The sequence below is a fragment of the Crocodylus siamensis genome, chromosome 5, assembly GCF_052110815.1.
Source record: "Crocodylus siamensis isolate JL-2025a chromosome 5, ASM5211081v1, whole genome shotgun sequence".
NCBI classification, from domain to species: domain Eukaryota; kingdom Metazoa; phylum Chordata; order Crocodylia; family Crocodylidae; genus Crocodylus; species Crocodylus siamensis.
In genome coordinates, this window is record NC_143399.1 from 129,410,322 (window position 1) to 129,553,789 (window position 143,468).

Consider the following 143,468-nt stretch of genomic DNA (forward strand, 5'->3'; position numbering starts at 1 on the left):
AGGCAAGCTTTTGAATATCACAATACCTTTTCTTAGGCCTCGTTCATTCAATTTTCATGTCATCCTCCCCAACAAGGCTCAGGATGGCTTCAATATATGGTTCAATGTACTACATATTATTACAGTATTGTAGTTCATACTACTGTGAAATGCTCAGGAAATATTCAGTGGAAAGAAACAAACATGGGTGGGTGTCGCAGGGCACTTCAGTGACCTGCTCCTAGGAAAAGGTACAGGTGCCGGTTCCTGGGGCAACCGCAGATTGGTCAGCTGACCAGAAGGGGGCAGGGCCTGGCCTATATAAACAGCCCAGGCTGAGGCCAAGCAGGTAGTTCCCTGCTAACATCCAAGGGAGAAGGAGCTCTGCTGGAGTATGCAGCCTAGAGCAGCTTGGTGGCCTGAATAGCTTTGGCTCAAGGATACTGGGAGGAGAAGGCCCTGGTAGGGATTTGAATGATGATTAGCCAGGTGGCTTAAAGATTTCCGTTTTAGCCGGAAGGCTTAGTTTTGAGTTGTATTCAATTGGCTTATGTTATTGCTTTTGTTGTTACACTGGAGGAGGTTAACAGGGGCTAATAGGGGTTGGAGGAGGCCTCATAGGGGCTCCACAGCAGCGTGGGGACCTCGGTGCCAAGGAGGGCACAGTATTTAGAGGGCACAGTATTTAGGGGGATCAGAACCCAGCCCTGAGAAAGGGCACAGTGCATTGGGGGCCAGGTAAGGTCGAGGATGCCTGAGCCCCACAAGAGTCGTAGACCTGAGGAGGGGATCTAGGGGCCAGGCATGGCTACGGCCACCTGAGCCCTGATTGTGAGACAGGGCCCCAGTGTGGGCAGGATCACGAGGGAAGGCCCCAGTTGCAAGAGCAGGCCCCAGTGCAGGCATGGCCCTGAGAGAGGCCAGAGAGATGAGAAGCCTTAGGAAGGGTGCTTGTGTTAAGGCCTAAGGAGGGGATTTGGGGCCAGGAATGGCTACGGCCACCTGAGCCCAATCGTGAGACTAGGCTTCAGTGTGGGTGGGAGCACGGAGAAAGGCCCCAGTGTGGGCCACGAGAGTGGGATGAGTCCAGGAAGCACCCGTAATGGTGCAGGCAACTGAGAGCACAGGGAACGCCCATGAGGGTGCGGGCAACTGAGACGAGCCCAGAGGGAACATCCGTGAGGGCGCGGGCTATTGTAAGGCAAGCAAAGGGGTGCCATGAGGGTGCGGCAAGGAATTTACTAGACAACATCCAGGACATCTGTGAGGCTTGGGGCATGGTATCAGGGGTGGTAGGAACCACACGTAGCCCCTAAGGCTTTAGTGCACGGAGTCATATCAGACAAGGCACAGACTTCGATACATCGGGGTACCATGTCCAAGGGGGCGAAAAGGCAGACTCCCATAACATTAATGACATCAAAGACATGGCGGGCGAGAACGAGGGTGCATTGACACCAACTTGGCACAGTAGGGGGCACTAGGAGAGATCACGGCTGCTCTTAGGACGCTGCTCCATGACAGTGGGAAGGACATAACAGATTTAGGGTTCAAATCTATGCTTTCTGTCACCTTTAGGAGTATTTTCTGCCTTGGGTCAACTGTTGCCATTTTGATTTAGAAGCATGTTTCATACACTTTGTGTCCACTCAAGTTGCAAAGTTATGGCATAAATCAGGTCCAGTAACTCAAACAACAGGCTCCAGTTTTTAAAGTTATCTTTAAGGCACTTTATTTTTGTAATACAGTAGCACCTAGTGGCCCCAAAAAAGAATTGTCCACCAAGTTAGGCACCATACAAACAAGCAATTGGCAGATGTTCCTCGTTCTACAGAAATGACAAGTAGGTTTGGCAAAACAAAAGAACAAAAAAAATAAAACCAAAAGAAGAACCAAAATTGTAATAACAATAACAAAGGCAAATGTGCATTAAAACATCCTCTTTTAAATTGCCTCAACACCATTTGTAATACGAGCTGCCAAGTCAAGAGACCCACAGCAAATAAGACATTCAGCCAGATGATTTTAATTTCAGGGGCAAATTTCTGGAGGGAGTAGCTGGAGAACATCCTTCCACATCTCTCTGAGAGCCAAAGAGAGGACAGAACTCCAAAGTGGCCGCTTCTCCAAAATTTAATACTAAACACATTTATTTCTTGAAAACAGAATAACCCAGTAGGATACTGACCATAAGATAATATAATGGTATGTATAGAATGAAAGCTACCTTACAATAAACTGTTTACATTTTTTAAAAGGCAAAGAAGTTGAATTTGCACAAAAGTTACAATAAATACAAGCACAATGTTGTGAAGAACAATAATAAGTGCAAGGAAATCTGAAATGTGCCACCTCTGCCGAAGCAGTTAGGCACTGAGTAAGGCCAAATTTTCCTATTATATGGTCATAAATTCAATGAAGCTGATGGAGTTATGCTGGATTTAGTGTTATGACTGTGTACAGATTTTGGCTCACTGGCTTCAATGGATTAATCAGGATTTACACTGGAGAATCTGAGGTGAGTATATATCTCTAATCATATTTCAAAATATTCCATTCTGACTAGGGACTGAAGGATAACCAAAGACACTTCTTCCTTAAACTGTGGTTTTCCTTTGGTTCTCTGGTGTAGTTGGGATCAAACACACAAGTGAATTTGCAGCAGTGATGGGTGGTTCAGCAAGATTTCACATTCTTTTTACTGAATTTGCTCTCACGGTTTAGCTGCTCACATTGGATATCCAAGCAAGAGCTCAGTTTAGTTCATGCAAGGGGCTAAATACCCTTGTCTCCAATTAAAGGGAACAGGGCTTACTCCCTGGCAGGAGCCAGTCTTAGAAAAAGAAAGATATGAAATGCAAAGCCAAAATCCCAGCTTTGTTAAAGTGAATGGGCCTTTTTTGCTATTAATTTCAATAGAACAGTATTTTACCAGTTACATTTAAATATTTGTGGCTTTAGAAACACTTATGCAACATGATCTTGACCTGTATATAATAGACATGTCATCTTTTCAGTCTCCCAACACTCTTTCTACCTACCACTAGCAGGTGGCAGTTAAATGCTTCCTGTGCTGACCGAATATTTTTACCTTTATTTCCTTTTATGAGTAAAAATATGCAGGCTGCTCAAACTGAAACAGCTTGATCATACACACCATTATTTGTATTTTTACAAGATTAAATCTTCACATGGGCAAGGATTACCTATGAAAGCAGATATCTGCAGGACTGAGCTTGAAATGACGGAGCAAGAAATGAGAAGAGCAGGAAGGACAGAGTTGATTCAATAAATAGCTAAGTGACCTCCTGCTTCATGTCATAGAACCTCACTTTTTTTTTAAAAGATCAGAATTACCAACAGAAGGAAATTCTCAAAGCCAATGTAAAAGTAGAGCTGTGCTTTGTTTAAAACCTTATTTGAGGTCTGGAACAGTTTTCCTGTGTAATGTGCTGGCAACTTTCTGATGCCCTGAGATTTCCAATAATTTTACCGTTTATCATGGGGAAAGCCCTACTCAAACAATATTGTTACACACCTCAGACAATCTTCACAGTTGGCACACCCTCCTCAATAACTTATTTCAGTGGTTTTCAAACTTCATAAAAAGCACAGAACCCTTTCATACTACTTCTCTTGCCGCAGAACCACTACCCCTATCCTAAAGATTGATGTGGAGCCAGGTGACCTGGCCGGACAATGGTGGCACACCATCATCCAGCCAGTTCTGCCATTACTTCTGGTCTCTTTGCTGAACCCCGATAAACTATCACTGACCCCCAAAATTCTGCGGACCACGGTTTGAAAACCACTGGCTTAATTCATAACCTGGCAAAAACCCTTCAGAGTTGGCCTATTATAATTTACTAGAGCAATTTGAGTGAAAAGCTCAATGACAGTTCAGAGATTCTGAAGAGCTTGTTTTTGTTTTTAAATACTATTTTAAAGAAATTGAAGTCAAGATCAAATCACATGTGCCTCACATGTATTTGAAAACATACAAGCCACGCTTGTGAAAAGGTCAGTGCAACATGGTGGTAATGCCATGGAAGTGATTCTTGTGAGCTTTGACTGAGCTTAAAAGTACAACTTCAAGGTGTTGCTAACATGAGTTACAAATACAGAAGATGATATGAAGGAACAACAGTGGATCTTCACTTAAAAAGAGAGAAATGTGGTTTTATTCATCAGGATTCGCTGTTCTCATCCACTTCTAGGAGTTCATCTAGGAATTCTACAACTTCACCCTAAAAAGATTCAAGTTAAGCAGGAAACAAGTTAATTATTGACAGTAAAATGACTGAGTAAAATGCTGGACATCTCAACCAAGAACTAAGCTGCAGCAAAAGCTATCAAGGACAGACTTGTTCTATGTAGCACTTTACACATGTTCAAGTTATCACAAAGAGCTGTTACAAGTAATGAAATGACCCAGACTGGTGTCAAGCACTGTCTAGAAGCAAAATACAGACATTAACAAAGGAAAATATGATCCACAGTAGGGTTATAGAGTTTTAAATACGGTATGCTTAAGGAAATTTCTAGATTACAAGAAAAATAAGCAGACAGACATTTTCAGCTTACACAAAAACATCCAATAAAATTAAGAAGTTGCAACTTCACATTGAAAATCAAAACACTTTAGAAACCTCAGAAATTCAAAGTAAACATTCTGCAAACAGCTCTTAACTTTAATCTTGAATCATAGCCTGTTCTCCCAATGAATAAACCTGCTCCATGTGTTCACCATTCCTCACAACATACATCTTCCATATTTCAAGTACAAATCCACAACTTTAAGTACAGCTAAAAATATTATAAAACAGAGTTTTTGTGATCTCTTCGTGATTGGAATCATAGGGTTCTGATTTGTGGAAACACAGAGCCAGAATTAATGCTGAAGAATTTTTACTTTTATGTTCTAATTTAACTGAAATTTTTTTCAGCACCATACTTTTTTCTGCACAAAATTTAAAAACCTAATTTTTTTTTTTTTTAGCTATAAAGATCGATCCTTTTAGCTATAAAGATCGATCCTGGCTTGCATTAAGCTTCAGTCATTTCCCACACTGTACCCTGCCAACAGGGGTGGAAATGGTGCACTTGCATTCTCCCTACCCCACTTTGATTCATGCTTCACCCAAAGTATAAAACCAACTGTCTGGCAGTGGCAGAAACATTTCTAGGCAGGAAATGCTGAGGGAGTCAACTTACCTCATGGCTCATTATAATCTACCTAATTCCCTTCTAAACTCTTCATTGCACAGGAGTTAATGACCCTCTCTTCTTTTTAGTAGTCTTGTTGTTCCACCAATCAAGTTATTCTTTGTTCTACAATTCTGCTGTCTGTTAGCTCCTCCTGGTAACATAGCTCCTATTTCACAGCCCTGCAGGTTGTTTTCAACTCATTCCAATGAAGTTAAAGATTAAAATGAAAACAAATATAACTAAATAACACAGCCCTAGGCCACTAGCTTATTAGTACAGCTTCTAGTTTATTTTTAACTGGAGAAAAACATGTGTTGTTTCATACATGATGATGCACCTCACCATCTGTACCCTCCTGTTTTCAAAATTCTAGATCGGGGTGGGCAAAATGCGACCCAGGGGCTGGATGCGGCCTGCCAGGCCATTCTATCCGGCCCACGGGGCCCCCCCCCCCAAAATTAAGAAAAATAATATTTATCTGCCCCTGACTGCCTGTCAGGTGGTCTTCGATGGCTTGCCAAAACTCAGCAAGCGGCCCTCTGACCAAAATAATTGCCCACCCCTGTTCTAGATCTACCCCTGTCTGCAAATTCATCATTGCCTTGGCACATTCTACTTATTCCTAAACCCTCCTCCCATGTACTTCTTGATATCTGCAGTACTGTTCCTCTTCAGATGCTTCTATGGACCTCAAAACATCCCCTCAAAACATTTTGCCTTGCATTCAAGTCATCATTGATCAGCTCCTCTTCTTTTGACCCACCCACACTCATTCTAGTGCTGGTTAAAGCTTGGAATTTCTTTCTTACAGGAAATTCTGTTTGTTTGGGAAACAGCTACTCTAAATTTGACCAAAAACAAAAATTCAAGGTTTCCCATAAGAGACAGCTGAGAGAATGACATATTTATAGCAATGACAATGGTTCAATGTTGACGTCATATGTTATTTTATAAAATAAGACAAGAAGTGTCCAACAACAATATGTTTCAAAATGATCCCTCCCCAAAAGTTCAACATACTTTGTTAATATTTGAAACAAAAATCTAAATCAGCTTTTTTATTTTTGGAAAGTATTCTATTGAAAAATCTGAATGGTTTGTTATGGTTAAGAACTAGGAATATCATAATTAATATAATATTTGTTTTCAACACAGTGGATCTTTATTTGAACTGTCATTCTTTTCTTTCTTTTATTTTTTTATTCTTTCCATTGACTATATTCATTTTCTAGGTATACTGGCTGTAGACTATGAAGTTTGGAGCATTGTTTTTCCTTATACCTGTAAAGCATCATGCTGCATTATGGTGCAAGAAAAGGTGTTTACAATGGTAGCTAAATTTTAAGCAAGTTTTTGTCTGAGAATGTATTCATCATAAGGCACAGAGCACACCAAAAGATCCAACAGTGGTTTGAATCTAGACATTTTTTTCATTCCCCTGAACAGATGGGGAAAGAGATTATATCCTCCGTGGTCAGTAAAAGGAATGTAAAGAATTGAGGTAGTTCTGGTTATTTTAAGCATATTTTATAAGCATATTATGGTCATGATTAAAATAATATCAAGTTCTTTAAAACTGGGAATTAGCAAGAACAAAAATAATCTGAAACAAAATAATAAATAGGATGGTAGCCTTATGAAATAAGTGCTGCTCTTGCTCCTACTTCATAGTTCTGTCTTAAAGTTTTGCTGGAGCTTCTGCAAACTATAAAGTGGTTTCAGCAGTTCCTGAAGGATGATAGTTTATTTTACTTTTAACTCACTAGAAACATCTGTGCATTCAATTCAATAACAGTGGACGAAACAAATATTACCAGGTGCTTCATGGTCTCTATTTATCATTTTGGTTTAAAGCAGCTTAAGCAATACTGAAAAGGGTAAAAATGTCTCTGTAGTTAAAAAATAGTTAAATTTTGTTAAAAATACTTTGAATCAATACAGCCTTCCATCTGGCAGTCTTAAAACACTTTACAAATATGAATAAATAAAGCCTCCCAACACTCTAGTGGAAACTATCATCACCTAAATGTTATGGATAGAGAAACCAAGGTGAAAGAAGTGTTGTCTCAAATTTTCAAGGATAATCTCTAAATTTGCCTGAGTAAGATGCTGGGTGCATGTCTTAAGAGTTGAGCAGTTGCATCTCCTACTGACGACTCACTGTAGTTATTAGCATTCAGAGGTCCTTGATTTAGCTCAGATTTTTTTTTCGATGTCTTAATAATATATAAAAATGGAACAGGATGAAAAAGGAATTTTCTTTTCAGTGTACCTACAAAAAAGGCAACCTTCAAAAGCTAGATGAAATGGGAAGGGGATGAAATTCTGACAGCATTATCTCCAATATGAGCATAGTTGGTGGAGAACACACTCCCCACATCACTGCTGTGATTTAAATAACCTGACTTCCTCAAGCTCTGACGATAAAAATCATAACTGATTTCACATTACATGCATTTATGGAATTTTATGCCCTACTCCTTATCAATAATACAGTATGTTCCAAAGACATTGATGCTCTGGCCAGAGTTCAGAGCCTTTTGTTTGGACCCAAAAGCGTGTCAAAGTTGCATAAAAACAAGTAGTACTTAAAAAGAAGGTGCTATATGGGAATAAGAAAGAAATAAGTATATTTGACCAAAATCTTACATTGTCTAAAACTCAAATAGGTTTTAATATCTAAGGAGAAATGAAAAAAAAAATTAGTATGGAGTACAAATCCACAGACTGAGCACAAATAAAGTACCCAGAAAATCTGCTGCACCTGAATTGCAAACAAATATGTTTTTGCCTGCTCCTGTCATCAGAAGAGGAAACATTTGTATATTATACATATTTTGGGTGGTGTCCACATAGAAAGGCAGTCTAGGTTATAGTGGAATGTTAGAAGAGCTCATTACATTAGCATGCTAAAACCTATGAATAGAGATCACGAGCCTTGACCCATTAGCACCTACATGACAGGGCATCATCTCTTTGTTGGGAATGCAGAACTGAAATAAAAAGGCATTTTGCATTACAGAGGTTAGCAAATGTTTCACGAGTGTTAATTCTAATGAAAACAGCTTCTTGTCAATAGATGCTAATAGTTTCATACCGGCCTGATTGTGGGAAGTGCTTAATACCTCCTACAAAATACTTAGTGCCCCCAGCTCTCCGAGTGAACAATACATATAATGACAGTAATGTTGCCTCAAATTAGGTTACCTTGGGAACTGAAGCCAGAATATAAATTCACAAGTATTTACTACTTCAGATTAAATGACTTGTCAACTACCAGAGAGGCAGTTTCACCACTAGCCAGGAACAACACGCATACTACATTAGTGTGGGTTACATTAATATGGCATATGGAGGCCATGGTTATTAATCTGGATCTGAAATAAACATACATAGCAAGTGGTCAGCCTATTACCTTGATGACACCAAGATAAATTACTCAGAAATTATCCTGAAAAGGAAATATGAGGCCCTAGATTTTATTTTATTTTTTTACAAGTTAATTGTTCAGGCAACACTTAAAACAGCTCACCATGTCATTATGCGGAAAAAGATATAAACCCCTTAAATTACTTCTGATAGATATGGATGGTGTTAAAACCTATGCTTGGGGTTTTATCCCATGTTTGTGTATCAATGTTCTCAATTCCTGATGTAATATTACATTTACACATGCACACACAGAGCAAATACACATATGACACAAAGTTATAAAGTACAACCATTTAGAAGCAGCATCAGCATTCAAGAAACGTCCAGCCAATTTATGGTTCATTACAGCCCACTTGAGGCTGACAGTTGAGCAATTCTATCCTTCCAGCATGTACCAGCAATATTGGGCCAGCACTCTGCACCATAGAAAGGAAAGGTACATTTGAACCCCAACTATTTATGTATGCAAATACATATATGGAGATATTATACTCATATAAAAAAGCAACAGGAAAAGACAAAGATGCCAATATTTCTTCATCTCTTATTTAGTATGAAAATATTATCATCATTATTATAATTATTGTTACTATTATTGTTGTTATTGCTACTATTATTAGTAACAACTGCAATAACAATAATAAAAATACTTGTGGTTCTTTGTAATTCAAATTGACCAAGTACAAATCTCTCAAAATATCATTTTAAAACACAGAATATATGGACCAGGAGCTCAACTTTTATAAGTAGGTCCATCTCTCAAAGTTAGAACTAGAGCAGATTACAGCATCTGAAGATCGGGCCCATTAACAGCAATGCAAAGATACTATTCATTTTGCTGTTTTAAAATCTATGTAATTCATATAACCCCCAACATTTAAATTAAGTCCTCTAAGGATCCTTCTTATACAGGGTATTCATTACATGTCTGAACAGAAATCAAGATGTATCATTATTCCTGTGCCAAGCCTACTTTTGAGTAATAACTTTGCAAGAATGACAGCACTGTGTAATGTTCTTGTAACTTTATTGTGGAAACTCAATACGGATATTTAATAATAAGTACTTAAAAAAACATATTTTATAGTGAGTTGGTGTTAATATTTTCTGTCACCTCTCATACATTAAATTTTTGAAATAGAGTTTTTCATTTCCGTGTGGAAAAACATTAATAAAGTAACAGGAATGAGGCAGTATTTCTGAATGACACATGCAAAAATCATTAATGTGTACTCAGGCCCCTGTAACTTCTGCATTGTTGTTGGAAGAAGCAACTTGTTCACACTTGCTTTACTACTGGGGTTTAAAAAGGCATGTGTGGTGCAGGACAAAAGAGCAGGAGAGAATTAACTATGTGATTTGAGAATTAAGATACCTTCCACCGAGAAAGAAACTGCTCATCAAGTGAGTCCTTTTAATAGACAACTGCTCAATCAAAAACTGATGGTGAAGTAATTTCCTTTTCATATTACAACATAGGGTGTGTGGCTTACAGGTGATGCTACTTGATAGCAACATTAATCCACGACAAGTCACAGAAGACGTGGTCTACTGCCTGGCAAGGAAGTGGGAGTGAGTGGGGGTATGAAGAAACATGGGGAAAAAAATTTGTAATGAAGGAAGTGAATAGGGACTGGGGAGGTTAGAAACTGAGGCTGGGTAGGGCAGGGCAAGCATGCTTTTCTAAGTAAGGAGCAGAAGAATGGAGAGAGTGGAGTGCGGTGAAATTTTTAAATTTTGGGGTATTTTTAGGGAGTTTTTGTTACGTTATCTTGAAAGTTTATCTGTTTTTATAAGTTAACATTGTCTTTTATTGTAAGTCATCCTAAGCCTTTTTTTAGGAAGGGCACCATAAAAATCTAAAATAAATAAGAAATCTGTGATTTTAAAATGTATAAGTCAAAGGGAAGTTTTCTCCCTTCTTTCCAATTGTTAATATAACAAGTTTTCCTGTAACACTCACTATGTTGTGTTTCCTTCAACTCTCCTGTCAATTTGGGGCAGAATTTTTGATCTTCCAGCCTGTTTGTTCCCTCTTACTAGAGCTGCCTACTTTAGGGTTCCCTCAGTACCATCCCAATCACTCTCCAGCAGCTGGCCAAGATATGCACCACAGGCTTGCACCACTTTAGAGCAGATTGTTTTAAAGACTATAGACTTCTTGCAAACAAAGAATTAATTCCAGAGATATGGGCACTTTGCAGGGAAAGACAATCCCCAGCAATCATAAAGACTAAGTACAGACAGTCAAAAAGCCAGAGGCTGAATAGATTTAATCTTTGCAGGTTAGTCTAAACCACGTAGACTAAACCAAGAAGCAAGTGAACAGACATTCACTTCTGATTCTGGAAACGCAGCTACATGCCTGAATTGGCTCAGGCAAGAAGTTGGGGGGTGCTACAGCACACTTCCCAGCCACTGCCAAAGGGAAGAGAGGAAAGATGCCCTCCAAGGCTTCCTCCCCCGCTCCCTGCTTAAGTGGTTAAGTCCCCTCCCTTGGGTGTGGCCAGGAGGCTGAGGCCACAGGAAGAGGGACTTTAAATCCCCCTCCTGGGCTACACCCAACCGCAGTTTGCAATGAGGGAATAGTCCCTGCTGGGGGCGGGGGGGAGCTAAGGGGTGGCGGGGCATGGCCATGCCCCAGTCAAGGGCTTGCACACTGAGGTGGGGAGTCCCTCCCTGGGTGCATGGATTGCAGCCCTGGTCTGCCTTGAGGAGAGAGGGGCAGACCCTGCCAGGCCCCTGCCCCTTATTCGAGCAGAGCGGGGTCATGGCTACGCCCAAGCTGGGAGCTAGCAGGCTGAAGCAGGGAGGGAGGCATACCCTGGCTGGAGTCCCTTGCAGGCAGGGGCAGGGGTTTAAACACCTCTCCCTCCCCTCTGCCTCAGCCTGCCAGTCTGGCCAGCCTCTAGCCATGACCCTTCTCTAGCAGGGAGCAAAGGAAAAGCCTGAGGGGCAGCTCCACCCCACCAGGCAGACTGGGGTTTACAGTCAGGTTTCCCACCCCCACCTGCTTCTCAGCCAGGCAGAGCAGTGATAGTGCTCCAGCTAGGGAGAAGAACGGTGGGGCCAACAAAGCAGACAGCACAGCCCAGGGCTGCAAAGCATCCTGGGATGCTGGGGGACTGAGAGTTAACTTAAACCGGGAAGGGATTTGAGACAGAAACTTTATAAACTGATTTGACCTAAATCAGTTAAATCTGATACGACATCTAACCAGGTTTATCTTAAACTGGTTTTGGCCATTTTGTAAGTGTTTTAAGTGCACTGAACTTCTGTTACAGGTTTAAACTGGTTTCTGGTCACTTAAACTGGTTTATGTGTCAATTGAAGGCAGTTCAATATAAATAACTCAGCCCATTGCTGTTCCTATGGACCTTACACTTAGAGTGACTCTGCTTCTATTATCTCAGCTTATGGAAAAGGAGGAGGAGGGGAGGGGGGGGGGACTGGCTGGATTGAAGGTAAATGTGACCCTTCCCTCACAAAACAGAAATGGCAGTACAGCTCTTAACCTTTTCTGCCTCTTTTGGGGACCTTGGATGCTTCTGTAGCTAGAAGGAGCTTGTGGTAAACAAGGAATAAGGCGCCAGAACTGATGCAGAACAACAAAAGGCAATGCTCCACTGGGACCTGCAAGTGCTAGCCACAAAGCCCTGCAGGTTTTTCCACAGAAGTGCGGGTATGTGTGAAACCTTCTTCAGACTTCACCAGGCCCTGGTTATTTTGTTCCAAAGCACTCACCACATACGATTTTCCTGATCACCTCCTGCAAAACTCATCTCGACTATAGTAATGTGTTGTTTCATGGGGAATATGTTATAGATTACTTTAATAACAGATGAAATAGAAGAGTTACTGCCAGAAAAACCCCCCAAAAGCTTATTCCGTATGCAGTGCATGGTGCTAAAGGTGGTCTCCATAATCCCTTCTACAGCAATGTGTCAAAGACCATCATGGAGGAATGTTTCCCTCCCTCCTTAGTTACTTCTTTCAGTTATAAAGTAGAAGCTAAGCAAAGAGAAAATTACAAAACAAGTTTATTCTTAAGCCTGAAGTAAAATATGGTGGCTAACCCTGGTATTTGCACATAAGAACAGGGTATATAAAAAGTAACATATTTACTTAAATTCAAGATGAGGTTTTTTTCCTCATTTTCCCCACCCCATTGCCTCTATTCTACTCCATGCAGCCTCTGCCCCCCTAACCTCCCTCCCTGCTTCTTAACCTCTGTCTCCAGCAGGGCTCAGGTGCACTGCAGCCAAGGCACGGAGCATGTGGCTGCTCTGGCTCCAGCCCCATCCAGTAGCAGTGACAGTGGTGACAGCAGCTCCAGCTCAAGCTCCAACACCAGGTCCCAGGTGGAGCTGCTGCAATAGCTGCTGTGTAGCTGGGCTGGGGCTGGAGCAATCATATACTCTATGCCCCAGGCTAGAGCAAGACTAGACCCCGGCCAGAGGTGGAGCCTAAGTGGCAAGATGAGGGGACGGGGGGCAGTGTTGAGGGAGGCAGGCACCAGGAGGATGCAGGCGCACAGGGGACAAGTAACAGGGGTGCAGGCACCACAGTGCAGGGTGCAGACACTGGGGAGGGGCAAGTGGTATGGGGACAGGGGTCAGACTCTTTGAGTCCTGCACTGCCTACCTTCCCAGCTGCAGTGGTGGGGGAATGAATTTAAGACGACCCTCCAATAACAAGATACTATGCAACTCTTTATAGACATACTGTACTTCTGAAGTAACATATTAACCAAACACAACCTAAAGTTTTTTTCTAAACCTAATCCTTTAGGAAGCCTTATAACATGGTCTGTTATACAGTTTGAACTAGTAGCAGCAACTGAAGATTTTTTCCATCTTTCTAAAGTCTCATAATTTAGCTGTGGAACACTATCTTTAGCAAAGGTTTAGGTCACTCAAACACTAAATAAAGCTCAGATTTGTAACTGCTTCTAAAATTTAAAATATTGTTTTTGTCACAGAGTCAAAAAATCACAAAGGTGACTTCTATCTTCTCTTACATTTAACTAGAGAACACTCCAACAGTAGCTGTAACATGGAATATATGTCCTAGGTTTCAATCTTAAGGATAGTGTAACTCTAATATATATTACATACAGCATTTATTTTTATACCAGAAGTGAGCTATTCCTAACTTTAATATGGAGAAGGGAAGATGAGGACCACACACAGTTTCAACTGAAAGGTAGTTTGTTTTTTTAAACCATGATTTATATTTTTTTCCAGCTGTATAGAAGAAAAAAATATGGCCTTTCACCAATTTAGCTATTTTCCTGAACAGAAGAAGTACATATATCATTTCATGCTGCATAGCAATCATGCTGTGTCATAGCATCATGTCAATTGACCATGAATGCCAAGCAATCAAGAAATAAGCGATGACCAAAATGCAATGGTGCAATAAGAAATAATTAAGTTAACATGACTAAATTCTAACTTTCTTCAGAGAGTCACTACTTCTACTGGGACAAAATGAGAATAACTTTGAAATCTAGTTTAAGCTAAATTAAATAGCCTGGAAAAAACTTTTATAAGATATATGCACGACTTTTGCTCCCCCTGGTGTTTCAGTTTTGTGCTGCAGAAAATACTAGTAAATTCATTATACAGAATGTGGAGCATATAAAACTGTTATCTTTGGGTTAATAGCATGTCTTGTTCTTTAAAAAAATAAATAATCTGCTGTAGACTTTTCTGAAACTCATATTGAAAGGAAATTCATAGTTATAAGTAGGTCGACCATTTTCATAGCAAGAATTATTTTCATCGTCATGCATATGGCACTGCATTTCATTTAGGATATTATGGAATCTTACATATATCACATTTATTTTGGTGTTGGCAGCACTATTTTTAATACTGTCTTCCACTAGCAAACTCTTACCTCATCATCATCCATTAAATGTTGCTTTGCAAATTCATACATTTCCATCTGAAGTGTGGTTATGTTGTAATATCTAACTGCATCCTATTAAAAAAGAATATGTATTATATTAAGGCAATAAGACGTTGAGAACTTTTTGTTCTGAAACTTTCCCAAGTTATCAGATATCATCTTTGCCTATTCAAAAAAAGCCAATTGTAGACTCAGCATTCTGAGTTGATTTTAAGACTATCCCATGAGGAAGAACACACCTGTAAAAGGAAGATGGCAACAAAAACATAGACTATACAATATTTTCTTCACAGTGTACCTTGTCATGCTGAAAACAGATCTAATATTTTTGGTATTTCAAAAATAGCCTATCTGGGAATAAAGGTAGTAGAGCCCTAATGCAGCAGCTATAAGGTCAGACTACCTGTGGTGTTAGCATAGATGTTCATGGAGAGAGTGCTGTGGTCTCCTTCTACGCTAGCTGCAGAAAAGGGATAATGCCTGTCTGGGGCTGAGTATACAGCATGTAAAGTCAGTCTACAGTCTGGTTTTGCATGGTCCTCTTTTCAGTGCTCTGAGTAGATCACCACCACCTGGCCTATAGCAAACAGCTGCAACTTCTCTTGGTATTGCCATATACAGTACTGTCTGAAGGATGAACATAGCCCCTGAGGGCCCTATCCCCTGCAACTCCTAGTGGATTTCCAGATGCAAGTTAAGGTGCCAGTTTTGATCTATAAAGCCCTAAATGGCCTGTGACCTACATGCCTAAGGGACTGCCTTCTCCCATATGTTTCACTGCAATCCCTAAGGTCAACCAAGAGGAATCTCTTGCAAGTAGCATAAGAATACTAAGTCACACTGGCAAAAAAGTGTAGGAAGTTCTCACCAGTTGTTCCTTAGCTCTGAAACTCCCTCCCTTTTGTTGGGAACTATGGTGTATAAAATCACTTAAATAAACAAACAAACTGCTTGGGGGGCAAAAAAGATCATCTGCGGGATTATGATGTGATTTGCTGGGCAGTGCCTGCCCTTGCCCCTGCCCCAGGTCCAGCCCCACTCCCTCCCTCACTGTGGGGGCCTCAAAAACAAGCATATTTTACTCATCTCTCGAGGAGCGAAGTACCAACAAATACAGCTGGACACATTTAAAATATTATACATGCACAGGTAAATTAGCTGTAGTCCTCAAACTTCTGGACAGTTGTCTATGAATCCTTCTGTTTCACAGCACAGAGACCTTACTCTCAGTTCTCTTACTGCACATGCCAAATACATTTTCAAATGTCTGAACCTTGCATTTGTGGTTACTGCAAAACTCTGCTCCCTACAGGCCCTTGAGATACATTTAAGACCAAGCCAAGTTTAAGGTTCTATTTGGAAAAAGTTACCATATAATGTATTTTCCTGTGACCCAGATATTTTCCCTCAAAACCAGTTGGGGAAAATTGGGGGATGCATTATGTGAGGAAAAGGACTCGTCATGGGGATAGAAATTTGATGGGGGAGGGACAGAGCACTGGCAGTGTTAATTACTATCAAACTGGGAGCCATAACAATTAACATTGCTACTGCCATTGCTCCCTTCCATCACCCCCTCTCTCCTACAGCCCAACTTTCAGACTCATGAGGAGTGCCCCATCCCATCCATACACCCCACATGTGGGGTGGTCCATGGTCAGACCCAGCGCATAGCCCTGGACCTGGCATGCCAGATCTGACCCTGTGCACTGGCTTTGGAGCCATGTGCCAGATTGGTGCCTGGTACACTGAGTCTAGTACTGGCTGGATCAGCAGGCAGCCTCGGATCTGCTGTGTTAGATTGGCCCTGTTGCATGGTCCCAGATTTGCTAAGTCAGATTGGGCTGTGGGCCCCAACCAGAACACGGTGCTGGCAACAGTCTCAGGAGTGGGCTCACTCTCTAGTGGCCGCAGCTCAGATGGCATTGATCAGATATTTTTTGTCATGGTACCTTTAAAAAAAACACGGTGGGAGTTATATTCAGGGGTGCATTGTATGCATGAAAATGTGGTAAAAATGACATCTATGGGGGCAGATGTAAGCTCAGACTGGCATCTGCTGACTGTCATGATAAAATGCATTTTTACTGCATTTTACTTGAGTTCCCTGGGCTGTACTGGCTTTGCAGGGCCAACAGTCTTTGCTGTAAAGGCAACTCAAATGTTGCATCTAGTTCAACCTCCATCCCCACCCAGCAACCTTTAACGCAAATGTGGCAGTGCTTTTAAATACAAATTTGTAAATTGAAACTCGGGTAAACACAACCCATCTTCAACGTGGACACTGGCTAGTACTACCCAAGTGCCGTTACTCCTGCTGTGCCTTCTCACAATTTCCTCACCTCCTCAGAAGGCACTACACAAGAATTCAGAGTGACTCAACTTACTGCAGTGCATGTATTCCTACAAGTCTTTGTGTTAAATGCAACGGTGTGTAGGACCATCAAAGATGCAGCACCTCCAATGTTATTTCAGTGTCACTGCTTTTACTTGAGCTAAGCTGACTCAACAAAAGTAACATGAGCTTGGAATGAAGTCATACCTTAATGAGAAAGTAAAATTGCACATTGTATTCTATACTACTCATCAACTGATGTCCAGTCGGTTACATGTGAGCAAACCTGATGATGATCACAGAACTACACAGGGGTAATTAATAATCTAATCTGCCTTTAGAATCTTAGTGCTTGGCAGAAACAAACTAGTAAGAAACTAGTCTGATTCTTAGATTCAGCCTGAGCTGGATGGGCAGGCAAAAATTAAAAAGGAAAAACAAAACAAGAGCAAAAACAAACTTTAACTTGTAAACTGAACTTACTTCATCCATTCAACATCTCTCTACATTTGATATGGCAGAGACTAAGAGCTCAGAACCCTACCATAACACTTTTGCATACATACTTTTCAAAGTACAGACACACTTTCTTGATTTCTTGCTGCACTGATTTGTAACGTGGCTCAGGCAGACTCTGTTAAAAGAATAACTCTTTTTTTAAAGAAAGAATTCTAGCTTATATGAGTAAGTGCAATACAGCCATGGCCATCCCTAGGGGATGCAAATCAGGGTGACTGCCCTGGGCCCCGCAGAGCTGGATGGAGTGGCTGCAGCGACTCTGCGCTGCCGCTGGCTCTGAATCCAGCCACTTGCTACTTCCCCACCACCACTGCCATTGCCATAGCAGTAGCAGTTTCTTCGAGTCCAGGGTGTGTGGGATAAGAGTGGGAGCGGGGCCCCACATGGGCTGATTTGCCCCAGGCCCTGCCCCCTGCTTGGGTTGGCTCTGAATACAGCACACACACCTACTCACTCTGACTGAAAATTAAAAAAACAACCCCCCCCAAAAAAGCTTTTTAACATGATTTGTCCCTATCTACAATAGCTAAACTGAGTTCTAAGCTAGTGTAAAAAGTAGGGGTGAATCAATAAAGATTTTTTGGGCCAATACTGATGGCCAATTATTGATCAGCCATAAAAGCCAATACTGACCTGATTGCCAATATGCAGCCTGGAGAGCAGTGTCCAGCTGGTAAGTCTGTTGGGGGCAGGGGGGTGGAGTGTGTGGGGGGGACATATTGAGGCCCCTGTGGTGACAGAGGGAGTGGGATGGGGGCTGGGGCAGATGCTGCCCAGCCAGGGTGGGGTGGGGCATGGGATGGAGCTGGTAACTTGTCTGGGGGGCATGGGGCGGCCGGGACGGGACGGGGCTTCTGCCACTGTGTGCATCCCTGGGGGAGGCATGGGGGGCATATGACCCCTGGATCTATCCATGGGGTGAGGGTGGACTGCTGCTGTGCGCTCAGGCTTGGGGCTTCTCCAGTCTCTTCCTAGTGGCTGAGCTCAGACTGGGCAGGAGGGGAAGGCAGCGGCACTGGGAGGTGAGGTCTATGGCAAATTTTGGGCTCTAGCCCTCCCCACAGAATAAAGAATTATGGAAACCTTGTTCTACACAGGTTGCCTGGCACAATAAACAGATATTTCACAAACTGTGTTTGACGGAAAAAAATGCTAAATAATTCTTCTATATCAAAACTTACATTTTCTTGGATTATGGGGCAATATCAGAATGTATTTTGGAGGTAGTTTATCCATTAAACCTACCGGTCTAGGCTGGAAATCTTCCTCTGAGAGTCCCCATTTGTCTTTATGATATTTATAATATTCCATGTTCTGTTTCATTACTTGATCTTTCTGGTCAAAGAGCATGTAGCTAGCAACACAAGAAGCTGCATTCTTCATGTCATTCACTAAATTAATTACAGGAGGAAAAAGTAAATAAGCAAATGGTCTCCACTTCCCTTTATTATGCAAACTCATGACATTCAGAGGGAGACAGAATCAGTTTTCCTCTCAACCATACAAAACAGCAGAGACTCCCACAGGTTGGGTAATCTTCCCCTTATCTTGTGGCATTTCTACAGGCAGGGGGTTGAACTGGATGACCTCTGAAGGTCCCTTCCAGCCCCAGGTCTCTATGATTCTATGATAACTGAAGCCCAAACAGATGAAGAGACTTGCCCAATATGATACAGGAAGGCCATGGAATTGGGTACTGGGGCCTTCCTACCCCTGTGTGCTAGGACTGGGTTACGGGGTGCTGGCACCACCCCCTCCTGTCCCCTTTGCACCAGCACTGGGACCTGGAGGTCTGACACTGCCTTCTGCCTCCCGCAAATTGGGATTGAACCCTAGGGCCAGGTGCTGCCCCTGCCCAGCCCTGTGCACTGGGATTGGATGCCAGATCCAGTACACAGGATCTGGGGCTTCCTATGGGTCCGGAGGTTTGGCAGGATAGGAGCAATACTATCACTCCCCCACCACCAAATTTCTGGACTCGTGAGGAGCTCCGCTGTCTGGAAGATACAATGCCATGGGCAAGATCTGACTTGTGGGCTGGAGGCTGAGCACTCCTGGTTTAACTTATTAGCAAAACTACCCAGTCAATCCTGATACAACCACAAGACATAACACTCTAATCCACCACAGATAAAGCAGGGAGACCATGGTGGCCAATGTCCTGCTGCTACAAAGGTTGTTAAAAAACACTTGAGAGATCCAAAGAAGAGTGTCAACCCCGACTACAGAGGATGACAAAAACCCTAAAGATGAGTAATAGCACTACCTTACCTCACAGGGGTCTTGTGGCAATTTAGGGCTCAGATACTACAGTAATGGAGTAATGGAGGATAGGATAGTCACTTCATATATTTCACATAGGTGAAAAAAAATCTCTAGCTTATCTCTAAGAAGGGTAGAGCAATTTGTTTAACCTGTAAAAGTGATAAGGAATTTGACAGACTAAATCACACTTCTTCTGCAAATGTCTATTTGAAATGCAAATTCTATCATTTCTCTACTTGGAGCCTGAGTAGAGAGGAGTAATGGCCAGACATTTCCCTTGATTCCTGCCACTGCTTACAGACATGAAACCCTCCCCCAAAAAACAGCGATTTACTTTCAGCTCGGCAAGCCCCCATGCCAAGTGCAGCGCATACCCAGAAGAGGCATTGTGTTAGTTTGAGCTGGTTCACCCAACATCTGTATAGATCAATATGCTTCAGTGATTCAATCTTCTATTAGATAGAAGCCCCCAAAAAACCCTGATCTATACTGATGTTGGGGAATGAGGTCAAACTGAGGCACACTTCCTCTTCCAGTAAAGCACTTCCCCAACCCCTCTGCCCCAAAGTCTGTCAGTGATTTAAGATAAGAACTGAGAGGATCATCCTTGTTAGGATCTGGCCTTAAAATGACTTGTATTCTGTTCTTCTTTTGCCTTTGGGGGCTTTTTTCCCTTGGATGTCAGCAACAGTTACACACAAAAGAGGAGACTTCAATTTTGAGGCCTGGAATAGATTAACTACAGATTCGAGAAGTCAGTGGAAGCCATTAATTCTGAGACAAACTAGGAAGGAAGAAAACTTGCCTGTATCATCACACCTATATTTAAATCACTACTTACATTTATAATAGGCAAACTGTAAATAATGGTACATGGTTGCTACGAACTTCTCTACAACGAAGCCTCCAATGACTGGTGTCAGGTTACTTTCACACTGCACTTTGCATTCAAGGACTTCAATATAGTGATCTAAAGAAAAATAGAAACCATAAAAAAGCAATCTGTCATTTCTTAGATGTGACCTCCAGCCAGGTCCCCAAAGTATTTTGGCTCTATACTGATCCCTGTGGCTGGACACCAAAGGCCTAACTTTTAGTGGTATGGAGTGCTCACCGTTCTAAATGACCTATAGGAGAGGTGTTGGTGCTCAGCATGTCTACATGATTAGGATTAAGACATTTACATCAAAAACAGCAATCCCAGTAAACAGGTTTTACTGATCCCTATAGACAGCCTGTGGTGAGACTCTTTACATCAAATGAAATGGACTACTGTTGTATGTGTAATGTATATTAGATATTTTTAACAATGATATTTTCGGATGGCTAGTAAGTTTATTTTGTACAAAAAGTAGTAAATAAAATTGCAAGACTGGTATGCTACACTAGTTTCTCTCTCTTCTGTATGGCATCAGATATCAACTTCCAAATCTATGAATAACTGTCTGGTATTATAGCCCAATGTGCAGATTCAATCTTCCTCATCTGGGCATTTGTAAAGATTGCAGCTTTCAATTAAGTGCTGTGCCGTTTGTTGGACACCACATTCACACTGGGGGCTGTCCAAGATGTTCATCTTGTGAAGTGTTGTTTTCACATGTCTGTATCCAGATCTCACTATTCAGCTTGACCCACACATCTCTGTCAAGGTCACGCCCAATCGGAACTCATTTGGTGTTAGTATAAAATGCTGTAGGAATAGGTCTTTCCCAGTAGTTGGCCCTCTCCATTGCTGGCTATAGGCTTGGTTCAGCATCCCCAGTCTCTTTCAGGAGCTTGTGAGCTTCATGTATAAACGGTTTATGGCTTTTAAGCCTCTTAAAGCCTCTATCTATTTGGATCTTCAGGTAACAATTGATGAAGCAGGTGATTTTCATCCTCTCTTGCCTGCATTGCCAGTAATGATGTTAGGGCCTGTCTTACATCACTTGGTCTAATGCTTGGGGGCATTTATACACATACCCTTTTGTCCTGTGACATGCTGGAGATCTGCCACTTGGGAGCAGACTTGATTAATCAAGTTTGCTCCACACATGAGCTGATGCAAACTGCACTGTGCTGCATGCAGGTGTATAAGCAGCAAAATGCATGTCAGCATGCAGAAAATGACAGCGGCACACTTTTGAACTAAAGCACCTTCTATGTGTTTTAGTTCAAAAGCATACCACTGCCATTTTCTCAGTGCTGATGTGCATTCTGCCACTTATACAACTGTGGGTGCTTTTCAAAGCACCCAGTGCTGTGGCACTTTTATCTGTAAAAATGCCCTGAGAGTACAGGGAGTACATCTGCTTGTAAGTTGTGCAGCCAGTACACTGTTGGAATGTACTGGAATGAATCCCAGTACACTGTTAAGCAGTGTCAAGCTTTTTAGTGTGACAACTTCTCATGGTGCCTCCCATGAATAACTATAAAGTAAAACTAAAAATCACTACCAGGGCAATCATACTTTTGTTTTTTTCCATTTCAATACAATGTACTTACCAATTTTGATATATTAATTACAGGATGAACCAGAGCAACCTCTCTTACCTATAAAGGGTTCCTACTTCTCCTATGTTGAAGGATATATATACCTCACTCAAGCAATCAGTGCTGGAACACATCACCAGGAAAATGAAACCATGTGCAATCCTTCTACAAGAAACACATATAGAGCAGCTTTGGAAGATGCAACTTTCAGGCTACAGACTTGCAGACTCTATCACCAGCAAGATCCAGGATCATTAGAAACCTGCCATACACTACCAACGGACATAACACCTCTCAAAGTGCAACATAATCATCAATATATACAAGGCCCTCTCTGCCATGTTGTCAGTCACATCCCTGCCTCTTTACAACCAGACAACCTTATATGCTAGTGTCTAAATTGACAATGCCAAGATTGGGGATACTCTGTTAATAGTAGCAAAGGAGACAATCTCTGTCTCTGGGCAAGTCAGAATGATATAACCCTTGTATATAACCCAAAGGAGCCATGTACCTTCCACTCTGGAAATTGGAACATTCAGAAAAACCCAGAACTTGACTAGTGGAAGGGTGACTTGAGTAAAATACCGATAAGAAAAGCACTTGCCAAGTTTCCATCATCTCAGCAAAGGCTCTTACTCATCGGCATTGACAATATGATTTTTCAGCCGACACCATCTAGACCAACACGAAGATAAACTTTAAAAAGGCAGATTGGCAGAAATACACTACATTACTGTTATGTCCAAAAGAAATATCAGTGATATTACAAAACAGCCCTACAGAGGGTACCTTTTGGCCTCTCATTGTTTTGCCTTCCTCTCTGAATAAAAATAAACAGATGACAATATGCTGATGGGTTTTGTTCACCGAATATCTTTCATTCAGAAAGAGCCTAAATTGTGATTTATAAATTTATTTATAAAGCACAGAACAGCTGAGCAGAACAGGTTAGGACCAAAATAAATACATCACTTTATGATACATCCCTAGAAAGCTTGTCTCCTTCATAGATCTTGAAATCCTTGCCATCAATAACCCTTTAAGCATCAATACCCACATACAGTAGGCATTAGAAGGCATGGACAAATATGCTTTTGTAACAGCTTCAAAATGAGAGGAGTTGGTGCTGTCCAGGACCTTCTTCAGCAATCCGTCACAGAGGATGATTGTCTTCCATGATTGTCTTATCTGTGTGTCCAAAGATGGCTGATGAGGCCTATCCAGGATCAATAGTCTCTACTGCAGCTCAGACATGCATTTCTGTGTGCAGTGGGTGGCACTAGATTCTTGATTTACCCCATAACACACCATTTCTGTCACTCCCATTTTTTCATCTCCTGTTGTTGTCATGAGGTTTCAGAGTACTGAGATCCCTGCAGCACACTCTTCCTCCATTTGGAGTGGTCTGGGCAATAGTCTCCCAAGACCTGGCATTGATATTGCATTTTTTTAAGTTGGCCTTGAGGACCAAGGCAAGGGAAGTTTAGTTTAGATATCAGGAAAAAACTCTCACTAGAAGGGTAGTAAAGCACTGGAACAGGTTATTCAGAGAGGTTGTGGAAACTCCATCCCTGGAGGTCTTGAAGACCTGGCTAGACAAAGCCTTGGCTGGGATGATCTAATTGGGGATTACCCTGCTTGGAGCAGAAGTTGGACTAGATGACCTCCTAAGGTCCCTTCCAACCCTAATTTTCTATGATTCCATGATACGTCCCTGAAGTGCTTTTTCTGCCCTCTTCTTGAGCATATGCCTTGGCTGAGTTCAAAAGCACACAACAGCAGTTAACGCTGTAACAAGTATTATGTCTAAATAAGCCCACAGTAATACAAGTTAAATCTCCCTCACTTTGACCCTGAATGAAGCAGTATAAAGTTGAAGCGGTTTTGCTACACTTATATTGCTACATGCTCATGCAGCTATAAGTGACAAGTAAAATATTAATTCAAGACTCCTTTGCAGGAATTAAGGTCCTGTGAACTACTTACCTGCTATCGAGAGATAAAACTCTTTAAAATCTTTAATTTCCCGGGAACCTTCACAGGTTGCTATGCAGTCATCATAAGCTTTGAAAAAATCAGGAAGTGCCAGCTCCATATCTGAGATGGATGTCTTCCAGTTATCTCCATTGTATGCTCTCACTGCCCTGACAAAGAGATTCTGGAAACCAGGCAGAAATGAGATGCATTAGTTTCTAACCTGTGAAACAGTAGTAGTGTTAAGAGATCTATCTAGTGGTTAACTTCTGAGCTATGTAAGTGTTCACAGTATCAAAATCTGAGATAACTAGGACAGTAAGCAAGTCATTCAGACGTCACTGAAAACAGATATCTTAACAATTGATTGAGGCTCAGTTTTCAATTATAGTACAACTTCAGTTATTCAAATACCTAGGAACAATCAAGGAAATTTTTCAGGTATTTAACAGAGAGCAGATGCTGTGATTTCATTTCAGATATTTGAGGCCCTTGCAGTGGAGACTACAATGTAACCATGAGCTGCAAACAATTGTTAAGAAATGTATTTTCAGTGATGTCTGAATGGCTTGCTTACTGTCCTGGTTATCTCAGATTCTAATACTGTGCATACTTACATAGCTGAGTAACTGCTATGTATACACTTGCTTAAACCTACCAATTTCAATGGACTACTCTTACACAATCTTACTAAAAGCTTAGACCCAAGCAGGATCTGAGCTTTAGTTTGAACACTATTATATGTAGGCTACTTGGATTTCCAGGACAGTGAAATAAACGGCAAGAATTACGGACCGTGAAAAGAAGAAAATAAAAAGAACAGAGGGATGTTTTGGAGGAAAACAGGGAGTGAGTTGAGAATCAGACAGAAAATTGAGAGGAAGATCATACTGGAGGATAAAGACCTTGACCAAATTCATGGAGAGGTACTCAGGAGAACAGACGATGGGTAGAGAATATACCTCAAATGATTTTGTTTCCAAGTCTTTAATGTACTCCTCGGCATCAGGCATGCTCTTGTAGTAAGCCATATTCCTTTGCATCATTTCATCATCTGGATGCATCAGAAGGAATGTGTGAGCTGCTGCAATGGCTTTGGGAAGATTATTGGCCTAAAACGGCAAGAAAAGAAGCTTTTAAAAAGAAGTTTGTTTGTTAAAGTTTGTCTGTTCTTCTGTCGTCAAACTTTCCCTCAGTGTTTCTCTCTGTATATATTTATGTTCAATATGCAGAATTAATTAAGTTATGGAAACTTAATTCCATTTGCAATGCCTACCTTAGAAACAACAAATTCATATCAAAGTGAGCCAGCAGGAAAATATAGTTTAAAAATTAACAACCCCCCCATATTTTAATAAACAGAATCACATTCAACATTGGAATAACCAGAATAAGACACACATTTTCCTTGCAGGTTTGAAGAGGAGTTTTCCCTAATCTTGTTCTTTTTTTCAGCAGGACTATCATTTTTGGCATCTACCACAGCAAAAGAAATGTGCATTCATTTTGAAATTATATCCCAGGTGTACTGCAAGGCATGCAGACATGCCATATTTTTGATCATAGCAGATCACTTGACTCCCTATTGCCCACCTACTCTAAACTTATTTTAAAGCACTGGTGTCAAACTCACCCCATGCCCTGGGCTGGATTCAGACCAAGGGACTTCATGTGGATTGGATCCCCAGGGTACATGGTGGGTCTAGCAGGACTGGTAAAAGTAAGCCAAGTGGTTGGTTGCTATGGCAGAGGCAGGGCAAACAGCTGCAGTCAAGTGGATATATGGTGAACAGCAGTGGCCTCAAGAGTCCGCAAAGTGAGTGGGGCAGTGCAGGCATAGCCCTCATGTCCATCATGGTCACTGATGTCATGACAGATCCCATGCCCTTAATTCCCTGGCCCATGCCAGTAGTCCAGCAGGCTGGATGTAGCAGCTACAGGAGCCTGATCCATCATGAGAGTTGTAAGTTTGACACCCCTGTATTGAAGTATTATATTTGATCTGGTTTCTTTAAGTGTTGACCCAGAAGAAGACACTGTCTATGAATAAAGCAACTTAAAGTTTGAATAACTTATAATAAACGCTATAAAGTGCGTAAAGTGCTATATTTTGGGGCATGAAAAAGAAACAAGATACCTACTATCCAGAAAAAAGATGATAGAGGAAAACAAAGTAAATTTATGAAGCCACAGCTCCAGTGAGGGAGCAGCCTAAAGTGTCAGCAGAATAAAGCCGACGTGATTCTTATTAGATCTATTGTTACCACCCAGTTCAGCGTATTTCATTCATTTGTTATTGCTGCAAATGGAATCTAAGATTATTAATCAGAGAGAACGGAGAAAATATAGTTTTATTTTTCCCCACCAGTTCATGAAACTGACAAGGCAAAAAAAATTAACATGTTCTTCTGTAAGGTCACACTAATTACTCACATGAACCTCTGGGTGCTGTATTAGGCTCAGAATCTGACAGGTTCTTTTGTTATCTGTGGAGCTCATTCATAGAGTAACGGGAGAGGAAAACTATTAGCAAAAATAGGAACACGTTGTTTAAAACTTACAACATGGCAGCTGGACTCCTGTACAGATGCATCCTTTGGTAAGATTTCTTGTTTAATTGACCAGATTTTAAATTGACATAGTTTGTTTAAAGCCACATTAGAACTAATAAGCTAAACATGTATTTCTAACCTAAAACTTTGTGTCGGGGCAAAAAAACCTAAACCAAAAAAAAAAAGAAAAAGAAATAACTGAACATGTTTATAGGTCATAAATCATTCTCTCTCCATGCTATGACAAGTCAAGATCCAACAAGTACAGTCAAAGAGGTCCTTATAATAATTGAAACAATTTATGCCAGGGGTGCCTCTACCTGTGGGCCAAATGCAGCCCACAGAGCCATGCAATCTGGCTTGCAGGGCTCCCCAGGGGTCTGGAAATTTAGCAAAGGGGAGTGGTGGCAATTAACACTGCCACTACTCCTCTGCCACCAAATTTCCAAGTCCCACGTGGCTCAATTAGTCCTGGGCCATCTCCACATGGCTTGACCAATCCCCAACTATTCCTGCCCTGGGTGCTGGATCAGGTTCTGGCTATGACCACCCTGTGTGCCAGACTGAGCATGTGGATCAGATCCAGGCCATGGATAAACGTGGCAACACTTCTCAAGCCCTCGGGCAAAAAGCTTAGGCACCATTAGTTTATGCAAACAGACTTTGTAAAACCATGACCAAAGGTAGAACAAGCACACCACAAAACTCTCAGAAAACTCAGATACCAAGAAATGGAGTATCACCCTTAAAACTAGCTTTGCTGCTCGTCAGCTCTAACTGTCAAAGGCCTGGAATGTAGCCAGGAGCATTTCCTGCCCTGCTCATAGTTATGTGCTTGTCCAGACATAGCTAAATGCAAGGGGAAAATCTCAGCTGCAGTTTCGTCAAATACCCATTTCTGCTTCTCCTCCTGGGCTGTCTGCTTCAAGCTTATTTGCTGGTAGGATGAGATTTATTTATCTTTTGCTTAGTTTAGGATTTTTTTTTAGACTCAGCTTGCTTCATTTAAAAAAAAAAGAAAAAGAAAAATGCAGCAGATTGAAGAATGACAGACTCAGCCCTCAAGAGGAGCAAGCTCAAGGAAAAAAAGATGTCTGCTCCTGGGACCCAAGACGTGGCAAGATTTCTCTGCCGTTCACAAATACAAACTCACCCTAAAAAGTTTTACTCTGTGTTGACAGAGAGAGTAGGGAGAGAGGGAATAAACGGCAGACATTTCTTTGTTAACAAAAACCTTCAATGCAGAAACGGTTCTTGGCCAGTGATTTCTATCTGTAAAATTCCTAGAGGGCAGAACCCATGCACTTAAAATTGGCAATAGAGTTAAAAAGTGAATTACACATATAACTCAAACAACATGAGAGTAAGAGACACCAACCTATATAGCCTAGAGCATTACTTAATATGTCCCATCAAAAGAATTAATGTAGTAGCTTAAAGGATGACAAGTGTGCTCCCCCAGAGCACACTTACAAATAAATTGCTGGCAGTTCTGGACTGGGGACACTTATATAGAAACAGATTTTACTCCAATACATTTACTAATTTGATATGTACTTTGCAAACTCTTAATTCATTGCATGGGGAATGGATAATGAAGGCAAGCAGGATGAAGGATGAGTGGTGAAGTATGGGATAAAGTGGCTTCTGTGTATTGGTTTAAAAATCAGGAGAGTGACTATTTTTCAAAGGGATGGCCTCTATTTGGCACCTCGTGCCCGCTAACTGCCATCCAACAGGAAGTTACCTATGGAGACAAGACCTTACCAATTTTTTTGGTACAATCTAAGATACAAATTTAGACTCACATAGCCATGCCACACATTAGCATGCTTCTTTCTGTATAAAAGGACTTTTTTCAGTTTGCTTTATTTCAGGTGAGAAAAGATTTAAGCTATAACAAAACAGCCCCACTACAGTGGAGCAAAAATGTCCTTAGGAGTGCTACAGCTGTATGTTTTGTACAAGTTTCCCCATATAGCAAAGGCATTTAAACAAATAAAGCGAGCTTTCAAGCAGCAGTTCTAAAGAATATCATATCTTACAATGCTATACCATGAATAAAACTTTTTAGGCTGGTATCCCAGAAAAAGTAGGTCCCATCTTTCTTCCTCTCCCCCATTTTTCTCTCTGGGTAACCTGTTCCAGTGCTTTACTATCCTCCTAGTCAGAAAGTTTTTCCTAATATCTAACCTAAACTTCCCTTACCTTGGTGCTCAAGGCTAACTTCAAAAAATGCAACCCCAATGTCAATTTGTGAGAGACTATTGCCCAGGACTGCTCCAAATGGAGGAAGACTCTGGAGATACCACCACCCCCCTCGGTCACCTGCTCCTGTGCAGGCGGCCTCCAGCGGCATCAGCCCTGCGGAAGCTGTAGCGCTCGTACTGCGCGCCCGCCGCCGCCAGCACGGCCAGAGCCAGCAGCGCCCGCGCGGCGCCCATCGCCCCGCGCACGACAGCTCAGCACTGCGGCTCCGCGGGCCGGGGCGGAGCGGGCCGGGCCGGGCCGGGGCGGGGCGGCCGTGGGAGGGGGCGGCGGCAGCGGGCTTAAGACAGGCGCAGGGAAAAGCAAAATTGTCTACGGCCACACCGCCCTGAACGCACCCGATCTCGATCTCGGAAGCTAAGCAGGGTCGGGCCCGGTTAGTACCTGGATGGGAGACCGCCTGGGAATACCGGGTGCTGTAGGCTTTTGGGTGACCACTGCCACCTTAGTCGTGGGGCACGTGCCCCACCCAGCAAGCAGTCAGTGACTGGGGGGAGGGGAAGTGGCACTCCCACTCTCTGGCCAGCACCCACAGCAGGGGGCACCGGTGCTCCCACCTGACCAACGCCTAAGCAGGGGCAGGGTGTGTCAGGGGATGCACCAGTGCTCTCAGGGGGTGCACATGCATCCCCATGCAGCCCCTGTGCATCGTCACTGTACTGCCCCATTGCCATGGGGTTGCTCTTCATCCAAGTTGCAGCATCCCAGTGCAGGCAGTGCCCCTTCCCCTCTGGACACACTGGCCCCCTCCCCCCCAACCTCCATCCAAGGTTCCCCCAAGTTCTCCCCAACCCTGCTGCCCAGGGGGCAGTTCTGACACCAACCCACTCCCCCTTCTGCCCTCCCCTTCAATCCCATGCACCCTGGTACAATCAGGCAGCAGAGCACGTCAGCTTGCCAGGTGGCAGGGCACAGATGGGTCCAGGAGTGGGGTTTAGGGCTGGGTGAAGAATAAGGTAGGGGGCTGGATTGGGTCCCCCTGAGCTGGGGCTTCCAGCAGAGGCTTTATTTTATTTTTTTGTGAATTTTTTTCATATTGCAGTTCATTTGAGCCAAATCAGTTCCAAATCCTTTGGATTGAGAAACATTCCGTTGTTCATATGCTGTATCTGATCCTACAACCAGCAAGTATCCTCCACCCCAGACTTTTCAGCCTGGGGTGGCTGGTTAGTCCCATCCTGAGCTTTCTGGGGCTGCCCAGCCATGAGCTCCCTGCTTTGACTCATCTTGGGGGCTTGTTACATACAAAGGTGAAGGAGGCTTCTGGAGCTTTGAATCCCTGGACTATGGACACTTTAATGCCTTAAACTAGTTTGAAGCACACATAAAGTTGTGCTGTTCCAGGGCAGGTTCCTTTCTGAGGTGTGTCCCCAGCTTCTGCCCCATTGCCATGTGGCTGCTCCTTACAGAGGGGCCATCCAGGTTACAGAGCTCCAGCATCCCAGTGTAGGCAGTGTCCCCTTCTCACCCTCCTGTTCCCTGTGGGCAAACTAACCCCTCTCAACCCACCCCCACAAAGCCTCCCTCCAAGGTTCCCCCCAACTCTGCTGTCCAGGGGGCAGTTCTGGCACCAACTAACTCCCCCTTCTACCTCCTCCTTCCAATCCCCATGCACCCCCAGAGCACATCAGCTCACTAGGCAGCAGGGCACAGGAGTGAGGTTTAGGGTTGGTGGGGGGCGAACAAGGTAGGGGTCAGGCTCGGATTTTGCATTAAAAGGCTACCTTCCCAGGACAGGGGCAGTAGCTCCCCCTCACTGCTCCCAACCACCCTGGGAAGGATGACTGGCACCTGTCACACCCCAGTTCTGAATCCCAGTTTATTGAACGCTGGGGGGGGGCTAGCAGTGTGCACAGGGAGGCAAAACATACAGAGGGGCTGAAAAGGTAAGCAGGTGAAAGCAGCAGTATCTATAGCTATACTACCCTGAACACATCTGATCTCAAAAGTTAAGCAGGGTTGGGCCTGGTTAGTACTTCATACTTGGGTGGGAGGTCACCTGGGAATCCTGGATGTATGGTTTTCTGGCCTTTTTTTCCCTTGCTTACCCTATCCTGGGCTGCTTGGGACCGTCCAGCCAAGCCCTCCTTGCTTTAACTCCCCTTTTTTGCTGTGGGAAATTTCAGGTTGCATTTAAAAAATAAATAAATGAAAATAAACAAATTCTGAGGTTGTATTTGTGTGCATGGATCTGTCCTTCAGCCCGGAGCCATTAGAGGACAGTCATCTTGATCCTGAGCCTGGTGTGTGTTACTCTAGCAGACACAGACAGGAGCTGGCTGCTGATTGTAGTGGGGAAAAAAAAAGATTACATTTTCCCTTCTCTCTGCTGATGGGCCCTTGAACCCACCTTACCAATGGCACAGATCTGGGGCATGAAGTTGCAGTGCTTGGCTCCCCAGGTGTTCCTGGATGGAAACTCAAGTCCTTGATTCAAGTCAAACCACTTTGCAGGTTTGGGATGGAGAGCCAAGCCCTTGATTTGGGGCTTTGTATCAGTCTGATAGTTTGGATTGTCTATAGGTGTGGGTGATAAGGTCCAGCCAAAATTGGGTCCGAGCTACTGATGATATGGCAAAAGCTGATGTGAAGATGGATGGACACTGAGTCACAGCTTGGGGGGCACAGAGCACAGGTGGGGTGAGCCCAAGCAGAGGGGATGGCATGTCAGTCCTGCCAGGTGGACGTGACCTATTCCACGTGGCCTCGTGCATGTGTGCAGAGGGAGGCGGCAGGCAGTAGCTGGGGGTGCATGGGGCACACGAGGAACAAGGGAAATGGGCCGGGCTGGGTGAAAGCAGCAAACTGGCTCTTATCCTTCTGCTAGTGCTGGATCCTGCCTGCAAATGTGTCATTGGCCCATGAATTGCAAGCAGGGTAGGCTACTCAGATACTAGGTAGAGCCCTGAGAGTGCTGGGAATATCTGAAATGTAAAATTGCTCTTCAGGATACACTATTGATAAAGGACTGTCACCTCATTGCCCCTCCAAGCATGCAGGCTAAACTTCTCCAAGGTTGCATTCTGGACATCAAGGCATCACCAAGTGCTGGGTCTGCACACAGCAACCAGTCTGGTGGCCAGGCTTTTCATCTCAGCTAGAAGATCTTCACTAGCTCTGCACAATATATCTGCAAGAGTGGAAGAACCAACATGAAGCGTTCATGCCTTCTGCTTTCTCTGAGCATCCTTGGCGCAGTGTGGGAGCTGAACCAGGGAGAGACGTTTGGTGAAGCCTCCCCTGAGACTATACCTCTGGAGATACAGTTTATTATCTTTCAGATGTGGAAATTATATATGTGGAAATTGTAACTGTTGTGTCTGTGCTATCACCAGCAGTCACTAGGGTGTGGTGGTCAGCTAGCCACTTGGGATGGTTTGTGGAGTTCTGGAAGGCCCAGAGCTGAGATGGAGGTGGCTGATTGTCCTGACCAGAGTTGACACAAAATTTTTACTAATTTTCCTCTCTCTCTGGAGCTGTTCCCTAGAAAAACAACATTACCTAGCAGCAGAATGGGCAGGGAAGCGGAACCTGCCAAAGATCCCCTGCAACCTTGCTCTGGGTGAGGCCTTTCTACCTCACCTCCTTGGGCCTTGGCCATTTGACAGCAAGGTGCGATGGGGGGGGAGCTGCAGGCCTGGTAGTGGCAGTGGGGCCTGGGAGACCTGCTGATTAGGAGCATCAGGCTGGGGGTTGGCAGGGCCTAGCCTGCATGGGGTAGGAGACTCTGCTGGGGTTTGGTGTGTCCTGGCTGTGTGCTGGGCCCGGCCTCGGGCCTTGCACGTGGAGGGACAGGGATGCTTGCCGACGGCGGCCTGGTGTCCTGCGGGGCAGCCTGCGATGACGCGGCAGAGCTGGCGTGGAGATGGGTGGACGCTGAGTCGCAGCTTGCGGGGGCGCACGGCACAGGTGGGGGGAGACCCAGCATGGCGCTCCTGCCAGGTGGACGTGACCCATTGCGCCCGTGTGGGGCACACGAGGACCACGGGAAACGGGGCGGGCAGGGCAAAAGCACCAGGCGGGCTCTTCTCCCTCTGCCAGCGCTGGGTCCTGCCGAATCGTGGAGACCAGGCAGCAGCAGGCCTGCCCGGCCCTGGGCTGAGAGAGCGCCCGGCAAGGCAGCAGGGGGAGCCCGAGGCAGGGCGGGAGCAGTCACCTGACCCGGCGGCGGTCACGGGACGCGGCCCTGCTGGCCGCTGCCGGCTTCCTCCGCTCCTGGAGCCGCCATGCCGCTCGCGCTGCTATGTCTGGCCGCGCTGTTCGCCCTGCTGCCCGCGGTGAGTCGCTGCCCCTGCCCCGGGGGTCGGGCTGCCCAGTGCCCCGGGCTGCCTTCCCCCTCCCGGCCCGAGCCCGGGGTAGCGCGCCCGGATCCCGCTCGCTGCTGGGAGGGAAGAGGCGCAGCGGGCTTAACGCAGGAGCAGGGCGAAGCGGCGGTGTGGACGGCCACACCTGATCAGACCCTGCATGGGAGACCGCGTGGGAATCCCGGGTGCTGTAGACGTTTCCTGTTTTTTGTTGTTGTTTTTCTCTTCTTCCTCACCCGATCATGTGCTGCCTGGAACTGCCCAGTCTCGGGTTCCTCGCTGTGGCCCGTTTTTCCTGCTTTTTGGGAGAGACTTTGTGTAGGGATCTGGGTTTCAGCCAGGTGGCATTAGAGGACACTCATCTTGATCCTGGGGTTAGGGTGTGGAGCTGGGGCAGGCATGTGCAGCAGCTGCTGAAAGCGATGGGAAATAAACGGGAAAGCTGTGGGAATAAAATAAGACAGTTCCCCCCCCCCTTTCTCTGCTGGGAGTTGCTCTTGTGCTGTTTGTCCTGGAATAGGTTGTGGTTGTCCCAGAGCTGTGGCCCTCAGCCTCTTGGCCGTGCAGGAATGATTTATGGTAGGGGGCAAATGTGTGAGCCAGATTTGGTCTTTGACAGGTCTTGATAGGCCCTGGTATGCCTAGATTGGGCCCTGGCACCTCACAGCACCCCCACCAGGACCCATGTGCCAGGATCAGGCCCCACGCACCAAGATTGAGCGGCCCTTGCCCAATCCCTGCATGCTAGGATTGGCCCCTGTGCTGATCTTGCTCAACTGCATATGCCCAGAATCACATCTTAATGTCCCACTTTACCTCTACCTGGCTTCACATGCCGGGAATGGGCCCTGGCACCCCACTCTGCCTGTCTGGCCATATGCTCAGGGATCAGTCTCTGCGCCACTGCCATACAGCCCCCCTGCACCATTGATCTAGTATAGGGCTGCACTCTCTAGCCCCCACTGCCCACAGGTGTGGACATTTGGCAACAAAGGAGTGGCAACTGCTCTCCCCCCTGAGAGCTGGATGACACAACAGCAGGGGCTCTATCTGCCCAGCTGGCCAGGGATTGAGCACCTCTGCCCTAGAGAATTACAAGGGCTGTGGGTGGAGTTGTCATAGAAGCTCTAAAACCAAACTCTGCAGGAGTTCTGCACCATTCAGAGGATGGTTCAGAGAGGATCCTGAATCAGAATCACTTTATTCAGAATCCTGAATGCAGGCCAGAGCTGCTCTCCCCCTCTCCTTCCTGTGATATTTAGCCTTTATTCTGGGCCACGCTTCTCCCACACCATCTCTACTAATTCTGGATTCTTAATGGTTTTGCTGGTTGCTTTAACATTTCGGCAGGTTTGGCATCCCAGGCCTCTGGTAACAAATCAGCCTCTTTGTTGGAAGGCATAGAATAAGAGTGGGCAAAATGCGGTCTGGGGACTGGATGTGGCTTGCCAGGCCATTCTATCCAGCCCATGGAGCCCCTAAAAAATTTAGAAAATTAATATTTATCTGCCCCTAGCTGCCCGTCATGAGCTTTCTGGGGCTGCCCAGCCATGGGCTCCTTGCTTTGACTCATCTTTCTTGGGGGTCTTGTTACATAAAAAGGTGAAGATGGCTCTTGGAGCTCTGAATCCCAACACTGTCTGCACTTTAATGCCTCAGACTAATTTAAGCCTGTATTAATGCTATGCATCAAATAGGCCTGTGTTTTCTTGAATACATGATTTGATGCATAGAGTTAACCTGGGCCTGTGGAACAGTGGTTAGTCCCCTCTGTTATTATTATGCATCATTTAAATCTGGGGGGCAACTTATTCATGAAAAGACAGGCCTATTGGATGCACCGGGTTAACCTGGGCTTAATACCCATGGAGCAATAGTTAGCTCCCCTGTTATTACTGCAGGCTATTGGGTATGCATCAACTAGAATTGGAGACGAATATTCAAGCAAAGACAAGACTCTGTGTTGTCACTTCTTAGCCTGAGTCTGAGACCATGCTTCCTTTGTGCGTTTGAAGCAAGCGCTTGGCATTCTCAGTAAACTCTTTAATGTAGCATGTTACTACATTGTGTTCCAAAAGGCATAACACAATAAATAGCTTGGTACTTCTATGGAAGTGGTTATTCCTTGATTAAAATGGAATGCAGCCTATAAAATAGTTTTGATCTTGTAATAGATTTACTTTAAATTATCAGTCTGGGGGAAAGACTAAACAAACCTCAGGTTCTGCTTTTTTAAAAATACAAAGTTTTGCTTCCTCCATAGGAAAGACACAGAACTTCACTGTAACTACTTCCAAAGAGCCTGTTTGCTGTGATATGGAACACAGACCAGATCCACTTGTTTTCTGTGTTCTTTAGTTCCCCGACTAACTAAACACAAGTTGGAAAAGAACCTCTGTGAATCCTGGCTTAGACTTCAGAAGATGTGGCAGGTTTCTGTCACCACACTAAATTCATGCAAAACTGCCATGAGTGAGTGAATGGACTATCACACTGGTAAATATGGATCTGTAGAATTTTTGACCTGAGCTGAGACACTTTCACAATTGCTTTATGAGGCTGCTGTATAGTTTTGTATATTTTTTGTTGACATGCTTTCATTTGCTGTTTTTGCTCCAGAGAAATATGAATTGAATTGTGGGAAGTGTTTTGCAAGCAATATAGTAGCAGGATTATGCTCTTGTAATTCACAACAGCTATAGCTGAGGAGCTTTATCATTGTTTTAGGAAAGGTTAATGAAATAGTTTCTCAATGTTTTTTGCCCATTATTAAACTAGAATGACCCGAGACCAACAAGGCAAGGTTCTTTGGGTAAATCTGATATCTTTTATTAGATCAATAAAAGATATCAGATTTACCCAAAGAACCTTGCCTGCATGTGTCCTTAGACCAACATGGCTACAACCCCAAGGATAACAAGGCAGACAAGGTTCTTTGGGTAGATGTGATATCTTTTATTAGACTAAATAGTTGGAAAAATTGTTCTTTGCAAGCTTTTGGGCACAAACATCCACATATATAAAAGAAGTTTTCTACATTTCCAAAGTGTAGACTTCAAGAACAATGCCAAAAATCATGAGAATTGACAGTACTGAACTTCTGGACTGTGTGGAATTGAAACCAAAAGTTGGAAACCCTAAGTCACTGAATGTTGCCTTTTGTTTGTATGAGACAGGAGGCATGCAAATTTCTTTTAAAAAGTCTAGAGACTACTTTTAAGAAAAGGCAGAGATTCATGAGGTTTTGACCCCCTTCTTGGGCTAAGTGAGGATGATCCCATTCTGGTTGGCCACAGTGGAAAACTTAACATGTTTTCAATTAAGGATCAACAGTTTTAGGGGGAAAATATACATAGCAGAAGCATTTTTATGTCTTCTGTTTTGATTTCGTGGTCCTGTCTCCCTGATTTTTCATAATTTTTTGGGGGGTGGGATAAGCTGTAAGGTCTGTCATAAATGGACTATCCTTCATTTCCCAAAACTCTGGTTGCCTAAGTTAGCTGGCAAGATATTTTTGTGAGAGCCTTGACATTAGTACAGTGTGTATCAATGATGCCTGCTACGTTAGATAAAATCGTGTAAAGGCACACCTACCTCTTGGAGACTGGGTTAGTTGGGTGGGTATTGAGCATAGTACAATAATTTTAGAAGCAGCACAGCCATGAAGCTGACAAGAGTTTTCTAATATTATATTGATTATTGAAAAGCAGTTCTTGCCATGTTGTTTGTGAGGCAATGCCCCCAAATTTTGGGACAAATTCTTGTTGTTGGCTTGGTGTTCTTAGGTTTTGTGGTGATAACTTTTTAATGAAAACTTTGAGGAAGGAAGACAGTAGAGCTGTGAGCCTGGTTGTCATAGCTCAGTATAATCATATTGCTGCATCTGTATTTAATTTCAAAGCAATGAACCTTTTCTTTTCTTTTGAAATATTCTTGACAGTGACAGTTGTCATTCAACCAACCCTAGTGTCATGTGACTGGTGCCAGATAATACTTTTCTGGCTCCCAGACTGGGAAAAGGGGAATGTATTTTAATATCAGAAAGCTGATGCTGGTTCCTGGTTGCAGGCCTAGTTGAATGAGAAGTACCTTCATAACATTATTACCAACTGGAGACTCGTAAAGAAAAGGAAAGAGCTGGGACATCGGTGAATAGAGATGATCTCCTTCAAGCAATTGCCTCTTGAAGCAAAGGCTGCAGTAGCTGCTGGAGTTGTCTTCTTTTCCATGATGATATCACGGACCTACCTGGCGGAGCGACTTGAACTCAGGACGTGGAGGTGGCTGCTCAGGTTACAGATGATGCTGTTTGCTAATGTGCTTATGATGATAGGGTCTCTCCACATCTGGAGAAGTACAGTGGCCATATTCTATCGGTCTTCAGCTGCCAACTCCTTTTGTTTCAGGCCATGGAAAATCATTGTGCTAACCTTTCTAGTATTGGCACACTCAAGCTTTTTTACCTTGCTGTTTCTAGTGGCAGAAGAGCCCTACATCTTTTCATTAGCTGCTTACACATGTCTAGGAGCCTATATCATCCTTATTTTCTTCCTCTTCACTCTAGGTTCTGTAGAGCAAGTTTATAAATTCTTGGCTGGGAGCGGTGTGAAGACAATTGGTGTCAGTAAGAGCAGTAAATTGGCAATGAAGCCAGTTTTGGCTGTTATGGCGACTGTTGCCCTGACCACTGTTGGGTTGTTGAATGCTGCCCAACCTCCTGCAATAAACTTGGTGGAAATTCCAGTTCACAAACTTCCCTCATCAATGGACAGCTTGAAGGTGGTATTGTTATCAGATATCCATCTGGGACCTACCGTAGGGAAGACTAAACTTGCAATGATTGTGAAGATGGTCAAAGCTTTAAAACCAGATATCACTGTGATTGTGGGTGATCTAACAGATTCTGAAGTGACAGCCATCCGACCTGCTGTTGAACCTCTTGGCGAGCTGAGTTCACCATTGGGAACTTACTTCGTCACGGGCAATCATGAGTATTATACCTCTGATGTAAGCAACTGGTTTGAATTGCTGAAGTCATTTAATATTCGTCCACTCCACAATGAGAACGTGAAGATCAGGTCACCAAGGAAAAGTGATGATTGGTTCTGTCTGGCGGGGGTTGATGATATTGAGGCAGATGTATTGCACTATTCTGGGCACGGCATGGATTTAAAGAAAGCCCTAAATGACTGTAGTGCTGATCGTGCAATAGTACTTCTGGCTCATCAGCCAATTGCTGCAAAATGGGCTCTCCAAGATCGGCCAGACATAAACTTGGTGCTCTCCGGACATACTCATGGTGGTCAGATGTTTCCTCTGAATGCTGGGGCATATTTGATGAATCCCTTCTTTGTTGGCTTGTACAAAGTTGGGCAAAGCACCTTTGTATACGTCAGCCCGGGGACTATGTATTTTGGAGTGCCAATGAGGCTGGGCAGCAGAGCTGAAATAACAGAGATCATCCTGCGTTCTTCCTGAACAGCCCATCAGTTTCAAGATTTTGTAATTTTTATCACCAATGCAATTAGTTGTCCTAGTGGTCTGTGACCTGTGTCCATACTCAGCATGTGCCTAGGAAGTTAGAGGAGTGTAAAGTCTAGGTATGGGTGGACTTGCTACTTCTGTTACAGATTAGGCCTATCACATATCACAGATGTGTGGAAGTTCTGAATAAGTCAGTTACTGCTCCTTTTTCTGTTGGGCTGCAACATTTAAAATATAAATCTAAACACTGATGGCATGGTGATAACTGCTTTGTTGTGCATGCTTAATATATGTAACTTATTCAAACTCATGTTCCATTATTTTCTCATTTGCTGGTATCTGACAGTGTCATCTAGGTCATGATGAAGTATAGTTCTGTCGTCTGGGAAATGTGATGATGTTGCGCATGCAGATTTTGCAGTGTTCTACAAAGTCTCCATTCAGGTGTAGAGAATCCTGCAAAATGCCAGTAATGGGTGTCTGGGTCGTCAACTGCTCTTACAGAAGTGAAAATAATGTCTGTTCAAATTCTTTTGCTGTATATTTTGGGGTCCCAAGTCTTTCCTGGGGTTTCTCATACCACTGTAATGTTAAACCAAGTAGATGCCCATGTGTTCACTCCTGAAATCTATGATGATGGGATTAGATTGCAATAGGGAAAGGTGGTAATAGCTGCCTTTTTAACTTTGCCAGAATTTAACCAGACTTCCAGTAGATACCTGATAATGACTTATGAAAATGACACCATTAACTTAAACATCCTTTTTCTGTTTGAGCATTTGATAACTTATTGGTAAGTAATGCCTGAAATCTGGAAGTGAACAAGACCAGGGAAAAATCATGTTTGTTTGTTCAGGTTTTTGTTTCTTTTTTCTGGTTGAGTAGGCTTTCCCTTGACAATGGGGAAGGAGACAACTTAAAAGAAAGGCAAATATGACTCAGAGTTAACATCAATAATTGAAACTTTAGATGTACTTCAGTGTTATCTAGATTTCAAATTGATAGCATCTCTAAAGCATAGCTAGACTAAATACTAGTCAGCTTCCATTTTGGGGAGGTTAGTTTTGTATTTTCCTGATAACCTGACCTTCAGCTCTTATTTTGTTATGTAGGGAAATCCTTCCACCCATCTCCGCCCCCACTTAAATGGGTGTTATCTGGCGCCTGATTGTGTATTTGAATTTGCTGTATTTTTAGCGCTATGTAATATTGATAGCATCAGTGATTTGCTTGCGTCTTAATTTTAGTTTTAAAAATGAGTCCATTGTTTTTGCTTCCCCAGCATACTGCTGTTGATGTATGAAGTTCACAAAATGAATTGGAACTGATTTGTGTATATTGTCCAAGTTGACTGAAGTGCACTTGTAAACTTATACAGTTAGCATAGCTTTGCTTTCAGTGTTACAGTTTCAAAGGGAAAAGGTGAAAAAGTCTAACCACATCCTTTCAGCTCTTCCTCTGTCCCAAGATTTGCAAATGAAATCCAGCTCTTTCTCTGTGTTCCTGTCCATCAGAACCAAAGTTCCTTCTCTTAGCTGGTGGACTGGCTATGGGTAAACTGGTGTCTTGGACAAGGAGCCTTTCAGGAAGGTGGGCAACCTTTCAGGAATTCCAAACCAGCTGCCTGGGAGTCACCTGTCTCAAGCCACTGATTCCCCTACTTACTTTGCCACTGAGTGCTGCTGATTTTTTTTTTTCCCCCCCATAGCCGATGGCAATGGGTGACAGTGAATTTGATGGTGTGGGTAAGCGGAAGCTGTAGTAGCGAGGAGAGAGAGCAGCCCTCACCACAGGGAGGGCTGAGGCAGCAGCAGGTGGCTTGGGTGCTGCAGAGGGGATCAGTGGCACATGGCAGAGGAAGGCACAGTTCAGGGAGGAGCAGATGCCCTTGCTGCTGCCTGTCTTGATTTTTTTCCTCACCTCTCTGCCCATCCCTGAAGTGCTCCTGTAGCTCAAATCTGGCTTGTAGGCCATTGGTTGCTGACCCCTGTCTTAGACCAACACAGGGACCCAAAAGTCTTAAGTTTTGGTGTTCTGTTCATACTTCCCCTGATTTGCTGGTCAAATCGTATAACTTTTTTGTACCTCCATCTAGTTGATTTGGCCAATTTTGCTGTGGGATCTGAGTGTCACAATAAGTCTGCTCAGGAAAGGCAGTATTAACAAATGGGAAAGAGGCATGTGATGCTTTTGGTAGAGCAGGAAAAATGCTGCTTTTGGCAGAGCAGGAACAACCGTCCTCTTGTCTGGACCAAGCCCATTGCTAATGCTGGAAGCTCCACCTTCACAGAGTGCTTTGTGTTTGAGCACCTTTCACTTAAGGAAATGCCTTGGGATCCCTTGTTTCCCCTGCATGACTTGCTATGTTTTTGTACACATCTTCCTCTGACTTTTTTCCATGACTAAATAGAGTTGATGCTACCTGGCTTAAAAGTACCATATAGGCAGCAGTGATGAACCCCAGCTCCTACAAGCATTTGGCCTGCATTGTCTCTGTGAAAGATGTGAGTTGAAGTTTGTCTTCTGTTGAGTAGTGCAAAACATTCCTTCTAAACCATTGAGTCCAGTTGGATTTTTTGATGATTAAATTGAGGGTAATCACTGTGTGCAATGCACGCTTATTATCTAGGTAGTTACCTCTGTGGAGAGAGTTGCACTATGGGGAACCTGATGTGTAGGCGTATGTGCATGTTTGTGTCCATCTCAGAATTCCTGTCCTATCTCTTCCAAGAAAGCACAAATATTCACAAAAATCAATACAAAGAAATGGTTCCTACCACGAATGCATGGGTGACTTAACTTGCTGCACATTAAATACATATGTGTGCATTAGAATGCCTTTTGAATCAATGGAAACCCCTTTTTCCTAATAGTTTATTGCCTTGTGTACTAAATCTATTTTTGTCTTGATTAACTTTAGTGGTGAATGGGTTTATTATTTTGGTTGAGAATTTAGCCAAAGGGTTTGTTTACTACTAGAAGGTGAATTTATTGAAAAGGCAACATTGCCTACTTATGTCACAGAGAGATACCCAAATCATAGATTGACTGAAATAGCTTATATTATAAAACAACCTGTATTAAGGAAGTGTTTATTTCTGTATAATCAGTGCACTGATACCTGATGTTAGTGTTCTGTCCAACTTAATAAAATATTGTTCACTGATCAAGGAAAAGTCTCTTCTGTAGTTATCTTTCGTTATTTTGTGGCTAGGTGTCATTGGAAATGGATATCTAGAGAGACCTACTTTAGGAAATAAAAAAAAAAATGGCAGTAGTGAATATTCTAGTATAATAAAAGGCTTAGTCTGTCTGTCTGTAATGCTCCGGGCCAGTTGCAAGGGGGGTGGGCGCTAATTGGCTGGGCAGCCCGGCCTGTGCGGCCAAACATGTCCCAGCTGCCTGAGCAGCTGGGCTTCCCTCCTGCCTCCCTGCCAGAAGGCGAAGCGGGGGATGATGGTGGCAGTGCCCCCCTGCTGCCTGGCCCCCCAGAACAGCTGGCAGGGAGGGGGAGGAGGCAGCAGACAGGGATGGAGGGAGGGGGTGGGGCTGGGCCCACCAGGAATGCCATGCAGTGCTGTGCCTTGGGGGAGGTGGCACACAGGGAGGAAGGGAGAGGAGTGGGGAAGGAGGCTGGCAGACTCAGGCCATGTAGACCCAGAGGGGGAGTGGTGCTGGACCTGAAGTGGTGGTGGGGAGGAGAGCGGGCTTGGATCCGAAACAGCGGTAAGGGGGTGGGGAAGAGGTATATGCACCTTATAAAGAGGCTGGTAGTGCCTCTTCAGAGGACAAGTATGATCCCTGCTTACCTGAGAGGGCAGTGATGATGCTGAGGCGGGACCGCCTGGTGTGCCCAAGACTGAATTTACCAGAGTGTCAGATTGGATCCTCCCGGTGCCCCAGAGCTACTTCTAGCCGGAAGTTTTCCCTGGGGAAGGAGAGTGGGGGGAGAGAGGACACCAGCAGGAGGGAAGCTCTGGTTAAGGGCCAAGATGCTATTCCCTGGGACCGGGGTTTGAGATCTAGACAGTCTCTGAGCTCGGAGGAGCTCTGTGAGAATGGCTGTCCATCCAAACATGGCAGCTGAAGGTTGTGGACTGCGGAGGGAAACCTGAATATACAGGGAAGTCTTTTTTTTTCTTTTGCATTTCACTGGCAATGCAGACTGAGACTTGTAGCCCCAGGGGGCACTGACTCGCATTAATGAAGGCAATTAGAGGAACCCCTTAGGGAAGCCTAGCCAGCCAAGAGGGATTGTGGCTTAGAGGGACCATACCTGTGGGGCGGCATCAGTAGAAACACTGAGTTCAGGGGTTTTTATGGTTTGTTTTTTTTTTCTCTTTTTACAAAAAAAGGGGAGGATTCCCCCACGGTGGTTTTTCTTTGTCCTGCTGAGTGAAGGAAGCCCTTCAGGATGGCTGGATCCTCGGCATCAAGTGCCGGAAAACAGGGACAAAGGAAAAGAAGAGAGAGAGGTTTTGTTCAGTTTATCAGACTGGACAAACAGGACAGTTTAAAGACTCTTTTCCATATCAGAAGTAATTATCCTGAAGAAGAAACGATAGCTGGCCTTCAGTTAGAGAAAATGGTCAGGCCAACCACACGCATATGTTCTAGGTTATATCTGTTACCATGATAATTGGTTGGTGTATGGCTGGGGTGAAAGGGGAGGTTGGAGCCCCACTTGGTGGGTGCCTTGTGCTGTAACAAAACTCATTGGAGGTAAAATCGCCTCCAAATTAACAATCCATCAAGTTGTGGCCGGCGAGAATTGGGTGGAAATCAGAATCTTGATGGCTGGGCCAAGGCATTCTAGACAACCTGGGATGCCCTTACGTGGTGATCCCCTGACACTCCTCAAATACAGAGGAGTAAAGAATGAAGTTTGGGAAGGGAAGCAGGTGCCAAAGTGGAGTGGCACGGGGACAGAAGTGGAAGCCCAGTGGGAAAAGGAGGAAGTTGGACTTTGAGGATGAAATAGTAGAAGGATGGAGAGGAGAGCAGTAGGAATGTGAAGAGAATATAGGCAGGCCCAAATAGATGGTCAGAAGGGAGGAGACAAGGAAGGAGCTGAGGATGGAGGTATGGGAGCAGAAGGGCTTTGCTGGAGGCAGGGAGGCAATTGTAGAAGTGACTAATCAGTCAAACATGCCCAACAGAGCTTGGGTATCGTAATATTTTCAGCAAAGAGCTGTGAAACCCACCAGCAAAATGTATCCTCATCCCCATTCTGTGACAAGGCCCCATATCAGCTTTTGATTGCTCCTAGTAGGTTCATTAGCCACATGGTATGCAAGTTTGTGCTTTGGATCTGAATAGCTCAGCGATTCTGATGATGTGTGAAGGTGTTCTGTTTAGTTCTGGACAATAACACTTTTGTTTTCTGTTTAGCTTTCAGAGAGAGACATGGAAGCAGTACACACACATCTATGTTAAGAAAAACCCAAATGAGGTTGCAAAATTAAATACAGGCAGTCCTCAGACTTACAACACAGTTGATCCCTGAAAGCTGCGTCTTAAGTTGAAACATCATAGCTCGGAACCGTTATTCCTATGGGAAAAATGTTATAAATGGGGGATTGGTTCCTGAACCAAGACTGATACCCTATCTTCACCAAAAATACCCCAGAATTTTGTACTCGATCAGTTCTACATGAGTAATATAGCTACATAAATGTATTTATATTGTAAACAGCAATCGTATTGACTTGGAAGGACTTCTGGACTTTTTGAAGGGCTCTTAGTTGGACTTCTTGAAGGGTTCTTGGCTGGAGTCTTCTTAGGAGTCTTGGCTGGAGGTTTTTCTGGAGCCTTGTCTGCTTTCTTAAAGAAAGTGTCCAAGGAAGTTTGGACAGATGTTCTCCTGGGAGATGAGCGATGCAGCTAACTTGTTCGCTGGCGTGGCATGGCGTCGCATCAGATCAAGCTTTGTAAAGTTTAAACTGACATCAGAAAGTTGAAACAGGGTGTCAATTTATAAACTGTGTAAGTACCATTTGTTGTAACTTGAAACATCTTAAGTCGAGGGCTGCCTGTATTCAAAAGTTAGGAAAAAACAGAATTTAAGATTGTTTGGATTGCTGTAATTCAGCCCCCGTAACTGTGCATGTACTCTGATATAGTCTTTAAGAGTGCACTCTCATTCTGTACGCAGGCTGGGCATGCTCCAGGGATGACTCAGGGTTGTGTGTTAAAGGAACTTTTGTACGTAAAACACGTGCTTCCTTATTTGACATTGGAAAGTGCCAGGGATGACGCAGACAATGTCAGGAAGAGAAGTCTCATGGTTAAGACAGTTGATTGCTGCCCTGAAACATGGTGTGTCGCTGCTTTCAGTACAATTTCCATGTGATGTCTGACAAGTCACTAAACCAAAGTTTTTCCAGTTGGCCATTATATGTTTCATTTTAGTAAGCAATTTGAGACTGGAGCCAGATTTGCAGAAGTATGGTGTATGATTGTAATATGCATCCCTTTCTTTATCCTTCCATTTTTATAGATAATTTATCCCGTTGGGCAGCAGTCTGTCATCTCGTTTTGGTCATGTGTCTAAGGAAGTTGCCTTCCCTCAGCTTGCTGTCTCTATCTTTTTTTGAAAATTGGTTACACATCTTTCAAGTAGTGCAGGAACTTTGCAGAAATGCTAGCCCTTTAACTTCCAGTGGCCCTCTGGTTAGAAACTAAGCTCTGAAGACTTTCAGCTAACACATCACTGAACATCAGGTGTACCGTATACCTAGATCTCTCTGTACTCGACTCCTCTTGTTTAATTTTCAACATCAAATCTAGCAGAAGGGTCACTGAAATTCAGTCCCTTTTCAGAGGGCATGTGTATTGATTCAGAGTGCTCAGTACAGAAAGCTGAGCTTTTAGCATTCTGGTTGTTTCTGCTCTCTTGAGTCTTGTGTATTTAAACTATCATGGTGATTATAGTGCTACCACCACATAAAGGTAGCACTATATAGGTAGTGACTTACACCCACTTAACAGAATGAAAAATGAGTACAGGTATGGAGAACCATACAACTCTAGTCATTACTTGCTTAACTTACAGGTTTATTGTGGTTCCTTAGATCTATTTGGCTAAGTTTGAAGGCTGTAAAACAGGCTTGTCCAACATGCGGCCCAGCAAGCTGTTTTCTGAGGCTGCGACGGGAAATTAAAGTAAACACTTGTTTACTTTCATTCCCACCCCTTGTCCCTCCCCCAGCCCCTCAGCAGCTTCCTAATGGCTGCTGAAGGGCTGGGGAAGGGACAAGGTTCCCACATGCACTGTGTCAGCTTGACGTTGCTGACGCGGTGCATGTGAGAAGAGGAGTAGCCACATGCCACTCAGGATGAGCCCAGCCGGAGCAGCAGGGGCTGAGCTGCACTTCCCTTGCCTGCACTGGTCAGTCCTGAGTGGCACACGACTCCGCCGCCGCTTCTGCTGGCTGGTGCCGACCCGGGCGGGTCTGTCCCATCTGGAGCAGCATGCAGCTTCCCACGTGCTGCTGAGGATGGGAGGAGCCATGTGCTGCTCAGGACTGACGCGCGCAAGTAGGGGGAAAATGCAGCTCAGCCCCTACTGCTCCGGCCGGGCTTGTCCTGTCCCGAGTGGCCCACAGCTCCGCCGCCGCCGGCTGGTGCAGACCTGGCCGGGCTCTTCCCATCCCCAGCAGCTCATGGGAACTCGGCTTCAGCCGCATGCTGCTCCGGATGGGACCCGCTCTGGAACAGTGTGCTAATAAACTTGTGTCTGTACTTGCCAGGAACCCAAGTAGCAGCTGGTTGATACCTGGTAAGGTCATGTGAGTAAAGACTACTTATTGCTTTCTGTGTAGCCTTCAAAATGGTTTTATCCTACTAAAATATGCCATACTTTGTGAGCGTCATTGCCTCTGTATGAGAAAGTAGAATCATAGCCACTGAACTATAGTCATACCCCAGGGAAATGATCACAATTCAGCAAAATGGGCGGGAAGGAAAAGCCAGAGGTCTAAGTGTGCACCCTAAAAGAGGCCATGAAAGAGTCAGAAGCACAACCTTAGAACCAGGAGCTATCCAGTGACGGCAGTCCAGTAGACATGATGGGAATCCTCTACTCTCATGAGATTTAGGAAAGCAAGAGGACATGAGAGCAACATGTAGGCAGAGACAGTGCCTTGGAGACATGTTAATAAGTGAGGACACTCTGGTCAGTGACTAATTGTGGGTACATCTTCACTAGCTTCAAGCCACTCAAACCTGCTGCTAAAAAAATAAGCCCTTCCTACCTACTTATACTTTACCTGCTCTGAAATGGAAATGAGCCAGTGAGGGCCCTTTTAGGGTGGTCATAGGACAGTAGAAGCAGATCACACACAGCGAGTGAGAGATATTTCCAGAATGTCCTCACCACCACTTTTCTTCTGAAAAGCAAGAATATCCTGAGGTTCATTTAATGTTTGTAAAATGCTTGGAGAGCCCCACATAGATGCACTGCATAGAAATGCAAAATATATTTTGACTTATTTGGTTGGCACCTTGGGCTGAGATTTTCAAAGCTGAGTCAAAAGGCCAACTTCCATTAAAATGAATGGGATTTAGAGGGCTCCAAATCTTTTATGACAACTTTGTAACATGCCTATCTACCCCTTTTTGAAAATCTCAGCCATAGTTTGGAAGCTCAGCTGAAGAACATAAGAGCTTCTGAACATAAGAGCATAAAAAGTGCCATGCTTGGTCAGCCCCATGGTCCATCTAGCTCAGTATCCTGTCCCAAACAGTGGCAGAGGTGGATGCTATAGAGGGAGAGTTTTGAACTGGTTAGACCCATTTCATTGTCGCTTCCTGCAACTTCATTGGTGTCAAAGGTCACGTGATATCACTTCCTGATGTGATATCACTGCCTGTGAGGTCTTCGAATATGGCTTGCCGACCCACTGGGTGATGATAAGTTCATGATCTGGCCGCACATTCAAAAAGGTTGGATACCCCTGCTGTAAAAGAACCAATATTTTGTCACCAGTTCAGGTCATGTTCTTGTTGCTCCTGAGATCTAGGGTATAGAAAAGTTCAATAAGCAGAATGGTTTAATAGAAAACTGGCTTTTTGATGGAGGTGGGAGCTCACACCTTGTAACTTTCTTGACATGCAGAGCATACCTCAGAGAAGTTTCGGAATTGACTACGACCACAACTGCTTCGTCAAGGATGGGAAGCCATTCCGCTACATCTCAGGTAGCATTCACTATGCCCGTGTGCCCCGGTACTATTGGAAAGACCGTTTGTTGAAGATGAAGATGGCAGGGCTTGATGCCATTCAAACGTAAGTAGCAGTTGATTTTTTTGGAGGAGTCTTAAATTAGGACAACAAGGAGAATTAGTCAAGTTGGGCATCAACCAATTTTTTTTTTTTTTAAATTACAGTCAGTGTTCTCTGTGAAGCTGAGGGCACTTCAGATGCAAAGCTGAACTGACATATGCTCCCCTTAGGTTTCGGAGTGTTGCAATATGGATGGAAGCCTTAAATGTATAGAAGCAAGTTGGATCTAGGCAGACCTTTTAATTCTAAGATGACTACTGTAAATTTGGGAGGTTGATCTGGAAAAGAAGTTCTAGACAATTGTGTGCACATGTTCCTTATCCCCTAATTGTACCCTAGCTGGTTGGCTTTGTGAACTTTATAGCCTAGGATGTGGACACGCACCGGGATTAGCATGGAGTAACATACCCTGCATTTTACTGTGTGGGCCCTCAGAGGGGTAGATGCACAAGTAACTGGCTGTCGCCAGTTTATGACCTGCAGTATGTGCTTTTACAGAACTTTTACCACTAGGTGGCAGGGGTGCTAACTTGAATTTAGCAAACTAGTTCCCTGCGATGAAATTGACTGGAGGAGCAGACACACAATGGTTTCATCTTTGTTTGGTAACTCACTATTTTGAGGGGTCACTTTTACCCTGCACCTGGGTGACTTACACCGATACTGCATGAATCTGTGTTTCAGTGCTTTTGCTAAGGAATAAAGTCAGTTCACTCTGTTATGCTACTTTGATGTGCTTAGTCAGCATCAGTTGTAAGAACTAAGGCTTGGAACTGGAGTCATACACCTGGGAGCCAAGATCAGAATATCTTGGAATGAGGAAGCTAGTATTTCAAGGCTCTGCAAATGGTTATGCTGCCAGGCAGTAAGATGCAATGGTAAGAAATGAGGTTTGGAGACAGTCACATGGTTTTGTAGGAACCAGGAGTTGATGGGGAATATTCAGGGACAAATCTGCTGAATAACCTGCAGAATGTTGCCCAAGCAGGCTTAAAATGAAGGCTGCTGCTCATCTTCCTTAGTCAATCCAAAAACACATCCAGGTATCTCATCCCAGTCTCATAACTAAATTAAGAGGCTGTGACTTAGATGTTTCCATGGTCTGGCGGGTGGCAAATTTGGCTTGGGGGGTCACACCCAGAGAGCAGTAGTAGATGGGTTGGTACCAACCTGGAAAGATGTGGGTAGTGGGGTCCCGCAGGTCTCGGTCCTTGGACCTGTACTCTTCAATGTCTTCATCGGTGACTTGGATGTGGGCATGAAGTGTACTTTGTCCAAGTCTGCAGATGGTACTAAATTGTGGGGCGAAGTGCCGCTCTGGAGGGTAGGGAATGATAGCAGGCAGACCTGGACAGGTTGGAAAAGTGGGCAGAACACAATAGGTTGCAGTATAACAAGGACAAATACAGAGGGCTGCACTTAGGCCATAAAAATATCCAGCACACCTACTGGTTGGGAAATGACCCTCTCAGCATCACAGAAGTGGAAAGGGATCTCGGAGTCACAGTGGACTCCAGGATGAACGTGGGTTGTCAGTGTGATGAAATCATCAGCAAAGCTAACTAAACTTTATCATGCATTAGCAGATGTATGACATATAGAACCAAGGAGGTGATACTTCCCCTCTATGCAGCATTGATCAGACTGCAGTTGAAGTACTGCATCCAGTTTTGGGCACCATACTTTAAGAAGGATCCGGATAACCTTGAGAGGGTCCAGAGAAAAGCCACGTGCATGGTTAACAGGCCAAGTCCTATGAGGAGAGACTAAGGGACCTAGACCTCTTCAGCCTCCGCAAGAGAATGCTGAGGCTTATTTTGTGGCTGCCTTCAAATTTATTAGGGGGGCACAGCAAGGGATCAGAGATTCCTTCACCAGGGCACCTCTTGGGATAACAGGGAACAATGGTCACAAACTGACAGAGAGCAGATCTAGGCTAGACATCAGGAAAAACTTCTTCATGGGTAAGGGTGGCCAAAACTTGGAATGGGCTTCCAAGGGAGGTGGTGCTCTCTCCTACCTTGGGGGCCTTAAGAGAAGGCTGGATAGGCATCTGGCTGGGGTCATCTGACCCCACCACTCTCCCCTACCCGGGCAGGGGGTTGGACTTGATGATCTGTTGAGGTCCCTTCTGACCCTATGAATTAGTCGGGCAGATCCAGCATACTGTACCCTAAGACTAGGTAGATAGTCAAGGAACCCAAGGCTGAATTGATTCAGGCTTTGCAGGTTAGTCTAAGATGTGGAGATTAAATTGAAACAGATATAAACAGACATTTACGTTTGATACAGGAAATGTAGCCACATACCTGTAGCGGCTTTTGCCAGAAGCTGGGAGCCACTAGATTATGGCTCTCTGGCTGTGTTCACTTTCTTTTCCTGCTGTCTTCATTTCCGCTTCCTCCTGAGGGTCTCTGGGATTTGCAGTCCAGAATTACAGCAGCAGGGCTCTGCAGGGTTCCTCGTTACTTTCTCTTCCTCCTTCTAGGTGTCTTTGGGATTTATAGTTCACAGTTGCAGCCAGCAGTAAGTTTGAGTGGGGGAAGAGGTGTTTAACCCCTCTTTCTGGCCCCAGGCTCCTCCCTTCCCCCCCATTTTCAGCTAGGCTTATCCCCCTCGCCCCCTTATCAGTCAGCCCTCACTGCTCCAGCTAGGGAGCAGAGGGTGGGACCAGTCCTGCTTTCTGGAGCAGACAGCACAGGGCTGCAAAGCATGCTGGGATGCTAGGGGATTGATTTAACATGAACCAGGGAGGGGCCTGAGACAGAAGCTTCATAAACCGGTTTGATCCAGATCAGTTCAGTTGGATACTACATTCAACCAGGTTTATCTTAAGCCAGTTTCAGGCATTTTGAAACTGGGTTATGTGCACTGGACTTCTGTCCTTTGTAAATCCAGATTAGAACTGGTCTGATAAATGCTGAGTTGGGTGTGTGGGTTGATTAGCATTTGGAGCACAGATTCCCCATCATGCAGTGCTCCCCTGCTTCTCTGATCCCAGAATTCACTGCACTGTCTGCTTCAGGCTTTCTGTTCTCCATCTCTCATGTAAATGAATGGTCATCTGGTTCCATCTCGGATGTAAATGAGACCTAGGGCAGTTGTTTCACTCCTGTCACCCTTATCTGGAGGGTTTTAGGTGTGTCTCTCACTGCTTCTTAATCAGTTTCTGCTTAGGTAGGAGGGGAGGGGAGTGGCAGGGTATTCTTTGTGAGTTAGACAGCGTGCATCCTGTGTCAGGGTTCCCCAAGAACATGGAGCTGAGAGGTAACAGCTGTGTTCAGGCCAGGCGGCTGTGGCAGTGGTGCTGGGAATGGGGCCATGGGGGTAGTATCCCCGCTCCCAGCGCTGCTGCTGTCCATGTTGAGTGCAGCGTGGGCCAGGCCTAGTGGGAACAGCCTGGTGCAGCCTTTCATCCTGCAACTGCAGCCCTTCCTCCCCACGTGCCCACCAGGCCCTGGCCCCCATGTCTTCGGAGGCAGGCTGCTCTGGGCTGTTCCTGCTGGGCATGCTGTGCTCAGTGGCGGCACTGGGAATAAGTGTTGCAGGGGCTAGGGTCCCCTCTCCGCCCCTTGTGGTCCTGCTCCCAGTGCTGCTGCTGCAGTCTCCCAGCTTGAGTGCCACCTGGCTGGGAAGAGCCCAGTGCTGCCCTCATTCCAGCCTGGCCTGCCTCGCCCCATGTGCAGATCTGGGGTCACACGCCCCCTTTCCCCGTGCCCCCAAAGTGAGTTGCTCATGGCTCCTTCCCCCACCATGCTCAGGCTATGAAGGGCCTGCCACTCTGCCTACCTGCAGCTGCAGGTGCTGCCTTGTGTTTGGGAGGGGGCATGTGCCCTCCAATCTGTGTGTGGCAGAGGCAGCTGTGGGCTGGGCTTTGTGGCCCGAGCCCCGCTGCACATGCCCCCCAGGCCTCTGTCCCTTCCTTCCCCTACTGACTAACCTGCTGGGCATGCATGCATGTGCTCAGCCTCCTACCCCCACCTTCCCCCCCAACCCAGGATTGACTTGAAGAGGCTCTGGGATCCACCAGTCGATCACAATTGATCAGTCGGTTAGCACTGCCCTAAGTGCTGTGGCTTCTGGCCTGAGAATTACTGCTAATAAGTACTGTTTCTTCTCATCCTTTTTTTTTTTTTTATGAAGCAGATAATTAACCACAAGATGGAGCTAAATATTTAGAGCCTGTTAGAAAATAAACCAGTGAGGCTTCTTTGTGGAACAAGTGCATACATCAACTGCTCTGAACTTGTGTGAGGGATTTTTGAGCATCTGTAGTTTAATGCTATTTCTGATTAACAGGCAAAATAGTTTTATCTATTTTTAGGTAGGAAGTATGCTCTAGTGCAATATAACTAGAAACCTGACATTTAGCCTACATATTTAAGTTACTATTTAGCCTCACATTTAATCTAAGTCTTCTATGATACAAACTGAGCAAATTTCTTCACACTTGAGTGCATAAGCAAAATGATTGGATGTATTGATCACTGCCTCCCTTTCATAGCAACCATTTTGGCAGGTGTAAGAGTATCAGGCTCATCTTTTTTACATTATATAAATCCAGTCCCTTCAAGCTTTCCCTGAGAATCATATTTTTCTCCTTTCTGTCTTAAAAACATTCTTGTTAATAAACCCCATATTAAAATTTGTTGTTTTTTCTTTTTGCAGTCCCACACTGACTTATGGTCAATTTATAGTCAACTGTAAACCCAGAAGCTTTTCTGAAATAACTGTGTAGCAGGCTACTGACAATTTTATATTTGTGTATTTGATATTGCCTTTCCTAACTGTGGTCCTCTAGTCTCTGAATTTCATTTTGTTGATTTCAGACTATTACTCCAGTTTCTAAGATAAGTTCTGATTCTGTTCTACATAGTGTTTGCAATGCTTTGACAGCCACAAATTTTATAAACGTCCTCTCCATTTTATCATCAGAGTCATTAATGTGGGAACCCCTGTCCCTTCCAGTAAAAATGTAGCAGACTCAGGACATATTCCTGCAGGGCCCCACTTGAGGTGCTCTCTGTCTGACAGGAGGCCATTAACAGGGAACTCACTGAAAAGCTGTGCTCTAACGGTTATATTAAGTGCATTAAATTGATGTTGAATAACGTATATTTCCCTTGCAACCTTATGGGGAAAAAAGTCATATGACAGTGCTGACAATTTCAAAAGCCTTATTAAAATCAGAATACAACACATTTACTGCTTTTGCCTTATCCATAAGGCCAGTTACTCTTACTAACAAGAAATGGGATGAGTGTGACCTGATTTGTTACTGATCCATGTTAGCTGTTTTTAACACCTCTTTCGTCCTCTAGATGTCCATAAATTAATAACTAGTTTTAATAGCTTTACAGATAACAAAGTTAGGCTGACTAATCTGTGATTCCCTGAGTTGCCATCTTTTCTGGTTTAAAATAAAGGTGCTGTGCTTTCTTCTCCTTCACTTCTCTGAGTTGTCCCGTGTCTTTCAGAAGTTGACAAAGATAGATTGCTTTGAGTGATTTCTTAAATACTCAGCTACAAACTGCATCATGCTCTGCTAAATTGAGCACTTGTCTAAATATACTTTAATCTGTTCTTTCCCTTTTCCGGACTCTGTTCCCCACCTTTTAAAAAGCAGATAGGTTGGATGTTAGAAATTACTTAAAAGGCAAAAACAATTGGCATTAATAACACATTTATAATGGCCCCTAGATCATGGTGCTGTTGGTGGCGTATTTGTTTTTTCAAGGGTATTCATTTACTGTAGCGGTGTATGTATTTTAATAGTAATAGGGTGGGTTTCTTGAGCTTCTGTGATCTTATCTTAAACGGAAGCAGCTAGCATATACCTTGTTAACCTTTGAAATCTATGCAAGAACACAACATATCAGTAGGCTGTTAGTACTCATCTCCTTATCAGCTAGCTGGTAAAGGTACTAGAAGCTCAGTATTTGTAGGCTGAGGAGGAAATGAAAATTAATTTGTAGAGGTAAACAGATGCTTCTGGGATGCGCTGCACATTGATCTGACTCCATTCTTGCATACAAACCTTTGGATTTTGTTTTCTAAACACAACAAGGCAGTGTTCTATCTGAGGATCTGGAATCCCATAGATAATTGAATTAGTTAAAATGGTTGAAGTTAAGAGACCTTTTTTACAGATACATTTTCAGTAATGCTGTTCAGGTAATGCACATGTGCCTGGCTCTTTATTTTTCTCTGACTAGCGAAAATAATATTGGCTACACATTTTTCTCTTGTTCAGTTCTACAAAACAATAACTTTTTATTTTTAACCTAGAGTAATATAGACGATAGGAAAAGTGCTGCATCAGAGGAGACCTTTTACTTGACTGCTCTCAGCTTTTTATTACGTACTGATTTTTTTCACCGTTTTATGTGAATGTTCTCTGCTTGTCTTAAGTGCTAGGAAGCACCACCCTTAAAACATGCCAGGTTGCTCCTGCTGTGTGCCAAAAAAGCTGTTGCAGTGATGCCAGAAGTTTGCATAGATTTCATAGACATTATGGCTGGAAGGGACCTGTGAGATCATCAGGTCCAGCCCTTTAGGACGTCAGCTAGGGTCAGATCACCCGAGCAAGATAAACATTCAAGCATGCAGCACAGCAGGTGCAAATAAGCACTTCCTGGCCCTTTCCAGCACAGCATAGACGTGCTTATCGTAGAGTCATAGAAAATTAGAATTGGAAGGGACCTCTTATATTACATTGTTTTTATATTTGATGCCATCATGCTGTTACAAGGGATGCATATCTGCCTATCTTCATTTCATTAACTTGAAAGGTGTGTGCTTCCTTTCTCTTATGTTGCTTTGCTCAGGCTGTCTCTAGTCCCTGCCTCAACAGGTGTTCTTTCTGATTGCTGGTTTGGTGCCCTGAGGCTCAAGACCATGCTGTGCCACACTGTCTCAAGCCCATGCCAGGCAGAACTTCTAGCTTTGCAGATGTACTAGGTAGTAATAAAGAGAATGTATTAAGTATTTGCTTCTGGCATCCAAATACTTTTATAGGCGGTACCCTCCTGCCTTCAGCTTGCCAAATGCATGTTATAGCACCATCCTGTATCAAGGTATAATTAATTTAAATAAATCTTATGCCAGGTACTCTGTGGTCAGAATGTGGTTTCATAAGCCACAGCTGGAGAGGGTAGGTGAGATCTCCTAAAATAAATAGTTTCACACTTCACTGACAACCTTGATTTTTGGTGGAAGTGAGATCCCTGCTTATAATTTGGCACCTTGGTGTTATGTACATTGCCTCTTTTTCACATCAGTGCCTAAGAACCTGCCTTTTTTAATTGACTGAGGCACTGGGAATAGTGCTTCTTTTGCTTTGGGTATTCATGTATTCCTTACAGTAGACAAAGCGTGGACACATGCCCCAGTACAGTTTGAGAAACCCATTATTAAAGGCTAGCTATTATTTCTAGCACACTATTCATGCCCAACCTCTAGGGTAATTCACAGTATGAATCTTTTTACCAATGACCACAACCACCACAGTGATGAAGATGTTGTCAAGTTAACAATACAGATTATCCGCAGATCTGTAGCAGTTTGGGTAGCTATCTTTCAGATGGCAATAACGTCCTGTTTTTGGATTGGTACAGGCTCCCTCGTTTGTATGTCCATGTGCTGGAAAGTTAAGGCAAGCTCTTCACTCACCTTCATAAACGTCTTCTTTGTGCAGAAATTCCAGAATATCTGTTGGCCATCCTGGTTCTGCACAACAGTGTCATCTCAATATCCTGTGCTATTTCTGCACCAGAAGTACTGATCTGCATCTAGGGAACATGCAGCAATTGCAGTCTTTATCAGGTCTCTCTGCTTTGCTATGAATAAAATGGTCTATGAGAGCCATTGCTACTGACCTGCCATCAACTGTCTCCCAGACCTCTTTCTGTGTACCCTGACATAATATATTTCTCTGTATGAGTAGGAACAGCCACCTTGTAGAGCAGTTTAAGTTAGTGAGGTGCTATAAGTCCTTGAGACATATCCTAGAGATCCTACCACAAAACCATACAAAGCTATGATGGAAATAGGTATGTTTCTGGGGCTTGTAGAGCTCTGGAGCATGGACACTTGAAGGCGAGTTTGGCAGGTGTTTGCCTGTATTCCTCATGACAAAATTTGGATGAATTGCCTCCGTGTAGACAGACATTGTCTTAAGCATCTGTTATTAGTTAGTGCTGAGTTTAGCACTTTCAGTTCCTAAGAACACCTGATGGGAGTGAGGTCCAAAATTCACTTGTATATCTTGCTGGTGTGAAAGTACTAATATATAAAGCATTACAAAACTGGAAGTGGTGTGTCTGCTTGCATTAAGTGAAGTTGGTGTTGATGTTACCTTCTTGTTCTGGTCTCATGCAGTTGTCACGGAAGGTGTTTTTATCTTCACAGGTATGTGCCGTGGAACTATCATGAATCTGAGCCAGGACTATATAACTTCTCTGGTGACAGAGATGTGGAATATTTCCTGCAGCTAGCTAATGAGACTGGATTGTTGGTAATACTGAGAGCTGGACCTTATATCTGCGCAGAATGGGACATGGTAAAGATTTGGTTAAGACTTTCCCCATCTCTAGGCTGAATTTGCATCTGGTCTCTATCTAATATAGATGTCAGGTTATTTTCACCTCAGGGTTAGAATGAAAAAAAAAAATTCATCATACACAGGCCAGTGTCTTGCCCAGGTATGGTCTGATAGCACAAAACATGTTAATGGTTACACAATGTTCATTTTAACAGAGGCTTAGTTATTATTTATCACTGACATACACCATGAAATGGATAATATCAGTGGATATAATTCTCATGTAGTTGGCTAAACTTACTATTATGGTTTCTGAAAAACAGCCACTTAATTAGTTTCCTCCTTCTTCCTAGGGTGGTCTGCCTGCATGGTTATTGGAAAAAGAATCTATTGTTCTAAGATCTTCTGATTTAGGTAAGGAGATCAGAACAATCTGCAAAACCACATTCCATTTGCAAGCAAAGCAGAGGGTTGAGATTTGTGTTTTTTCAAGTATTAGTACGTTAATTCTAATATTATAAAAGCCTAACTCTTTCTGTGTGTTTGTCCGTTTGTAATGCTTTATTTGCACTCTAATTGGCTGCCGGAAGCCAATCGGAGTGCTCCAAGTATGGGGGAGTGCCACCATTATTCCGAACTGTGCCGAGGACCGGACGGAGGGTGGGGGAACCGAGGCCAGCAGCTCTGGCCTTGGCTCCCCCACCCTGCTCCCTGCAAGTGGCGCCGAGGACCAGACAGGGGGTGAGGGAGCCAATGCTAACCCATCCTGCTCTCTGCAAGCTGTGCCGAGGACCACTGCAAGCTGCTGCCCTTGGCTCCCCTACCCCACTCCCTGCAAGAGGCAGAACAGCAGCAGCATGGGGCGTTAGGTGGCGGCACTCCATCCTAGCCCCCTCCCCTCTCTGTCATTCTTGACGGACATTTGGCTATTTGTTGTTATAAAAACATTAGTTAGGAGCAACAAGAACATAAGTTACCATGAATAATATTCTCTGAATAAGGCGTGCACAATGAATAAATTGTCCAGTGAATAATTCTATGGAAAGAATAAGCTGAAGATGACTTTTGTAGTTCAATATTTGCAAGGCTGTACTTTTAGATGGAGACTTCCTAAAATGCAGCCTGCGAAGTGTTTGCACATGGATCATAAAAGTACTTTTTAATGGTGGCTATCCTCAGTTGAAGCAGCTTGATTGAACAGTCAACAGCTATAGGGTTGCCAGTAATAACTGACTAACACATCCTTGCAACAACTCTGTGATCCATTGTTAAAGATAATTAATTTCCTTTACAATAGCCTTGGTAAGCTGGCATGAAGTGTTCCAATGTTCATCTCCAGATAAGTTCTCATGTGCTGAATGATTTGGGAGGTGCTCAGTTACCTGGACTGACCTGACATATTTGCCTACTTTTTGTGCAATGCTGCAATATGCCAGTTATTTTAGTGCTCCCTAGGGATGTATATATAATACATACGTATGTATATGTATGTGCATGTATATGCGTGTGTGTGTGTATATATAATGCATTCTACTAAGAGCTCTTTGCTGCCAAAAGTTCAATACCCCCACACAACTTTCTGGATTAGTAACAGTTCTGTTGCCTGATGCAAAACCTTTCTCCTGGTTCTGATGCCTCACTAGTTAGCTTCCAAGAATTTACTGTGCTGGAGTTTTGCAGGTATGCTAGACTCTTGGTCTAGAGAGCTACTCCTTAAGATTGCTGGAGTAGCGGGGTGGCTGACATAGCATTGCTTCTGACATTTTGCTTGAGTATTGGCAAGAAAAGTCAGTTGTGTAAATTCTAATCGAGCTAGAATGTAGTCATGATGCTAGATTCTCCTTGTAACTTTGTGTACATAAGGCATACCATATTACATCTATTGAGCATCAATGGTTTGCACTGCAGATTCATTTTATATTGTGGCTCCCAGTGTAACGATCCACCCATTAAGTGGCACTCCCTGAACAAAACTGAATCATATCATCACTTCATTATATAGTACTTTTTGTTCTCTTTGTACAGACCCTGTGCATTTAGCGATACACACTTTTTTCTTACTTGAAATTTTAAAAAAGTAAAGGCCAAAACCCTGCAGCTCATCTTCACTTTTCCCTTTGTTTATTTCAGATTACCTAGAATCTGTGGACAAGTGGATGGGTGTCTTTTTACCAAAGATGAAGCCTCTTCTTTATCAAAATGGAGGGCCAATTATTATGGTGCAGGTAACATATTTTAAAAATAAAATGAGAAAAATTGCAGTGTGACAGCTAATGGTTTTTATGCCTTTGGTCACATTTATTGCTTTTTCTCCATACTTACTAATAAGTACAGCTTTCAATATGGACTTTCAGTACCTAGCCCTTGTTGATTCTTGGTGACATTCTGTGGGTTACGGGGGTGGGGTTGAGGTGAGCACAGTCATTTGCTCAATAAATTTTTTTTGTTGCTGGTTCCAACAGGAATGTAAGGATAATGGCTCAGAGGTTGCTGTTGTGAGCTTCTCCATCTGCTCACATTCCGTGCATCTTTTTCAGAGTTACTGCTGGTTTCATTGTCTCCCTCCCGAGACGTAACCACCCAGGTTCAGCAGCTACTCTTAGTGTCAGTGAAAGGCTTTTTCACTATCCAGGGCTGGGTTAGTTATCATGTTGCTGATTGCATGATTTTTATTGTGTAGGTTGAAAATGAGTATGGAAGCTACTTTGCCTGCGATTACGATTACCTTCGATATCTCCAGAAGCTCTTCCGCCACCACCTTGGGGAGGATGTGGTGCTGTTTACCACAGATGGGGCAGGCAAAAGTTACTTGAGATGTGGAGCGCTGCAAGGTCTTTATGCAACAGTGGATTTTGCCCCAGGTTGGTGTTCACAGCAATATTTTACTCATTTGTAGCAAAGCAAATGGTCTCTTTGACATATGGCAATCTACATACCTATAATCATTTGCTATTTGTCTCTGGGGTCATCTTGACCAATTTGGTCTTTGTTTACAGTGCCAATATCTTGAATAATGCAGCAGGGTGGGGCAATTTTTTCTAAGGGTCATTGGCCCTGTTCAGTGTCCAGATCCATCAAATGATCACCTTCCTAATATCTGCAAGAAAATTTGTGCTTAGTTTTTTCTTAAAAAGTACATGTTGTTGTAATCTGCAGTGCTATAGACCTGTATAATTGCTATCTGAGTGTAGCATTTGTGAAAAGTGCCCAGTAAACAGAAGAGAAGCCTTAATGCCTTTTATCCAATGCCTAATTTAATGCTTTTTACAAATGCATAGCCTTGGCAAGCTAGGTTTGCTATGCCTTGAGTTAAAGTTCCAAGCTTCTGCAATCGGTAGCCTCCTTGGTGACTTATCCTTTGTTGATAGACAACTCAGTGTATTGTGCATTTGTATATCAGATACTAAATGGGCTAAATGAACTGAGTCTACATAACTGCTTTGTATAGGTCAGACAGTGAGCGGGAATGACTTTTCCAGACACTGTTGGCTTGTGTAGTTTACCAGCATCTTTCATTCCTCCCAAAATTGATGCTAAAATAAGATCCACATTTTCTGGAATGATTCCCTAATTTGGCTGGGGGGGCCCATTTCCTGGTGTTCATCTTGAAGTAACTTTTAAAGGATGAATCCCTCCCCTCTAAAAATTGGGCTGTGCCCATCAAGTGCTTCAGGTTCAACACTGAAAAATCGAGGTGCCCAAAATCATTAGTTCCTTCCAAAAATATAGGGACTAGGTAATACCTGGATTATAGTTAATACATGCGAGAGATAGAGCAGTCCGTTTCTATTTATTTAAGGCAAAGAACTGAAATAGAACAGATTTTGCTGCTTAGCTTTTGCTTTTTATCTATTTCCAGGTCGTAATGTCACAGCAGCATTTTTATCTCAAAGAAGCAGTGAACCAACAGGCCCTTTGGTATGTATTTATTTTTGTTTTTAATTTTTCATAAATTGTTTCATGTTGGTGTATACGTAATAAAGGGGTTGATATCAGTACCTTATGCTGCTTCTTGGGATGCTCAGATTGTTTTGAATATTAGACCTCGTGGCTAGGCACAGGATGAGCGTTGTTTCCTATGTCGTTTTTTTGAAGTTTTGTCCCAACTAAGATAAATAAGTACAAAACAATGGAAACAGTATAGATGATTTGGTGAGTGAGTAAAGTGTGGGTAGATGGTGGGAGTTAAGTGTGAGTGGGTGGGTGGAGTTAGAAGTAGAAAAAAAGGAAGCAAAAAAACTTCACTTCTTAAAAATTGCCCTCTATTTCTATACACCTTAATGGGACCTGAATTGGTTATACAGGCTACTTTGACAAAAGAAGGGCTCCTGGAACATAAGTTCTTTTGGCAAGCTCTTAGAGCAGCATTTTTGACCAATTATTTTGCTACTTCAAAGCTTTATTTTTATTCAGTGTAATATGAATGGGCTTATCTTGCAAATTTACATGTAGAGTCCATCAGTCCTTTTAGTGATCGAAAGTTGAAGGTGTTCCATGTATGACAGAGTACAGTGAAACCCATGCTAAACACCACTTGAACCATTCAGGATATTTAATGTATTCTGGAGGTGATTAACTTCTAACATATTCTACTGCATAGATAGTATTTTCAAGAAAACTTGTATAATGTAAATTGTTTTATTTTTTGGATTTTTTCTCCTCCCTTTTGGCTACTGACCTAAACCAAACTCAATAACATTAAATTACAGTTTTGCTTCCTCTTTGTATTTCTCTACCATTCTTTCTGCTTTCAGGTTAATTCTGAGTTCTATACTGGCTGGCTGGATCACTGGGGTCACCGTCATTCTTTTGTGCCAGCCCAGCTGGTAGCTAAATCTCTTGGTGAAATCCTGGCACGTGGTGCTAATGTTAACATGTAAGTGTATATTTGAGAGCATGGCTCTTTCAGTAAATGGTTTGATTATTAGTGGAGTCCAGCAAAACCTGGGTTGAGTGTTTTTTTGTTTTCATTTTTAGGTACATGTTTATAGGTGGGACCAATTTTGCCTACTGGAATGGTGAGAAACAGTCAGAATTTATTTGGATTCTTATGACTTAATTCAGGGGGGCTGCCCAACTTCTAAGCATCGGGGGTTGAATGCCCTGCGGGCCTCACCAGTGAGGGCTGCATGCCCATAGGCTGCACCAGGGTGAGTCTCAAACCCCCAGGTCACATACCATGGGGGCGATTCCCCCCACCCACTGCAGCTCCATGCACCTGTGACCCCTCCTCCCCTCTGTGCTGCTCATCTTCAGCTCCCCAAGGGCAGAGGCAAGCAGTGAAAGCCAGAGAACAGAGGGGGAGTCAGTAAATTGAGGAGTCAGTGGATGAGAGACAGGTTGGGGTGGTGGAGGGAAAGGGAAAAAATGTAGCTGCTAAATAGTGGAGAGGTACCTGGAGAGTCAGAGGTTAGGCGGGTTATAATATGTCCTAAATCCAATATCTATTTAGTCTGTGTGATTTTTTTGTATCCAGTAGATTGATGAAGTGAAGTTCATAGACTCGTGTGTGAAAGGTGTTTTGTAAATTCCCTTTGATAATTAGAACTGAGAGATTGGAGAGAGAGTGGTTTTCTTGTGAGAAATGTTCCCCCACAGGTAGTTGGCTACTCTTGTCCCTGATAGATTTTTCCTAGAAGCATTCATTCTGGTAGGCAGCTATTCATAGATTGATAGAAGTAGGGTTGGAAGGGACATTGTAGATCATCAGGTCCAACCCCCTGCCCCTGGGCAGGAGAGAAAAACTGGGCTCAAATGACCCCAGCCAGGTAGATGTCAAGCCTCCTCTTAAAGACCCCCAGGGTAGGAGCCATCACCACTTCCCTTGGAAACTGGTTCCAGATCCTAGCCACCCTGACTGTGAAGTAGCGCCTTCAGATGTCTAGTCTAAACCTACTCTCTAACAACTTGTGGCTGTTATTCCTTGTTACCCCGGGAGGTGCTAGGGGGAACAAGGTCTCTCCCAAACCCTGCTGGTACTCCCTAGTGAGTTTATAGATGGCCACCAGGTCCCCCCTCAGCCTTCTCTTGCAAAGGCTGAACAGGTTAAGGTCTCGTAGCCTCTCTACGTAGGGTCTGCTCTGCTGTCCCTGGATCATGCGGGTGGCCCTCCTCTGGACCCTCTCAGTGCTGTCCACACCCCTCCTGAAGTGCGGTGCCCAGAACTGAACACAGTACTCCAGCTGCGGCTTGCCCAGTGTCACAGAGAGGGGGAGGATCACCTCCTTGGTCCTGCTTGAGATGCATCTGTGGCTGCACGACAAGGTACGGTTAGCCCTACTGACCGTGACCTCGCATTGTTGGCCCATATTCATCTTGGAGTCATAATGACTCCAAGATCTCTTTCTGCCACTGTGCTCTCAAGAAGGGAGTTTCCCAGCTTATACAAGTGTGCTGCTGGTTCCTACTGCCCAAGTGTAGCACCCTGCACTTGTCAGTATTGAAACCCATCCTGTTTTTGTTAGCCCACCCCTGTAACCTGTCTAGGTCCTGCTGTAATCTGTCCTTCCCTACTAGTGTGCCTACCTCACCCCAAATCTTGGCATCAGCAAATTTAAACAGGCTGCTTTTCACCCCGTCGTCCAAGTCACTAATAAAGAAATTGAACAGTACGGGCCCAAAGACCAAGCCCTGGTGGTCTCCACTGCCCACTTCCCTCCAGGTTGAAAAGGACCCATCCACCACTACCCTCTGAGTACAACCCTTCAGCCAATTTGCAATCCATCTGACTGTGTAGGCATCAGTGCCACAGTCACCTAGTTTTTTAATGAGAATGGGGTGGGAGACTGTGTCAAAGGCCTTGCTGAAGTCCAGAAAGACTACATCCACTGCGACACCTGCATCCAGTGCTTTTGTGACCTGTTTGTAGAAGGCAGTCAGGTTGGTTTGACAAGACCTGCCCCTAATGAAACCATGCTGGTTGCTCTTGAGCATCATCCCTGCTGCTGGCCCATCACAGATATGCTCCTTGATAATCTTTTCAAAGAGTTTCCCCAGGTTTCTCCATATATTTTCTATCAGGACATTTAGTGCACTGGTTGAGAGATATTACTTTGTTCTCCAGGGTCCCGAGTAGGGACAAATTCAATGGATTGTCCTGAATAAGGATAGCTTCCTGGAATGGGACACAAGCTGAATCTGTAGAGTTAGAAAAGAAAAGTTTCTTCACTATGATCAAAGAATTGAGAATGGAAAGAAACAAACAGTCTTATAGAGGATGAAACTGGAAGAGATCTTTCATTTTTTAATTGTTTTTTTCCCTAGGAGCAAATATGCCATACACACCACAGCCTACTAGTTATGACTATGATGCTCCATTAAGTGAAGCAGGGGACCTCACGGAGAAATACTTTGCTCTGAGGGAAGTAATTGGTATGGTGAGTGTACATAAGACTTGTTAAGAATGTTTCTCTAAATGTCATTGGCTTAACCCCCAGCCTTCCTGCTCACAGGTAGGTGTAGGTTACCTCTTTAGTTATTACACACTTCTGCTATGTGCTTGTAAGGTTAAAAAATGTCCAAACCCTGCTTCTATCCCATTTGGATAGTGCTCCCTTATTCAGATAACTAAATTTTCCCCTTTAGTACTTTACAAACAAGTGGAGAGACTGAGCTGCAGAACCTGAATCTGTATTTTGAATACCCTGAAGCCCAGGGCTGGTCAGGCCATATGTTTACTTTGGGCCCATCTCTGTGTTTAAATACTGCAAGCAATTGTTTTCCTTTCTAGAACAGAGACTTCATCCTGTTTTCTAAAATAGGTGGCCCCCCTGTGGCATGGGTGCCACAAACAGCATGGGCAGCCTTGTTTGTGTGGCACCTGGCAGACTGGGGAGGGCACAAGAAGCACAGTGGCAGATAGAAAGCAGAAGAGCAGCTTGGTCAAGGAGCACAGGGCAGGGAGCAGAAAGCTGGATAGGAGATCAGGTAAGGGAAAGGGATTAGAGTGCCATTTGGAGAGGAGGAAGGGCTGATGTGTGGAAGGCCTGCCAGACATGTTGGTCCTCACTATTCTAAAACTTTTCTTAGTTTTAAACTTTCCATGTCTCTAACTGTAGCGTGTTTTGAGTTGTACAAGTCAGCTCAAACCACTGACCTGTGTGTAGCTTCTTTCACAAAGGCTATTCACAAATATTTAATCGTTTTTGGAGTGTTTATGATGGGTTAGCAGTATGTGACCCAAGGTGATACATTTTGAAGCAGAGAGTTGCTTTTGATAAGATCTGAAATGTCAGAGTACATTTATTCTTTTTGGTCAGATTGGTGTGTGCAACTTTTACACTGTGGTTTGTTTGCTTCTTGTGTGCCATATCCATAGGATCTACATGAAAGCTTCCTGTCTGTTCTGTGGGTTCTGTACCTAGTAGTAGTCTATTTACTCAATCACATTTTGAGATAAAGGTGTTACAAGAAGGCTGGCTTGTAATGAATGTCTGCTTAGAAAAGGATAGATTTGTTGCAAGTAGAATATATATTGGGACCCCCATACAGTAAACAAGTCTTGGTTTGGAGTGGAGTTTTCCAAACTAAGGCTAAGGACAGAAGTTACACATAAAACAGTTTAAGTGATCAGAAACTGGTTCAAACCTATAACAGAAGTTCAGTGCACATAAACCAATTTCCAAATGGCTGAAACTGGTTTGAGATACTCCTGGTTGCATGTAGTATCAGGCTTAACTGCTTGAGCTCAGACTGGTTTATGGAACTTCGGTTTAGTTTAAACCAGGATGGGGTTTGGGACAGGAGTCCCACAGCATCCCAGCATGCGCTGCGGCCCTGGGCTGTGCTGTGCTGTCTGTTCCAGTGGAGCAGGGCTGGCCCAGCCCCTCTGCTCTCTAGCTGGAGCATGGGTGGGGAGGGGTATCGCCAGATGCCAGACCCTCTAAGGTGAAGGGGGCAGGGAAGAGGCTTATTCCCGTCTCGCCTTTGTCCCAACATCACAGACCTCAGCCAGGGTCTGACAGGCAGAGGTGCAGCAGCCCCTGCCATGCATTTCTCTGCTCGGTGCTCCAGTGGCGGGGGAATGGCCAGCCCTGGCAGTAGTCTCAAGTGGCCGGGGTGGGGCGTTTAATTCCCAGCTCCCCTGTCCCATTGGCATGGACTCGAGCTGGGGTCCGCCAGGTGCTCCCCCCTCACTGCTGCAGGGGCAGAAGTGTGGCAGGATGCTGGCTGGCATGTCTCCCTGAGGCAGGATGGGGCTGCGCTGTGGGCGGGAGCAGGGCAGGCAGACTGCCTGGAGCGAGGCTGCCACAGATTGCACAGGGAGAGTGGCAGCACTGGGACTCAGAGGGCCCCCCAAACCCCTGCTAGTGCCACTTGCCCTGCACAGTCTGTGGCAGCTCTGCCCACCCTGTTCCTGTCTGCAGTGCAGCCCCCCTCCCTCCCCTCCCACTGGGAAGAGGCTTGCGTTCCAAGGAAACCATGAAAAGGCTGTTGCTCAATCAGGGTTGCTCCCCCCTCGGTGCTCCAGTGGCAGGGGCAGGGACAGGGATGCAGCCAGAGGCCAGCTGGGATGGCCCCATTAAGTGAAGGAGGCAGGGAGTGGGGTTATTTCCCCTCTCCCTCCAACATCTGGTGGAGGGGGGCAGGGAAGAAGCTTATTTTGCCTCTCACCCCGTGCAGGGTGCAATCGGCAGAGGCGATGGTTGGAGCTGGCAGACCTTGGCTGTGCTTCGGGGGAGGGGAAAAAACTCCCTCCCTGCCCCCTTTGCCTCGGGGCATCTGGCCATACCCCCACCCCAGCAGCAGCGAGGGGGGAGTGCCAGGCAGACCCCAGCTTGGATCTATGCTGGTGGGACAGGGAGAGGGGGATTAAACACCCTGGATAGCCAGTTCATTTGAGGCTACTGCCGGGGTTGGCCATGCCCACCCCTCTTCCAGCACAGCTTCTCTGCAGCCAAGGGCTCACTCTAATGCCCTCTGGCTTCTGGCCTGAGACACGGCAGGCATGTGCCTGCATTTCCTGAGTTAAAGGTGAATGTCTATTCACTTGCAAATTGGTTCAGTGTAGTTAGATTAACTTGCAAAGATTGAATCAATTCTAAGTTCATCGAGAGATGGGGATCCACAGGAGCAAGAGAAAACTGAACCAGGTTTAGGACCTGCCTAGGTAAGAGCTCAGGTATATACCAAGGGACCAGTTGTCTGTCAGGTAGTGGGGGTGTCCAGGGCTCCCACGGGGGGATTAAGGTGTCTCTTCACTAATGCAAGAAGCATGGGGAATAAGCAGGAGGAGTGTGCTCTCCTGCTTGCAAGTAGTAAAATCGACCTGGTTGGCCTAGTGGAGCCATGGTGGGATGAAACATTTGACTGGGCATTAGACATAGAGGGCTATAGGTTGTTTAGGAGAGATAGGAAGGGGAAAAAAGGTGTGTGGGGGGGGTGGCGCTCTATGTTAGGGAACAGTATACCAGTTCTAGCTTCCAAGTGGGACCAGGGGAAGGCTTAACTGAGACCCTGTGGGTCGAACTTCAAGGAGGGCAGGGGGAGAGGGATCTGGTGATAGGGGTTTACTACAGGCCACCACATCAGGAGGAAGAGTTGGATCAGGAATTTTCCAGGCAGCTTGGGGAGGCCGTGCGTGCAAAGGATGTTATGGTCATAGAATCATAGAAGTAGGGTCAGAAGGGACCTTGTAGATCTTCAAGTCTGACCCCCCCCACCTGGGCGGGAGAAAAACTGGACTCAAATGAGTCCAGCCAGGTAGGCATCAAGCCTCTTCTTAAAGACCCCCAGGGTAGGAGCCAGCACCACTTCCCTTGGATGGTGATATGAGTAATGGGTGATATGAATTACCCTGACATTAACTGGGAGGAGCAGTCGGCCAGGTCTAGCCACTCACAAAGGTTCTTGATGTGCGTACAGGACTTACACCTCGTGCAGGAGGTACTCGTCCCCACTAGGGGAAACGCCATACTGGATCTGGTGTTAGCCTCTGGGGATGACCTGGTGGAGGGTGTGCTAGTACAAGGGAGGCTAGGGGACAGTGATCATGAAATGATCCAGTTTGGTATTCAGAGAAATGTGGGGAGGGTAACTAGCACAGCACAAATGCTTGACTTTAGGAAAGCCAATTTTGATGTGCTCAGGGCAGTAGTCATGGAGGCACTCGGAGCCCAGGGTGTAGCTAGTATAGGGGTTCAGGAAAGGTGGTCCTTCCTCAAGGAGGCTATCCTTGGGGCGCAGCAGGATGCAATTCCTCTGCACAGGAAGGCAGGAAAAGGGTCCAAGAAACCTTCATGGCTGAGCGCGGATATCCAGGCTGGCCTGAGGGCAAAATAAAAAGTGTACTGGGAGTGGAGGCAGGGGGCAGGGACCAAGGAGGAGTACACCTCCCTGACCCGAGCTTGTAGGGGTTTGGTGAGGAAGGCGAAAGCAGCACTAGAGCTTAGATTAGCTTCTGGGATTAAGGATAATAAAAAGTCCTTCTTCAAGTATATTGGTAGCAAGAAAAGGTCTCGGGGTAACATTGGACCCCTACGGGGCAGGGCAGGGCAGTTGGTGATGAACGCGTGAGAAAAGGCAAACTTTTCAACAAGTTATTTGCCTCCATGTTCCTGTCTGCTGACAATGGGGTGGTTTGGGGTGATAGCTTAGAGAGGCCCAGGAAGGATGCAAGTCCCCTGACTGTTAGTTTGGACCTAGTTAAGGATTACCTGGAGGGCTTAGATGTATTTAAGTCGGTGGGCCTGGATGACCTTCATCCATGGGTGCTGAGGGAATTGGCTGGTGTCATTGCAGAGCCATTAGCACGGCTGTTTGAGGACTCCTGGTGCTCGGGCCAAGTCCCTGAGGACTGGAAAAGGGCCAGTGTGGTTCCTATTTTCAAGAAGGGGAGGAAGGAAGAGCCTGGCAACTACAGGCCAGTCAGCCTCACTTCTATCCTGGGGAAGGTCTTTGAAAAAATTATCAAGGGCCACATTTGTGAGAGCCCTGCAGGGGAAGTGATGTTGAGGGGTAACCAACACGGGTTCATGCCAGGCCGTTCCTGCCTAACTAACCTGGTCTCTTTCTACGACCAGGTAACAAAAAGCTTAGATGTGAAGGAGGAAGTCAGTGTCATCTTCTTGGACTTTCAGAAGGCCTTTGACACAGTGACCCACCCAATTTTGGTGGGCAAGCTGAGGGACTGTGGCACTGACGAGTGCACAGTTACATGGGTGTCAAACTGGCTCCAGGGGCGCACCCAGAGGGTGGTGGTGGATGGGTCGATGTTGACCTGGGAGGGTGTGGGCAGCGGAGTCCCCCAGGGCTTGGTCCTTGGGCCGGTGCTGTTCAACATCTTCATTAGTGACCTGGACGAGGGTGTGGAGAGCACTCTGTTCAAGTTCGGTCATGACACCAAGCTGTGGGGTAAAGTAAATACACTGGCAGGCAGGGACCGCATCCAGGCAGACCTGGATAGGTTGGAGAAGTGGGCAGATCTGAGCAGGATGCGGTTCAACAAGAACAAGTGCAAAGTGCTGCACCTGGGGAGAGGGAACCAGCATTATGGCTATAGGTTAGGGGCTGACCCTCTCAGCAGCACAGAGGCAGAGAGGGATCTTGGAGTCAGGATTGACTCCAGGATGAATATGAGTCACCAGTGCGACGAAGCAATAGGCAGAGCCAACCGCACCCTGTCATGCATCAACAGGGGCATCACTAACAGGTCCAGAGAGGTCTTGCTCCCCCTCTATGCGGTGCCGGTCAGGCCGCAGCTGCAGTACTGTGTCCAGTTCTGGGTGCTGCACTTCAAGAAGGACGTGGAGAACCTGGAGAGGGTCCAGAAGAGGGCCTCTCATATGGTTGAGGGCCTCCATGGCCAGCCCTATGAGGAGAGGCTGAGGGACCTGAATCTCTTCAGTCTCCGCAAGAGGAGACTGAGGGGGGATCTTGGGGCTTCCTGCAACCTTATCAGGGGCCACCAGCAGGGACTTGGGGAAAGTCTGTTCACCAGGGCCCCCCTTGGAGTCACCAGGAACAATGGCCACAAGCTAAGGGAGGATAGGTTTAGGTTAGATATTAGGAAGAACTACTTCACTGGAAGGGTGGCCAGAGCCTGGAATAGGCTTCCCAGAGAGGTGGTGCTCTCACCTTCCCTGGAAATCTTCAAGAGGAGACTGGATGGGCATCTGGATGGGGTCTTATGAGCCCTCCCACCTCCAGTGCTCCTTCCTGCCTGTGGCGGGGGGTCGGACTTGAAGATCTGTCTAGGTCCCTTCCGACTCATTGATTCTATGAATTCAGGCTCCAGCTTTTTGAATGTCTGCCCTACCCTAAGGGGTCTTTAACTTGGTTATAGCTTCACCCCCCCCCCCCCGATTTTTGGGCTAAGCACTTATGCATTTGGTTTCTTCTCAAGGTTGAATATAAGTTGGTTTTGAAAACTTCAGCAGAAATATTCTCATTCATTGCTTCTTCTCTTTGTACTTGAAAACAGCAATGTAAAGCTCCAAATCATTTTTAACCATTTTGTAACTCAAGTAGTTGAGGTTTGGAAAGGAGATATGGGAACTAAAGGCCTGTTACATAAAACAGTATTTATAAAAGAAATGTAACATATGCATATCTATGTGATCTTACTGTTTCCCCCCTCTTGCAAGTTTTATTGTTATTTTAGTATTTTGTTTGTTTGTTTTAGGGGTATGACCCCCGTAAGCCAATAGATACAAAGTGCTCTTATACATGTGCAGAGAGGTTGCTCTGACGTGCTGTAATTCCAGAGCGTTGGAGCAGACTTGATTAACCGAGTGTGCTGGAGCATAGAAATTACCACACTCTAGCAGACTCCAGTGCCGTGTATATCAGTGTCCCCGCACTGAAAAATGGCTGTGGGGAGCTTTAAACTAAAACTGGTTCAACAAGTTTTAGTTCAAAGTTCCCTGCTGCTGTTTTTCAGTGCGGGGATGCTGATACACATGATGCTCTGGGCGCTTGAATTAGTGTGGCTCTCAGAGCTGTGCTAATTAAATCCCTCCCCCCCGCCTCCTGTAGCAAGTCTGTAAATGCCGAAAAAGTCACAAAAGACACAGGGAGAGCTTTACCAGGCTTGGCCACCAGGGGGCCGTAGGTTTTTGAAGAATGCCATCAGTGCCCAATACTGGCAAATACAAGATAACAGAAAATCTCAAAAGTTGAATTTCTGCTAAAATCATTTTACTATATGCAGTCATATCAGGTGGATTTTGAACACTTCTTGACCTGCTGTTAAGTTCTGTCCTCCCATGACTCCATGAAAAACATCTACCTTTTGTCCAGTCTGTCTTTAGTTTGGGGACTTTATTCCTCCTACATTATAAAATATTTGTTTAAAATGCATTGCATTTTTAAGTTTCATATAGTCTTTTCTTCTTCCTAGTATAAAAGGTTACCTGAGGGTCCTATCCCCCCAACAACACCAAAGTTTGCATACGGACAGGTTCAAATGGAGAAGGTAAGTGAATGGTTGTTATACTCCTAAGTGTACCTCTGCTCACAGTTTTCTTTGTGATTTTGAGCTAGACAGATAACAAGTATGAGGGCAGGTCTATGGAATGAGACTAGTGCTGGGTTTTTTTTCCTAATTTAGCCATACGGAATGGAGTTTGTTTGGTCTGAGAAACATTTAGACCTTGGGCCCAAAATGTTCTCCCCCATTTTCTGAAATGTATGGCTTTGTTACATGTTATACTGTGAGCTGCTCAAATATTGATCAGTGTTAGAGCTAGCTTGAGTTTGGAGCAGCTGCACACTGAAGCTAGTAGGGGCTTGGAGGACTGAAAGGTAAGAATCGCCCTCCCCCCACCCATTCTGTGCCTCTGGGGGAACACTTTACACCACCTAAACAGTTCTTAAAACTTGTTTCAGGTGTTAATGTGTGGACAATCCTAGGGTTACGGGTTCCAGGAGTCACCTAAAATGAACATAAGGAGGCCTTTATACTTTGACACTAGAACAAAAAAAAGTAAAGGTATAGGACTGGTTAAACATTGTATGTATAATACTGTTTCATTCAGTGATAGAGATCTAACTTGTTATGGCAGCTCAAGTGTTGCACAATTCAGTACTGAAAATGCCTTACAAGCCTTTGTCACTTACCTGAAGTCATCCTACTCAAGGGATGGACCGAAATCAATTTTCCATCCAAATGATTCACCAGTAAAGGAGAAACAGAAATCTGTACTGCATGTGTCTGAGGGTCCCTTAGGGTCCCCTTATAAGGCTTTGTTATACCTGATTTCTGCTCTGTAGTGAGTAATGGCATTTGGTTATTTGTACACCTGAAGTTTCTAATGACGAAGATGGGATTTGCAAATAATTTAGCACTTTTGAGCATAAGGCCACAGGATTTTTTGTTGCTCAATAATTCCACATGTTGTGTTCATATGGTCTGTAATGGCCCAGATTGCTTCATAACAATGAACAGGGAAAACTCTCACCTGGGCATTCTAGGTGATTGGCTCACAAACCTGAAACTTCTTCACAGAAGTACCCATGATTGGATGCACAATTCAGTGTGGCTTGGAGTAAAATGCAAAACCCACTGTTTTGAACCAGTTGTGCTACAATCAACCATATTCTTTTAGCCCTCCAAAAAGCCGTCTAGTTTCTGCTTGCTCGAGGGAGAGAGATAAATGTGTCTTTCTGTGTACCTGAAGATTTTGGAGAGTGCGCTAGGGTATGTCTACCCTCCAAATGATATGTTTGGGCTTGTGTTCCAAAGGAACTTTGCAAAATCATTCTCCTTCAGCTTCTGCAGTACAGTGCTGTAACCAGAGGACTCTTTAGCATCTGGAAATATCACTGGCTTTTTTTTGGAAATGGAGAGTGTAAGCAACTGCAAAGAGTAAACAATCCCTGCTCAGTTAGCCCTACACCAGTCAGATATGTGACAGTGGAGAGGGAAACTCAGTGATGGGCAATCTATATCACTGAAGCAACCTGTTTATTTTGTATTTTGGGTTTGCAGCACAGCTTGTGTATTTGAGTTTGCACCTTGGGTGTACAGATTGCATCTTTTACTTGACAGTTTCAAAAGTACTGTTACTTCCGTCCTAGCAATCGGTGGTTGGATTGCACTGTTTATAAGGAATCCCCCCAGACAGTGGCATACAGACAAAGGCGAGGGTGAGGGGGCATGCCCCCAAAGTGCTGGCCTGGGGAGGGGGCACCAGCTGGGTCACCTGGTGGCACTTCCGGTTTTGCCACCAGCGTTTCCGGGCTCGGTGATCAGCCACTGGGGAACTCTCCCCACCCTGCTCAGCAGTTGGTCAGCGGTAGATCCTCTCCCCCTACTTGGTGATTGGCCGTGGACACGGGGGTGGGGGGGCGCAAATGTAGACATTGGCATCTGGGTGCCGGAGACCCACGGTATGCCACTGCCCCCAGATGTATTTGCTAGTTCTATGTTGTGTTAAGCATTTGTTGTCCACTTAAATGAACAGATAAAAGCTAGTAATCTGTACCAGACAACTAAGCACTGCCCATGTCACCAAGAAGGCAAGCACGGAGATTGACATTTATTTTATTTTGCCAAAAATTAGCTGTTGCTCAACTAAGTCCTTTACACTAGTGCAGAGTAGCAATACTTTCATCCTACAAGCTTAATACAAGGCACTTCACAATTATAAAAGATAGCAGTACAATATGTCCTATATTTCACAGTAGACAAAGCTGCACGTATGCAATCAGCTGAGTATCCATTACACTTATCATGAATGGCATAATTGTGAGCATGTATGATATTCCTATTTTCCCTTGCTTACCTTGACTTTTGGATGCTGTTGCATCCAAATAATCTTGTAGATGAAGCATTTGCCTTTGGCCTTCCAATGCGTGCTTGGCTATACTTCTGCAATTGGTAAACCTCTAACTGATGATCATGAACCTGACTCAGACACATTCACTGGCTCCAGAGCCAGCCCACAATTTTTTGGGGCCCACTGCAAGAAATAGTTTTAGGGCCCCCTGCCGCAAACAAGCCAGTGGCAACGTGGAGGGGACCAAGCAGCCAAAGAAGCCAGAGACGGGGGGAAGGGTGGGAGGAGGTGATGAGTGGCCAGGAGACCTTAGCTGCGGGACCCCCTGCAGCTGGTTTTGCAGGGTAGGATGGGCCGGCCCTGACTGACTCTTTCAGAGGCCAAGTTAAGGGCTTCTCTATGCCAGCCACAGTCCTAGCATGGTTTGGGAGGTGTGTACTTTGAAGGTCAGCTGTTTATTTCAGGTGCAATCCCTTATACTAAAAATTATAGATAAACGGCTTCCATAACAATGTCAGAAACCTCCTCTGTGTTGGCTCACCAATTCCAAACTGGTTCCCTGTTGCAGTCAGAGGTATCCAGCTTTCATATAGAGATAGCACCCCATTGCCATAGGAGTTGATCTCTTGTTTGTATAGTGTGGCCTTGAAGAGCTTGGGCATACTCCTTGCATGTATCTATGAAAGTTGGCTTTCTTGTGTGGAAGTGCTAGAACTGCCCCATGCCTGCACAATGATGTAAATCCACATACCATTCTACATATACATTTGAGGAAAGGGCAGGGAAAACAGCTTATTCTAATGTCCTGCTTGATATATGTACTCCTCATCTGGCATGTTCAGCTATTTGTATAATGCTCATTAGACCTGCAGTCTGGAGTCGCTCCTTCAGCAGGTCCATGGTTTTGCCCAACAGAACAGATGTGCCCTGTTGGGTTGACAAAGCTATAAGCAGTGGTGAGCTAAATAACTTCCATGCTTGGAGTCATTAAGGAAAGGTAAGTTGTCCTATGGTGCTGGGCAGACCAGGTCCTAGATGGATTCTGTTGATGAATCTAGGCTACATTCCTCCTCAAGTCCTTATGTGAGGCAGAAGGCAGGGCTGAGTGGCATCTTATCAACAAGCTAGTTCAAAGAGGCATGAGCTTTCATAGATGACAGCCTACTTTGTCAGATGCTAATGTTATGGTGTACTGCTACTCACAATATAGATGCCAGTGACCAGGACACAGCATATGGAATTAATGGGGGAAGGTAATTTTCCCTGACTCAAGCCTGCAGGCTGTGTTCTAGACCTTGTGGGTACCTTACAGTGCTGACATTCACATAGTTACCAGGGTGATGAACACAGCGTATATAATCTAAAGGGCTGGCAAATAATAAAGCTTATTGCACAAATATCTTCCAACTTCTTTTGGTTAACACTTTTTTTTTTGTACGCAAGAGAAATGATTGCATGTACAGAACAAGTGGTTCATGTTTTCCAATGGCAAGCATAGAAACTATTTTGCACAATATTGATGTGCCTTTTAATGTTATAGCACTTTTTGCTTAAACAGTGTGAAGGTTTTCTCTTGTTTTGAAACGTTTAGCATTGAAGGTTTTCTTTCTTTTTCTTGCTGTCCGTGTATATGAAGTATGACATTTTACACAATATTATGTGCTGTATTTCTGCAGAAAATTTTCTGAGGTTGTTTAAAAGCAAATGCTGGCTTTTGGAAATATTTTAACTCTGCATTGTCTAATTTTACACTGGGAATGTGGAAACACTGTATAGAAGTGAATAGATATCTGATGATCTTTAAAATAAATAAATAATGTTACCTTGGAACTTCTGGGGGATTCTGCATATTGTGTATATTGAATAGACCTGATGAACAACTGAACAAAGCTCTTTTATCATCTCAAAATTAAATTTTAAAGGGCAGCAGTTGGGCATTAACTCTGTTTCAGCAAGGTAATTAAACTTCTACTTAATGTATAAATCAGTGGGATTATTTGAATGCTTCAAGTTAAGCATATGCTTAAGTTTATTGTTGAATTAAGGCCTTACTGTTTCTAAAATTTAGAGTCAGGTTTTTTGTTTTTAAACATCTTGGATAACACTTGTTAGAGGCATAATCTGCTTTTAGTTACAGCAATGGAAGTATTTTAACTATTAATGATGTGATGACACAGAATTTGGACCTCATTTCTGTGTTCTAGTTAGTCATTAATAGAACAGTGAATTTTTTTTGGCTGAACTAAATCTGTTTCTCCTGTGTTGCAGATAGGCACTCTGCTAGAAGTTCTTGATGACCTGTCACCGTCTGGACCAGTAAAAAGCGTTTATCCATTGACGTTTGTTCAACTAAAACAAGTAAGACCTTTTCTTGTTACTGTTAATCATTTTGGCAAATATATCCTTGGTGTAACTCCATCTAAAGTAAAGGGTTTACACCAAAGGTTGCCCTTGGTCCATTATATTTTGCAGCAACTGACATCAGACAGTCATTCAGGGACACACTGGAGAATCTTATGAGCAATATATCTTACTGTAACTTCTGCTGCTGTGGTTCTTGGACTTACTGGTGTGGAGTCCCCTCCTTGTTTGTCACATCTGCTTTTTGGGTAACTGAATTTTTGGTATCTACACTGCCTTTTATCAGGGGTTCTCTTGTTCCCTCCCTTTCTCTCTTTGTGCATGCTTGTCATCTTTGCTTTCCATTCTTTTTTCTTCCCTACTGCCTGCCTGCATTTCTCATATTCTTTCTCCTTGAAGTTTTCAGTCTTTGTGGTGCAGGTACTTAAAATATTGTGGCAGACTGGGGTTCCCTGAAATGTGCTGTGTCATTCTCCATGTACCACCGGAACTGTAAGTGGGGTTGCTGCATTCTTATGATACTAAGGCTGGGCTAATTAGCAATGACCCTCAGTGCTGCTAATCAGCCTGTTAGCAACACCCCATGAACATGGTCAAGGAAATGTTGTGCATTGTGCAGCATGGTGAGTCTGAGTGCGCTGTTGCCTGGCACATACGTATGTAGTGCAGGCTTCTCTTTCAGAGTTTTCCCTCTTCTTCCTTTATCCTGTGTATCTTTTGCCTGCTGTGTATGATGGAAACATCTGCCAAGGTCAGCTCTTTTATGTAGAGAAGGAGTAGGGTGGGCCCATGTTTGCCTGACATTTCTGTGGGTATCCTAGTTATTTTTAAATGTTTTTCTCAGAATGTGAATAAAGGAAGATAAACCTCTGAGAGCAGTCACCACAGTTTATCTGGCCTGCCCCCAGGAGGATCTTTGCCCACCTACTTATTGGAAAAATATGACTTGAAAAGCACATTGTTCCTATTTTCTCTTTGTGGTGTGGCTTCCTCTTGCTCCCCCCACATCTCTTCATAGAATCAAAGAGAAGTAGGGCTGGAAGGAACCTTTAGAGGTCATCTAGCCCAACCTCCTACCAGAGGCAGAATTATCCACAAAAAAAAAAATTGGCCAACTGTGGTCTCTGCTATATCACAGTCCAATGGCTGGAGAATTGACTCCGAGGCTGGACTTAGAGAATGGTGGTCAATGGAAGTGAAACTTCATCGCGCTCTGTGACTAGTGGTGTCCCCCAAGGCTCTGTCCTTGGACCTGTTCCCTTCAACGTCTTTATCAGTGACGTGGATACAGGTGTCAGAAGTGAACTGGCCAAGTTTGCCAATGACACCAAACTTTGGGGTAGAGCATCCACACCGGAGGATAAGCTGGTGATACAGGCTGACTTGGATAGGCTGAAAAAGTGGGTGGATACAAATCTGATGACCTTCAGTACTCACAAATGTAAGGTACTCCACCTTGGGGAGGGGGGAACCCATAGCATGCTTATAGGTTTGGCAGTGCTATGCTTGCTAGCACCAAGGCCAGAAGAGATTCAGGGGTCATGACTGACCACGAGATGACCATGAGCCACCAATGCAATGTCGCAGCTGTTAAAACAAACCAAACTTGCTTGCATCCATAGATGCTTCTCAAGTAAAATTCAGGATGTTCTCCTACCGCTGTACTTGGCCTTGGTGAGGCTGCTGCTGGAGTACTACATCCAATTCTGGGCTCCACAGTTCAGGAAGGATATGGAAAAACTTGAGAGAGTCTAGAGGAGAGTCATTTGCATGATCAGAGGGCAGGAGAACAGGCCTTATAAAAAAGCTGAGTCATGGGGCTCTCCAGCCTAGAAAAGCATATGCTCAGGGGAGACCTGGTGGCAACCTATAAGTACATCAGAGGTGTGCATCAGGATCTGGGGGAAAGTCTGTTCACCAGAGCGCCGTAAGGGATGACGAGAACCAATGGTCACAAACTCCTCAAAGACCATTTTAGGCTGGACATAAGGAAAAACTTGTTTACTGTCTGAGCCCCCAAGGCCTGGAATAGGCTCCCTCCAGAGGTGGTGCAAGCATCTACTTTGGACTCCTTTTAGAAGCGTTTGGATGCTTATCTTGCTGGGATCCTTTGACTCCAGCTCACTTCCTGCCCTTGGGGCAGGGGGCTGGACTCGATGATCTTCCAAGGTCCCTTCCAGCCCTAATGTGTATGAAATCTATGAAATCCCTATACAAACCACCCTATAGAGATCCATTGTCTTATCTCGTAGAAACAGTACACTGTCAACCTAGACACAATACCTTAATCCAGGGGTTGACAACCCCCTGCATGCATGCCAGAGCATGGTAGGCAAGGCCATTTTGCTTGGAACACCTCAGCTGGCACAGGCTGTGGGTAGCTGCTGCTGCTCATGGAGCCTGGGTGGCAAGGAGGCTGCAAGCCCTGCTGTGAGCAACTCAGGCTCTGTGGCTGGCAGCAGCTGCCCAGAGCCTGAGCTGGATGTGGGAGGCAGCCAGGAGGCTGCATGCAGCCTCCAGTGGCTGTGTGAGCACCTTGGGGTGCATAGCGGGAAAAAGGCCTGGAGAGTTGTGCTGCCCTGGGCTCCTTCCCTGCCATGTGCCCAGAGGTGCACATGCAGCTGCCAACACCACAGTGGAACCCGAGTTGCTTGCGGCAGGCAGGCTGCAGACAGCTGCACTGGGGTATGGAGCCCCAACCCAGCTCTGTGGCTAGTGGTGGCCATATGCAGAATGGTCCCGGGGGTGTGTGTGTGTGAGAATTGGGGTGACTTCCCTGGGCCCCGTGCTTTGGGGAGCCCCACAGAGCTGGGTGGAGTGGCCACAGGAACTCCACGCTGCTGCCGCCAGCTTTTGCATCCAGCCATTCGCCCCAATTCCCAACCCCAGCTGCAGCTGCTTCTGGTCTGGAGCGTGGGGGATTGGGGAGGGGCGGGGCCCAGCATGTGCTGATTTGCCCCATTGTACTGCTTGAGGCGTGCTTGCAGTCATTGATGGCAACTAGCTATGCCAGGGCTCTGGGTGGTATAGCTGCTTGCAGCCTTGTGGCTGCCTGCTACAACCAGCCTGGACTCTGGGCGGGTCCCTGCCACCTGGCACAGAGGCTGGGATGCTTGCAGAAGGTAGCTGCAAGGCTGCAAGCAGCTATGCCACAATCTGGAGCCGTGGCATGGCTCATTAGTGGCAATGACTTCGTATGCACCTCGCGGAACACAGTGGAGAAGGGACAAGGGCTGCCCTGCCACGAGAAGGATAGGGCCCCTCATGGCTCCTTTGCCATCTGCCCCTGGCATGCCAGTATCTTCGAAGTCCAGTTTGCAGGGTTTTTTGGTGCTCAGCCCCAAAATGTTGCCAAACCCTGTCTCAATCTGCCACAGGTAAAGCAGGGGACGCAATGGCCAATATCCGGCTTCTGCAAAGGATGTTAAAATACGCTCAACTGATCCCAGGAAGAGGGCTATGCCCCTGCTGCTAAACCTCCACAGTTCATACCAATCTGACAACGAGGTAAAATTCCTTTTTGACCCTAGATATGGCAGTTGGTCTGACTGTGTGGAGGTGCAAAACTCTCTGGCTGGGAACCTCCAGGTTGAAGTGCCAGTAGCAGTGCTGGCATGTAGGGCTGCGTGAAGCTTTGGGCCCTGATTTGATTCAGTGGAGATTCAGCCCAATTCAGTGGCCGAATCTCCAAATCCAGCTTGAATCAGGAGACCCTTTAATCTCTCCAAATTGAATCGAAACCCTTCAAATCGATTCAGAGAGATTCAGAAAGATTTGGAGATTCAAAAATAGACACAGCTTTAAATGTTTTTTCTACATACCTCAAGGTACCAGGCAGCTCATGAATGCTGCAATAGTGAGGTGGATGGAGTCTTCCTCAGGAGCACAGGGGGCTCCCCAGCATGCTCGGCAGCAGACCCAGAAGTGGACCACAAGCACTTCTAGTCCATTTCCAGGTCCACCAGAGAAAGTAGGGGGGGGCGGGGGCAGCACGCTCCCTGGTGGACCCAGAAGTGGACTGGAAGTACTTCTGGTCCGCTTCTGGGTTCACTGCCGAACATGCAGGGGTCCCCCCTGCGCTCCTGTGGGACACTCCATCCGCCCCAGCACCACAGCATTCATGAGGTATGTAGAAAAAACATTTAAAGTTGTGTCTATGGCTGAATTGCTGATTCTCTGAATCAGCATCAAATGTTCATATCTGGATTTGGCCCAGTCAAATTGGGGACAGTGATCCGAATCAATGAATCGAATCACTGTCCCTGATTTGGACAGAATCCAAATCGAATTTTGCCTGTTTTGCACGCCCCTACTGGCATGTCCCAGTCAAATTACCCTGCCTCGGAAGGCTTAAAAAAAGAAACCTGAGACAGGGGGAAAGGGAGTGGTGGAAATTCCCTCTGAGCCCTGTGACACAATCAGTGAAGGCCAGAAACTTGGGAAATACCCACAGGAGAACATAGGCATAGCCACTTCTAGACCATCCCTGCCCACTGGCTGTCCAACCTCTTGCACATCTTCAGTGGTAGGGAATCCACAACTTCCCTGGGCAGTCTTTTCCACTGCCTCACTGTTCTAGCAATGAAAAAGTTCATCCTGATATCCAAACCTACTTTGCTGCAACTTCAAGCCATTGATCTGTATCCTACTCTCTGCAGCAAGACACGAAAGGTATTTTCCCTCTTTATGGCAGCCCTTCAAGTATTTGAAGACTGCTGGCATGTTCCCTGTTGAGCATTTTTTCTGCAAGCTGAACACGTATTTTCTTCAACCTCTCCTCATATGACTTGCTTTCCAAGCCCTTTATCACTTTCATTACCCACCAGTGGATGCTCTCTAACTTCTCCATATCTTTTTTAAAATATGGAGTGCATACAGTATTCTAGATGAGGCCTAACCGGTGCCAAGTAGAGGCATTATCACCTCCCATGTCTTGCACCTAATGCTTCTATTGATGCATCTCAAAACTGCATTTGTCATTAGTGTGGCTGTATCACATTACAGACATGTATTGAGTCTGCGATCTACCAAGATTCCCAGATGCTTCTCTGTAGTGCTACCATCCAGCCAGATACCATCCATTCTGTATTTATATTTTGTTTTTGGGAAGATCATGTGGGTCCTTGTCAGAAATCTTGCTGAAGTCCAGATAAACAATATGCACAGCATTCTCTTCATCTATCCAAGTAGTTATTTTGTCAAAGGTAGCGATCACATTTGCTTGACACAATTTATCCTTAGTAAATCCACACTAGCTGCTTGTGATTAGGCTTTCGTCTTCCAGATGCTTATTAATAGACCTCCTTAGCTATGCTTCAGTAACTTCCTAGGTACTGAGGTGAGGTTAACCAGCCTGTAGTTCCCTGGGGTTGCTTTTTTAAAAGAGGGACATTATGCTGACCCTTTTCGAGTTCTCTGGTACCTCACCCATCTCCTATGACTTCATGAATATTATTGCCAAGGGCTCCGGGATCTCCTCTTCCAGTTCTTTCAGTACCCTGGGCTGCAGTTCACCGGTGCCTGCTGATTTAAATTCAGTCAGACTCATCAGAATCTGTCTCTCTTGTTATCTCACCCCTCAGCTTGTCCACCTCCATACCCATATAGTCTTTATTAGATGTTTAATTGCAGCTAAATTTGTTGTAAAGACTGAGAAAAAGTAGTTGTTGAGCAGCTCCACCTTCTTTGCATCTTTTGTTATGAGTTCCCTGTGGCTGTTTAGCAATAGGTCAGCAGCTTTTCTGGTCTTTCTTTTCTGGTCAGCCTGCTTACAGAACCTTTCCTTGTTGTCTTTAACCTCCCTTACCAGGTGCTGCTCATTTTTTTTTAAACCTTTGCCTCTGATTTTTGTCCTTGCTGGTTCTTGTATTTCCTGGCACACTTCCTTAGTAGCTTGTCCATTCTTCCATTGCCTGTATGCTTTCTGAGGCATTTTAGAAGTTCCTTGTGAAACCATATTGGTCTCTTGCCATTCTTCTTGTGCTTCCATTGTTTCTTGTGATAATTTCTTTGCAGGGAATGAAGTCTCCACTCTTGACAGAATTGTGGTTTTGTCTTTCCATTGCATGTACCCAGCTCCAAAATCCTGTCCCTTTGCTTCCCTTTACTTCCTGAACCAAGTGCAGACTGGAACCTGGGAACCAGTAGCCTACAGCTGAAGGAAGGTGCTACCACCACCAAGAAACGTGCACTGTGGGAGGAGGGATTACTGAATAGGTGCCTGCCTAAAGCTGTAACTTTCTGTAGGTTGTTTTATGAAATCTGGGTGCTAAGGTTTTTTCCAGCTATCATTTGATCATTTTAAATGAAGTAATCGATGCAATCACTCATAACTCTTTCCTTTCACTTAAACGAAAAGGAGAAATCTTAGCCAAGACCTTTATCTTCAAAGTTATATAAATGGTGCATCTGAAACTTTATCATGGAAACTTTTGTGAAAGTTTACCTTGAAGAGTGATGGGTGAAATCAATTAACCTGAATAGCTAATAATGACTCCAAATACTGTCTGAAAACTGAAATTTTGAGGTGCAAGCAGGAATGCTGTTATTGTTAACCAACTTGTAACCTGATCTCAAGGCCCAGGATAACTTGATTCTCTAATTTTATTTTTTCTCTAGTATTTTGGGTTTGTGTTGTACAGGACTAACCTGAAAAAAAACTTGAGTGAAGAAACCCTACTGATTTCACCTCTCAATGGAGTTCATGATCGTGCCTATATTTCTGTGGATGGGGTAAGGATGACTTCAAAATTAGGACTATCCATTTGTGTGTCTTACATACTTTAAGCAACTACCATTAAAGGCATTTGTATGTTTAATGATCTCCCTCCCTCATGTATGCAAATGCAGTTTACATTCTTCAGTATAAAATAAAGTGGGTAGGTGGTGGGGGGATCATACAGTTTGCTTACATCAACTTTCAATAAAGCTTTCAAAACTCTAGTCTGTACTCACAGTTTCTAAAGTAAGTCTGACCATTAGTGTTAAAGCTATTTGAAATTGGTAAAAGGTCTCAATAAGAATAACAAAAATATCTAGAAGGTTAATTCATTTACTGGTTTGTCACTTAAAATCTGTCAAATATTTGAAGCCTGAACCTACATCTTCCCTTTTGATGCTGCTTTCTGTGCACAAACTCAAAAACATATATTGTACAGGATGTAAATTTACACACACCCTCTCCCAACCTACAGCTGTGCAAACACTATTTTTGTTTCTGCTCACCAAGGGGAGAAGTCATTTCATGGTGTGTTTTTGACCTTCTCCTCTTCACTCTGTCAGATTATATTAACATTTCCTTTATGGACCTTGTTTTTCTTGTACCTCCCGAATGGACTGCAGGACTATTGATTTGTTTCGTATTCTAAAACATCTGACTTTTTAAATAAGGTTATGCATATGAGCCTGATCTGAGCATCAGTCTTATTTTCACCCATAAAGTGTAGAAGCTGTTTTCAAACATCTGAACTTTTTAACAACTTGTGTAGGCATTAGATGTCTGCAGAGCTTTGACTGACTGAAACTAATAGAATTTAGTACACCTGCTTTTGAGGAAACTGATTTTCAGTTATTTGAATAACAGACACACCACTTAAGAGAATATCTGTCTGGCGCATTTAACTGATGGCTTTTGACTTTTAAGTGGAATATTTTCCCTTGTAAGAACAGACATACCTATGAGTACTGCAGTCTAATAATACTTAGTGTTTTGCTCCCTTGCATGATTGCATTATATTTTTATTTTTGGAATACAGATTCCTCAGGGAGTCCTTGAAAGAGGCAAGTCACTTATGATAAATATAACTGGAAAGGCTGGAGCAAATCTGGACCTGTTGGTAGAAAACATGGGTCGAGTAAACTATGGTAAATACAACAATGACTTTAAGGTAAGCATACTCATGAATGATTATATGATGAAACTTTTCAGTCCATGCTAAGTACTGGCTTTTCTTTTCTTGTTGGAAAAAAAGGCTTATTGCAATAGAAAGAGCACAGGGATCAAGATTATGCATATGCAACTTTATTTAGCTCGAAATGCAACTAATAAATGTTTCTTTGAGTCCTGCTGACACTAAAATTAAAGTAGCAATGAAAGCAGATGCACATCCTTTAATGTTTGGCTGGCTTAGTTATTTTGCAAGACATTTTATTGCCCACAGAACTTTCAGGATGCGTTGTCTTCAGATGAATCATGTAGGGATGTGTACCTGTTCAGATAAAAATAGCTAAAACATCATTCAGCCCTCCAACTCACTTTGAGATTTGTAAATTCAATGTATGTATACATATCCCTTGGGAAGCATTTTTAGCATTGCTGGAAAGAAGATGTCTTAGATGAGTACTTTACCTCACCTAATTTCCAGCCGAAGTGTAGATAGATCAGATGATGTCTTCCTCATGAGCATCAGAACTTTTTAGGAATTCATCCAGTTTTTTGGGTGCAATGCACTTTAATCTATCATGAGTAGCATCACAACATTACACTAACCTGGGCAAAAGCAAAAAACAAAAAAAAAGGAACCACTATCACTTCGGATTTTAGTGAGAGTCAAACTTTCTGGGCACATCCATTCATGCAAGCACATGCGCTTGCAGTAGCTCAAATAGAAGTGGTGCAAATTTGAGGTGGGGTTTTTTGCTTCGGCGCATGTGCTTGGACATGCACTTTGTTGTGGAGCAAATTGTGCCATTTGGGGGAAAATAACCTTGCCTGGCTCCTCCTGGATTTGCAGCCAGGGGAAGCTAGCTAGAGCCCCAGGCCAGCACCTGTGTTGTCCCCAGCAGTATAAAAAGCTGCCCTGTCCTGGCCCCAGCAGTACAAAAAGCTGCCCTGGAAAGTAGCTCAGAGCTACTTGCTCTCAGGAGCTTCTGGAGCCCAGCCAATTGGTATCTGGGGACACTACCCCTTGTGCCAGCTAGACTGCTGCAGCAGCCCTGAGAGTTCCCTGCATCCTTTACCCACTGCAGCAGTCTGGCAGTGGGGGCTGCTGCCCAGCTGTGATCTGTTGCGCACCTGCCAGACCCGGATGGGGACTGCACAACAGTAGACACATCTGCCTTTCTGGGCCAGCTGCCAGTGGGCCATGGCTGCAGAGTTGGCCTCTGTATGGGACTACTGCCACATGTGCCACCTGCCCAGCCACCTGGGCAGCTATCACCTGGAAGATGTTCCGGTTGTGGTGGCCTGCTTTGAACTGTCAAAGCATGTCCTTCTGGCCCCATTTGGCCAGGAGGTCAGCCACAGCCAGCTGGGTCCAAGGTGCCAGCTTGGTCCTGCCACTAGCCTCCCTAGCAGGAATTCTGGTGTTCCCTATGGGAAAACTGAAAAATCCCTGATTTAAAAAAAAAAAAAAATCCCAAAGTCAGTCTCTAAAATACCCCCAAATCTATGTTCCTCCACAAGTAGAACAAAAGACCACTATAAAGAGAGAGAGGGAGTGAGACGGAGACAGCGATCAGTTGGACAATATTTTATTGACATGTCTTCATTCGGCTGTGTAGCTCCCTGAATCTATTTTCCCCCCTCTGGTGTGGTCCTTCCCCGGGACCTTTGGTTCCTCTAGCCCTGGCCCACCCCGAGGCCAGTCAGGACCCCAAGCCCCGGGCTCTTGAGCATCTCTCGCGGTGGGCCCCTGGCCCTTTTGAGCGTCCTGGTCCTGGCCCCAGCCTGGGCCAATGGAGGGTACTCTCTCGTTCAGTCTCTGCGTCCCTACCCCTTCACTCTAAAATGGCTGCCCTCACTAGGCACCTGGAGGCTGCCAGGTCCAGGGCCTTAAAGTGGCAGGCGCACACAGTGCCCTGCCACACCCCCACAGGGGCTACCATCCCCCTGCAAGGCCCACATGCCCCACCCTATCCCCCTGATTGTTGGCCCACTTGGCCCCATCCCCTACCAGCTTGTGCAGCCCCCCCCGATGGCTGCCCTGCCAGGCCCCATCCCCCACTTGGACCCCCAGGTCCCTATGGCTGCCCTGCCAACCCCAGGCACCATCACTTTAATAAGAAAAAAAAAACCAAAAAAAAATCTCTACTTACCGTAGAACCAGGGGCTGGAGTGGCTCCGGGGCCTCCTGGCAAAGGCCCCCAGGGCAGCGGGGGGCAGGAGGGCCTGGGCTGGGGCCACTGGGGCTGTCCCTCTGCCTTGTGCTGTGCAGGTGGGGCCCCAGTGAGACAGATGGCAGCTCAAACTGGCAGTAAGTGCTGGGGTTTTTTGGTTTTGTTTTGTTCTAAACTGGGACACTGGGGTGGGGCAGGAGTCTGGGGGGAAGGGGCCAGGTAGGGCAGGGATTGGGGGGGCTGTGGGACAGGTGGGGGAGGGACTGGAAAGAAAAGTGATTGGAGGGTCCGGGGGGCAGGCAGGAGAATGAGCCAGGCAGAAAAGGGATTTGGGGGGTGGGGTCAGGCAGGACAGATTGGTGGGGTTTGGGGAGCAGGCAGGGGTGGAGCCAGGCTGGGCAGCGCAGGGCAGGGTTGGGGGAGGGCAGGGGTCCCCCCATAGTCCCCATCCCCCTCCTTCAGCCCCCACAACCCCTTACTTACAGCAGTGGAGTCCTGGTGCTGCAGCAGCTGCTTCAGCACCAAGGTGAGGGGCCTACCAGAGAGCATCCATGGAGGACCCAGCCCTCGATTGTCTCTGGCTGCCTGCCCCACTTTTTTTAACTACATTTTTTTTAGACCCCTGGATATTCTAATTTTCTCCCTGCTCTGCAAGTTTGCGGCACCACAAACATTTTTTCGTTTCTGCACATGTTTCTTGCCCCTTCTCAAAGGGGTTTGAGACAGGGCAAGAGGCACATGTTCATCTGGATACGACCTCTGTGTACTTATCAGCTTCCTTTAAAGGTAGACAAAAACTCTGAGTGGGCTACACTTACGTTATGTTTTTGCAGTGCTAACAGCCATAGATAGGGCTCTGATTTCAGACTGATTGTCTGTGATGCTACTGAAATACAGATGGTAATGAAGCAGTGGGTAGAACAGTTCCCCCATAAAAGGAACCTGTGGCCCAAAATGGGCAGAATGTTTATTGGATGCCCAGAATGTAGGCGGATTGGTTTTAGGGTCATTCATACTTTCTCCTATCTTGGGAGGTCTAGGTTTATGTACAGATTATAGGGGTTGCAAGAAGACAACCAGGAGCCATCATGGTCTTATCCATACTACAGAACCACAGTTTAGTCTAATTCAGCTGGCAGTGGCTGCTTGGGAGAGGACAAGACAAATGAAATTTATTTCAACGCAGGCTAAACTTCCCAGGCCACAGGCTCTTGCATTTTAACAAGATCTTGTACCTGTTAAAAGTACAATTTGGCTAGCTCCACCATGGGTTTTAGAAGATCATTTGAACATAGAGAGGTAGTTAGCCATGATAGTTTGAAGTCAGGCAGAAAGCAGGGTAGATTTTAACTTTATAGATGAACAGAGGTGCATAAGCTTTTATAAGCAGCACAGCATCTCATGAAGTAGGCTGTTGCTTATGGAAGTATATGCATTTTTGATTCAGTTAGTCTAGAAGGTGCAAATCTGCCCTACCTTCTGCCGTATTAACAGGATCTAACACCTTTAAATACCAGTCAAAATGAAATCTCTGCATGTGTGGGAGGTGACCTGAAGTTAAAATTTTTAGCATCTGCTATGAGTCCACTATGGGTCCTGGAGACTGAAGTCTTTCCTCTACCCACTAAACAGGTACAACATGGGCCAGCTCTGCCCATGCTGCCCTGCCAGGAGAATGGGCCACCTACCTGGTGAGTCTTTTGCCTCTGCACAGACTGGCAACAGGGGCTGATGTGGAAACATGTATATAGGGAACTGGATTGACATTAAAATAGAAGTTTAGAACCAGGATTATGGAGGTACTAGCTGTACCCCCCAGAGCTGACATGGAGCTGAGACTGATATTAGGAGCGATACAACCTTTTAAATACTCTGAGCAAAAGCAGGTTCAGTAGAGATGCACAGTATGAGAATAAATGTATGCGTGCTGCAAGGTTAGCAAAAAAAGCAAGATCCTTGAGTAAAGAGAAAGGATAAAATTGCTTGGATGTCTATGAAAATTTGCATTCTGACTTTTTGCAGAAGGTCCCTCTGAGTTCTGTTTTAAATATCTTGTCCTCAAGGTTGAGCTTTAAACAGGCTGTGCTCCACATGCTTTACGAAAAGGTTTGTGTTTTAAGCAAATAAGGGAGCTTTGGTGTTCTTTTCAATTCAGATTAAACAATGTATCAAACTGATTAAATGGATATGTTTTGGGGAAGTATCTTATAGTGCCTTTGATGTTTTGTATTTGCTGATCTAAGTCTTGTTGGGAGGAACAAAGGAAGGAAGCAGAAGTCATTGTGGTTGCATACGTTTTTTGCATCTTGCCTTGTACTTTACCTGGAAAACTTCTCTATTTTAATGCCTGTTAAAAAGTTGCTGATAAAAGGCATAATATAAAAATGCTCATTTGACTTTTAAGCTTTCCAGTACCTCCTGCAAATCAGCCTAGTCTTAATTAGGTGCATAATTCTGACCACAGGGAATCAAGTCTAGGAAATTTTAGCCAAATTTATACTACATTGCTTCCTGATCCAGTGATTCTCAATAAGGTTGTTGGAGCATTGTTAGATGTCCAAACCTGATTCACAAGATAATCTCAGAGATTTCAAATGGGAATCTATAGTGTGAAAAACATGGTGACCTGTTGTGGTCTTTCTGAGTTCTTTGCTACAGAAGACTTACTCTAGTATTTTTTTCTGTAGTCAAAGAACCAGTGAAAACTAAGAGCTGGTATTTTTGAGGGGTGCCTTGAGCCTGACAAGGGGTACTTGGAATCTTAAAAACTTGAGAACCACTGTTTTGCTTAGAGTAAGATCTTGTCTAGACAGGGAGACTGCTTGCAGACATTAAAAAAATAATAATAATAACAAAAATGACACTTTACTTTGAACTTGACGTGCCTGCACCAAGCCCAGCACATGTCCAGAAGAGGCAACGTGTTAATTGGACCCAGCTTGCCCAGCGTCTGTATAGTTCAGGTGCTTTAGTGGGGCTTTTTGGCACTTTTATTTAATTGCTAATTGACTCAGTTTTAGATAAAAGTGCCACAAAGCCCGGCTGAAGCGCCCAATCTGTACAGATGCTGCAGAGCTGGGTCAAAGTAATGCACTGCTGCTTCCACTAAAGCACATTTTTGTTTTGGGGGGTTGGGGGAGTTGTTTGTTTGGTTTTTTTTTAACATCTGCAAGCAGCTGAAAACTTTTACCAGGATATTCTGGCATATGGACACTTATGCTAATAAAATCATGATGAGATTGTGTTTGTTTGTTTGCTTTTGTTTTAGCTTATGGATGGGATTTAATTAAAAAAAAAAAAAAGCAAAAAAAGCCAGTCTTACATTGGAATAATAGTGGCTGTTTAGGGGATTATACCTGTTACATTTGTGTCTAATGTTAGACTCATATTGTGTATTGAATTGGAACACACTGATAGTCCCATTGAAGTAAAATGAGATTTCTTGTGCCTGAAGTTAACTATGTGTTTAAATACTTAGCTGAATCAAGGCTACACGGCATATGCCTTGCAGGTATGGTTTCGTGATACTTTGTACTAGCCACGGTAAGTTTATGGGAAGTTAAGACTGTGCTCCACACCTCTGTGTAGGCTAAGGGCTTGGGTTCTGACTCAGTGTTTCCAAATTCTCTGGAATCATGAGTGTTTAATGTGATATTTAGTGCTTAAAACCCTTTCCTTGCTTTCTGGAGTCACATGATTGTGAAAATTTCTGCCATGTTTTAGTCTGCAGTTTCTGGCCCCCCATAGTTGTGGAGAAATGCCTGAAAACAGGGTCCAAGTGCATCATAAAAGCTTAAAAATAGGATGGCAGACAAACCCTCATTTAAAAAAAACCCATCCTTCAATATTCCAAACTCATAACCTGGGAGGCTGCGGGCACAGGGTGGAGGAGGAGGGCATGGTACAAGAGACCGCATAATTTTTGACTGTGTGGGGTGGGTGATACTCAGGATTCTGGAGCTTTGGCCGTCGTTTTTTTTTTTCCCTGGATGTTTTGTATTCCCAGCAGTTTTAGATGAGTAATTGTAAGGGAGTGCTATATTTACTCCTATGAATATCTTTTCAGGGTCTGGTTTCAAACTTAACGCTTGATCAGGACGTACTTGTTGACTGGGAAATCTACCCTCTGGACATAGACAGAGCAGTGGGACATGGCCTAAACCACAGTGATGATGAATTGAAAACACCTGGAAGTACTTCACCAAGCTATGAACTACCTGCTTTTTACACTGGTACATTATCTATTCCCAGTGGGATTCCAGACTTACCCCAGGACACCTATATTAGGTTTCCTGGTTGGACCAAGGTAATTTCTTTTACTAAATAAGTTCCCCCTAAAATTCTGAATCTGAGGTTACTTGCTTTGCTAATAAAGGTCAGTTGGGTTTGCAGGAGACTTGATTACAATAATATGGTGGTTTTAAAGGGAAATGTTACTGTATACCAAATAGTCGTCAGAGGTATTGGGATCCTAACTGAATGCATCATTCATCTGAACTAAGTCTGGGAATAACTAGCCACGATGAGGGAAGTGAATATTAAATGGACTTAAGCTGCCAACCAAAAACAGCGCATTCAATAAATTTGCAGTTATTAAAGAGATGGGAAAGGGTAAAAACTTAAGATACTTTTATGGTTAAAGATGAGTTCCTGAAGCCTAACACATTCAGACTTGGGTGCCTGGATTTCACCTGAGTTCCACTTTAGGTGCTCAGGTTCTGCTGTGGACTGCAGGATTCATTGATGGTAGTGTATTATATAAGCTGTTAACACTGAGGTTCTAAGAAAACAAGTTAGTTCTTGTGTTCAGATTTAAGCCTTAGATTTGTAAAGGGTTTGGGCACTAAACTCCCATTGCAGTTGATGTTAAATGTTTATTAACAAAACACCCAATTCTGGCACACGGTCCTCCTTTCAAAGAGCATACAAGACAAAGAATAAGAAGCAAGGAAGGATCCAGTGGTAACAGGCATGATCTAACTTGTAATACAGTTGTCATAAATTATTTTAAAATCATCTTTTAAACCCATAATAAAGTCATACTGGAATGCAGATGTTGCTAATCCTGCCACTGGGTGAACACTGGCATGATTAGATTGTGAGTTGGTTTAAAAAGTTTTCAGTATTCAGGCTACTTACAACACAACTGGTTCAGTTCCTAGCCTGCTGAAGGAAGTTCTTCATTTCTGCTTCTCTATTTCTGTCCTTCAGGGGTTTTTTTCATTTGATCAAATTTTAGGGCAGATAAGAGCATCTCTTTCATAAGCATCCTACGTAGCAAAATTTTCATAATAAAAACAAGCTGGGAACTTTGCTTTCTTGGAAATGAACCCAAAGGTAAAAAACTATTGGGAACAAGGTTGGAGCTGATTGTAGCTTCTCTGGATCTTTGACTAAGCTTAACATTTCACCCAGTGAAATTTGCCCACATATTGTTACAGAAGAGGGTATTGCATTTTGGGCACATACTGATTATTCTCCTATGTAAAAAATTAAAGTAATTCTAATGCTATCTTCCCCCTTAAGCTATCATAGAAGCAAAGTTATGAGGCTGAATAAATTGCTATATTTTTCATTTTCCTAATACTGCAAGCGCAGACCACAGAGTGAGATTAATTTGATAAAAAAAGAAAGTTTTCAGACTGGGGGTTTAAAACCTTGGCAAAACTGAGTAAGATAGAATCTTGTATTACAGAGCAAATGGAAAGTTGAGTGAGAACACCTGCACTTGTAAATGTGACAACTTTGTGAAAAATACACAGGTTCAGCAACAATCAGTTTATAAAGGTTTAAAAGAGTGTACAGAATCATATAATTACAATATTGCTGCTTTTTAATTCTGATGCTAAATGTATTTGAGCTATTTTGCTACATTTCCCTACCTTGTGTGAGGTAGTAGGGTTTTTTTTAAACATCCATGACAACTACCGTAGGTCATTTTGAAGGCCACAACCAGTGCTCTTAGCATCCTGGCTTCCAAGTGCCTCATCAGTTTATCTTTATGGAAAGCGTTTTGTAGCATCTTTCATAGCTTTAAGTGTTACATGGAATCAGGGGAAGGAGATGCATATGTCTGAATTCAGTTGTTCTTAATTTCTTGTCCATCCATTCCATAGTTTTCTGGTGTCGATTAATGTAGGAAGGATATTCTGAAGCTGTGAATCTGTGAAATGTTAAACCTCTAAACCATGTGACAGTCAGCCTTTTGTTTTGTCTGAAGTCTTATGAACCAAGGCTCAGTTTTGACTAAATATGGGCCCATTTGCAAATTTGTACTCATAGTTGAGTAATCTTAAAAGTGACCTAAAAGACATTTCGAGGTTTGAAGTAAATTTTAAGGCCTTTATATGTGACTACTTTGATGTACCAAAATAGTTTCCATTTCAAACACGTTCTTTTTTCTTAGAAATATCTACAGTGTCATTTTGTCACTTTTTTGGCAGAGGACTTTTTGGGTGCCTGAGATGCTGTGAGAAATCTCATACTAGGGACTGGCTACGTCTATTCCATCTTAAAAGGATATTAGGTTTTCTTCCAAAGTTTTAGTAGTCATGGGAATTAGATTGGCTTTAATTATTAAACTCTCTGTTTCTTTTTCTCTTGTTTTTCTGAATACTCTGACATAAGTGTCCCTTCTCTTTTATAATTCTTCAGCTTTCTTTTTGGAGATGTCATTTGTCACGTTCTCCTGTTATGGTAGAAACTCTGAGGAGAAGAAAACATTTATGTTTCAAATGTCTAAACAAGATGTAGATAAACTTTTTTTGCCTATGAATACATAAAATAGAAGGGACCTTTTTGGTAATCTAGTCCAATCTCTTCCTAGATTGGACTAGATTGGTAGGCTATCACACCATAAAATTAGAATGATGGCTTCTTTTGACAAGCTCTTTACTAGTGACCCTTTAAGCAAATATAATTTATATTTAGGTTTGCTTAAATCTAAAATATAAACTAAAACTCAGGGCAAATAGTGGGAAGATACAGATACCTTGCAGTTCCATTTTATGGGAAAAATATAGGGATTTGCAGGAAAAGCTAAAAGGTTTAACTTTACAGAACCCTACAGAAAACAGTGTCAAGTGGAGATGAAGCCCAGGATGAAGCTGTGATATTTGTTAAAAAAACCAAAACAAAACACCCCTGGCAAGATTCACTTTGCAAGAGGTATTAGCTGCTGAGAGGCACAAGTTGAACTTTGTCTGGGTAATGTTTTTTATGGCAATTGAACATTTATTTTTTCACACTAAGGATCCTTCTGTTTGTTTGTTTTTTAACCAAAGTATTGTTACTTTATTGGAGGATGTTATTTTTACATGTTAATATTTTTAATTCAACACAGAATTGGAATGTTTTGCCTGTTTGTTCTAATCCCCGGGTTAATCAGGGTTTAAAGCCTAGTTAAAATTAGAAATGTCTGACATTGTATGAGACATAAAGAAGCTTTGTTCTGTTCAGGCTCTCAGCATATGTCTGTGTGGTTTCAGCACTGCTGAGAAGCAAGGCCTGCCCACCCACTCCCCTGTGCCAAACCCAGACCCAAGGCAGTGCAGCCTTCTGGGGGGATACCTACCATCGCTATCAAACACAAAGATCTTTAACCCCATGGAAGCTGTAAAAATGTAGTATTAGGGATTACATACACTATTAAGTGAACTAAAAATTATTATTATTAAATGAGTAAAGGTTTTGTTTTGTTGGCTTTTTTTCTTCTTCCAGGGGCAAATCTGGATCAATGGCTTTAACCTCGGTCGCTACTGGCCAACCCGTGGTCCTCAAATGACCCTGTTTGTTCCAAGCAATATTCTTGTATCATCAGCACCAAACAATATTACAGTACTGGAGTTGGAGTGGTCTCCTTGCAGCATCCAGGAATGTGTCGTAGAATTTGTAGACAAACCTGACATCAATGCAACACTCCAATATGAAGGCAACAGTGAGAAGCTGTACTCTAGAGATTTATACCTGAGCCATCTGTGATGGCTGAGGAATGATTTCCATAGCCTCTCCCTTTTTCTGCCCCATTCCCTCAAATTATATACTCCTCATGTGAAGAATCAATGTCAATTGGTATGCAGTTTAACTGTGGAAGCTTTTTCACATCCCTAAATGTGTAGTTGTTTTATGAACAGGAGAAAGAAAACATGAGGTTTCCTTTCAAAATGAAGGTTCTAGGTTTCAAGTCAGTTTTGGAATGAGAAACGGAACTTAAATGGAAGATCATAATGACAACAAGGGTAAAGAAACAGATAGCTCAGAGAACAGCCTGCATGCAAAGCAGGCTCCTACACTAGTTGTTTTAACATTTCTTGTGAATGTGGAGAAACTTACCATGATAAGAACTAGGTGGTTGCACTAGCACACTTATGAAATACTTGACTATATAAGAGCATCAGGAGGTTTGGGTATCCCGCATATAATTTACATATGACCTGGTTTCATTTAGGCTTAAATACCCAGTTAGTATAATTTCTGTTTATTGCCCAGGGGGTTATTTCTCCTTCCAACCTGTAATATCTAAATGACTTTTAAAATATTCCAGAATCTTCTGCTTCTGGGAACTGAATATCTAACATACAGTGCAGCTGAAATGCAATCTAATTATAGTAATATGAACATCTGCAAGTGTCTTCTGCTCTTTGATCAGTCATTTCATTGATACACAGACACACGCACATATTTCTTTCTATCCATCTGTCTATAGATATCCAATAGATAGATAATTTGCTTTCTGTTTTTCAGCCTTTGAGATTCACATTAGTTATCTTTAATGTTTTTCAAGGGCTAGAAATTATTTAATCAAATTTTAACTCTTGTGAATCATTATCCCCAGGACTGGTTAAAGGAAGAAAACGAGGAGTTAGCAACTTTAACTCATGTTTGACTTTCTCAGGCTAAACCAGTTCTTTGCCTCGGGCTTCCTGGTTCCTACAGCTTCTCTGGGGTTTAGTAATCCTATCTTTGGAGCTTTTAATCCCCCTACCTCCAAAGCACTATCAGCTTGCTCTTCTTCTGGAGACATTGAGTTGAAGGGGACTTTCCGTATTACTTCCAGGAGATGCACTTGGATTATTCTACAGCTCTGGGTTCTAGTCCAATGACAGTCTGGAAAGCAAAGCGGTTCATATGCATCATTGATTCCTACTCTAGACCACTCCTAGTCCACTCCTTAAGCACACACACTCTCTCTTCTTTGACCCCATAGGAATCATAAATAGGGCTGGAAGGGACCTCATGAGGCTGGAAAGGACCTTACAACTACAAAGAATAGTCTATCTCTGTCATCTTTATAACTACCTTCAGGTATTAAAGACTGTTATCAAATCCTTCCTCTGTATTCTCTTCTCCAGACTAAATAATCCTAGTTCTTACATCCTTTGCTCATGAATCTCATTTTCGAAGCCTCAGGGTTTTTCTGCTTGACTGTAATATCCTCTGGACAGTTTTCCCATACCCCTTCCTCTGCCAGGATACTCCCCTTACTCTAAGTGCCAGTTACTGCTGGTGTCCTGACCATCAGCTCAGTTATGTCTTTTCACTGTCCTTGAGCTAGTGACACCTGCTTTTTAAAGGACTACACAACCCTGTAACAGAGCTACTCGGAAAACTACATTTTCCTTCCAAAATGTTTGATAAACATTTAAAAAAATTCCTCAAAAACTCTGAACTAACAGTTTCATTTTAACTAAAGTCTGAAAGCTATTGACAAAGGCTGTTAAAAGAATTGAAAAAGAATTTTCAGTTAAAATATCCAAAAAAAGGTCAAGCCTTTGCAGTAGACACAAGAAAAAATGAAAGAGTGAGCCTTATTAGTACACACGCAGTAAACTCTGTTTAAACCATCTCAGTAGGTCAGTGAGTCCATGCAGTCTTCATGGTTGACCTTCAAACTATGGGCCGATTTGATATCTTTACACTGGTTTTATAATAATGCAACATGACTGATTTAAATGATATTAACTACTAACTTGTGCCAGTAAGAACAGCTGAAGGTCTCACTGCTGCACAAATGGAACTCATGGTACTGACAGAACAGTCAATGACAGAAATGCGTACTGAAAACAAGTTTAAAATGAGTCCTAAAATTGGTGATTTTCATTTAGTCAGAAGATTTATGCTGTGAAGACATTGAGCCAGCAGGTCGTCTTTTTTACTCCTTGTTATAACTCATTATTACAATGGTGCCTGCCCATGTGCCTTTACAGTTGCTAATCTTGATGGAAATGTCTGATCTCTGTAAACATGCAGATTCATTTGGTGACTTGCTGTCAGTGAAAGCTGACTTTCAGTAACAGTCTGTCTCTATGTGTCTCATTGGGTTTAGTGTCAGTCTTGCAAACTCTGAAAGGAGGCTTAAAGAGCAAAGAATTGAGACAATGAAAGAAATTAAAGTATTTTCCTAAATTGCCAAATTGCTTCCTGTTGATGTTGTTCAAAATGATTGAAACTGAGAGCTCTTCTAGAACAGTGTTTCTCAACCTGTAGGTCACGACTCAAAAGTTGGCCATAAGAATATATGAAAGGGTTGCAAACTAACTTTAAAAATGGATCAACAAACTTTAAAAATGGATTCTCCTTTAAAAGAGAAAAACATGGGAAACCGTGGCTTTTCCTCTGCAGGCTGGAAGAGTTCCAGCCTGCGAGAGCCTGCATGGGGGCCCCCGTGCTTCCCCCCAACTCCATACACTGAGGGGCTGGGGCCTGGCATTGGGATGCAGTGGGTTGGGAGTGAGGGGCACTGAGTCAAGACTGGCCATCAATGTTTACTAGTGAGTCCTGGTACAAAAAAGGTTGAGAACCACTTTTTAGAGGATTGTTTCTTCAGCTCAGAACATGGTGAGAGAAGAGAAAAAGCAGGAAGAAGAAAGAGCCATTAGTAGAGTGAGAGAAACTTTATTCAGACCAAGGGTGTCAAACTTGCCCTGTCCCCTGGGCCAAATGTGAACTGCAGGGCTCCTTGCAAGCCTGATCAGGATCTGGACATGAAGGGGGGTGAATACAGCTATTGCTTGACCCCTCCACCATCACACACCCACAGCAGTGCTCTATGTGCCCATATTTTGGTGCATGAGACCACCCCGAATTCCCAGCTTCTCTGCAAGATCCACAGGTAACACAACACAGCTCTTCAGGTTGGACCTGGCCCACAAGCGGAAAATTTGACACCCCTGATTTAAAGCATCTGAAGGTAAAGATTACCTCTGCAATAGCCTAGGACCACTTCCTTTGCAATGATTTATCTAAAGCAATGCAAAATAATTGGAGTCAGGCTATGGACCTTTTGGAGAGGTTGCTGTTTTTTGGGACTGTTGCTCAGCAGAAAGACAAATATTCTCTTTTGTCTAGCAGGACCTGCTGCAGGTTTCAGTTCTTGGTCCTCAGCAGCTGGGTTAAACTTCCCCTTATATTTATTTTTTTCTATATCAATTCAGCAATGTATGATTGACACTGGATCATTCCTAGCCACAAATCAGGGATGTTTGTGTTAGTAGGCTTGGTGTAAAGACTTCAAACCCATACATGGCTCTTTTAATAGTTTGGTTTATGGATGAGCCATAATACAGTTTATACCATCTTGTGCCTTACAAACCGAAAAAGATTACCCCAAAGGGTTACAAGATAATATCAACTGATATAGTACAAATGAGGGTTAGGTAGAAGAATTGGGGTGTACTTTTTTGTGCAGAAAATGTACACAATTTCAACAATTCACTTACCCCATGTGGTGTCTGATACAGAGTGATCTTCCTGTTTAAAGAATGGAACTGGAAAGTGGGGTTCTGAACTCTGGTACTGTGTTTCTGGAATGTGACATTTTGGGGAGTGAGCAGGTGCTACTGTAGTGAAGTGGCTAATGCTGTAGTTCCCTCCATGTATTCACTGGGATTTGGCTCTGCTCCTCTGGCCAGCTACCTGACTGTTGGAAATGCATCCTTTACTTGATAAAACAGGAGTAAGCCATCTTTTGGGCAACCTCAAGTACTAAACAGCTTCTATGCACTAGACAGCAAGATGCAAGTGTGCTGATGGGCCAGCCATTTCCAGGTAAACAAGTGCCTGGAATTGTGGGAATGCTAGTGGAAAAATGTCTGTATCTGAGTGTCGTTACTGGAGGCTTTGCTACAGTCACATTGCAAAATGGGTTGCATCTTATCCCTGGTATAAACCCAGAAGAGGAGCAGGATTTGCCAAGCTCAGGCTGTACCTCCTTCAACATAAGGAAAGGGCTGCAAGTGAGTGATGGGAAGCAAGGGTGTGGACCTGCAGCTGCATACAGAAATAGCTTACAGTATCAACATACATTCACTCTTTTACCTTAAAGATAGCAGCTCCATGCTTGGCCAAACATGTAATGAAACATTACAGGCCTTGAAAAATTAATCACTGGCTTGCTATGGGACCTGGTTTGCAAACATAGTGGTGAAGTTTACTTAACATGTTGTGTTAGGTTCTTTGCAGTTCTTGAACCATTTGTTCCAGCTTTCCTTCATGTGCCTGGCCCTTAGCCTTTTAGAACCATACGGGCTTGGCAGCAAGAGCTGAGCTCCCAACACATGACAGCTCAGACGTAACAGAAATGACATGCATCCTCACCCACTTACTCGCCCAATGGTAGGAGAACATTTTTCACAAAACAACCACTTCCTTTATGACCTCACAGCCCTTGTACTCCAGTCAAATCTGTAAAACACTTTCAGGAGAGAGCTTGGGAAGATTTATAACCTTACTGGAAACTAAAAACCAGGGACCTTTCCCCTTCTCTTCTGCCCCTCTCTTTTTTCTTCTCCCCAACTACCTTCTCACACCTTCTCTTGTATTCCCTTTAAACCTCACTACCACACATTGCATGTTCACAAACCTAGATTTTGCATATTGGCTTCTGTGCTACCTAGGAGAGCATACAGACACCAACAAACTTTCCCTATGCCTGAAGAAGGGCATTTGTGCCTGAAAGCTTGCAAAGGACAATTTTTCCAAGTATTGGAGCTATCCAAACAACCTTGTCTGCCCCGAAACTAAACACAGACATTGACTTTACAGCTCATTGCAGTCTGAATCTGCCTTCTCTTCTAATTTCCCTACACTCCACAGGTAGTAACAACTATTTAATGGTTTTGCTCTTCCATTACTTAGGTTATTTATTCTGCGGCACTTCTCTTGTTTTATAGCCACTCCTGATAAGATCTCTCTGCTCTTACTTTACAGTCCTCCTTTCCTTTAAACTGATTTTATTGGTACATACGGTGTTACACATGCTATGGTTTTATCTGTTCTTTATTTCAAGCTGCATCTGCTTCTTTCCTAGATCTGAAGAAGGGCAACTGTTGCCTGAAAGCTTGGTTTGCAGTTTTTCTAAATATACAGCAGATGCAATAGAAGATATCACAAAAAAAAAACAACCCCCACCAGAAAAAAGCATCTTTGTTATAACTTGGATGGGAGCTTTAGGTTTAGTCTACTGAGAACATGCTATGCTCCACAAAATAGTGTCTTTATGTAAGGAAAGGATATTTGGGTAGGAGTGTTATCTTTTTTGGGTTCAACTGCATGGTTTGGAAAGATTTCAACCAAGTTTCCAAGCACAATGAGGACCATGGCAACAGGCCACACTCCCTTCAAGGTGTGTTGGATGCACAATGAAGAGAGCTCATTTTGCATGTGCCAAACAGGTGAGGGAGATGTGGCCACAGCTCCTCCCTGTAATCCCAGTTGTCAGTGAGCTCTCTGAGCTCACCAGTATGTTAGTGGAGCTGCTGCTGGAAACCGCATGTACCGTGAGCTCAGTGGCATGGGGTCTGCCTAGAATTCCTCCTTTCAAGTTGCTCTGAAGTGTGTGTCTGTTTGCTTTTCCCTCCATGAAAGCAGGGGCTGAGTGAAATGGAATTTTCTTTTATTTCTGTGTGGGGAGTCGGTGGAGAAAGCAAAGAGGAAGAGTGAATAGGAGCAGTGCTCCAGAGCTGCTTGCAAGCAGGGACTTGGGATAGACCCAGCACTGATGAACAGTCAATGTGCTCAGAACTTGCAGCATGTGCACCAGAAGCTCTCCAACCATGCCAGTAAGGTCACGGTGCATATGCAGCATACAGCCAAATAAGATGCAAGCATGCTGCAGTACCCCCTCTGGATCTACCCTTCACTTTTCAGGTCTGCAAAAGAAGCAGATACAGCTTGAGCTAAGTAATGAATGTAGTTGGTCCAACAAAATATATCCCCTTCCTCCCCAAAAACTATCCTTGCCTCTTGCATATATACATGTCCCCACATTAAGACATGGGCAAGTGACATACTAACCCAAGTTTCCCTAATTGTAAAATGGCAGCAGGAATGTAAGATCTTTCTCAGTAAGACTTGCCAACTAATGTTTAGAGGCTAGGATGCAGCCCTGTAGGATGCAGCCCTGTATTTTCGTTCGTCGTATGAACAGATCTTACTAGGAAAGGATATACATGTTGGGCAGGCATTTAGCAAACAGGCTGAGATATTATCTCTGTTATGATATTTGAGTTCCGTTTAAGTTGTATTGTTCTCTTGTTGCGCTCCTGGTTTGTAAGTTTAATCTGTTTTCTTATTGTAAGCTGCCTTGACCTTCTGTTGGGATAAGTGGCATATAAATAAATATTATTTTCCTGGACAATCACATCCTTCCAAAGCTACCTTTATACAATGAAGGCAGTCAGGTACATTTGGCAAGAACATCTTGCTTGGTGACAGACTGCCAGCTAGAACGCTAGGCAGACAATGTTCGTTGGGTTAATCTGATATCTTTTATTAGACCAACTTAATAGTTGGAAAAAAAAAATTAGCAAGCTTTCGGATTTAAAAACCCTTCATCAGGCTGAGGAAGCCTCTGTAGTTAGTGTGTGCCCTTCCTGGATGGAATGAATAATAAGCCAGAGCCTGGGCTGTTATGCATGCGAGACAGGCAGTCAGTGAAAATGTAAACTGAGGAGTCAGTGGGTGAGACAGGTTAGGTGGGTGTGAGGGGGGAGAGAAAAGGGGGATGAATGTAGCAGTTTAATAGCAGAGAGGTACCTGGGAAGTCAGCTGTCAGGCAGGTTATGATGTGTCATCAATCCAATGTCTATATTTAGTCCATGATTTTTGTATCCGGGAGTTTGATGAGGTGAAGTTCATAGGCTCACCTCTGAGAAGTGTTTTGTAAATTCCCTTTGAGGATTAGAACTACAACTAATTTGAGGAACTAGAACACTACAAATTTATCTTAATTTGACTTGCAGTATACTAAACCCTTAATGATTAGATTAGATGTAGCAGTCAGCTACTCGATTTACATCTGATGTATAGTTCCCAGTTTTTGTTCCTAGGACCTAATGCCAGCCACAGCTTTTCCTGCTTACATATTTTCATATAGTGTCTAGATGTATCTGTTGAAAACCCAGCTAGTGTTATGAGACTGTATTGTGCCCTCTCCATTTTCTCTGCCTTCATCCTGGGCTGAAATACCAAAACGTGGTAAGCGAGTGCAAACAATACAGAGCAATCATGGGTAGTACCACCTACGATTTTATTCTGGCAGCGGAATGGGTTTCTTGAAGAAATGGCCAAACAGAAGTGGATCCTGAATGTGTGCAGCCACACCACTGCACCCACTGTTTCTGACCGTGCCACTGGAGCAGCAGCCAGGGACTTAAATCTCGAAGAACATAAGAATCCCACCCCTCCTGCACCCCCCATACTCAAAATCAAGCCCTTTCTTTTTTCTATTTCCCTTTTCTCCCCTCCCATTCCTCCCTTCCCTGCTTGCTGCTGCTGGGGTCAGTGCTGTCCCTGGGGTAAACAGAGCTTCTGTCTGCTCCAGCAGGGCACTGTGGGATCTGGGTTTAGCCTGGGACAGCAGCAATAGCAGTGGGCAGGCACATTCCTGCTCCCTGTCTGCTTCCTGGCAGGTTGTTCCTCAGCAGCCTAACAGAGCAGACATGGGGAGTGGGAACATGCCCACCTGCTGCTGCTGCTGCAGTCCCCAGTGCATCCTCCATGCAACCCTGGCTGGAGAGGGACTGGCACCCCCCTGTGGGATAGCACAGATCCCATCAGTGGCAGGCAGGCAGGGGAGGGGAGAGGAGGGAATATACCCTTGAGCACAGAGGGGAAGGAAGAGAGGGAATTCTTACCTTCTTCAGGACTGAAGCCCCCAGCTGCTGCTCCTGCAGTGCAATGTGCCCATCTTACTGGAGGTGGGGAGGAGGCTGGGTCTGTGCAGGGTGTGCACAGACCTTTGTAAAATCCTGGATCCACTTCTGAAGCCAGACCTCAAGGAATGTGTTTTTCCAGTCCAAACGTAATGTGGGATAACCGACCAACACTTTGGTATACAGACAGAGTGCTTTGAAACTGCCCAGAAGGCTCCATGATGGAGAAGACAAGAAGTTAAGACAGAACCAGGTTGGATCCAAGTAGTTTTCTCTTGCTAACCAAATAAGGTAAGCTAGTTAGGGAGAGGAAAATATCTTGGGACTCTGAAAGGACCCTCCAAAACTCAAAGGGCTCTGAATGGTATAACACTTTTTCTAGCATCTTTACATGCAATATTGTTATTTTTTTCATTTATCTGCTACCCTTCTGCTTGCTCTAAACAAAGTGTGCATATGCATATATTTAGAAAGCCCTTTGTGTAGTCTGTATTACATGTGTACAATGTCACCAAAGAAGGAAATAGTAACCCATAATTCCTTTGTACAACAACTATTGCTTTCTCTGTGTAAATTCTATGTGTTTGTGCGTGTTAGAAAATCCTTCACGCAGGCTGTTATAATAGCCTTACAGTATCACCTAAGAAGGAAATTGAAAACCAAAGAGTTCACAGTTTCTGTGGGACTCAGGAGACTGTGCAGCACCTGCTGGGAAGCCAGAACTAATTTCAAGGTCTAGGCCATGGGATTTAAGGGTCCCCACTGAAAGTAGGTGAGAGAAGGGCAAACAGAGTATGTGCCTAGTGCCCTAAAGACACTATCCTGTCCAACCCTAGCAAGCCAAGAGTATGTCAGACCCAATGTTTGAGTCTGACACAGCATCCTGGTGAGCTTCTCTTGTTTGGCAATAACAAATGATTTTTGGTTTTGCTCGTGCAGATGATTCAGGTTGAGTCTTCCAGGGTGTGCACAGACCTTTGTAAAATCCTGGATCCACTTCTGAAGCCAGACCTCAAGGAATGTGTTTTTCCAGTCCAAACGTAATGTGGGATAACAGACCTGCCCTGCTGCCCCCTGATCATACGGGTGGCCCTCCTCTGGACCCTCTCCATGTTGTCCACATCCCTCCTGAAGTGCAGTGCCCAGAACTGGACGCAGTACTCCAGCTTCGGCCTGACCAGTGACGCATAGAGGGGGAGGATCACCTCCTTGGACCTGCTTGAGATGCATCTGTGGATGCATGACAAGGTGCAGTTGGCATTCCTGACCGTGTCCCCACAATGTTGGCCCGTGTTCATTTTGGCATCAATGATGCCTCCAAGATCCTTTTCTGCCTCTGCACTGACCAGAAGGGAGTTCCCAGCTTCTAGGTATGGTGCTGGTTCTTCCTCCCCATATGCAGCATCTTGCACTTGTCAGTGTTGAATGCCATCCTATTCTCATCCGCCCACCCCTGTAACCTGTCTAGGTCTGATTGCAGCCTATTCCTCCCTTCTAGTGTGCCCACATCCCCCCACATCTTAGTGTTGTCTGCGTATTTGAACAGGGTGCTTTTTACCCCCTCATCCAAGTTACTGACGAAGATGTTGAACAGTACGAGCCCGAGGACTGAGTCCTGGGGACCCCACTGCCCACATCCCTCCAGTTCAAAAATGACCCATCCACCACCACTCTCTGGGTGCCGCCCTCCAGCCACTTAGCGACCCATTTGACTGTGTAGGTGTCAACACCACAGTCCCCTAGTTTTTTAATGAGAACAGGGTGAGAGACAGTGTCAAAGGCCTTCCTAAAGTCCAGAATGACTATGTCTACCACAATGCCTGTGTCTAAGGATTTTGTGACCTGGTCATAGAAGGCCACCAGGTTGGTCTGACAGGACCTGCCTCTAATGAACCCATGTTGGTTGCCCCTAAGCATAACCTCCCCCGCTGGCCCCTCATGGACATATGCTATGATAATTCTCTCAGAAAGCTTCCCCAGGATCGAGGTAAGACTAACTGGCCTGTAGTTTCCCGGGTCCTCCTTCCCCCCCTTTTTGAAGATGGGAACCACATTGGCCCTCTTCCAGTCCCCTGACACCACACCAGAGCACCATGAGTGCTCACAGAGCCGTGCCATGGGTCCTGCAATGTCCTCAGCTAATTCCCTCAGCACTCTGGGGTGGAGATTGTCAGGACCAGTTGATTAACGTATGTCCAGTCCCTCCAGAAGTGTATTTGAGACTCTCTTTAAAAAACAGAAGGTTGGGGGAAGCTTTTATTGAGCCACATGGGTCTGATAGGGACTGCTGCAGAAATTGCCAGGAGGCTGCCAGCAATTTGCCAAATGACTTACCATGGCTCATATGTTCTTCCACTAACTGAGAGGTAGTTGTTATTCTGAGGAAGGCAAAAGACAGGGCAAAGTGACATGTTATAGACTAATGTGTTTGGAAATGCATAAGCTTTTGTATTGGGTATCCAGGTTGTAGCTGTATTGGTTTAGAGGATTTTTTAAAAATGAAATCTTCATATTTTCCCAAGCAGGAAGCTACTGTGACCACCTGAAACGTGAGATCCTGCTCCTGCCTTTGTTTCAAGGTAATCACAGATCCTCACAGGAGGCAAGAGGCTGCATGCCAGCTATGAACTGACAGGAGTTTTCCATCTATTGACTCCTCTGTGAAATCCCATGAAATATGAACTTTCATTTCTACCCAGGAGACCTTTTACAATCTTTTCTCTAATGCCTGATGAAGAAAGTTTGTGCCCGAAAGCTTGCAATTAAAGACTTTTTTTTGCAAAAATCTTGTTAGTCTAATAAAAGATACCATCTTTATTACAAGTCCTGATTGCCTTTAAGCTTTTATAGGCAACTATGTTATCAGAAGCCATTCATAGTATCTGATGAAGCAGGCAGTTGCATATGAAAGCTTATGTATTTCTAAATAAGTTAGTCAAAAGGTGCCACCCTGCCCTGCCTTCTACAAATTTCCATTTTAGATTTAATAATGATCTCTTTGCCTGTATGTACTATATGCATACTTGCCCAACATCTCTTCAGAAGTTTGTACCTTCACAGAGGAGTTCTCACATTAATTCCTGTGTTGTTAGGCTGGATAGAAACAAATGTCTTAGTTCAGATTATATTCAGGGGTTCTTCCATGTTATATATATCAGGGAGAGAGCCAGTTTTTGGGGCTTTCTCTTTCCATTTCTTTTTAATGACACTGGCTTCTCCTGTTGCTTTTGAGAATGTGCGAACTAATTTTTTTTTTGTGGGAGGAGGGAATTAAATGGCACATCTCCTCCATGACACTTCCTTCACAGTAGTTGTAATTCAAGACGGGGAATCATATGATCCTGGGAACTGCAGGAGGAAAAAGTTATTTACTCTGCTATCCCCTGACATTTTTGGGGTGGAGGGTGACTACACTAAAGTTTTAACTGGCCATAGATTGCATTTGTAAGGGAGAGGTCTGTTAGCATGAGCGGATCTAGGATTTTGAAGAGGGTTGGACAGATTGTGTGGCATATCATTACATATAACACAGCACATATTTTTCTCCAGTTAAAGTGAAACTAGGTGCTTTACTATTATACTAGGTACTAGCCCAATATTATTCAGTTTAATATCAAAGCGAAAACAAATGTAACTATTAGAATGTGCACTAATTTGCTAGAATATATTTAAGTTTAAAAAAAAATACAACTAGGCAAAATATAGCCAAAATATTCAAAGATTTTATGTCTTCGGTCTTGTAGTCATTATAATTAAATATACGTCTCTTATTCAGCTTTCTAAAACAAAATCTAGCCTTCTTGGCCACCTTGATAGTGCCTCCAATGCTTTACTGTCAGCTATTTCTACACCTGAGTTAATAGTACCATTTTCTGTTTAAAGATTTTAGCTAGGGCTAAAAACGGTCTGCAGAGCTGTGAAATAGAAGAAGGACATTACCAGGCATGGCTAACAGACAGCAAAAGTGCAGAAGGTTGGTTTGAATGGTGGAACATCAAGAGGATTAAAAAGGGTAGAAGGTCCTTAACACCTGTGTAGTGGAGAGAAATTAACGGGCATCAGGGAAATGATAATGAGCTATGAAGTCAATTGACTCTCTCAACACTGCCTAAATAGAAATGTTGCTACCCCTCCTAGCCAGTTGGTTTTAATGTTTGGGTGGAACAGGAATCAAAGGTGGAAAAGGAATCAGAGATGCAAATGCACCAGGACACGCCCTGCATCTGCCCCTGTCTGTTAGCTATTGGATAGTTGGTTCTGACAGCTGGAGAATTGTACAACCTTTAACAGGTCTTAGGTGGCTATTTCAGACTTTGTGATTCTTTTACATTTCTATCTGTTTTAGGATGTGGTTTTTGTAGTGCTTATCAGTGTGAGAAACTGTGATAGCAACAGGTAGATCTGGGTTCTTTGAAGATGTGTGAATCCAGAGCCTGAGGCACAAAAGTTTAGCTTGTGTGTTTCCTTTATGGTATAGCTCTCCTGATGATAAAAAAAAAAATTAAAAAATTAAAAATTAGGAAAACTGTATTAGAAAGGGCCCATAACTTAGACACCTGGATATGGTGCTAAGAAAAGTACTGGAGAATTGCCAGAACATTTTCTTAAACTTTATAAAGGACCCTGGGGGTGAAAACACTGTCACCTGAAGTCTCATATGTAGATTTTGAGCAATTTGAGGGTCCATCTTTGCATTCCATGTTTGTATAATGTCTAACACAATGGGGTGCTAGTCCATGACTGGGGGGTGGCAGGCACCGAGGCAATACAGACAATCATATTATTCAAGGTTTTAGGTGTGGTTTAGATAAGGAGCCTCATGAAGAGAGTAGAGGGAGGAGTGATGTTTTGAGGAATTATCAATGCCCTTCAGATTTCTTCCCCTTTGCCCACTGGTTTTAAATCTAGCTTAGGTTAGCAATGTGAAAAAAAGTAATTTCCCTTCTCTGGCTCTTGTGGTTCCTACTTCCCTGCAACTTCATAGAGTGGCTTTATGCCATAACTGAACCACTGAGAATATAGGCTGTTCAGCTGCTTCTCTATAACATTCCTGTAACCACAGGTGGGGAATTCTGTGCCAGGGAAACCAAGGAGCTGGGCCCAGGGTGGGTATGAATAGTAGTAAGGTCAATTCAATAACACAAAAATATGTCTAGACATCCCATGTTTGGGCTGGAGAGCCTCTGTAATAATCCCTTTTCTCCTGTTCAACTGCTGTTTGTTGTCGTGTGTTATTTTTACCTTGTAAATACTGGGATGGCCTTTTCTGCTCCTTTCTGAGGCAACCCTGGCTGGTAGTGGTGATAACATGGGCTGATACCACTCTGATGATCAGTAGTAGGTGTCTTTCTCAGAAATCGAGCTACAGCGGTCACGGCTGTGTGTTACGCTACAGGGAGGTGAAAACTACAGAGGTTGTGGCCCCTGGTGAGGCCACAAAGCCTGCCAAGTTTCAAGAAGATCGATGCAGGGGTTTGGGTGGAACTGTACTTCAAATTCTTGAAAGCAAAACAGCTGTGACATGAGGTTTGCTGTCACGAATTTGGGGTACAGTTCCCCCCAAACCCCTGCACCGATCTTCTTGCAACTTGGCAGGTGTCATGGTCTCAGCAGAGGCCACAATGTCTGCAAGTTTTATTTAAATTGTACAAAAACCAACAAAGTTATAGATATTTCATTGATTCCCCATTATACCCTATGGCCGGATCAAAGCAGAAACCCAGTCCAGAGCTCTGGATTGGATCGTGGCCATCTGAACCAGCCAGATCCAAAGCCGGATTGGATCGCTCCCGGCTTGCACAGGCCTAGTGGTTTTACCACCTCTGGAGGGAGCTTATTACACAGTCTGGACACCCTGACTGTGAAGAAGTTTTTCTAATGTTTCCCCTGTCTTCCAGGAGTTTGTGGCCATTACTCCTGGTTTTCCCTTTGGAAATTTCAGTACACTCATCTTTTACTGGGAAGGTGTGCCATTTGGTGTGAGTTGTCTTGACTCAGTTAGCAAAAGCCCTCTCTGGGCTGATCACATATACAATGATCTACCATCATCAAGAAGATATTAAAACATTCATACTCTTCTAAGGATCTAGCTACAGAGCTACATAATATAATTTGTTTTTTGTGCTTACCTACTCATTCTCTTTCTTGATGGCTTTGGTAACGTTATAGTAAAAATGTGATACCAATCTGATTCATAGAGAAGGTCAGAGTTCTTATGAAGTGTTTAGTTCTTCCCCACTACCTGTTCATGCAAATTTGCAAAACTCCCTAATGATTAAAAATGTCAAATGTGAAGTAATACATTACAAATGGGGCTAACAGGATTCAATATTTATACCAAAAGACAAAAATTATATTTATCCTTATGATTCAAGGCAGAAGCCAATTATTAATTTAGGAATAGCATTAGGAAGAAACTCCCTGTAGGGACAGCTTTCCTAATGCTCTATTATGAAGTTGCTTGCAGCTGCTTCTGAACACCTGGTCTTAGCTGCTGTTGGAGTCAGGATACTGTATTACCTGGGCAGCAAGTATGACTTGTTGTGACAACTTCCACGGTCCTAAATTGTGGCTGGACAGTTTAAACACCGCGCGTGTCAATTTTGTCTTTTTGGTGATAAGTACAAAGGGGCTTAGCATCCTATTTCCATTTTCGGATGGGGAAGTTGAGGTACAAAGGTAAAGTCACTTGCCCAAGGTCTCCTAAGCAACCAGTGTTGGACCAGGGAAATGATTCGTCAAGGAACCATTAGAGAAGGGATGTAATGGTCTGTAGGAGGAATGCACTGCAATCTCTCTCTCAAAGTGAAGCTCCACTCAGAAGAGTGACAATATGACACTGTCACCAGCCAGCTCACAATCTCTTACCTGTGTATTTGGAAGCATATCTGTTTCTAGATAGGTAGATATCCCTGTCCTTCTCAACCAGGATGCCATAGCAGCCTGGGGCATCTTACGATTCTTTCTAATGCGTCAGGGGGTATCACACCGTGTTAGCGCTGTTGTGCAAACAGTATTCATAAGATAAACTGGGAAATGTCAAGTAGGAAACCATACTGTTAAAAACACACAGAGTTGTTATTGTCTTCTGAGTTCTTTGCAAGAGAAGAATTGCTCTGTTATTTTTCAGTAGTCAAAAAATGAGAAAAAAATAAGAGCTGGCATTTGCTGAGAGGTGCTTTGAGTCTAACAATGTGTCCCTTGAGTTTAAAAAGATTAAGAACCATTGGTATAGTCTGCTGATCTATGCAAATTGAATACAGCACTATAGACTTGTCTGAAAACCTTCAAGCTAAAAAAAGGCTGTTTATGCATCATGGATGCAGAGTGGTCAAGGTGTTGACTGGTGTTTACTGTTCCACTTCTTTTTAAAGTGAGTCTCTACTTTCACTTCAGGTTTTTTCCTCCCTTTTTTTCTTGAGAGGGCAGCAGTTCTTATAGTAGAGTCCTATTGACTTGTGGTTGAACTGTGTTCAGTGCAGCTTCAACTCCAGCTGTTATGGAGATGTTCTAACAGAGTCTTAAGCTCCTGTTACTTTAATGAGAGAAAAGGCAGCAGACAGAGCCTAGCCAGCCACAGCAGCAAAGAAACACTGTTGCCTACGTAAGGAGCTGCCCATTAGATGACAGGGCACACCTAAAGCTTATAGGGGGACTCTGCTAGGGGGGAGTTGGCTGCAAGCGAATAGGCAGCTAGGGCAAAGCCAGCTTCAGCACCAGGAGGCTGCTAAAGCAGCAGTCAAGCTGCTGTGGCAGCCAGCCTTCAGGCCCTAAAGAGAAACTCCTGCTTAGCTAGAGTGCTATCTGACTAGAAGGGGCATGGCTTAGGCTGCATGTAAGCCCAGGGCCCAGCAAGATGCAGAATGAGAAGCTCTCAGCCACAGATTGCAGGAAGGAGCTCTGCTGACCCCTTGAATCCCCTGCGGATGCAAGTAAGGTGCTGAAGACTTGCTCTCGGGAGATATTACCCAAGGCAAGGGGAGGCATGGCTGCTCTAACAGTAAGCCACTGTTGATGTTTGGACTCAGCTTGGATTTAGTTTGTTACAGCCAGTAAACTTACTCCTTTGTTACAGTTCAGTCTGGTGGTTTGCGTTAGGAGATATCAGAAGTTGGCAGAGGTCCCAGTGCTGCTTGAGGGTGGGTGTCCTGAGCCCACCAGGGGATAGGAGCCTCAGACATGGAGTGGGCTTTGGCCCCAAAGTAGGCAGTAGCCAAGAGAGAAGGTAGCCTAGCTCCGGCAGAAGCCAAACAGAGCCCAGTAGAGAGAGCCAAAGGAGGCTCAGTGTCCAGAGTAGGGCAAAGACAGAGCCAGGGGCCCAGACAGGAAATGCCAGAATAGGCTCAGCACCCTGAACTGGGTGGAGAGCGCCCAGAGCAGAGTGGAGACAGGGCCAGGGACCGAGACAAGATGCAGCCAGGAGCCTGAGCTGCACTTAAATTTAACAGTAATCCTGGCATCAATCAAACTCACCACCTAAAGGTTTGTTCACATACACTAGGCTCATGCAGATATTTTCCCATGCTTACCAGAATATTTAGTCCCTGTTCAGTCATAATATTGGGCTGCTTTGCTGTATATTTATCACTGATCTTTGTATTGCAAATTATTTTACAATAAACCAAAAAAGCCCTGAATTTAAGTTTGCTAGTGGTTGCATTACATTGTACAAAGACAGATTTGCAGTGCAAATTCATAAAAAGAAAATTAAATTCTGTAACAAACTACTGTTCTAGCCAAAATTGTTGTGGGGGTTGTTGAAATTCAGCACTGTGGCTTGCTTTCGAAGGTACTGACAACAAATTGCCTATTGAGGAAATCTCAACTACTTAACCTTTTCTACATCAAACTGAAGCTTTGATCACTTTAATTTCCTATGCACAGTAGCTTGCAGAATCTTCAAAGTGGAGACTTTCCAGCATAGCTACAAATGCTTGGCAAATTCTTTTGAACCAAAACCGAGTAGGTGGCTTTTGGTAAAATGTAGGAACCTTACATCTGTGGTTCTGCTGGTTCGTCAGCCCTTTCATGATGAAATCCATTACTCACCTCTAAAAAGTACAATTCATCTTCACGGTGTTGTGCCTGTGGACATAAATGAAATGGGCGACTATTGCATTTGTTGTTTTATGCAGTAGAATTATCCCATCCCCTTAGGAAACAAATAATAATGGAATTATTTTATTTTATTTTTTCCAAAGAAAAATCAACCACATTTTTAAAGACTCTGTATGTATTTTAAAATCAAGTTTAATTAAGCTTGGCATCTCTCGTGGTAGGAAATCCTCTACTTGTATCATTGTCATCATTTGTATCATCATCAGCTTCTTAACTGGCTTCTTCATTTCTTATGTATAGAGTTCCACTCTTTCCATTGGGGTTTTGTTAGTGATTTCAAGACTTTAGATAAAAATCAACATGTTCTTCCAGGTAATTTAGGTTTTGATAAATAGTTTTTTTTCTGCTGGGAAAACTATTCTGGCAATTTTTTGACCACATTTAGAAGGAGAAAGGAAGTGCTTAATACCCCAGAAAGACTGTTAGTAAAATGTGGACTACTGTTAGGGCATTATGAGAGTCAATATTATACTAGCAGATGTATCAGAAGCAGCTGTGCTGCAAAAGGAGTTTGCTTGCCATGGTTTGTTTTATGTTCTGTTGCACACTGATGCAGTAACTGGGCATAGATCAAAAGGGAAATGTTTAGGTTAGTTGTAGCTATTCTTCCTGTGTCTGTGATCAAGATGTTAGCACCTACTTCTTGAGGCTTGTGGTGGAGGTATTTAGATGAACAATACAGAAAGGAAGAGGGGTGCTCATCTCCTGCTTTTGGTGGTAATCCAATAATAATTTTGGTGGGGGATTAGGAGCAGGTGGGGCTGGTGTGCCAGAATGCAGGAGGTGACAAGAGAATGAGAACTGAGTAGAGAGTACTCTTCCTCCCCCATCCTACACTTGTTTAGTTTTAATTTTTCAACCTCTTACTTGTGGCCTTGCAGATTTCTCGCCGAATCGCCATGTGTTTTTGTGTTTTGAGATTTTTCCCCCTCCTCCCTCCCACTCCCCAATAATAGGAGCTTGCTCATTTGTGCATTGTGGTACACACTAGGGAGCCAGCACTGGTGGCATGGAGGAGACAACGAAACTTAAGATCCTTGTTCCTCTTGGCCTGTCAGCACTGTTTTTTTCCTCTGGTCCAACTTCTGCCTATGCTTTCAGTGCATGGAGCTTGATCAGTAGGGAGAGCCAATTTATCTTTTAACAGTCATACCTTTTTCCCATGTGCTGTGGTTTCAAAAAAACCACTCTCAGCATGCAGGTCATGTTTAACAGTGCAAGATTCAAATTTGTCCATAAGTATGCTAGGGGAACCAAAGCTAAGTACGTCCGTCTCTTGGTCAATTTTCTAAATAGGTCCAATGACCTAGTTGGTCAGTGCGACTCTGTCAGTTCAGCTTTGTTTACTTAAAATGATTGGACAGGGCTGTGCAAAATGGGCCTTATTCGATTCAGATTTGGCTTGAATTGGTGACAGTGATTCAATCCGTTAATTCAGATCACTGTCCCTGATTTGATTCGGCTGAATCTGAAGATTCACTGCTGATTTGGTGAATCAGCTATTCAGACATAGTCACAGCTTTAAAAACATTTTTTCTACATACTTTGAGGGAGCAGCGTGGCTCGTGATCACTGTGGAGCTGGGGCACATGGAGCATCCCACATGGAGGGTTCCAAATTGATTCAGTGAGATTAAAGGGTCCTCTAATTTGATTTGGATTTGGAGATTCAGCCTCTGAATTGGGCCGAATCAACACCAAATTGTTTTAATTGCAGGCTTTCAGAAAGCTTTAATTGCAAGCCTTAATTTCAACTTTTTTTTTGCAAAAATCTTGTTGGTCTAATAAAAGATGTCATATCTACTACGAGTCCTGATTGCCTTATGCAACAAATGGCCTTTTTGTAGAAATAGGTGTTAGTGTTACGGTTAACATCTCAAGAATATCAAATGCATATTTTTCCTGAGTAAAGGGGAACGGAGTCTCCAGTTTTTTGTGAAACATCAGTCAAATGATATTGATGATCGTCAAGCAAAAGAAAACAATCTTTACACTCGTTTAGCTTTTCCTTTCACTCTGTAGTGTTAATCTTACTGTCAATCTCACTGAATACTCATTCCATCATCTTTATTTTTGGTGGAAGCAGATAAAATATTACTCTGTATAGCAATATCTCCTAAATAAATGTTGTTGATTATTGAAAGGAAAAATAAGGAAATGATTGTTCTGATGAAGTGAAAATTGCACTTATTACAGTGTCTTGTAAGTTTATTTTGGGACACCAAAAATCTGATGTAAAGGCTGCTATATGTGATCATTTTATATATGCCCTATGTTGCCTGGAAGCAATGTTAGTATATCCAAAGGAACTTAAAGACCTCTCAAGATGACTTGAAACAAAACCAATCTAACAAGATGGTATGAAAACATTTATTAGGTGCAACAGTTGAATCAACGGTAGAGATGACTGGCACTGTTACTGGTGGAGCACTGATACAGCGCTCGCTGTGCACGTCTCAGAAACTGAAATGTTCTCTCCCTCCATTACATAAGTGAAAAAAATCCTTGTCCTTTATTGTATGTTCTAAGGATAGATAATGCACTTATGTTGCATTCTATCCTGATTTTAATAGGACACAGCTTTAGGGAGAGGAACGTTCTTTTCCTTTAAGTATGTTAAATATAATAAAATGACTCCTGCCTCAATGTTTAGATCAAGATCAGAACTGTCCCAGTCTGGAGATATTAGATTTATGCTACTAATGGAGGCTCAGCCAAATTTTATGTCAGGTTCTGGATTTGAACTCTTTCACATATTGATGGATTGATTGAATTTGAGGTTCCAGTACGAGTCCATGACACTTTCATATCTGAAGGCTCTCTTTGCCTTTAGTTTTCTTCATCTTTAAAATAAGGATAATGACGCAGACCTTTGAGAATGTGCTTTGAGAACTCCATGGTGATGATGATGATGGATAGCAGAGCGGTTTTAGTAGGGATTTGCACATCTGCATGCTCTGAGGAGGAAGATGATGTCCAGGAAATAAATCATAAATCAAGAAAACTCTCTTCACAGTGATGTTGAATCCAACCAATAAGCAAGTTGCCCTTTAATGAGTTTGAACAGTCGGAGAAGCAGTGTGTTGTTCCAGGAAGAGCAGATCAACGCAATTCTTCAGTACTGCTGGACTGGTTGTACAGTTCATTAAAGAAATCAGTGGGGATTGTGGAGGCTGTTCGTAGACTTTATGACACAATGTTGGTGTTTTGCTTCTGAGTAAGGAATCTGCGGCTAATCAGTTATTCACCCACTAAGATTCATGTTATTCTGATATATATTATTATTCAAAACAGTTAAAAATTTCCTAGCACCAACTGACTAGTCTGTCACCAACCATTGATGTCCCTATTCAAGTGGCACAGACAGCCTCCACATCAGTAGCACACAGCAGACTGGGGTTGGGAGCAGGCAGTACAGTGGTAGATAGGACAGGCAACAGAAAAAAGAGCAACAGGTTAGGTAAGGACACTCAGGGAGGGTGTGGCGCTTATGTGCAGCATGTCTGCCATAAAGGTTGCCTTCCTACTACATTCTGTTCCTGATGGCATGGCTTTCATTCTTACTCAAAAGTTGCCAGAAATGTGATGTGGTGCCACAAAGAGTTTGAATGCTTTTATCAACCCTGAAACGCTTGAAATCTTACAATTCTTGTATGACTTGTTTTTCTTTATGCATTTATTTAAATGTTTTTTTTCAATGAGCAATTTAACTAGTGTTGCTACATTACTTTTGATTTTTAACAATAACTAATTGCCTTTAATTATGTGTCTGTATTTGGAAGCTGGTAGGCACTGGGTTCCCTGTTTTGGTACTTTCAGCAGATAACAGGGAGTCAGTGAATTTGTGAAGCAAGTCAAGGAGTCCTGGCTGGACTGCTGAAAGAAAAGAGAAACTGAGTGATCTAAAATGAAGAACTAGATGGAAACCCCAGTTCAATGATCTGGAAATAGCTCTTGACTGAGAAGGGAACCCAGGCTACAATGGTTAAGGGGCTTCACTGCACAAATGGGCCAAGTATAATGTGGTATTGTTTTTCAGAATGAAACTTTTATTCTTGCAAATTCTCCTTCATCAACCCAAAAGAAAAATGCAGTCACATAAGCTGCTTCTTCAGAAAAAACTGTTGAATTATCCCCAAGTTGGTTTTTTTCATCAGTAAGACTAGTGTCTTTTTCAGATGATTTTAAAGTCAACTGAATGGAGAACTATATGCTATATAAAGTAACACTGGTATTCTTTGGAACTGTGGTGTAAAATTTATAGTCCAAGAATGACTCATTCAAGCTTCTGCCCTATTCTTTCATGGTTCTGTAGGCAAAAGACATATTGCAGATTGCTGCATAATTACAATAATGTCTTTATGTACATGTACAGAGGGGGGCTAAAGATAGTTGTGGCTAATCTAAATGTTGCCACCTTTCATTGTCTTTCTTTATTCGTGTAACTGATACATATAAACTGATTTTTATAACAGATATTTTATAACAGGATATCTTACTATTTGAACTTTTGCCCTATTACAAAAGCTCAAAAGCTTTAGTTCTAGGGGTTTTTTGTTTTGTTTTAAAATATATTTAAACAAAGGCACTTTCACTTGAAAAACATGACTGCAACCAAGCTGTTTCAAATGATTCATACAGGATCCACAGTAGGATTTTTTCAAATGATTTTTATTTAAAAATATTTTTACTAGCATCCATGATAGTAATAACATAAAACTGCTGCTGTACATAGCAAAATAGTGGATTCTTTTAAAAAGGCAATTCATGCATCTTTGTATATACATATATAGTAAAACATAATGTGTGATGTAGGTCTTGGTGAATGTTGCCCTCTTGAATATGCATCATGTCAGTTTTATTAGTGCCAAAGAATGTATTTATTGTCAATGAAATACTCAATGGCAAGGTATGCTTCTTAATTATGCCCTTAAGAATCTGGTCTAGTAAATACTGTGCAAGTAAAATGACTAGATTAGGCTTGGTACCTCAAACATGGTAACGGATGATCTTTATTCTCAGATATGCTCAGAAGATTTCTAAAATATTTGGTGATGGCTAAAGGATCCCCTCCTCTTCCAAGCAGAGCCTTGTCACGGTGCTGATGGGGGGTGGAGGTAGAGGGAAAGCATAATGTAGCACTGTAGAGACAGCTGTTGCTGCTAGTTGGCACTTATTTAGTATAGTATGAAATGAAGTTTACATTTCCAGAGTCTCCTGATAGGTTTTGCTTCATAAACATTCACCCTTTCTTTCATTACATTCATAAAATCTAGAAGCAGAAGTCAAAGCTGTAAGGCACTTGCTTATTTTTAAATGTGCATCTGCTCAGTTTAAGTGAGAGTCATCTTAATGGTCTAATGTTTATCAGTTTTTTGTTTTCTTGTACCTGTGGTAGTGGGTCTGACATATCTTACAGAGCATCTTGATCACCAGTAGATTGTGTGTGGAATGAACTGGAAGACTCGGTGTGGTAAGCAATATGAAATCCACAGCGTTTACAAAGCTTTCCAGGTAAGGACCAACTCTTAAAAAGCAGGTGAATGTACTTCTTGAATTTTTCACCCATAAAGAAATATATAACTGGATTGACACAGCAATGGAAAAAGCTTAAGCTTTCAGTTGCTTGCATTGCATAATCCACATTTGTGCTGATTTGACACCCTGTAATAACACCTATGTCTAACAGTGACTGTAAGAGAAGCACGATGTTGAAAGGGGTCCAAAAGATAAAAAACACAACCATAACAGTAAAGATCATCTTCACGGCCTTATTCTTTTTCTCATTTCTACAACGCTGTAAAGTCCCAATTATCATTGAGTAACAAAAACCCATAACTATTAAGGGGACCAAGAGCCCTAGTAGATTGATTTCCAAAGAGGAAAAAAGTTTCCAGGTTGCAGAGTTGGCAAGGTACTTTGGTTTGCAGGCAGTATAGTTATGTTCATTTACAGAGTCATTAAATATCAGTTCTGGAATTGAGGCTAAAATGGCTACTACCCATACAATAACACTGGTAAGAAAGCCATAGGTAACAGTCCTTGCTCTCAAGGCAAAAATAGCATGAACTATGGCCAGGTATCTGTCTATGCTCATGAGCATAATAAAAAATACGCCACTGTAAAAGCCAACCAGATAGATCCAAGAAATAATTTTACACCAACTGCCCCCAAAAATCCATTGGTCCACTGCATAATAGGACCAGAAGGGAAGGGAGAACACAAAGAGCAAGTCTGAGATTGCAAGGTTGAGCAGGTAAACATCACTCATACTCTTCAGTCTCTTGTATTTGAACAGGACCACGATAACCAGAGAGTTCCCCACCAAGCCAGACAGGAACACCAAAGTATACAGAATGGGCAGGAACACTGAGCCAAACTGCCGAACACTTTCTTTACTGCAAGGCTTTGGAGCATCATTGTAATTGTCACTGTAATTGTAGTCATATCCAGGGGTGCTGAATGTGTTGAGTATGTCTTGAAATTCAGAACTCATTTTCTAGCTCCTGAGGATGAGAGGATACCCATGTTAATGAAACAAAGTCAACTTTGAAACAAGAATTATTTGAAAAGAGCTCAAAAAGCAGGGAATTATTCAAAGGTCTGATGTACCTCATCAGATGTTTGGAACAGCCTATGTTCCAGAACAATAATAAGGCTTTACCAACTATTTTGGCACAAAAATTTGAGTCTAAGAAATGTTCACTGAAATGTTAGTTGTCACTACGTGCACCTTACCATATCATATAAGATTAGGATGTATGATGAAACTATCATTCCCTCCTGAAATAAAGGCAGTGAGGAAGGCAGAGTTTTAATATGTAGTAAGGATGTAAGAAATGATTGTTCAGACCACAAGCAATTGCATCATAGAAGATGCAGTTCTACATCCAAATGAAAAATAACCAAACTCTTATTATTTCCGTCAGGTTGTTATTCAGCAAACTTCCATGGAATAAAAGCTGAGTAAAATGTAAACAAAGACCTCAGAAATGGAGTTGTTAATTTGAGTTCATTTGTGCCCTTACTAAATTACACCTGCAGGTCACAACATCTCACTTGCATCACATTTCTTCAGTAAGTAGTTTTTTATATGATGAAATGAATAGGGATTTCTTTCATATGCAAATATTTAAAATATATATCTATTTGTAAGATTCCACAGCACAGTTAATGGACATAGTCTAAAAATGCTGTATATGAATGTACACAGTAACATTTTACTTTAGAGCAGATATTATTTTTCAAAGCTTTTTGCAACATAAATGGGGTCTTTCTACATTTCCCCATTTATTTTAAAAGGAGAAGCAGAACAGTGATGTACACAGTGTAGCATTACGCTTTACAGCACGTAGGATTTTTCAAAGCCTTTTGCAAACATGAATTATGTTAAATTTTCCCCCACTCATCTAAAAAGAAAAACAAAAGAAGGATGAGGTTAAATCTGGTATGTAAATGAGGTTTATAAGGTTGCACAGTAAACTAATGATGAACTAAATATTTAATGCCTGATGCATGGTGCATGCTCCAGGTGCACAACAGCTTTCCAACCTGGAGTTCAGTTGTAATTCAGTTAGGCTCAAGTAGAAATCTGTTAAGTTCAAGTAGAAATAATGTAAAGCTTCAAGGAAGAAAACTTTTAAGCTGGTAGTTTAGGAATTTCTTGCAGAGCTACAGTAAATAAACACTAAACAAAACTTAGCTGGGAGCACATTGCTTGGATTCATATACATTTTAGTTACATTTAGAATAGTCTAATTTTTATTTAATTTTTTATAAAGAGAATAAGCACAAGAATTTTATTACACAGATGTTTGAAAATTCTTCAGTTTCAAAGGGATACAACCACAGAAAGCAAATGCATTAATGTACCTGTGTAATTGCATAATGCACTTATAAATAAATAGCATTCTAAATATACAAAATCACTTATCCTCCAATTGCATTTTGCAAATTTTACCTTTTTTCCCCCTCCCCAATTGATTTGGAGAAGCGTCTTTGCCTGAAGGTGCAGGCGTCTCCTGCCTTCTCACTGAGTGACTTGATCTGTGAAGAACTGCATTTACAATGATATAATCTGTGAGGAAGTACAAGGTTTTCACTATCTAGTGATATGTTTTTCTGACAGTTCGCAGGGCTATCATTTCTGAATGGTAGGGGAGAGCAATATGGGAAGTGATCTTTTTTTTTTTTATAGATCATTCTTTTCTCTTCTAGTGTGGAATGTTTTGTGGCTTGAATAACGTGGCATTGCGTGTACCATCCCCTTCCCTTTTTCATGATGGTGTAGACTGCTTTTGCATACAATCACATATGGTTACATTAGTGATTAAGAATATAACTTCCGTGGAAAAATTATATAAAAGTAATGTTCATTTATAGGCTGTAGTGTGATATACCTGATTGTCTGGAAGTTGTTAATCATGGTTCCACCTGAGTATTTCTGCTCTGCTTCTTTTCTTATGCTGGAAATGAGAAAACAAATGCCATGTGACCAGCCACCTCTGAATGTAATCAAATGCTGTGTCAACTGCACTTTGATCTCTGTTGTTAAATAAGCTGTGTCCCAAATAGATTGATGGCAGTGAGAGAGATGGGCAGAAAAAGGTAGCTAGACATATTAGTCTGAAGTCAGGCAGAGGGCAGGGTAGATTCGCATCTTACAGTCTAAGTCAGAGATATGAATAACATAAGCTTGCATGAGCCCAAGCTCATGAAAATTTAAGGTACATATATCTCTGATTTACTGGGTAGTTAGTCTACAACAGAGGTGGGCAATTATTTGGGCCTGCGGGGCACACAGGCAGTTCTGGGGAGCTGCCATAGGCTGGTGAGCATCACTCCCCACCCCCGCAACATACTGGAGCCTGTGTGCCCTGCGGCTCCTCCCTGCCACTGCCAACAGCTCACAGCTCCAGCCCTGACCCCAGCCCATCCGATGCCGGCTCTGGACTGGCCCTTCCTGGAACGGACTGGCCAGAACTCATGTGCACAGCCTGGCCTGCCCTGTGCTTGCTTTGGACTACCCACAGTGGCAGCGCCTGGGCAGAAGCTGCTGCTTGGCATGGGGGAAGAAGCTGCTTGGACCCTCTTGCTACAGCTACTTGGAGCCTGCGCCCAAGGTGCATTTCTGCGGCTGTCACTGCTGCCTCTGGGCTGCGCAGCGGGCAGCAGTGGCAGTGTAGAGCAGCTGCCAGGCAGCCTGGGCACAGGCTCTGGGTGGCTGCAGCAAGAATGGCCCAGCAGCAACAAAGGGGGAGGGGGCGCTTTCCCTCCATGCTGAACAACAGCTTCTACCTGGCCACCGCCACTGCTGCTGCTGCTCATTGTGGGCGGATGAGTCTGAAGCAGGTGCCGGCTGGGCCAGGTCAGGGCTGTTTTTGCGGGTTCTGGCTGGTCTGGAGTTGGTCGGCTGTGCTGCGTGTTGGCTGGGCCAGGGGCTGTGCACACGGGTCCCCACCAGTCTACAGGGCTGCGGCCAGTGATGGCAGCAGCTGAAAGGAGCCACTGCTGTCTGGGCTCCCTAGAAATGCAGTCCAGCTGTGGAGCTGCCCCAGCTGTGCTGTATGCCCGGGAGGGCGGTGTGGCATGGTGAGACCAAAGGACTTGCCATAGGCTGCATAAAGTCGCTCCGCAGTCCAGATCTGGCCTGCAGGCCGTATTTTGCCGTCTCCTAGTCTATAAAGTGCAAGTGTACCCTGCCTTCAATGTGAGAACGCCATTTCAGCGAATGAAGGGGATCTGTGAAGAGCAGGTCATCAGCACTTCCTATACCTGAATACAGGTTCACTGTTTTTCACCAGTTTTTTTCACCAAAAATGTTTGTTCTGAATCCCAGGTAGATCATACATGGTTACTAAAGGTACCTCTTCTCTGCAGAGTTAACTTGAGCTGAAAAACTTGTTTTTCTTAATATTTTTAAATGTATATTGGGCTCTTTTGGTCATTATTTTTCTAATCCTAGATTTGTGTACAAGTGGATGGGCAAGGTGTTACAAGTGTCGTTGCTAAGAATTTTCAGTTTCTTTCAAAGTTTCAAATGGACATGATAGTATTTTGCCCCATAAATCTGCTGTGAATCTGAGGTCTGATCTCTTGTGGGTCCATGTGCTGCATGAACTGCTGGCTTATGTGTACTGTGCCTTACATATTATATGAAGCACATGAACATGATGAGCCACCAGGAATGGGGTGGTTCTTCAGACAGTGCTGCTGGAAAAACTGAAATGTAAGCACCACCCCTTTCTAGGCAGGGAAGAGGTGGGCAGACCTGGAGCAAATTTGGTTTTGTGGTTTAACTGTTTTCATTTTACCCCTTTGTATTTTTATATTTGAGTTGAATTTGCCTACAGATGACTGGAAAATATCAAAGACATCTTAACTAGAAACGCATTGAAGAGTGCAAGATTTTTACTTTTTCCCTGACAAAAAACTTGCCTGTCCTTTCTGGGCACTTGGAGAAAACGTGGGAAAGCATTAGCTCAAGTTACAACTCAAGTTAGCTCCTGTTATAATTTTAATATTGTCCTCAATGGCCGTGTCTACATCAGACACTTACTACCCAATAGCTCATTCTTACCATGCAGTAGTTTGTTACTACTGTGCAGTAGCATCGCCAGGCGTGAACTGTGATGTGATGCTACTGTGCAGTAGTAATGAGAAGCCACACAGTAAGTGTAACTAGGCAACCATGCCAGGATGCTACTGGTCAGTAACACCGGTTACTGTCATTTAATACTTGGTTATGCAAGTACTCAATGACTGTGCAATAACAACTACACAGTCAGCATCTTGTGAAGATGTGGCCAATATGTGCTAAAATCCTAGTGTACCTATGCAATTTTAACATAAGCTAAGCTGGCAGGTCAAGATAAAGGTAATGTGGCAACTTATGATTACCTTCACCTGTAACCTCATTCTAAAACTTTAAATTACCCTATCTACAGTAGCATTTTACCCTCTGTTAAGTTTATCTTTGCTAGGGTTTTACCTCATGTTATCATGTGCTAGCTAATATGATTTAAAAAGATGCCTTTGCTCCAATGCAGGATTTTGTTTAAAGAAAGACCAGATTAAATTGATGTTTCATTTTTCATTTAGTCATTTATTTCTAACTGTTGCTTTCAAGTCTTGTCAAGATCTTCCAACCCCATGGGTGTCACAGAGCAATCCTGAGATGAGAAGATGAAATTACTGGCCACCTTTTCCATCCCGCTTGAGACTAAATTGGAAGGTTCCCAGGTGACATAACCTCAGTACGAAGTTTTGTCCCAGGAGCATCACTGGGGGATGGGGGAGAAGGGGGGGCCACACAACAGAGTTGATAGCTGCTCTGACTTCAAGGAAGCAGTATGATAGTGACCTGTGACTGGTAAAGGAAGAGTATCAATAGTGTGAAAAGGCAAACCACTCACCTGGTGAGGAAAGGAGGAACCAGGGACTGGTGGTGGGAGTTGCATATAGGACGACCATTGGTCCTGATTTATACCAGACCATCCTGTTTTTAAACCCTTTGTCCCCTGTCCATTCCTGAATGAAGCCTGTACTGCAAAAAGCCCTGTTTTTCAGTTCATTGGTAGAAATGCATATCAAGCACTTGTCCTTGCGATTCTATTGCTTGTGCCTAGAGGTAGGGTGCTGCATAGGCAGAAGGAACAGGTTTGGAGCCAGCCAGGGAGGGAGGGAGATGGATGATCCCAGAGACTGTTTGCTCTGCACAGCCTGAGGAGCCCTAGCTGCAGTGCATGTGCAGGAACAGCAAGAGCCAAAGCACTGTTGCAATTCTGAGCTCCCTGACCCTGGGCTGGGTATGCGTGGGTAAGTCTGAGCCTAGGGGACTGCTCAGCTGCGAGGGCCTGGCAGTTAGTCTACACCCTCCCTACCCCCATGCTGCCTTGGCAGAAGGTAATGGCTTTCAGAGCAGGCAGGTGGAGCCCTCCATTTGTATTGGCCAGAATGTGGGTGGGACTGGGAGGAGGCTCTTGTCACTGTCTTCACACCCAGGGAACAGGCCAGTAAGTCTCTGGGGTGTCCTGCTGCATCGGGAGGGAGAGGTTTGGGCAGAGGGGCCTCAGGGCTTCTGGGCAGCTGGGCCAGCTCATTAAGCCATTATTTCTCCTCCGGGACAGGCAAACTTGTCTGTCCTGTGGGGAAGGAGGGGAAGCCCCCACTTAGCCCAGCTCTGACCAGGGCAGATACCCAGATGCCCAGTGTCTGTGCTGAAAGCTGATGGGGAAAGGGTAAGGTCTCCATGTAGTGTGTGCCCCTGTTTCCCAAGCATAGAGCTGGGCTGGAGTGAGGCCATATCTTAGTGGGAAGAGAGGGTGGTCAAGCCTCACACCTGCTAATGCTACATTTTCTTAAGGCTGGAGTGTCTGAAAAGAATGGCTGAGCTGTGGGATATGTGAAACCATGATGCAGGGGGAGTGAGGTGAGGCTCCCTGCTGGCTGAACTGCGGAGGCTCACAGATTTGATGCTGTCCTAGCACTTGCTTTCCCTTGCTCCCCAGTGTGCCACACATTCATCAGTGTGGGGTTCATGGACTGAACAGCAGCCTTTTTGTGGTGGCCCCACCTCTTGTTGCTCATTCACTGAGGAGGTGGCAACCCTGCCTCTCACCAGTGATTGACTGAGGGGGCTTGTGGTCCTGCCGTACACCAAGGGGATGTCCTGTATTCTGGGGATGCATTAGTGGCCATTCTGACTTCATCTCAGCAGATACTGGGGAAGGAAAGAGCCACAGATTTATAGACTGTTAAAGCAGAAGATGTCATTACATCAACTAGTCTGAACTTTTATATAACGGCTGGCAGAATTTCATTCTGTTATTGAGCAAAGAATTTCTATTTGGCTAATGCATATCTTGCAGATGTCTACTCTTGCCTTGAAGATATCAAGATATAGACACTACTACCTAACCCTGTATGAAGCGGCTAGTATTTGCTTTGGATTCAGATTCGGCTGATTTGGGGGACAGTGATTCAATCCGGTGATTCGAATCACTGTCCTGAATCAATTTAGCTGCTGCTGAATCTCCAAATCTCTGAATCACCCGGACCCATCCTGCCCGCTCTCCCAGTCCTGGTAATGGCTGGCTTGCCCAGCCCAGCTCCCGGCACTTTGAAAAAAAAAAGCTCCGACTCACTGGGTGCTGCCAGGTGGGAGGTGATCCCCACTGCCCCCTGCTGTCCCCCACTGCCCCACACTGTGGGGGGGGCTCTGCATGAGCTCCCTGACCCCCTCCACTGTCCCAGCCCCTCCATGCCTGCCCCTCCTGCCCCAGCTCTGTCTCTTTAAGTAAGAACCCGCCAAAAAAAACATAGACACACCAGTTCTAGTCCAGAGGAGGCTGATCCCTGCTGCCCCTCACCACATGGGGGGCTTTCCATGAGCCCCCCAAAGCCCCAAGGCTGCTGCAGGAACTGGTGAGTTCAAGGCTTTTTCTGTTTTTTTTTTTTCTTAAAGGGCTGGAGCTGGGGCAGGTGGGGCAGCCATGGAGGGCTGGAAGAGCAGGTGGGGGTCAGGAGTCTCATGGCAGAGCCCCTCACACAGCATGGGGCAGTGGGGGGCAGTGGGGATTGCCCCCCTGCCTGGCAGCACCTGGTGAGTTGGGTTTTTTTTTAAAGTACTGGGAGCTGGGGTGGGTGGGGCAGCCATGGGGGGCTGGGAAAGTGGGCAGGGGTTGGTGGAGACTGGGGGAGCAGGCAGGGAATGGGGCCTGGCAGGGGTCTCCCAATGGTTCCATCCCCACTTCTCCAGGCCCCCTCCCCTGCCCCCTACTTACCAGCTCCAAGTCTGGGTCCAGCTCCCTGCTGCAGTGGGCAAGGACTGCCCAAATCATCAAAGCTTTCTAAATCTTTTCCTAATCAATTTGGAGAGCTTTGAATTGATTCAGACCTTTTTATTGGTCCCCTGATTTGATTTGGATTTGGAGATTCAGCTACCAAATTGGGCCTAACCTCCTTCAAATCAAATCAGCACCAAAGCTTCACACAGCCCTACTACTTCCCCTCTTGGTAATTTGTGCCCATGGTTAGTTCCCCTCACTGTTAGGACCTATCAGGGTTGCAAGTTGCCTCTCTCCTTTTGGAAAGTCAAACTGATTAACTCTTTAAAAATCTCACACAGGAAGGTAATATTTTTAGTTTCTGTCCTAGGGGCACAACCACAGGGGACCTGGAGACTCTCCCCTTGGGGGACCCTGGGACGGGGGCTACATACCCCATGGGGAAAAACCCCGAGAAAATAAACTACTTACTGGCCACAGGACACCAGACACCAAAAGAACAAAGAGTGAATCCCATGTGGTTCATGAGCTGTGCCTATATACAGCTGGAGCTGGCAGGTGACATCAGGAGCAATCACCAGTTGGCAAAGGTAAAAGGGAGCACTGGTACAGAAATGGGGAGAGCAGGAGAGGCTGAAGGGGCTCTTCACACTGGTGACAGACAGTGCCAGCACGAAGGAAAGAATCTGGACCAGAAAGCAGCTGCGGAGGCTCTCTGCATTGGCAGCAAACAGCCCTGGTACAAGGGGGCAGATTACACTTGGGGAGAGGTACTCTGAGTGACAGAGAATAGACCCTGTGCTGGTCACGAGCAGCACCAGCATCCAGGAGATGACCTTGCTCCCAAAGAAGCCATAGCAAACCTGCAGGTGGTGGAGGCTTCCTACTCCGGGTTCTTACAGGTACCAAGCTGTGGAGGAAGCCTGACCTGGCGAAAGGCAAAAAATACCCCAACAAGAGCACAGAGCAGAGCAATGCTGGGGATGCCACCTGGCTCAGGCTCTAGGGCTGAAGGAGGGAAGCAGTAGTGGATCCTGATCTCGTTCCATTCTGTCCACCCTCTTATCCTTTTCTTTAAAAATCCTTTTTTCTCCTTAGTTGCTACTGTGCTGTATTTGGTCTTCTGTGTTGTGGTTGTGGTCTGTTGTTTTTTTTGTCTTTGGGTGCCTCAGTGGTTAGGTCTGCCTTGAGGGAGAGCTGACAGACACCATACCACCAGGATGATCATGAGGCTCAGCAAGTAGCCATTGACAATGGGGAAGATGGACAAGATGAGCTTATCCAGTAGGCCCATAGACTATCAAAGAAATGAAGTTAATAACCAGTCCCAAAGAGGGCATGAAGATCAAAGGTCATCTAAACTGGAGGGATGGCCGCATTAACATCAAGTGGCCTGCTGGAGGTTGGCGTGAGGAAGGGGTGTAGGGGAGGTGGAGCCCCACCAATATCCGCTGGGAGGAGTGACCGACCCCGAGAGACCTACAGAGGAAGACCCCTCAACAGGAAATACATTCAAAGTCATGGCAGGAGAGTTTAGGGGCTTTCTCCAGGGTGACTGAGGTCCCTCAGTGGCTACATGACCCCTCACCGCGCCCACCACCAGGCACACGCACTAGGGCAGCGTGTGAATGAGTATTTGAAGCAAGGCAGGCACAGCCCCAATGTCATTTTATAGCTCTTCTCTGCATCCTCTGCAATTTTTCAACATTTTTTTAAAGGTATGGGCACCAGAAGAGTACACAGGGTTAGGGTAAGAATCTCACTAAGACCACACACAGGATAAAACTTGTTTTTGAGATTGGAGAGTGTCATTTCCTGTGACAGTCCTTGGCGAAAGGTTTTTTGTTTTGTTTTTTAATCCAGCCTATGCCTTCTGGTGCCTCGCGAGCTGACAGCTTGGCCAGGTGTGTCGATTCTTAAAGATACCAGGAGTTCTTTTCCTGTCATGTCTTTGATGTGAAATAGATTAAGGGAGGAAGATCTTATCTCTGCTTTCTCTGCCATCTTAATGACCACACACAGTATTATCAGACCTGGGGCTCCACCTCCCCTAACCCCTGCCTAGTGCCAACTTGATGATGCATGGTCACTTCTGGTAAGTTTGGTCCCAGCCAGTTCTGTTCAATTATCCTCATAGTATCAACAATCGGGGCTGAAATTATCTGAACTCTACTTACAATGTCTATATACAGCCCTTCTGCTCCTTATAGTCCTTAATTCCACACAAAAATCACTTGTAAGTGTACCTCGGGGTTTGGGCTCACTGGTAAGTGTGCTACCCAGCCTGCTTGTAAGCACCTACAAGATTCTCCCACGCTGGCACCGAATGTTCTCCAAGCCATGCTGCCCACACAGCCAGCTGTTGGCATCATTGTTCTGGTGTTTTGGATAAGCCTGTTTCCTTGGCAACTTCTGACTCCCTGCCACAGAGAGTTATCTACTTTTTAACCCATTTAACATGCTTTATTGTACAATACTATTTTTTTGATCAGAATGTTGTGTGATACAAAGTCTATATACATTTGCTTTATTGCTTCTTAAATTTAGGAGTATGTGTATATCAGTTTTTGGGATCTACATTAAGGGTTGCTTTCAGCCAGTCCAGGGCACACAAGCTGCCTCTTCCCATCTATATTTTACTTCTGGTCTACACCAAAGGCCATCCACCTTCTGCTATCTGTGCCATGGGTGAAGCCCTTATAGTTGGCTTTATTTACAGACAGTAGAGACAGAGCATGATGGGTCATGCTTCAGGAACAGGAAATCGTGGGACTGTTGTGGGAGGACTTCCCGTTCTTGCAGCCCCAGCACCTGAACAAATCTAAACATGATGGAGAACATCCAAATAGACTCCAAGAACCAATGCATGCTACATACATTGCATGCTCCATCTGGCCTTAGACATGCATCATGTGCAGTGCCCACAGTCCTACAACTCCCGCTTCCCGACATATCAGAACTAGCCAGGCGGCACTCAGACTGGGGTAGATGCCATGTGAAATATGGGTCATGGACTGGCTAGAGTGGGTGCTGTGCTTCATGTTTATCTCAGACTGCACATGCATGGGTGCTCCACAATGTGTGGTCCCACACTGGCCTGAGCAAACACTGCATGCATTAGATCTGCCATGCAGGGGACCAGGGGGCACAGGTCTGTTGGCTCAATCCGATCTATGGAGATGGTCCTGCACCACTCATTCAGCCTGTGGACCCAGATGAGTTTGACATCCCTAATTTAGGGAGTTAAAATAAGTCAAGTGGAGCAATTTAGGTAGCACATGGAAGTGGAGAATGTAGTCACCATCTACCATGGGGGAGAACAAGGTACTTGTGAAGCACTATGATTGTTCAGGTCCTGCTGGAGTTTAGACACTTGTACACATGACAAAAATTGCCTATTTTGTGGTTTAATTGTGCTACCTTATATATGGGTGGGACTTTTTATGATTTAAATGAGTTTGTTACATTGCAAACTAAATGACGTACGTGTGGTTTCGTTTGCAACATAGCTGTTTGTAACATTGCAGCCTTTTGACAGCTTGCCCCCCACTCTGCCATGGAAGAGGCAGGCTGAAGGCAAAAGCAGCAAGGGGCCTGATCCATTTTGTCCCCCGCAGAGCCTGCCTAAGTCTCCTCTAGCTGGAGGGTTGGGCGAGAGGGGTGAGTTTTCTCATGTTAATTCAGTGTCTTTCTATTTACTGCTTTTGCAAAGCTGCTATATTAGGAACTTCTCATAAGAAGAACTGAAACTTTGTGTCCTGGACAAGATAGAAACATTAATTATTTCTGCTAAATTTAACTTAAACACTCACTGATGCAAAAACACAGATGGAATTATTTTAAAACATGAATAGACCATATAAAAAAATTGTATTTATATGTGCTTGCTCAGTGAGGTAACAACTGCAAATGCATATTCAAAAAAGTTCCCTAGCCCAGCTATCTATACAATGAATATCCACAATGTCTCTGTATATGCTTTGTTCTTATGGTTACAGTGGCAACCTGAGCCACATTTTCTTTTTTTAAAGTAACTAGTGTAAATATTTGGACAGGATCAAACCTCATGGAGTGGGGAGCCTACTGGTTATACCACTTGTTGAAACACTTCCTCTGTGTGTGTGTGTGTGTGTGTGTGTGAGAGAGACACACACACACACACACACACACACACACAGAGTCATGTAAACTTTTTAATTATTGTATCATTGCATGATACAATTCATTTTAGTTTATGCCCCATGACTGGCAAATGAATAGATAGTAGTTTCAACAGTTGTCTCACTTCTAGATAAAAAGTAGCGTAATGCATGGTATTACTTAAATATGCATTCTGGTTCACACATGTATGAACTTTGACTTTTAATGAATTTTATTTCTGTTTTCTTGGTGATTGTTAGTAGAAATTTTGTTTGTCTCTCTAAGAAACACTGGGGGACTTTCTTGTAGTGAATTTAAGTCCCATATTTGAATTCATTTTTCTATTAACTTGGACTTTCACTAGTGAGTTCTCTAAATTTAATTCTTCATATTTTTGAGGTTTATTTTTTAAGAAAAAACTTTATCTGTATAACAGTTATTCAGTACCTGACAACTCAAATCTTGTTTTTGCATAATAAGAAATTACTTCTAGTACTCTAAATTGTGTAAAAATAATTAGGACAGTCTGTGTTTTGTGGTGCCACCTATTGGAAAACAAGGAAGACAGCAGATCTAGAAGTAAATGGCATGAACCATTAAGTAGAGAATAGTAGGCAACTGTCGATCCTTCTGGAACGTGGTGTATACGTGAAGGGTCACCAGGACTTTCAGTGCATACAGCTAGGCAGGAGTAATGGAGGCTGCCTAGACCTTCCATCTCCTCTTTAGACCAGTGCTTCCCAATCTGTGATATGCATACTACCAGTGGTATGCAGACAACCCGTCAGTGGTATGCGTTAACAGATTTATTATAATTACTTTATATGACAAAGATTTGCTGGTGGTACTTAAGGTTGTACCATTTTAAATGGGTGGTGCACCATCATCAGAATTTGGGAACTGCTGCTTTAGACCATTGAGACAGAGTCCAAAGGCCAGACTGAGTCTGGATGTTTGGTGCCTCAATGGCTGCAGTTATATGTGTATCCAGGAATCAAACTCAAGTCTCCCATGTGCAGAGAAGAATTCTACCACTGAACTACAACAGCAGGTGACATAACAAATCAAAAGTAAGGTCAATTTACACCTTGTAGGCCACATTCACACCAACCTGGACGTTTGACTGCCTTGTGCTGTGGCTAGTTGTCCCTGGGGAACACCTGTGCCATGAGCCCTCTGGCACCTGGCAAGTTACTCCTGGTGGGGTAGGGAAGGCTGGACCAGCACTGAGCTGGCCCCAGCAGCCTCACCTGGGGCTCTGCAAGGTTCCTGAGGCTACAGCAGTGGTGATCCTGCTTGCAGTTTTGAGTGGTGTGCGCTACCCCTGCGTGTGCTTTATTTAAAAAAAATTTTTTTTTGGCACAGGCTTTGTTTGACCCTTGGATATCCAGTAGTCATATGCTGCTCCCTTGCAGTGCAGAGGACAACTGAATGTGCAGTATGTGGTGCTGCAGATGTGTGTTTGGCACCACATACTACATGGCTGTGCTCGTCTGGATGTGGCCGTAGACTAACAGAAGTGCGTGTGTGCACATACTGTATTTATGTCAATCCAAGCTGACTTTGAATTTGAGAAGACCCCTCAATAATTAGATGTTTTACATGAAAATTTTTTATAAATTTGTAATAATTTTCCATGTATACAATCTAATTATTGGAGGGGTATCTTAAGTTCACATGCCCTTCCCCTCCAACTGCTACAGTGGGACAGGCAATGCAGGAGTAAGTGGTGGGGGAAGTGGCAGTGGTGGAAGCACCTGCCTCAACTCCTTATCCCTTGCTGCCTGATACCTGCCCCAGCTACCCCCCATTCCTGTATGCCCCAGAACCTGCCCTCCTCACAGTGCTTGCACCCCCTGATGCCTGTCTCCCTGGTGTTTGCCTTTCCCATTGTATCTGCATCCCTTGCTCCCTGCCCTCCACTTTGGCCCAGGATGCCAAAGCTGCTGCCTCTGCTGCTGCTGTGTGGCCAGGCAGTGGCTGAAGTTACTAGATGCTCTGGGCCCCAGGTTGGAATGGGTCTGGAGCCACAACTGATGGTAAGTGGCAGGAGGAGCGGGGAGAGGAGGCAGGAGCAGTGGGGAGAGGAGGGATCTAGGCACACATGTGTCCCGCATGTGCGTGTGCCCCCTTACTGGACGCAGAGCAGAGGCGAACACAGCAGCAGCAGAGGCAAACACAGCAGCAGCGGGGGCAGCAGCAGCTGAACCCCCTAAGGTAAGTGGGGCAGAGGGACCGATGCAGCTGAGCTGGATCTGGAGGGGAAGCCCCCCAGGTCCCTCTTAACTGAGCCGGTAGGGAGCCGCGTGAACAGAGCGTGCAAACAGATGCGCTCTCGAAGAGTGAGCCAGTGTTTGCATCAGCATTCATGCTGGCGGGCGAGCAGAAAGGGCCAGGAGGGAGACTCCTGCTAGCGCGGGGTGAAGGCACTGCACTCAGCCAGAAACAAGCAGCAACTCCTAAGATGGTGTCAACATGGAGTGCTGCCAGGGCCCCTGCCCGGGGGGCACAGCCTTCCCGAGGCTTGTCTGAGGCCTCCACCCAGACAGAGCCCATGGAGGGGCTGGCGTCCCAACACTCCCTGGCCTGTGGGAGTTGGCAGGCAGGGATTGGGGACCCCCACACCTGTCCTGCAGGTGCCAGCCGTAGGACCCTGGAGGCACAGGTGAGGGCGCTCCAGGAAGAGGTTAGCAGGCTGAGGGGAATCAGGGAGGCAGAGGAAGAAATTGACAGCTATTTTCTTTCCCTGCAGGGCTATGCACCCAAGGAAGAAGCATCTTAGGAAGTGTCCTCCACTGCAGAGTGGCAGATGGTCACCTCCAGAACCAGGGCTGCTCATAACACAGCAGTACCAGTTCCTCCAGTTTGGCTGGAGAACAGGTATGAGGCCCTGGCAACTCTGGAGGAGAAGGAAGGAGAGGAGGAAACCAGGGAGGAGGCAACTCCATGCTGGGATGGGATGGGCTCCACCTTTCCCCTAAAGGTAAGCGTGTGTTCTCTTCTAGGTTGGCGGACCTCCTTTGGCGGGCTTTAAAGTAGGCTCATCGGGGGAAGTGGAAGATGAGGATGGAGGAAACATCAGACTGCCAGACCAAACAGCACCCACAACTACAGCCAAGCCCAGACCAACGAGTGAAGCGAATAAACAGGTAAGAGATAGGGGCCAGGGTAACGCTGGGACTAGGGGGTCAGTACACACATCCTCAGGAGGCCTCAAATGCCTCTACAAAAACACTCGTAGTATGGGTAACAAGCAGGAGGAACTCACCCTCTCGCTGGCTGACACCAGTGGGGATTACGGAAACGTGGTGGGACACAATGCATGATTGGGCGGTGAATGTCAAGGGCTATAGGCTGTACAGGAGGGACAGGATAGGAAAGAGAGGTGGGGGCGTGGCACTCTATATTAAGGAGGAATACACATCCTTGTCAATTACCGGAGGACTGGAAGAGGTCCCCATCTTCAAAAAAGGCAGGAAGGAAGACCCGGGAAACTATACGCCGGTTAGTCTCACCTCGATCCTAGGCAAGCTGTTCGAAAAAATTATGCTGGCACACATCCAGGAGGGGCCAGCAGGAGACTGCATGCTTAGGGGCAACCAACACGGGTTCATCAGTGGCAGGTCCTGTCAGACCAACCTGGTGGCCTTTTACGATCAGATCATTAGATGCAGGGGTAGCAGTGGTTATAGTCTTCCTGGACTTCTGGAAGGCTTTTGACACTGTCTCTCACCCTGTTCTCATTAAGAAACTGGGGGGCTGTGGTGTAGACACCCACACAGTCAAATGGGTCACCAACTGGCTGGAGGGCCGCACCCAGAGGGTGGTAATAGATGGGTCCTTCTCAACCTGGAAGGACGTGGGTAGTGGGGTTCTGCAGGGCTCTGTCCTTGGGCCCGCACTGTTCAACATCTTCATCAGCGATTTGGACAAGGGGGTAAAAAGCACCCTGTTCAAATTTGCTGATGACACTAAGATGTGGGGGGACGTGGGAACATTGGAAGGATGCAACAGGCTACAATCTGACCTAGACAGGTTACAAGGGTGGGAGGATGAGAATAGGATGGGTTTCAACACAGACAAGTGCAAGGTGATGCACCTCGGGAGGAACAACCGGCACCATACCTACAGGCTGGGGAACTCCCCTCTTGTCAGCATGGAGGCAGAAAGGGATCTGGGGGTGATCATTGACTCCAGGATGAACATGGGCAGGCAGTGTGGAGAGGCAGTAAGGAAGGCCAACCGCACCTGGTCATGCATCCACAGATGCATCTCGAGCAGGTCCAAGGAGGTGATCCTCCCCATCTATGCGGCATTGGTCAGGCCGCAGCTGGAGTATTGAGTCCAGTTCTGGGCGCCGCACTTCAAGAGAGATGTTGACAGCATGGAGAGGGTCCAGAGGAGGGCCACTCGTATGATCAGGGGACAACAGGGCAGGCCCTATGAGGAGAGGCTGTGGGACCTGAACCTGTTCAGCCTCCAAAAGAGAAGGCTGAGGGGGGATCTTGTGGCCTGTTATAAACTAGTCAGGGGGGATCAGCAGGCATTGGGGAAGTCACTGTTTCCCCGAGCACTGCCAGGAGTGACCAGGAATAACGGCCAGAAGCTGGCAGAGGGTAGGTTTAGGTTAGATATCAGGAGGCGCTACTTCATGGTCAGGGCGGCTAGGGTCTGGAACCAGCTTCCAAGAGGAGTGGTGCAGGCTCCTACCCTGGGGGTGTTTAAGAGGAGGTTAGATGCACATCTTGCTGGGGTCATTTGACCCCAGTACTCTTTCCTGCCATGGCAGGGGGTCGGACTAGATGATCTGCTCAGGTCCCTTCCGACACTACAAACTATGAAACTATGAAACTATAAGGAGTCAGGGGAGGGGCACTCTGAAGTGCTTTGGGTTAGAGTACAAGGCAGTCGAGGGAAAAGAGACTTAACGGTGGGAGTCTACTACAGACCTCCCAACCAGGGAGAAGAGCTTGACCAAGAATTCTTGAGTCAGCTCACAGAGGTAGTGAAGGCTAAGGATGTGGTAGTCATGGGGGACCTGAACTTCCCGGACATCTGCTGGGAAGAGCAGTCAGCCAGGTCTGACTGCTCACGTAGGTTTTTGGCCAGAGTGCAGGACCTCCATCTAACCCAGGAGGTGCACAGCCCCACCAGGGGTGACTCCTTGTTGGACCTAGTGCTGGCCACGGGTGATGACCTGGTGAGGGGGCTGCGGGTGCTCGACCACCTGGGTGACAGCGAGCATCGCCTGCTGGAATTCACCATCCAGCGCAAGGTGGCAAAGGCATGCAGTAAGGCAGCGGCCCTAGATTTTAGGAGGGCAGACTTCAATGAGCTAAGGAGGATAGTTGGAGAAGCGCTGAGGTCCCGGAGGGGAGGGGAGCAGGTGTCCAAGGAGAGTGGTCGCTCCTTAACGAGATGATCCTCCAAGCCCAAAGGAAGGTAATCCCAATGAGGATCAAAGGGAGCAGGAGAGCACACAAGCCTCCATGGCTCACCAAAAGCATTCAGGAATGTCTCCTTGCTAAAAAGGAGGCTTACACCCAATGGAAGGAAGGGGTCATCACCAGGGAGGACTATTCTGTAGTTGCTCAGGGATGTAGGGGGGTAGTTAGGAAGGCCAAGGCAGAGATGGAACTGGGACTGGCTTCCCAGATTAAGGACAATAAGAAGTCCTTTTTTAAATATGTAGGGGGTAAAAAGAAGGTCCCGGGTAATGTGGGGCCCTTGCAGGACGCATTGGGAAATTTGGTCGTCACACCAGACGGCAAAGCTACCATGTTTAACGATTTCTTTGCCTCCGTCTTCCTAAGTAGGGACCAGAACAGCCACTTCCCTGCTGGGCCTCCCTCGGGCCCCGGGAGAGGCAAACCTGGGACATGGGTTAGCAAGGATTTAGTTAGGGAGCTTCTGGAGGGGTTGGACGTATTCAAGTCAGCCGGCCCGGATGATCTCCACCCTAGAGTTCTAAAGGAATTGGCCGAGGTCATTGCAAGTCCCCTGGCACGGCTTTACGAGCACTCGTGGTGCTCTGGTGAGGTACCGGAGGACTGGAAGAGGGCCAACGTGGTTCCTATCTTCAAAAAAGGCAGGAAGGAGGACCCAGGAAACTATAGGCTGGTTAGTCTTACCTCTATCCTAGGCAAGCTGTTTGAAAAAATTATGCTGGCACACATCCAGGAGGGGCCAGCAGGAGACTGCATGCTTAGGGGCAACCAACACGGGTTCATCAGTGGCAGGTCCTGTCAGACCAACCTGGTGTCCTTTTATGACCAGATCACCAGATCATTAGATGCAGGGGTAGCAGTGGATATAGTTTTCCTGGACTTCTGGAAGGCTTTTGACACTGTCTCTCACCCTGTTCTCATTAAGAAACTGGGGGGCTGTGGTGTAGACACCCACACAGTCAAATGGGTTGCCAACTGGTTGGAGGGCTGCACCCAGAGGGTGGTAGTGGATGGGTCCTTCTCAACCTGGAAGGACGTGGGCAGTGGGGTTCCGCAGGGCTCTGTCCTCGGGCCCGCACTGTTCAACATCTTCATCAGCGATTTGGACAAGGGGGTAAAAAGCACCCTGTTCAAATTTGCTGATGACACTAAGATGTGGGGGGACATTGGCACACTGGAAGGATGCAACAGGCTACAATCTGACCTAGACAGGTTACAAGGGTGGGCAGATGAGGATAGGATGGGTTTCAACACAGACAAGTGCAAGGTGATGCACCTCGGGAGGAACAACTGGTTCCCATACCTACAGGTTAGGGAACTCCCCTCTTGTCAGCACAGAGGCGGAAAAGGATCTTGGGGTCATCATTGACTCCAGGATGAACATGGGCCGGCAGTGTAGGGAGGCAGTAAGGAAGGCCAACTGCACCTTGTCATGCATCCACAGATGCATCTTGAGCAGGTCCAGGGAGGTGATCCTCCCCCTCTATGCGGCACTGGTCAGGCTGCAGTTGGAGTACTGCGTCCAATTCTGGGCGCCACCCTTCAAGAGGGATGTGGACAGCATGGAGAGGGTCCAGAGGAGGGCCACTCGTATGATCAGGGGACAACAGGGCAGGCCCTATGAGGAGAGGCTGTGGGACCTGAACCTGTTCAGCCTCCAAAAGAGAAGGCTGAGGGGGGATCTTGTGGCCTGTTATAAACTAGTCAGGGGGGATCAGCAGGCATTGAGGGAGTCACTGTTTCCCCGAGCACCGCCAGGAGTGACCAGGAATAACGGCCAGAAGCTGGCAGAGGGTAGGTTTAGGTTAGATATCAGGAGGCGCTACTTTACGGTCAAGGCGGCTAGGGTCCGGAACCAACTTCCAAGAGGAGTGGTGCAGGCTCCTACCCTGGAGGTTTTTAAGAGGAGGTTAGAGTAACATCTTGCTGGGGTCGTTTGACCCCAGTATTCTTTCCTGCCATGGCAGGGGGTCAGACTAGATGATCTGCTCAGGTCCTTTCCAACCTTAGAAACTATGAAACTATGAAACTCCACATTCTCCACATCCTAAGCAGGCCGAAGGAGATAAGCAGGTCAGGAGGAGAAAGCATCGTGTGATCGTCATAGGCGACTCCATCCTGAGAGATACAGAGGGCCCCATCTGTCATCAGGACCCCTTGACATGTGACGTCTACTGCCTACCTGGAGCAAAGATTCAGGACACGAAGGGGATGATCCAAGCTGTGATCCAGCCCACCAGTTACTACCCAATGGTCCTGATCCATGTGGGTACTAATGATGAGGCCAGGAGAAGCCCTGATTGCCTGATGGTAGACTACCACGCTCTGGGGTGCATGCTAAAGGAGATAGGCACACAGGTAGTTTTCTCTTCTGTCCTACCAGTGAGTGGAAGTGCAAGACGGCCTGAAACATGCATCGTGGAGACCAACTGGCTGCTTTGGGAATGGTGTCTCAAGGTGGGCTTTGGCTTCTTCGACAATGACTGGCACATCACGACAAGAGACATGCTTGGATGGGATGGGCTCCACCTTTCCCCTAAAGGTAAGCGTGTGTATTCTTCTAGGTTGGCGGACCTCCTCTGACGGGCTTTAAACTAGGCTCGGGGGAAGGGGAAGACGAGGGTGGAGGAATCATCGGACTGCCAGACCAAGCAACATCCACAAGTACAGCCCAGCCTAGACCGATAATCGAAACATGTACACAGGTAAGAGGCAGGGGCCAGAGTAATGCTGAAAGTAGGGGGCCATCCACAGGAGGCCTCAAATGCCTCTACACAAACACTCGTAGTATGGGAAACAAGCAGGAGGAACTCACACTCCTGCTAGCTGACACCAACCCGGACATTGTGGGGATCACTGAAATGTGGTGGGACTCAATGCATGACTGGGTGTTGAATATCAAGGGCTATAGGCTGTACAGGAGGGACAGGATAGGAAGGAAAGGTGGGGGCGTGGCACTCTATATTAAGGAGGAATACCCGTCCTCGTCAATTAACAAAGAATCAGAGGTGGGGCACTCTGAAGTGCTTTGGGTTAGAATACAAGGCAGTCAAGGGGAAAGAGACTTAACGGTGGGGGTCTACTACAGACCTCCCAACCAAGGCGAAGAGCTCGACCAGGAATTCTTAAGTCAGCTCACGGAGGTAGCGAAGTCAAAGGATGTGGTAGTCATGGGGGACCTGAACTTCCCGGACCTGAACTTCCCGGACATCTGCAGATCTGGCTGACTGCTCACATAGGTTCTTAGCCAGAGTGCAGGACTTCCATCTAACCCAGGAGGTGCACAGCCCCAGCAGGGGAGACGCCTTGTTGGACCTGGTGCTGGCCACAGGAGACGACTTGGTGAGAGGGTTGTGGGTGCTCAACCACTTGGGTGACAGCGAGCATCGCCTGCTGGAATTCACCATCCAGTGCAAGGTGGCAAAGGCCTGCAGCAAGGCAGCAGCCCTAGATTTCAGGAGGGCGGACTTCAATGAGCTAAGGAGAATAGTTGGGGAAATGCTGAGGTCCCAGAGGGGAGGGGAGCAGGTGTCCAAGGAGAGTGGTCGCTCCTTAACAAGATGATCCTCCAAGCCCAAAGGGAGGTAATCCCAACAAGGATCAAAGGGAGCAGGAGGGCACACAAGCCCCCATGGCTCACCAAAAGCATCCAGGAATGTCTCCTAGCAAAAAGGGAGGCATACACCCAATGGAAGGGAGGGGCCATCACCAGGGAGGACTATGCTACAGGTGCTCGGGGATGCAGGGGGGCAGTCAGGAAGGCCAAGGCAGAAATGGAACTGGGACTAGCTTCCCGGATTAAGGACAACAAGAAGTCCTTTTTTAAATACATAGGGGGTAAAAAGAATGTTTCGGGTAATGTGGGGCCCCTGCAGGATACAATAGGAAATTTGGTCATCACATCGGACAACAAAGCCAACATATTTAACGATTTCTTTGCCTCCATTTTCCTAAGCAGGGACCAGAACAGTCACCCCCCCCCCCCCGCTGGGCCCTCCTCAGGCCCCAGGGGAGGCACACCTAGGCCAAGGGTTAATGAGGAACTAGTTAGGGAACTTCTGGAGGGACTGGATGTATTCAAGTCAGCTGGTCTGGACGATCTCCACCCTAGAGTACTGAGGGAATTGGCTGAGGTCATTGCAGGACCCCTGGCATGGCTTTACGAGCACTCGTGGTGCTATGGTGTGGTGCCAGAGGACTGGAAGAGGGCCAATGTGGTCCCCATTTTCAAAAAGAGGAAGAAGGAGGACCCGGGAAACTATAGGCCAGTTAGTCTTACCTCAATCCTGGTCAAGCTGTTTGAAAAAATTATGCTGGCTCACATCCAGGAGGGGCCAGCAGGAGACTGCATGCTTAGGGGCAACCAACACGGGTTCATCAGTGGCAGGTCCTGTCAGACCAACCTGGTGGCCTTTTATGACCAGATCACCAGATCATTAGATGCAGGGGTAGCAGTGGATATAATCTTCCTGGACTTCTGGAAGGCTTTTGACACTGTCTCTCACCCTGTTCTCATTAAGAAACTGGGGAACTGTGGTGTCGACACCCACACAGTCAATTGGGTCGCCAACTGGCTGGAGGGCGGCACCCAGAGAGTGGTAGTGGATGGGTCATTTTTGACCTGGAGGGATGTGGGCAGTGGGGTCCCCCAGGGCTCAGTCCTCGGGCCCACACTGTTCAACATCTTCATCAGTGACTCTAGAAGGGAGGAATAGGCTGCTATCGGACCTGGACAGGTTACAAGGTGGGCGGATGAGAATAGGATGGGATTCAACACTGACAAGTGCAAGGTGATGCACCTGGGGAGGAAGAACAAGCACCATACCTACAGGCTGGGGAACTCCCTTCTCGTCAGTGCAGAGGCAGAAAAGGATCTTGGAGTCATCATTGGTGCCAAGATGAACATGGGTCGGCAGTGTGGGGATGCAGTCAGGAAGGCCAACCGTACCTTGTCATGCATCCACAGATGCATCTCAAGCAGGTCCAAGGAGGTGATACTGCCCCTCCACCACACTTCAAGAGGGATGTGGACAGCATGGAGAGGGTCCAGAGGAGGGCCACTCACATGCTCATGGGGCAGCAGGGCAGGCCTTATGAGGAGAGGCTACGGGACCTGAACCTGTTCAGCCTCCACAAGAGAAGGCTGAGGGGGGATCTAGTGGCCTGTTACAAACTAGTAACGGGGGACCAGCGGGCACTGGGGGAGTCCCTGTTCCCCCAAGCACTGCCAGGAGTGACCAGGAATAACAGTCACAAGCTGGCAGAGGGTAGGTTTAGGTTAGATATCAGGAGGTGCTACTTCATGGTCAGGGTGGCTAGGATCTGGAACCAACTTCCAAGAGAAGTGGTGCTGGCTCCTAACCTGGGAGTCTTTAAGAGGAGGCTAGATGTACACCTTGCTGGGGTTGTTTGACCCCAGTACTCTTTCCTGCCATGGCAGGGGGTCGGACTAGATGATCTGCTCAGGTCCCTTCCGACCCTAGAAACTATGAAACTATGAGGTGAGGGGTAGAGGTTGTATGTGGCAGGCAGAGGGGCAGGTGCTAGGTGGAGGCAGAGTCTAAGCAGGGATGGCAGCAGCTGCAGCTCTGACCCTGAGCACAGGTCAAGGCTGGAGTTGGAACTGCAGCAGCCGCCTGCTGCCCCCCGCCCCCTGCTCCATCGTCCCGTCCCACCTTCTATTCAAATATGAGATGAGGGGCTTTTCCCTGTGTTGAATGGGAAATAAAATCTCATCTTGGATTTGAGTAAATATATAGTATGTGTGTATAGGCAGACAGATACAGATGAAGTGATGAATCTAATGAATCTGATGAAGTAAGCTTCACCCCATGAACGCTTATGCTATATATAGAGACAGACTGACAGACTTTTGTTAGTTTTATAAGATACAAATCTACCCTGCCTTCCATTTGACTGCAGACTAACATGGCTAGTTACACCTCTAAGAACTATTAATACAACAAAAATGAACTGAGCAAACTGCATTATGCAGGATGGTAGAATGAGTTCTGAGAATGAGGTGAAAATAATAAACCTGGATTATAAAGCTGGTTTGACTCTCTCAGTAGCAATGCTCCAAGACTACTGTTTGGGAACAACATAACAGCAGAAGGGACCTACTGATGGTGCACCCTAGCGCCAGGATGCTTACTTTGTTGCTCTTTGAGTCTGCCACTGCCCATTGCTTCAATTTCTTCAAATTAGCTGGTGTCAATATCCTTTTTCCTTTTGATGACTCTCTCGCGCCTCATAGGCTACATTTCTCTCTAGTTAAGTTTCTCCTGCTTCGGTATGCACACACATGTAAACCATAGCCAGCTTTCCTCTTATTGGATCTCCTTCTTCTCAGGGCTCCTGCACTATGCAATGCTACCATGCTTTTCTCAGTGGTCAGATCCAATCAGCCCTATTCATTTCCTCCAGGTTGAATGTCCTGCTTGAACCTGTCTTTCTCCTGGTGGTTGTAGTTGGGAACTTTTGTTATATATCTTTGCTCTTTTTCTGCCTCTAGGCTGCTCTTAAAAGATCCCTTTTGTAGTCTGGGTCCTTGTTTTTCCCTCCCTTGTTTTTTCTCTTTCTTGTCCACTGTGTCATTACCCACTTGCATACCCATCTCCATTTCATCTAGGAGTCAGAGACCCTTGGGTGAAACCACATCATTATTAGATTTAGGAATGACAGGGTTAATGGAGTAAACGACAATCAGATGACCTTTTAAGATGGGTAGAGAAATCTTTGGTACTATAAAGAAGAGGTAGAACATTCTTAGAAGGGTTGCGTGAGTAATAGTGATATTTGCTCTTTGCAGTAGTTTATTAATCCATGACAGTATCTTCATGTGTCTGCCTCTCTCTTTATGAACTCCATTCTGTTTTGGAACACTATTTTGATCATAACCTGGATTTTTTTTCTTCACATTCATAACATGGCCTCCATCTTGAGTTGGAACACATATGACATTTTAAAAGATACACAAATACCCAACAGAGAGTCTAAGAGTAGGGAAAGCCATTCAGGAAGTCACATGACTGAGAAAGCCAGAATACTCTGTAGGGGCTGGGTTTTCTGGAAGCTAGGGACTCTCTCACTTCATCCACCGAACAGGAAGGAAAGTCTGAGCAAGGGTAATGGACTGCAAGATGGTCCTGGGGGTTTTGGGGTCTAGCATCTGCTTTTACTAGACCTGAAACTTGTGTGTACATGTGTGTGTTAGGTTACAAACTAGTTGGCAAAATCTATTGAACCTGTCACAAGATGCCCAAAGGGTATGTAAGCTATTGTAGTCTTGGGAGAGAAATAGTCAGCATCTGTATTGATGTGTCTCACATCTCAAGAAGTGGTACAGGGCTGAAGCTCTTTACTTTGTGAGTAAGCTAGCAGGGTCAGACTTAGGGCCTTGTTACACATTAAGTTTAGGCAGCTTCTGAAGCTCTTAACCCTTGGATTGTCTGCACATTAACACCTTAAACTAAGTTCTACCACTCCAGGGAAGGTTTATCTCTGATCCGTGTTACGTAGCTTGTGTTCCATTAATGTGCGGCTACTGCCCATAGATGAGTTGCCTGAGTTGCAGTTCCAGCATCCCAGGATGCAGTGTTCCCTACCCACCCCACTGTTATGTTTAGACAAACTTTCCACCCCCTGAACTTTAGTGCCCTGAGAGAGGGGTTGGCATCAAGCCAACACCCACTTCTGCCCCTGGGGGTGCCCCTAGGGGTGTCGCCTTCCAAGCCTCAAGTGTGCAACACCATGCAGACAGCCTGCAGAGCACATGCCAGCTAGCCAGGAGGCATGGCATGAATGGATCTGGGAGTGGGGTCTAGGAGGATTTGGGTGACAAACAAGGCAGGGGGCCATATCAAGTCCTCATGAGCTGGGGTTTCCTTCCCAGGTCAGGGGCAGTAGTTGCCCCAAAGCTTGAGACCCTCTTGAATTTACTTCCTATTTATTTTGTTTAAATATATATTCTTTTTATTTTATCCAGCACTGGCTGATTTCATTTCCCCACCCTTTCCCCATCCCCATTTTCTTTCTACCTCCCATATCATTACTTATATGCCATTAACCCTCTGCCTCCCAGCTTCATGTTCTTACCACTCCCTGCTCCCCTCGTAACCCACCCCTCAATAGTTTCATAGTAGCTAGGGTCAGGAGGGACCTGAACAGATCATCTAGCCTGACCCCCTGCCACAGGCAGGAATGAATGCTGGGTTCACAAGACCCCAGACAGGTGATCATCCAACCTCCTCTTGAATTTGCCCAAGGTAGGGGCGAGGACCACTTCCCTGGGAAGTTGGTTCCAGATTTTGGCCACCCTAACTGTAAAATATTGCCTTCTGATCTCTAACCTAAACCTATTCTCCATCAGCTTATTACCATTGTTCCTCATCACCCCAGGTGGTGCTGGGGAGAAAAGGGCTCTACCTATTTGCTGTTGATCTCCCCTGATGAGTTTGTAGGCAGCCACCAGGTCCCCCCTCAGCCTCCTCTTGCTGAGGCTGAACAGGTTCAGGTCCCTCAGTCTCTCCTCATAGGGCCTGTCCTGCTGCCCTCTCACCAAGTGGGTGGCCCTCCTCTGAACCCTCTCCAGGCTGGCCACATCCCTTTTGAAGTGCAGCGCCCAGTACTGGACGCAGTACTCCAACTGCAGCCTGACCAAAGTCGCATAGAGGGGGAGTATCACCTCTCTGGACCGGCTTGAGATGCACCTTTGGATGCATGACAAGGTATGGCTGGCCTTGCTGGCTGCGGTCTGGCATTGGCAGCTCATGTTCATCTTGGAGTCAATAATGACTCCAAGATCCCTTTCCACCTCTGTGCTTTCAAGAGGGAACTCCCCAGCCTGTATGTATGCTGTGGATTCCTTCTCCCAAGGTGCAGCACCCTGCATTTGTCTACGTTGAACCCCATCCTATTCTCATCTGCCCACTTTTGTAGTCTGTCTAAATCTATTTGCAGCCTCTCTCTCCCTTCAAGTGTGTCCACCTCGCCCCACATCTTAGTGTCATCAGCAAACTTGGACAGCGTGCTTTCCACCCCCTCGTCCAAGTCGCTGATGAAGATGTTAAACAGTGCGGGCCTGAGGACCGAGCCCTGGGGTACCCCACTGCTCACATCTCGCCAGGTTGAGTACAACCCGTCCACCACTACT

At 44.7% G+C, this 143,468-nt stretch overlaps 4 protein-coding genes and 1 non-coding gene across 7 annotated transcripts; 3 read left to right on the top strand and 2 right to left on the bottom strand.

The window, feature by feature from the left end:
- Positions 1–1,696: 1,696 nt before the first annotated feature.
- Positions 1,697–29,143, bottom strand: CRTAP (cartilage associated protein). The gene is made up of 8 exons (XM_090049789.1): positions 28,984–29,143; positions 27,809–27,938; positions 25,066–25,215; positions 24,116–24,287; positions 20,496–20,624; positions 18,635–18,780; positions 14,524–14,607; positions 1,697–4,226 (listed from the first exon to the last, which is right to left on the bottom strand). Exons 1-8 carry the CDS (start codon positions 29,097–29,099, stop codon positions 4,167–4,169), a joined length of 987 nt encoding a protein of 328 aa, XP_089905915.1. The 5' UTR covers positions 29,100–29,143; the 3' UTR covers positions 1,697–4,166.
- Positions 29,144–29,233: 90 nt separating this feature from the next.
- Positions 29,234–29,348, top strand: LOC149864564 (5S ribosomal RNA). The gene has a single exon (XR_016442834.1). It is a non-coding gene; the product is annotated as a 5S ribosomal RNA (ribosomal RNA).
- Positions 29,349–33,064: 3,716 nt separating this feature from the next.
- Positions 33,065–100,308, top strand: GLB1 (galactosidase beta 1). 2 transcript variants are annotated; one of them, XM_090050349.1, is made up of 16 exons: positions 33,065–33,200; positions 47,830–47,999; positions 56,406–56,556; positions 56,892–56,952; positions 58,669–58,763; positions 59,219–59,399; positions 60,398–60,456; positions 61,293–61,414; positions 61,516–61,556; positions 63,802–63,914; positions 70,877–70,951; positions 75,525–75,614; positions 82,236–82,349; positions 83,372–83,503; positions 89,740–89,979; positions 93,393–100,308. In XM_090050349.1, exons 1-16 carry the CDS (start codon positions 33,150–33,152, stop codon positions 93,651–93,653), a joined length of 1,956 nt encoding a protein of 651 aa, XP_089906475.1. In that variant the 5' UTR covers positions 33,065–33,149; the 3' UTR covers positions 93,654–100,308. The 2 variants fall into 2 exon arrangements, with proteins under 2 accessions (XP_089906475.1, XP_089906476.1); XM_090050350.1 differs by lacking the exon at positions 33,065–33,200 and adding an exon at positions 35,595–35,723.
- TMPPE (transmembrane protein with metallophosphoesterase domain) lies at positions 33,098–40,588 on the top strand. Of its 2 annotated transcripts, none has more exons than XM_090050352.1 (2): positions 33,098–33,200; positions 37,296–40,588. In XM_090050352.1, exon 2 carries the CDS (start codon positions 37,386–37,388, stop codon positions 38,703–38,705), a length of 1,320 nt encoding a protein of 439 aa, XP_089906478.1. In that variant the 5' UTR covers positions 33,098–33,200; positions 37,296–37,385; the 3' UTR covers positions 38,706–40,588. The 2 variants fall into 2 exon arrangements, with proteins under 2 accessions (XP_089906478.1, XP_089906477.1); XM_090050351.1 differs by lacking the exon at positions 33,098–33,200 and adding an exon at positions 35,591–35,723.
- A 15,382-nt stretch (positions 100,309–115,690) lies between the features above and the next one.
- On the bottom strand, positions 115,691–119,182 carry CCR4 (C-C motif chemokine receptor 4). Its single transcript, XM_090048843.1, has 2 exons — positions 118,901–119,182; positions 115,691–117,446 (listed from the first exon to the last, which is right to left on the bottom strand). The coding sequence occupies exon 2, from the start codon at positions 117,434–117,436 to the stop codon at positions 116,354–116,356; it is 1,083 nt and encodes a 360-aa protein (XP_089904969.1). The 5' UTR covers positions 117,437–117,446; positions 118,901–119,182; the 3' UTR covers positions 115,691–116,353.
- Positions 119,183–143,468: the final 24,286 nt, after the last annotated feature.

What these genes read in the sequence shown, in the direction of transcription:
- CRTAP (XM_090049789.1), bottom strand. Translation starts at nt 29,099, where the DNA reads ATGGGCGCCGCGCGGGCGCTGCTGGCTCTGGCCGTGCTGGCGGCGGCG. An exon ending in ACAGAGTAAAACTTTTTAGG is followed by an intron (nt 25,216 to 27,808) that starts GTGAGTTTGTAT and finishes TTGCCGTTTTAG; the next exon opens with GCCAATAATCTTCCCAAAGC. An exon ending in ATTTAATGGATGATGATGAG is followed by an intron (nt 4,227 to 14,523) that starts GTAAGAGTTTGC and finishes GAATCTTTTTAG; the next exon opens with GGTGAAGTTGTAGAATTCCT.
- GLB1 (XM_090050349.1), top strand. Translation starts at nt 33,150, where the DNA reads ATGCCGCTCGCGCTGCTATGTCTGGCCGCGCTGTTCGCCCTGCTGCCC. An exon ending in AACAGTGGATTTTGCCCCAG is followed by an intron (nt 59,400 to 60,397) that starts GTTGGTGTTCAC and finishes ATCTATTTCCAG; the next exon opens with GTCGTAATGTCACAGCAGCA. An exon ending in GGTTTCCTGGTTGGACCAAG is followed by an intron (nt 89,980 to 93,392) that starts GTAATTTCTTTT and finishes TTCTTCTTCCAG; the next exon opens with GGGCAAATCTGGATCAATGG.
- TMPPE (XM_090050352.1), top strand. Translation starts at nt 37,386, where the DNA reads ATGATCTCCTTCAAGCAATTGCCTCTTGAAGCAAAGGCTGCAGTAGCT.
- CCR4 (XM_090048843.1), bottom strand. Translation starts at nt 117,436, where the DNA reads ATGAGTTCTGAATTTCAAGACATACTCAACACATTCAGCACCCCTGGA.